Source organism: Engystomops pustulosus, chromosome 6 (genome assembly GCF_040894005.1).
Source record: "Engystomops pustulosus chromosome 6, aEngPut4.maternal, whole genome shotgun sequence".
Lineage (NCBI taxonomy): Eukaryota > Metazoa > Chordata > Amphibia > Anura > Leptodactylidae > Engystomops > Engystomops pustulosus.
The window spans coordinates 54,518,695-54,640,590 of NC_092416.1; the positions used below are offsets into that span (position 1 = coordinate 54,518,695).

The 121,896-nt window shown below is 42.1% G+C and overlaps 4 protein-coding genes and 1 long non-coding RNA gene across 13 annotated transcripts; 4 read left to right on the forward strand and 1 right to left on the reverse strand.

Moving 5' to 3' along the window:
- The first annotated feature begins 11,192 nt into the window (after nucleotides 1–11,192).
- On the forward strand, nucleotides 11,193–27,629 carry LOC140135099 (membrane-spanning 4-domains subfamily A member 4A-like). Of its 3 annotated transcripts, XM_072156142.1 has the most exons (8): nucleotides 11,221–11,289; nucleotides 12,190–12,367; nucleotides 16,862–17,027; nucleotides 17,162–17,290; nucleotides 18,299–18,355; nucleotides 22,655–22,828; nucleotides 24,494–24,613; nucleotides 26,117–27,629. In XM_072156142.1, exons 3-8 carry the CDS (start codon nucleotides 16,866–16,868, stop codon nucleotides 26,192–26,194), a joined length of 720 nt encoding a protein of 239 aa, XP_072012243.1. In that variant the 5' UTR covers nucleotides 11,221–11,289; nucleotides 12,190–12,367; nucleotides 16,862–16,865; the 3' UTR covers nucleotides 26,195–27,629. The 3 variants fall into 3 exon arrangements, with proteins under 3 accessions (XP_072012242.1, XP_072012244.1, XP_072012243.1); XM_072156141.1 differs by lacking the exon at nucleotides 12,190–12,367 and having other exon boundaries at nucleotides 11,193–11,289; XM_072156143.1 differs by lacking the exons at nucleotides 12,190–12,367; nucleotides 17,162–17,290 and having other exon boundaries at nucleotides 11,193–11,289.
- A 7,935-nt stretch (nucleotides 27,630–35,564) lies between these two features.
- LOC140065697 (uncharacterized) lies at nucleotides 35,565–36,853 on the reverse strand. The gene is made up of 3 exons (XR_011848025.1): nucleotides 36,733–36,853; nucleotides 35,951–36,034; nucleotides 35,565–35,871 (listed from the first exon to the last, which is right to left on the reverse strand). It is a non-coding gene; the product is annotated as an uncharacterized lncRNA (long non-coding RNA).
- A 27,217-nt stretch (nucleotides 36,854–64,070) lies between these two features.
- Nucleotides 64,071–74,517, forward strand: LOC140135100 (membrane-spanning 4-domains subfamily A member 4A-like). 6 transcript variants are annotated; one of them, XM_072156146.1, is made up of 8 exons: nucleotides 64,071–64,197; nucleotides 64,971–65,114; nucleotides 66,809–66,977; nucleotides 69,491–69,619; nucleotides 71,432–71,488; nucleotides 72,516–72,689; nucleotides 72,865–72,984; nucleotides 74,210–74,517. In XM_072156146.1, the coding sequence occupies exons 3-8, from the start codon at nucleotides 66,813–66,815 to the stop codon at nucleotides 74,297–74,299; spliced, it is 735 nt and encodes a 244-aa protein (XP_072012247.1). In that variant the 5' UTR covers nucleotides 64,071–64,197; nucleotides 64,971–65,114; nucleotides 66,809–66,812; the 3' UTR covers nucleotides 74,300–74,517. The 6 variants fall into 6 exon arrangements, with proteins under 6 accessions (XP_072012247.1, XP_072012248.1, XP_072012246.1 ...); XM_072156147.1 differs by having other exon boundaries at nucleotides 64,071–64,192; XM_072156145.1 differs by lacking the exon at nucleotides 64,971–65,114.
- An 8,572-nt stretch (nucleotides 74,518–83,089) lies between these two features.
- On the forward strand, nucleotides 83,090–100,083 carry LOC140135101 (membrane-spanning 4-domains subfamily A member 4A-like). The gene is made up of 7 exons (XM_072156151.1): nucleotides 83,090–83,174; nucleotides 87,802–87,970; nucleotides 93,351–93,473; nucleotides 95,278–95,334; nucleotides 96,677–96,853; nucleotides 97,390–97,509; nucleotides 98,756–100,083. Exons 2-7 carry the CDS (start codon nucleotides 87,806–87,808, stop codon nucleotides 98,858–98,860), a joined length of 747 nt encoding a protein of 248 aa, XP_072012252.1. The 5' UTR covers nucleotides 83,090–83,174; nucleotides 87,802–87,805; the 3' UTR covers nucleotides 98,861–100,083.
- Nucleotides 100,084–103,362: 3,279 nt separating this feature from the next.
- On the forward strand, nucleotides 103,363–120,626 carry LOC140065698 (membrane-spanning 4-domains subfamily A member 4A-like). 2 transcript variants are annotated; one of them, XM_072113276.1, is made up of 7 exons: nucleotides 103,363–103,460; nucleotides 110,706–110,850; nucleotides 111,709–111,840; nucleotides 112,568–112,624; nucleotides 115,033–115,200; nucleotides 118,729–118,848; nucleotides 120,135–120,626. In XM_072113276.1, the coding sequence occupies exons 2-7, from the start codon at nucleotides 110,710–110,712 to the stop codon at nucleotides 120,213–120,215; spliced, it is 699 nt and encodes a 232-aa protein (XP_071969377.1). In that variant the 5' UTR covers nucleotides 103,363–103,460; nucleotides 110,706–110,709; the 3' UTR covers nucleotides 120,216–120,626. The 2 variants fall into 2 exon arrangements, with proteins under 2 accessions (XP_071969377.1, XP_071969375.1); XM_072113274.1 differs by having other exon boundaries at nucleotides 103,373–103,460; nucleotides 110,703–110,850.
- Nucleotides 120,627–121,896: the final 1,270 nt, after the last annotated feature.

The following is a 121,896-nucleotide window of genomic DNA, read 5'->3' on the forward strand; positions in this document are numbered from 1 at the left end:
CAGATGCACAAGAAGCGCTGAAATAATATCGGTAAATGATAAAAGTTTGCCAGTATATTTTGTGGATATCACAGCAGGGTGGCGACAAAGTTAACAAGTTTGATGTGGAAGCCATGAAAACAACCCAAAATTCTGCCTGACACAGCTCGTTTGATAAGGGGACCATGTATGGGGGCAGTGAACTAGTAGTAGATTAAAGGTGCTGCAGTTAAAACTATGTTAGTTGGATCTTGGGATGGAGCTGGCGCTCCGCTGCCAGGAGAGCTTTCGCCTATCCAAGCCCCTGTCTCTCAGCTACTCCCCAAACAGCACTTCTAAGAACCTTTTGTATAAGATCAAGTGTAGTAGTGTTCTTATGTTTGGGTTATGGCGGGTGAGGGGAATGTAAACAGATGCGCAAGAAGCGCTGAAATAATATCGGTAAATGATAAAAGTTTGCCAGTATATTTTGTGGATAACACAGCAGGGTGGAGACAAAGTTAACAAGTTTGATGTGGAAGCCATGAAAACAACCCAAAATTCTGCCTGACACAGCTCGTTTGATAAGGGGACCATGTATGGAGGCAGTGAACCAGTAGTAGATTAAAGGTGCTGCAGTTAAAACTATGTTAGTTGGATCTTGGGATGGAGCTGGCGCTCCGCTGCCAGAAGAGCTTTCGCCTATCCAAGCCCCTGTCTCTCAGCTACTCCCCAAACAGCACTTCTAAGAACCTTTTGTATAAGATCAAGTGTAGTAGTGTTCTTATGTTTGGGTTATGGCGGGTGAGGGGAATGTAAACAGATGCGCAAGAAGCGCTGAAATAATATCGGTAAATGATAAAAGTTTGCCAGTATATTTTGTGGATAACACAGCAGGGTGGAGACAAAGTTAACAAGTTTGATGTGGAAGCCATGAAAACAACCCAAAATTCTGCCTGACACAGCTCGTTTGCTAAGGGGACGATGTATGGAGGCAGCTACATGGAGACAATTTAATTTGGATAGTGCCTGTATGTGGCAGTCCAAAAAAATTTTTAAACCAGAGGAGCATGTAGGTGGTCCTCCAGAAAAATTAAATAGATTGAGTGCCTGTATGTGGCAGTCCAAAAAAGTTTTCAAACCAGAGGAGCAGGTAGGTGGTCCTTCAGAAAAATTAAATAGATTGAGTGCCTGCATGTGGCTCTCCCAAAAATTGTTTAAAACAGAGGACCGGGTAGGTGGCCCTCCAGAAAAATTAAATACATAGAGCACTATAGCTAGAGCCAGTTGGCCCTGGCAAAAAATAGCCAGTTTCCTCTGCTTTAGTGTACAAAGACGAGGAGAAGGAGGAAAATGAGGAGGAGGAGTGCATAAATTATTCAGGTTGAGCTTCCTTCACCTGGTGGAGAATGGAAATCCTGAGAAATCAAGGCTTTATTCATCTTGATAAGCGTCAGCCTGTCAGCGCTGTGAGACGACAGGCGTGTACGCTTATCGGTGATGATGCCACCAGCTGCACTGAAAACCCGCTCGGACAACATGCTAGCGGCAGGGCAGGCAACAACCTCCAAGGCGTACAGCGCCAGTTCGTGCCACATGTCCAGCTTTGAAACCCAGTAGTTGTAGGGAGCTGTGTGATCATTTAGGATGATGGTATGGTCAGCTACGTACTCCCTCACCATCTTTCTGTAAAGATCAGCCCTACTCTGCCGAGACTGGGGACAGGTGACAGTGTCTTGCTGGGGTGACATAAAACTGGCAAAGGCCTTGTAAAGCGTACCCTTGCCAGTGCTGGACAAGCTGCCTGCTCGCCTACTCTCCCTCGCTACTTGTCCCGCAGAAGTATGCCCTCTGCCGCTAGCGCTGTCAGAAGGGAAATACTGTTTCAGCTTGTGCACCAGGGCCTGCTGGTATTCATGCATTCTCACACTCCTTTCCTCTCCGGGGATGAGAGTGGAAAGATTTTGCTTGTACCGTGGGTCCAGGAGAGTGAATACCCAGTAATCGGTGCTGGAATAAATTCTTTGAACGCGAGGGTCACGGGATAGGCAGCCTACCATGAAATCTGCCATATGCGCCAGAGTACCAACATGCAAGAATTCACTCCCCTCACTGGCCTTACTCTCCATTTCCTCCTCCTCCAACTCCTCTTCTTCTGCCCATACATGCTGAACAGTGAAGGACTGAACAATGCTCCCCTCTTCTGTCTCGCCAACATTCTCCTCCTCTTCCTCCTCATCCTCCTCCACCTCCTCCGATATGTGCTGAGAAACAGACCTGAGGGTGCTTTGGCTATCAACAAGGGAATCTTCTTCCCCCATCTCTTGTGATGAGCGCAAAGCTTCCGACTTCATGCTGACCAGAGAGTTTTTCAACAGTCAAAGCAGCGGGATGGTGAGGCTGATGATGGCGGCATCGCCACTGACCATCTGTGTTACTCAAAGTTACTCAGCACCTGACAGATATCAGATGTGGATATCAATCCACGTCCACTCCTCATTGTAGACTTGAGGAAGCTGACTGACCTGACTACCAGTTATGGTGGAAGTTGACATCTGGCAGTCTACAATCGCTCTGCGCTGCTGGTAAACTCTGGATAACATGGTTAATGTTGAATTCCACCTCGTGGACACGTCGCACAACAGTCGGTGAGCGGGCAGTTGGAGGCGGCGCTGCGTTGCCCTGAGAGTGGCAGCATCTGTGCTGGACTTCCTGAAATGCGCACAGATGCGGCGCACCTTCGTGAGCAAATCAGACAGATTGGGGTATGAGGAACCGCTGAACTATGAGATTTAACACATGGGCCAGGCATGGCACATGTGTCAGTCTGCCGAGTTGCAGAGCCGCCACCAGCTTACGGCCATTGTCACACACAACCATGCCTGGCTTCAGATTCAGCAGTGCCAGCCACAGATCAGTCTGCGCTGTGATGCCCTGTAATAGCTCTTGGGCGGTGTGCCTTTTATCGCCTAGGCTCAGCAGTTTGAGCACCGACTGCTGTCGCTTAGCGATGGCACTGCTGCTGTGCCTAGAGCTACTGATGGCGCCATGCCCACGGATGGTAATTCGGAGGAAGAGGTGGAGGAGGGGTGGGAAGAGGAGGAGGCATAGTAGGCCTGAGAGACCTGGACCGAGGTAGGCCCCGCAATCCTCGGCGTCGGCAGTATATGACCAGCCTCAGGGTCAGACTCGGTTCCCAGCCTCCACCAAGTTAACCTAATGTGCCGTCAGCGATACATAGTGGCACTGCCCGGCAGCACTCGTCCACGTGTCCGTGGTCAGGTGGACCTTGTCAGAAACGGCGTTGGTCAGGGCACAGATGATGTTGTCTGCCACGTGCTTGTGCAGGGCTGGGACGGCACATCGGGAAAAGTAGTGGCAGCTGGGGACCGAATACTGAGGGGTGGCCGCCGCCATGAGGTTTCGAAAGGCCTCGGTCTCTACCAGCCTATAGGGCAGCATCTCCAGGCTAAGCAGTTTGGAGATGTGGACGTTGAGGGTGTGGGCGTGTGGGTGGGTTGCACTATACTTCATTTTGCGCTCCAGCGTCTGGGGTATGGAGAGCTGAACGCTGGTGGATTCTGTGGAGGATCGTGGAGGCGAAGATGGGGTTTTCGCATGGGAGGTGTTTGGGCCGGGGTCCTGGGCAGGGGGCTGGCTAGCAGATGACACAGGGAAAGGAGCAGTGGTGTGCCTGGCCAGAGGTGAACGGGCTTGGTGCCATTGAGTGGGGTGTTTAGCATTCATATGCCTGCGCATACTGGTGGTAGTTAAGCTAGTAATGGTGGAACCCCTGCTGATCCTGGTTTGGCACAGGTTGCACACCACAGTCCGTCGGTCATCCGATGTTTCTTTAAAGAACCTCCAGACTTCTGAAAATCTAGCCCTCGCCACGGGAGCTTGACTACGTGAAACATTTGGCGCTGATGTACCAGCTCTGGCCCTGCCTCTCCATCTGGCCCCACCACTGCCTCTTCCAACCTGTTCTGGTATAGGACTTGCCTCCGTCTCAGAAGCATTGTGTTCACCCGGCCTATCAACCCAGCTTGGGTCTGTCACCTCATCATCCTCCGATCCCTCAGTCTGCTCCCCCCTCGGACTTCCTGCCCTGACAACAACTTCACCACTGTCTGACAACCATGTCTCCTCATCGTCCGACACCTCTTTACACACTTCTTCCACTACGTCAATAATGTCATCATCACCCACAGACTGCGACTGGTGGAAAACCTGGGCATCGGAAAATAGCTCAGCAGCAACCGGACAAGTGGTTTGTGACTCTGGGAAGGGTCCAGAAAACAGTTTCTCAGAGTATGCCGGTTCAAATGCCAAATTTTCCTGAGAGGGGGCAGACTGGGGGGAAAGAGGCTGAGGTGGAGGAGTGCTGATTTCGCTGACATGGGTGGACTGCGTAGAAGACTGACTGGTGGACAAATGGCTAGAAGCATTGTCCGCAATCCACGACATCACCTCTTCGCACTGTTCTGGCCTCAACAGTGCTCTACCACGAGTCCCAGTAACTTGAGACATGATGAACCTAGGGTGTGTAGCTCTGCAGCGTTCCCCTGCTCCCTCATCAGCAGGTGGTGTCTCAACCCGCCCAGGACCACGGCCTCTGCACCCTGCAGTAGTTGGACGCCCACGTCCACGTCCTCGTCCTCTACCCCTAGCCCTCGGGTTAAACATTTTCAAAATTAAAGTGTAAACTGTAAATTTTTTTTTGTTTTTGTTTTTTTTGTGTTTTTTTTTTTTTTAAACAAAACGATGATATCCTATTGCTATGGCTAGTTTCTAACCTACACTGACAGCTCACAAGTGGATTTTGTGCTGTGCCTGATGACTTTGACTTTGAGTTATAAAAGTAAATAGACATAAAAAAAAATAAATCAGCAGACTGTGCCTAATTCAAATCAAACCCCTAATAAATTGTCCCACTTCGGTGTTTGAGGTGGATATGCGTGTCACTAAGAGCTAAACACAACGGTCGCAGGTCTCCCAGCATATTCCTCACAATATGGTACTAGCTGCACTACTAGTGCCAGCAAGCCCAGCCACAAGCAAACAAAAAAAAAGTTAAATATAACGCTATTGTAGGCCTAAGTAAGCCGTTGGGGTTCCCCTATGGCTATTTTCTAGCCTACACTGAAAGCACACTGCTTTGCCAGATTACTTTGAGTTATAAAAAAAAATAAACATAAAAAAAAATAAATCAGCAGACTCTGCCTAATTCAAATCAAACCCCTAATAAATTGTCCCACTTCGGTATTTGAGATGGATATGTGTGTCACTAAGAGTTAAACACAACGGTCGCAAGTCTCCCTGCAAATTCCTCACAATATGGTACTAGCTGCACTACTAGTGCCAGCAACCCCAGCCACAAGCAAATAAAAAAAATATATATAACGTTATTGTAGCCCTAAGAAGGGCTGTTGGGTTCTTGTAGAATCACTCCTGCCTAACACTATTCTAATAGAACACCCTAACGCTTTCCCTGACCAGCAGCAGCTCTCTCCCTAACGGCATCCAGACAGAGAATGATCCGAGCAGCGCGGGCAGGGGCTAGTCTATTCCAGGGTCACCTGATCAGGCCAGCCAACCACTGCTATCGACGTGTAAGGGTACCACGTCATGCTGGGTGGAGTGCAGAGCCTCCTGGCTTGTGATTGGCTCTGTTTCTGGCCCGCCAAAAATCACAACGGCGGGAGATGCCATTTTCTCGAGCTGGTAAAATACTCGTCCGAGCAACGAGCAGTTTCGAGTACGCTAATGCTCGAACGTGCATCAAGCTCGGACGAGTGTGTTCGCTCATCTCTAGTTGATATATACAGGGTTTTTAATGTTATATATTTAAAATTTCATTATAAACTGTTAATTATCCCTAAAACAGTCAATTCTTAAAATACAGAAAAACCATATTCGATTTGTAAGCCATCAACTGGGGGGCAACAATCCATCTCCATGACAGCCCTAACTTTTTGTTTAATTGCTGCCTTTTGGTTCGATCAAAAAAGTTATTTTGTTTGCTCAGGAAGGAAGTGAGAGGTACATCAAATAGTCCACAGATACCCCATGACTTGTAGACCATTGCAAAATATGATTGTAATATATAAATAAATTAGATTTTTATTTTTCAACCCATTTCAGACTGCCATATGGCTATATACCTTCTATCTGTACACACCCTGTGCAGATAGCATATGTATAGATGTCATGACCATGATTCATTTCAAGAGGCTATATTGCTTATTGAAAAGGAGAATCCTAACTTTAATATTATACCAGGATTGTGTTTCTTGGTGGCGGAGAATCTGAGTTGGAGTAAATAATGTGATTTTTTTAATATATAACAATCCATACCTGACTAAATTTAACAGTGGATATCTCAGTTTCTGTGATACTTCATATAGACATCATTTATTTATTCATTTTTATCACAATGCAAGACCAAGGCAAATAGAGGCTGTACCTGCACATAAAGCGATTCCTTCCTGTAAATTTGGCCTCTGCTGTTTCTGTTTTCAGTTTTTTATACAACGTGATTCACACTACAGAAGAAATAGATGGATAACATCTGCTATAAAAATGTAAGCAAAGTTCATCCCATAAACTGCCTGTATGAAATAAAAACGCAATGACGCACACAGGGAAGTAATGCCTTACACAATACACACTAGAAATAGTTTTTGTCTGAATCCTTCTCTTCCTGTTAGCTCTTAAATCTTATTGTGGAAAGAATCAACTGTGTTTCAAAGTTGTCTTCAAAATCTCATGAATTGTAATGTTGATAATTTCTGTAAATAATATTTGCATACATGACAAATTTTGATTACTGTATGACAATGGTACAGGAATTGGTGTGACTACATTAGCACTGCTTATCTATGCTGCGGATTCAGACCATCACAGATCACTTCTACAGGAAGATTCTTCTTCTATCTTATCCATTCAATGGTTTTCTGGTAGCTGCAGAGATTATACAGTACTGTGATCCAGCTACTGCAGAACACCATTACACAGATCTGCTTTTTTAGCACTTGGATATACAGATTTAATTATGCTAAACCTTAGATTATTATGAACATCATAATAGCCTCCGAGGCTCAAATGGGTAAAATGGTAAATCCACCGGTGGGCTCCTGAGCTGGGTGGGTGCCCAACCCCTGTGGTTCTGATATTCTGCATCCAGCATATCACTTGTCCTATATATTCATATAAATATTTAAATCATTTACAGTACAGATACACTATTATACATTACATCATGATAGATATTGTATCATAATGAGGAATCAATCATGGATTGCCTCATTGTTAAATTTAACAGGGTTTAGATGACAACTTGGGTCGCTGGATCTATCAGGAGTCTTCGGCCTCAGATAAATCTGAGCTCTTTTATACCCGCTCTGTGTCAAAACCTGTGCCTGAACACGGCTGTTTGGGTTTTATGGGTCTCCATACAACCCGGGTGTTTGTTGCATAATGGCAGGGATTGTCGCCCAAACCATTTCTCCTTTGAGATCAACCGGGGGGCAACAATCCATCTCCATGACAGCCCTAACTTTTTGTTTCATTGCTGCCTATTGGTTATTTTGTTGGTTCATTAATGTACACTCTGCATCTCATCTTGACAGAAAAAAAAACTAAATTATAAATATCGGGTAAGGGAACAATTTAAAATATTTTACGAGGAGCTCTATAGGTCCAGCTTAGAACCAACAAGAAGAACTGCTGAGGATTTTTTTGGGAAAATTAAGTTTCCCAAGTTAGAAGAGGGCCAGATACAGATGTTAGATGCTCCAATAACAATCGAGGAATTGAGAGAGACAGTAGCAGGTTGCACTAAAGATTTCTCTCCTGGATTTCCGTTTGCCCTGTATAGGAAATATGGGGAAGTGCTCCTGCCTTTATTGTTGGAGGTTCTGAATGAATCAAAAAATATTGGGAGATTGCCTGACTCCATGGAGGCAGATATCGTTTTGATTCCAAAAAAGATAAGGATAAGTTGGAAATGGGGTCATATAGGCCCATCTCACTCCTAAACACATGTGAAGATTATAGCGAAACTTCTAGCAAATAGGCTGCAAAGGGTAATCGCCTCTATCATACATGTGGATCAAAATGGGTTTATCCCCGGGAGGAAATTAAATGACTAAATACACAGACTGTTTTCCGTGATAGAAATGGGTGATGGGGCGCTCTGCATCCTTTTACTTAGACGCAGTAAAGGCGTTTGACAGGGTGGAGTGGAGCTTTCTTTGGGAAGTTTTGAGTTCAGGCCTTCCTTCATAGGGTGGGTACAGGAATTATCTAATGCCCCGGTCACAAGGGTGGTGATAAATGGGGTTCGCTGTGAACCCTTTACATTAACTATTATTATATGCTATATATATTGAACCATTAGTAATTCTATTGCGGGAGGACCAGCAAATAGTGGGAGGGAGATGCGAAGTAAGACCGATAAGCTGTGTTTATACACAGATGATTTGATCTTATATTTACAAGATAGCGTATCTGCAGTCCCCAGGGTGATAGAGGTTATAGAAGAATACGGGAAATGGTCAGGACTCCAAATAAATTGGGCAAAGTCACAACTGCTCCCTCTGGATTCGAAGTTTAAGGGTGGGTTAGTAGATTATGAAATCACTATATGTGAAGATAGCTTAAGATATTTAGGTATACAAGTAGCTCAAGAATTGGATAGGTTTGTGGAACAGAAATTCAGCAAAAATTTGGAAAAATTCTTTATTTTCAAAGTTCTAAATTCTCTACTTTTGAAGCAGATAGCCATGTCACCCAAATAAATAACTGACATTTCCCAAATGTCTGCTTTATGTTGGTATTTTTTTTAAGATTCCACATATTTTACTAGATTGTTATGAGACTCAGAATTTGGGTGCCATTTTTCACATTTTTTTGAAAATCACCAAAACCCGTATTTAGATGGACCTGCTCAACTTTTAATTGGCTGTGAGAGGCCTAGATAAAAGCGAGACTCGTAAATTACCCCATTATGGAATCTACACCCCTCAACATGTGATAAAGCACTTTTAAGAAGTTTTTTTAACCCCTTAGGTGTTTATAGGGGTTAAAACAAAATTGAAGTTCAGTCTACAAATTTTAATATTTTTTGACAATACATTTATTTTGGGTGGAAAATTAAATATTTGCAATGGATTAAATGAAAAATGGCTCCACAAAGTTTGATACCCAATTTCTTCTGATTATAAGCATACCCCATATGAACTGGAGACGATCTGCAAGGAAGAATGGCAGAGGAAACTTTGCATCATTCCCAAGAAGACTCCTGGCTGTACTAGCTCAAAAGGTTCTTCTACTCAATACTGAGAAAGGGGTCTGAATACTTATGACCATGTTATATTTCAGTTTTTAAAAATATCAGTTTTTTCTGTCAAGATGGAGTGCAGAGTGTAGATTATTGATCAAAAAAAGAACTTTTTTGATCTTACCAATTGACTTTAATGAAACAAAGAGTGAAAAATGTAATGGGGTGTAAAGACTTTCCATACCCAGGGTATAACTGCATTCCAAAAGTAATGAAAACGCTATCTTGTCTGACAACTTACAAAGGTCCTTACACCACCTTACACCGAAGTATGAAAAAGTTATTGGCATCAAAATACAGCAAAACAAAGAATTTTCTTGTACAAAAGGTTTTAAAAAAAATCTGTTAAAGCTTAATAAAAACCTTTATAAATGTAGTATCACAGTGATTGTACTGACTCAAGTAATATTGTGGAAGTGTCACATGGAGCATAATGTGAAAGCCGTTAATACAGAGCCCACAAATGGTGCAAACATATTTCACTGCATTTGGAATTTTTTCCCACTGCCCAATACATGGCATGGAATATGGAAACACAAATACATAAAAGGGGAATGGGTTAGCACTTTACAGATCATGTTTCTGTCAAAGCCAGTGTGGTATCATGATCTCTAAAATCTGGTTTCTGTGTCAGGAGAATACTAAACTCTAATGAACTCCTCTAATAAAACTTCTCTTCCAGGTCCTGGCCTGCTTAGGAGAAGTTGGATCCCCCTGTTACCTGAGTGGTTGGCTTGAGTGCGGCCTAGCATTCGACAGGTGGCTGGCAGGTGTCCGACAGGTGGATTTCCAGAAAGAGGGAGATGCCACGGATGTATGGAAACAGTTCTACCTGGGGCACTCCTGATGTATGAGGATGGTAGATGGTAGAGGGGGAGGCCCGTGATGTTATGCGGCTTCTCCAAAGGTTTTTCTTCATTTATATTAAAATAGACCAAAACAGGTAGTCACAAAGCGTTTCGGGGATCTGGAGTCCCCTTTCTCAAGTGAAAAAAAAATTCAGGCTCTGGAGGTGGTTCGGGAGTCGCTCCAGTATGAATACTACTATTGCTTACTTTTAGGGTAGTCACAGAAGGCCACATCAATTCTCATTATCTGGCTGTGAATATCTACGTGAATGTTAATTAAGTTGCCTGGGATATTTTACTGAAGTTTTCTTCTCAGAATAGGCCATCATTCTCTGATGGTTAGAGTCCGCTACACCCATGCCACGCAGCCATCAGCTGAGGAAGATTTATCTTTTTGTTTCTAACAGAATTTTGTCATGATTTGGGCCACAAATACCATCAATGTCATTTATAAAGGGTTTAAGATACAATGTAGATGACATCTTTTTAATGACTGAGCCCTGAAAAATATATGGCATGTCCTATATTTTGACTTATTAGGGCGCTATCCACTTGGCTTTCAAAGATGAAGAGAGCTCACCTCTCCCCTATCCTGAACCCGGTGAAGATCCCTTTGTGTGCATGAGGCCTTACACTGATTAGTCTTACCTTGAGAAACTTTTGATCAGACTTAAATTGGGCCACAGCTGTAAAGGTGGATACTCTGAGCTAGTTGGGCTCCGCCCCTGCAGAACTATTTTATACTGGAGCTGCTTCACTGTACATCTACAGATATTTAGCGTACAGCATCTCAACTACCCTACAAACACCTTGTTTTTTAATATACTGTTTATACATTGTCATCTACATTGTAGATGATATCTTCTCAATCATTTTATGAAAAAAATATAAGGAATAGAGAAACAAAGTAATTAGAAGCCAGGAAGCTATTTGAGAGTCTTAAATACAGAATACATATGCTTTTACAGAATTTCTGAGAATTGATTTGGATTATTTTATTTGCAGGACTGGCCCATTGCCCAGAAAACTCCTCCCTATAAACATCACGCTTTGCACACCACTCCTGTAAACAGCTCCCTGACATCTATGAACAGAAACAGAAGACGTTCCAGAAAGAAGGCTTCTCAGATAACAAGAAAGGTATTATCTAAGGGCTTGTTTTTATAAGATTTTAGGAAGTTGTGATGTGGATTAGTTACTATATGGGAATGTTGTGATATGTGAAAAAACAACAAAAAAAGATCAATCATTCAGATATATCAGTATACTCAACAAATGAAAGAAGGAAGGGTGAATTCTGGTTGCTGTAGATGGTGATGTGTCTTCTAGAAGATCTTGTACAAGGTGTACTGTGGTACAGAAGCTGTATTGTAGGTGTCTTGAAGGACATGTCTAATAGAAGGTGTGTTGTAGACAGTATATTATTTAAGGTATCTTGTAGAATATGTCATACAGTATATGTCTCATAGAAAGTGTGTTTTAATTGTGTATTGTTGAACATGTGTGTAAGAAGGTGTCTTGTAGAAGGTGAGTTGTGAAGGGTGTATTGTAGAAAGTGCCTTGTAGAACATGTTTTATAAGAGGTGTGCCGATAAGGTATATTGTTATCCCCTTGCCAAGATGTACTCTAACACCAAAGAAACAATAGGGGCACTGTTCTATTTAAGAGAACCGGTCATCAGGAGCCCTCTTTCAGGCTCCCTTATGTCCTCACAGAGAACAGTGTACACATTGCCAAAGAGTTCTTTTACAAAAAAATATGCATCGATTTAAGAAAAACCTCCCATGTCACCCATATCTCCTCCCCAAAAAAATTCTAACATTAGTACAGCGTTATTTATAGAAAAACATTTAATTCATTGCGGTCATTTAAGCCTATTGGTCCCATAGCTTTTGTACGCCTTATCCATTTAGCTTCAAATCTAAGGAGCTCTTTATTCCTATCCCCTCCCGCTGGGGAATCTTTTTGTTTTCCATGCTCGGTAGCGCATTTGTAGTAGTGTCAATATTGTTACTTTGTTTTTAAACATGTGGTGATAGTTGTGTTCACAGTATCCATGGTTACTGGGCCGGAACACACTTATAAGCATAGTTCCTGCCCACCACATGATGTCACAGACCTGAGAAAGCGCTTCCTGCGCGAAACTGTCCGTCATTTGTGGCGTGTCCGTCACCTCTCTACCTGCTCCTGTCGGCTACAATAAACTTTCACGTACTGGTGAGTGACCCGTCTTCTCTTCTTTATTTGGATGTTTTTGCTCTATATTGACTTTCGTTTATCCCCGGAGCGCACCACCAAGTGAAGCTGCAGACTTAGCGTTTGTCAAGGTGTACCGTTAGCGCAGAAGAGACGCAGTTATTTTTTCTTCCCTGTGTTACATTACATAGACAGTGATAAGGAACTGCAACGAACATGATCTAAGGGAACCAAAGTGGACAAACTGGACTACGAATAATGTACTGCTTCTAGTTTTTTATTACAGCAATCAGTTCCCAGAAATAAAGGAGCTTCTAAATCAGTGGTGGGAGGAGCAAGCGGCATGACGTAACACGCCTGGCCATGGCGTGCTCCCTGTTTCCTACCGCAACTATGCAAAGCTGTTTAGGTGGGACAGGTTCTGAGCAGATTGTCCGGCACTGAGATGTCCCCACATCGGTTTCCCACTGGCAGCGTGGTGGTGGAGACCCGAGCGTGAGGAGTTGTGAGTGAGAGGCGCACTCCCATCCGCTTCAAAGTATAGAAGAAGAAAAGTTGGCACTCACCACCTCTTGTAAAATTCTTTTCTTTATTAGTCATTAAAACTTAGCGTACACAACAGGGGAGGGTGACAAAAATGGATGCATTCTTAGATCAGGGACGAATCGTTTCACGCTTAGTTTAGCGCTTCATCTTGCCATTTAGCACTCCCATCCGCCATTCATGGTACCCTATTCGGTCACTATCAGCATGTGGCTCATACGCGGACAAAGTGATGGCTCACTATGCTCTGTGCCAGATGATGTGAACAAACCACGCAAGCGAAGGAAAAGTGGAGGTTTGGACACATTAAGTTACAAGGCAGGTTGAAACATTTGTCGCCGAGTGTGCCCGGGAGGAGAAAAAGAAAACACTTTGCAGATCCGACTTGTGGAGCGCTTCTGCGCAGAGGTGGCGAGATGAAATTTCCATAAGCTAGAGTGTACTGCTCCGGCATCTTTAAAGCGTTAAATCCTGCTGCCTTGTTTTGTTTTCACAACGATTCCAGAGTATGTTATGGTGTTAGCTGATTCTATTAACCCCTTTGGGACTATGCCTATTTTGGCTTCTAGGACACTACAAGTGTCACTACAAGTGGTTATAGCTTTGGAACGCTATAGCTTTGGAACACTATAAGATATCCAGGAATTTTGAGATTCTTTTCTCGTGACACATTGTACTTCAAAGTAGTTTAAAAAATTGGCTGATATCTTTTGTGTTTAGTTATGAAAAAGACAGAAATTTAGCAAAAATTTGGAAAAATCCTCTACTTTTGAAGCAGTCATAGCACCCAAATAAATTCATAACTTACATTTCCCAAACATCTGCTTTATGTTGGCATGGCTTTTTAAGACTCCACATATTTTACTAGAATGTTATGAGGCTCAGAATTTGGTTGACATTTTTCAAATTTTTTGGAGAATCACCAAAACCCGTACTTAGATGGACATGCCCAACTTTTAATTGACTGTGAGAGGTCTAAACAATAGCAAGACTAGTAAATTACCCCATTATGGAATCTACATACCTCAACGTATGAATAAGAATTTTTTTTTAATAATCGCTTTATTGACACATGCATAAGACAGAACAGCATTGCAAATCAAGGAGTATTAGTTGGAGGGGAGGCCAGGGTGCGGAGTTTCTTTTCTTTCTTTCTCCCCTATATTGCCCCTTTATCTGATACTATATGATGGTGAAATTGTATGGAATATTAGGGGGCTCAATGGAAAAAGAAAAGATGTATAATAACAGATATTATTAACAAGCAGATACCGACAATAGTAGTTCTATTAGAGACCCATTTGACACAGGAAAAGATTCATTTAACAAAGAAAGGTTGGAGATTGCAAGAATTTCACTCAGTTTTTTTCACAATATTCTTGGGGTAATTCAGTTTTTACACATAATCAGTGAATTTTCAGATAGAAAGCTATGATCCAAAGGGGAGATTCATTTTTCTTAAAGGATGTCTGTTTGGCAAGTGGTGTACTCTTGCCTTCATCTATATTCCCCCGTTCAATTTTCAAGTTCTTAATAAATTACTGGAATTTATAGAGGAAGTAGACCATCCTGTATTTGCATTCTGATAAATGAGTGGGATAGAGAATCGGAACATAATTTGAAAAATGGTAAGGTTCAATACTCTGAATTTTATGGATTCCGTGAGGATAGAGAATCCAGTGAAAGAGATGTTTGGAGGAAACTTTATGGTAACAAAGTAGTCTTCTCATGCTATAACCAGGTTCATAATTCTAGATCGCATATTGACTTAGCATTAGTTAATGATAAAGATTTTTTATTAGTTAAGAGCATGAAGTACAGATTAAGAACAATCTCGGACCATTCCCTGATCTCAATATCATTTTAAAGGCAGAGGACATAGGTTAACCCACTGAAAGTTTAGCTTGATAAGGGATTTGGAGCAAATCAAGGAGGATCTGAAAGAGTTTATTGAGTTTAACTTGGGATCTGCCCCTGTGTCGACTGTCTGGGACATGGTTAAAATGTATTTAAGAAACTATCTCATGAGAAATAAAAAAGCGTCGTAGACAGCTTCACACAGAGGAAAGAGGGTTAGAGAAAAGGGTAGCTGAGTCGGAGGAAAAAAGAATGAAAGATAAATCTGAAAAAACGCTTAGCAAACTCAGTAGAACACAACAAGAACATAACTCCTATCTCACTAACTACCGAGGTCAGAAGAATTTCTGTGAAGGGCTTCGACCCGGGAGAAGGTTAGCCGAAAGAATTAGATCTAATCATGCAAGTCAAATAATCAACACTATTAAAAGATCATCAGGTGAAGAGACATAAAATGAGAATGAAATTATAAAAGAGTTTGAAAATTTTCAGATCTATAGAGTTTGCCGGGCTCGATTCAAGAGTACTTGGGTAGGGTTCCACTGCCCCTATTATTAGACCATCAGAAAGCCCTGCTCTATCGCAATATAATAGGCATGAATATATAATATCCCCCCATAGAGAAGAATCATATTCTAGGACAGTGGTGGCGAACCTATGGCACGGGTGTAAGAGGCGGCACTCAGAGATCTTTTTGTGGGCACCCGGGCCATTGCCCCAGCACACCAGACAAGACTCAAAGAATCTTTCTGCAGTTCCAAGCAACTTAAAAGATGCGGCTTTCAGTTATATTTTGATACTTACTTCGCTACTTGGGACTGTAGGAAGAGGGAGAATTAGACAGGGCTGAATTATCTGTGTACAGAGGGAAACTGGAAAGAAGCTAAAATTATGACAATTTTCCATCTTTCTACTGTGTTGCTGTCCTCAGGAGGCCAATATGATTGAAAGGCAGCAATAAGTTACTGCTTTAATTTTGGTTGGCACCTTGCTATAAATAAGCAGGGTTTTGGGTTACAGTTTGGGCACTTGGCCTCTAAAAGGTTCACCATCACTGTTCTAGGATCTTTTCATATGGTTGATATTCTATTCTATGTTGTTGATTTTTTATTATTGAAAATCGAATATTATGTCATTCTGATTTGAGTATTGGGCCATTGTTTAGAAAAATGTTTGTTTTTATAATTTTTTTTCTACACATGAACTATGAACTAAAATGAACTATGAAATATTAACTAAATGAACTAAAATTGTGTGTGAATATGAGCCTTATTTACAAGATGCAGCTCGACATTCATAACTGAATATATTTTATATCTTTATACTTTCTCAATTTTCAATCCTCTGGGGATGTTTACACAATTAAGATAATTTCACTCCTTACTTTACAATTTTACACAGTGTTATTGCTGTTTTAGCTCTTATCACTTAGTGACATGACATTCTCAGCTCTACAGTCATAACATACACATAGCACAGCTATATGCCTCCCTCCCCTGGATAAAGGCCTTATCTTTCTGTAGCTTGCAGCTTTAATCTCAGGATGTGTTGTTTGTCGGCAGGAAGTCAGTGTGTGATCTCGTCCTGGAATGCAAGGGTGGGGGCCAAAAAGCAGCTTAGAGCAGCGTCAGACAGGAGAAAAATATGTCCTTCCAACCCTAAAGTCAGAAGATTGAATTAGAGAGTGTGTTATTTTGCTATCCTGAGTATATTTAAGAATCTTGTCTTCGTGGGAATACCCCTTTAAAGAATATCTACCATCAGATTACCTGATGGTAGATTACTATTACATACCTCCACATCCCGTCCCTGTGTGTCCCAAGCTTCATTTCCTATTTCTTTGTATGGCTGCATTTCTGTAAAACATGAGTTTATAAGATATGCAAATTTATGTATCCACTGTAAAATTATGCCAGACACATTCTGAGAGCTCACAGAATGCGGCTGGCATAGCCCCGGGGCATGCATAAATTATATTATATTTTATTTTTTGTAAGTATACCATGTTTTGTAATTTACTATACACACCATCCGGGTTTTGTAATCCACCAGGTGAACAATTTGGTTTCTGGTGGAAAGTGAAAAATAAAGCAGGGTTGTCTTATGCTGTTGCAGGGCCATGTCTGCAATCAACACAGACGGAGAAGGTGTTGTTATTATCTCACAAGAAAGACCTAAAACTGATCAAGTGAATGTACCAGAAGGACTGTCATACAAAGCTCTGTCCACCATACCCAAGCCTTTAGTCACATTTTACAAGGGAGAACCTGAAGTTCTTGGTGTAAGTTTTCACTATCTTAATAAAAGCAATGTATTCCCCACAGGTGCTATAGTAAGAGAATCTACTATATAACACTCTTCCTTTCTGCATAATAAATGATTAGATTGTTAAAATGTATTTTTTATATTTTGCAGACTGTTCAAATATTTGTAGGAATTATTTTTATCTCCTTCGGTATCATCTTTTGGATTATGTGTAAGAAGATTTGCCGTTACATAATCAATATAACATACACCCGTTTACTCATGTGGTCTGGTGCACTGGTAAGATAATTTACATCCATTGATGTCTTTACCTAGTAGAGGACTTGATGGTGGTATATTGCTCAGGGACTCCTCCCTCTGTGGTACACCAGGGTAGCATTGATAAGTATTCAACTCCTTTAACTCCTTAAGGACGCAGCCAGTTTGTAGCTTAAGGCTCAGCCCCATTTTTTGGATTCTGACATGTGTTGCTTTATATGGTTAAAACTTTTAAACGCTGTTACTTATCAAAACAATTCTGACATAGTTTTTTTCCTCACATGTTGTACTTCATTTGAGGGGGAAACGTTCGCCGATAAGTTTTGCGTATATTTACAAAAAAAAAAAGAAAAAATGATAAAATTTTTTGAAAAATTTGCCATTTTTTAAATTTGAAATCTGCGTTTTCAGGCAAATAGATTTACCACCTAAATAAGTTGCTGAATAACATTTCCCATATGTCTATCTATGTATATATATCGGACATTGAGCGCCAAGAGAATAAGGATTATTCCTGTTTCAGCAAGCAAATGTTTTTGTTTGTATGATGAAAAGTTATACAGCTTTTATGTTTGCTTCCTGTGGACGGAAACTGGTGATTACCCTCTGTGTTATAACGAGATTTGCACCTGTGTGACATCACATGTCCTGGGGCAGCCACTGGAAGTAAACAGTGAATAGCTCTTTATTACACAATTCTATGTATTTGCTACCACCCACTCATGTGACAAGACAGGGTCCTTTACATTAGTTGTGAAAATCAAAACTAGTTCATAAAACGCTAATGTATGTTGGGTGAAAATGATCCTTCTATCTCACACCCCATCTTAACTGTGTCTAACAATAAGCCCCCCAAAATGTAACCTACATTGTGAATCACATATTGATTAGATTTAACATGCAACTTATAGGTGACAACCAGTTATAGTTTATGGAAATAAAAGGCATGGTTGTCATGTATTTATTCGACTTCTTGTTACCAGTATTACATAGCTAATAATATATGTTTATTTTTTTTATGTATTTTAGTATATTATTTCTGGATCAATTTCACTGGCTGCTTCAAGTAAACCAACAATAAGAAAGGTAAAAGCTATTTTAAAAAATGGGGGGGGGGGAGAAATTGGACTACGTGATTGGGCTTTTTTGGGGTCATTTACTATTGCCTTTCAAACATGTTTTTTCCCTTGCTGCGCCTATTGCGCCTTATTTATGAAGTGTTGGCGCCACAATTTTTCTGGTTTTTACGAAACTTACTTGTTCTGTTTTTGGGCACAAAATTTTGGTGCCGCTTGTGAACACTTTTCCAGCGCCTCTATTTTTCAGAATGAATTTGGGGCACACTTTTTGGTGCACAATTAGAGCAGCTAAAAGCTGATGTATTCTGCCTTTATGAATGTGGAGACAGTTCTAAACCTTTTGGCTTGTGCTCTAAATCATTAATCGTGACCACAAACTTATATCACAGTGAAAAATATAACACGTTTCCAGCACCACCCTACACCCAAATAAATAAATGCCCCTATTGAGTTTCTGGATATAGAAAAGCAGCAGGTATTTATGATGCTTATTCACATGTCCAGCACCATATAAATTCATCTAGATCAATATGTTCACTTTAATTCACACTTTGTTGCAGGTTGTACATTTGTTTTTAGATCATCACAACCACATATGAAGCCTTAGCAGCCTTTTTTACATTTTTTTGCTGTAATGGGACCAAGGATTATAAAAAAAGACTAATTATAGACACCTTACAGCTGATTATTGCAGCCTGGGACTATAGTAAAGCTTCCAGAGAACTTCACCAGAGATCACAGTAGTCAGAGATGTCCGTCTCTAACTAGAGGTCATCTGTAAGTCGGGTGTTCTTCTTAAGTACACCCGACTTACAGACGATTCATAGTTACAGACGGACCCCTCTGTCCCCTGTGACCTCTGGTGAAGCTCTCTGGATACTTTACTATAGTCCCAGACTGCAATGATCAGCTGTAAGGTGTCTGTAATGAAGCTTTATTGATAATCATTGGTCAAAGTACAATGCAGTTTTGTATGTAACCCAGGGACTGCCTGTAATATATATTTTTTTACCAACAAAACAAAATAAACAAGATGCAGAGAAAAACCGAGGGGGAACTGTATAATTATCAAAAAAGGCCAAGAAGGACAAGTATAATAATAAGCTCACTTTAGCAGAAAGAAAATCATAAAAAGTTCTGCCGTTGGGATTTTAAATCGGACAGATTATGTCAGAGAACTTGTATTTACTTTTTGATAAGGCTTTTTATGGAAAACTTAATTGTCAAAGCCACAATTGCGTTTACTAAAAAATGTTATGCTTTCCTTGATGAAGGACATAAGCTGGGTATCCTTAATAAAAAAGAGTTTGAGAATTGTAGTGCAAGCTATGGCACTTATTTATGATAAGTACCATAATTTTATTAGACAGATTACATCAATTATTTATTAACTTATTTATTTTTGACCATGGACATTATATGGATATTAGTGTTCTCTACCGTTATATAGATCACAAGAAAGGCATTGAAGCCATCTCTTTGTAACTAGAAAAAAATGATCGATCGTCTTCCCAGCTCTCAGAAGGAGTTTATTCTAGAGGCAATTAAATTCACTCTGCAACATAACTATTTTTCTTTTTCTGGTAATATATACTTACAAAACGGGGCACAGCTATGGGGAACAAATTTGCTCTAAACATTACCAACCTCTTTGTGGGGCATATGGAGGAGCTTCATATTTACAAACTTTCTCTCTTTCATAAATGCATTTTTTATTGTAGATTCTTTGACAACATTTTTATATAAGGGACGCCAAAACTAGTTTATATAAAACTACACCAATGATTTATGTCAGGATTCGGGATCTGTGAATCCTCTGGACTACCACGGGAGATGATACTAGCCGCCACCTAGGATCGGAATCTAAGTGGCACCTGGTCTTCACCAGAGTGGAACTAAGTGGCACCTGGTACCACCAGGTCATTCCACAGGTGCGACTAGCCCGCGGTCACAGCCAAGGTCGAGGTATCTTTGCAGGGGACAGTCTCGTTGTAAGGTTCAGGCACAGGGTCAGGGCTGGAGGCAGACATGCAAGGTCAAGTCCAATCCGGGGTCAGCAACGGAACGTCCAGGCAGAAGGGAACAGGAACACATAAACTGACTTGAACACACAGGACCACGGGAGCAGGAATGTAGGAACACAGGAACAGGAACAGACAGGAGCACAGGAACAGGAACGCAGAAACACACAGGCGCACGGGAACAGGAACACAGGAACAAGGGAACTCAGGAACAAGGGAACTCAGGAGCAGGAACAGGGGAACTCAGGAGCAATAACACACAGGAATGTAGGAACAGGAACAACCAGGCACACAGGGGAGCTTTCTCTATGGCATGGGCTCAAAGATTCGGCAGGGTGTTATTGGAAGAGGCCGGAGACAGGGACGTGCGCACACGGACCGCGGACGGGAATCAGGAACGGGGAGAGGTGAGCAGTGCGAGTGCAGCACCTGCGCACACGGGGGGGCACATTTCAGCCTGCGACCTGCGATATGGGTAGCGGAAGCACCCGTGACCCCGGTGACAATTTAGAATACATTGAACAAAGGAAGTTTTGAACTGATAGATTCCATGAAAAGGGTTACCCAAAAATCCTTTGTGAAGGCGTCCTGTGGAAGGGCTAATATCTTTAGCCAAAAAGAATGTCTATTCAATAAAGTAAAGGAGCCTTCAACATATAAATATGAGAATTTTATCACTAGATACTCTAAAGATTCTGTATCAGTGAGAGAGATCATATAGGGACACTGGGATGTGTTACTAAAAGACCCATATTTGAGGGATTTAATACCAGAGAATCCTTTGCTTACTCTCAAGCGCACCAAAACCATCAAAGACATCATAGTGCCTAGTAGACTAAAACTAGTCACATCAAAACCATCTATTAAAAGCAGGTTCCCAAACATTGTAAGGAGTTATAAAGGTAGTCATGCAAATGTTGTTTCACAATAAGGAACATTCATAAGAATTTTAAAAAAATCTAAAACTTTCTCATTTGCAGTTCTGACAACGTGATTTATCTATCATGGGAATACTATGCAGTTTTTTACATTAACACCGATTCAGCAAATCTTCTCTGGCGTAATAGATTGAAGCACAGAGTGATCTTCTGGATATTTAGATTAAAGTGTTGGTACCACAGGACCCGAATGAGATTATTGAAGGAGTCAAGAAATTTATTTTACATGATAGTATCTGGTATTACTTGTTCATTATATTTTTATGAACATCCATAATTTTATGCATTTCCTTTTATAGGTTAGAACACAATTATGCCTAAGAAGGTATTTTACTCATTGTCGTCTAACTAACTTTATTGTACAGTCTATAACCTTTCATTGTGACAACTTGAAAGGGTCTGATCATGTGGCAGCCCCTGCTGATCATGTGACATCAGTGGCTCGCAAATGATCGGTATAGGGAGAGCACTCTTTGCTCACGTCACTTTTCACTGAGAGCAATTTTCTTTAATCGATAATAAATGAAAGTGGTTTATTATCGTGGTGAGACATTGGCTTCGATATACAGTTCCCCATTGATTTTTCTCTACATTTGGTTTCCTTGCACTTTAATCATGAGTTCTAAGCATATATCAGGTGAGTATTTGACTTTGTGTGCATACTCACCTGTTTGTTATGATAACACCTGAGGTGGCCTCTTACTCCCTCCCTTTTTTATCCCAACCTAACAAAGCAGACCTGGATTGCAAACCACATGGCCAGAATAAGCCATCTGGATCAAATGGCATTCTGGCAGAGGAAAGGGAATGAACTATACAATACATTAAGTTTGGTATTCCCTAATAGTGACCCTACTTCCACTGCACACCGTTGTCATACAGCTTGACTGTTCCATACCTTATAATGATTTATCTCTAATGACATTGGACTATCCAGTGACTGTCTGTAATCAGTCAATAGATACATCATCAGCTCCTTAACTAGTAGCTGTCAGTGGATGAAGCTGTTTAAAGCCTGACAGGGAGATTTGGGACTCTACACCACCCACAGTTACATATGCAGCTGTGATTAAGTGTCCCAAATTGTTCTATATTTTATACCTCCATACCTTCCCCCCGAAAAAATACACTTACCTCAGGAACAGAGATTTACTTTTATCATTTGCACTATTCATTTCTGTTAAAAGTTTAGTTACACTTTAAATTGTGAAACGTAGTAGAAGGAATGACTGATCTCCTGTGAGACCTATAGTACACAGTAGAATGCTTGTTTCACATCCAGATAAATGTAATATTATAAGAAGTTTACCTTCCATTTCATAGAATAATTGTTCATTTCTTTTCCAGGTGAGGGCTAGTTTGGTGATGCACATGATCAGTATTGCTGCAGCGTCTTTTGAAATCTTGATGATCTTAACAATATTTCCTTCACCACTTTATATTCCAAGATACATTGCAGATGATTGGTTTTGTGCATATTATAAAACAAATATGAAATGCATTGGAGCTTTTAATACACAGGTACATTTCTATTCATTTTGTGCCATTATTTTAGAATGTATACTCATTTACCAAGCTACCCAAAAAAGTGTAAGGCCACGACTTATCTATATTTTATTTTATGTCCAATATTCTTTACTGCTTTATAAAATTATATATAGAAAGATAGATAGATAGATATACAGATTCCCATAGACACAGTACTGTATATTCCAGACATTATTTTAAAAAAGTGATTAACAGCACAAACAGGTTTATACTACTCTATATCATAGATATTGCATAAAAAAAAGCCAATACACCTAAAATGGCGAATTTTGTATGCAAGATCTATTGGCTTTTGTATGCAATATCTATGATATAGCGTAGCTTAAACCTACTTGTGCCAATATTGGATGGTGAACCTTGGTGGAAGCCATTTTCAAGTCTATCCAAACATGCTCAATTGGGCTCAGGGCTCTGGCTGGGACAGTCAGGAATGGTCACAGAGTTGTTCTGAAGCCACTGCTTTGTTATTTTAGCTGTGTTCATAGGGTCATTGTCTTGTTGGAAGGTGAACCTTCGGCCCAGCCCTGAGATCCAGAGCCCTCTGGAAGTGGTTTTTATCCAAGATATATCTGTACTTGTCCACATTCATCTTTCCTTCAACTGCAACCACCCCCGTAGCATGATGCTGTATTTGGCAAATGATGGGTAGTGCTTGGTTTTCTCCACACATACTACTTAAAATTTTAATCAAAAAGTTCAATTTTCATCTCATCATATCAGAGAATCTTATTTTTCATAGTCTGGGATGTGTTTTTGTGCAAACTGTATGCAGCTTTCATATGTCTTGCACTGAGAAGAGGCATCCGTTGGCACACTCTCCCATGAAGCTCCAACTGCATTCATAGCTTACATTGTGGAACTTTATCCGATCCCCCTAATGCATCTCTGTAGCATAGCTACAGTGATATTGGGGTTCGTCTTTCCCTCTCCCACCAAGGTTTTTGCTCCACCATTGCTTAGTTTGGCTGGATGGCCAGGTTGAGGAAGAGTTGTGGTACTCCCGAACTTCCTCCATTATGGAGGCCACTGTTCTCTTAGGAACTTCGAGTGCTGCAGAAATTCATTTGTAACCTTTGCTAAATCTGTGCCACAATTCTGTCTGTGGGCTCCTTGTGCAGTTCCTTAGACCTCATGATTCTCATGTGAGCTGTGAGGTCCTGTATAGACAGGTGTGTGCCTTTCCTAATCAAACCTAAGCAGTTTAATTAAACACAGCTGGACTCCACTGAAGGAGTAGAATCCTCTCAAGGAGCATCAGAATGAAATGGACAGCATATGAGTTAATTATAACTATAAAAGGTTGTGAATACTTATGACCATGTGATATTTCAGTTTTTATTGTCTAATAAATCAGCAAAAATATCACCATTTTTGTTGATGGGGTGCAGAGAATATATGTATCCCGCTATACTAATTATTACCCCCGCTATCCAAGGCTATATGCAATATTTCCTGATTTCTCTCTTACAAACTGCGTCTTGTCCATTTACGACCGAAACGTCACAATGTTTGGATATTTGCCATGAATTTTCAATAAAATACTGATTTATACAGCAACAGTGTGACTGATCATCCAACTATGACTGCCAGTGTAAGTACTTTACATTCCTTAATTTGATCCTTTTTTTTCTGTTTTAGGTGTGCATAGGTGGGCTCATAGTGTTCTTCTTTTTACTAACCCTGTTAATATTTTGCATCACCATATCTACATCAGTATTTGCATGCAGGACTGTTTGCCGTTCATCTTACAATGAAACAGTAAGTAACTGGGTTTTAAAATATGCTGTAAGCATGGTTGAGTTAGTACATCTTATATAGTTAAAAGCTTAAGTTACCTAAAACCAATGCACTCTCTGGCCCGTAGGTAGACAGACAGCAGCTAAGAGTAAATTCTAAAATTTCCATCTGTTCCACCATGTTGTTGCTCTGTCTGACTATGTCCCTCATTATCTGTGAAGCGCTGTTAAATATGATGGGCCTATATAAAGATTTATTATTTTTATGACCCTAGATGTCAAAATGAAGATTGCATACTTACCCTGCTTCTAGTTTCCACCGTTGTTTTAGCATTACAATCTTCAGTGCCTGCTGCCAACCGCAACTTCTATGGGTTGGGGAGGTCACGCTAAATGCGTTCTTGAGGAACTTCTTTTACTATAACTCTATATGCTAAAATTGTGGCAATATAAGTTTTAAAAATTATGCTAAGAAATCTGGGGTGCTGCATTTATGTCACTGGAGCATCTCAGAGTGCCTCATCTCCCGTTATGATACAAGTCCCGCCTGCCACCTGCTCTATGCACTGTGGATGGGTGGGATTTGTAACGGGGGGGAGTGAATAAATTAAAAGACAAGGCGCTCTAAGGGAATCTGGTAATGTAGCCGTAATGCCCAGTGGTGTAACAAGACACCAACAGCATATATAATAAACACTGAAATAAGTATGCACATAAATATATATCCCCACACCAATACCCATCTACCTGTACAATACTAATAATATTGCAGTAATGAATACACCATATATATAAATATATACCAGCAGGGAATATACTGCACATTACTATACAGTGGAAAAAAATGACTGCACTACAAATCTGCCATTAGGGAGATAAAGTGATCAGTTACTGTATAACTCAGTCGTAGCTCCGGCCTTCTACCTCTGATCCGTTCTGGTCTTCATCTTTGTGGCTCCTTACAGATGACAATACTTCTCCATCAGTTACAGAACTTTGATAACTTCTCCACCCATGACTTATTTCTACAGAATACATCACAAGATGTCTTCAGCACCAGGCAGCACATCCCGAAAATGTCACATAGATAAAATCTTCTAATTTATATACGGCACCTACTAATTTACATACAGCAATGACATCTTCTTATTAAAGTTTACTCCTGTTCATTAATTTATGATGGGGTTCAGGGTTACATTTAAATACATTTAAATGGGATATTGCGTAGCTAAATATTAACGTAGCTGAGTAGCCCCCCACCAATCTATATGTAGTCAGCAATGCCCCAGTAATTAATATATAGCACAGCAGCTACTCTTACTAGTTAATTTAGTTGATACACTGTTCAGCATCCCCCACATCCCCACAGTTATCAACACAGTTATAAGCACAGAGGTAAATACGCTTTCTTTCTTTTTTGTCATCCTACAAGGGTTTTTTTTTTTTTAGAATAACTGGTAGAACACTGTAAAGTTTGACAAATGCAGATTTTCAATAATTGGTGTTTCTTTGCAATGTGTTCTAGAGTGTGATCATCTATCAGTCTACACCTGTGATATCACCAGAAGAATCTCCTTCCGCCACAGTTACTCTGGACGCCTGACAAAAATTTAAAGGCCATCACGGATTAAAAGACATCATAAGGATTCGATGTACAAATATTCATATTTAATGGAAAATGTATGTGTTGCAATAATATGCTTAAAGGGAACCTGTCACCACATTTCCACAAATACAACTAGTGACAGGTTCCTGTAGAGCTCTAGTAACTAACTGACTCTTTCAGCTAAAAATTGTTTCTCTTACATCCTTTCTTACAATTACATTTTTGTTCATTGCGGGCTAGTGTGAATTGATCCTACCTAAAAGGTAATTTGAGGAGTCTTAAAACAAAAGGGAAAGAGTCAGCTCCTGTTACTAGGAATGGAGAATACACTTTTTCTAGATGTACACCCAGAGTCAAAACAAAATTCACATTGACAAAATTAGCTGCAGCCCCTAAATCTACAAAGGTCTTTCCAGAAACAGATCTCTCAGTGACCGAAAGGTTTACTGTGAAAAATTTTTTCAAAACTGGTTGTGGAAATACCTGTCTGCCCAAGTGACCCTCCCGAATGTTACTTAGGCACTTGTAATTCTCCAGTGCTGGTATCATGGAACAGGACTCAATCAGATGACCGGACTTTCCACAGATGTGGCAGAGTGCATTCATAAAGCAATACTCCATTCAATCACAGGATGACATGGCTCCAATTTGCAGGGGTTTTTCAATGTTAATCAGGGTCTCTTTTGATAAGGTAGAGGAGACAGTAGAAGAAGACAAAGCAGCAGACAGTAGAGGAGACAGTAGATGAAGAGGACAAAGCAGCAGACTGAGGATTACGAACTGGTATAGCAGACATTCAATCACGTTCACATTCCGTAGAACGTCTGTCTTACTTCACAGCAAGTAACATAGTGTCTTCCAAGGTCTTTGAATCAGGGTTTCCCACTAACAGATCTTACAGTGCATCAGACAATTGCAGACTAAACTGATACTTAAGCGCACTGTCATTTTAAATTGAAGGAACACACCATCTCCTGAATTGAGTTTAGTAATGTTCCATCAGCTGTTTCCTTTGGCTCAGAGGACATCTACCACCAGGATGAAAGACTATATGTAAATGATCCTGAGGGGATCATGATTAGGTTGCAGGTTCCCAGGTCCAGGGTGACTCCAGCCCCAACGCGCGTTTCGGCTCAAATGAGCCTTCGGCTGACCCCCAGGATAAGAGACCCTGTTTACTTTAAAACATTTGGGGCAAAGTGCAACATGTTTATATATATGCATTAACATTACGTTACAATCATATTGGCACATATTTATTTTTATCTGCCTGAGCCCCAGACAACATATTATGCGTGGTTCCTCCTTTGTGTCCAAGTGGTGCCACTCCTTTTTCTGCGTACCACCATCTGTGGCTGTACCCTTTTATTCAGTACCCATATACTTTTTTATGCCTTTTGTATGTCGAATTCAATAAAGCAATATTTTATCATATTTGAATTATGTGTTTTATGTCCTGGGCCCGTCCCCCTTTTTAGGTGGACAAAATAGGCTTATATGTATTATTCTCAGCACTAGGCTTTGGTGGTGTATACGACTCTAGAGCTTATTATGCTATACTAACTTGGTTATACATCTTGTAACCGGCCCCACCTCTATTCAGTGGTCAACTATAGGCATTGACTCCTCATATAATAGCCTTAAATCAGAAAAAAATCCACAGAAGACCGATCAGCGGATCTGAGGCTATGGAAAAAGCACCAATTTCTGAGGACTTCCATGAAGTAGTACTTTCTGGATGTCGGTACCTGAGGCCTGAGGTGAAAATATACTTTAGACTCTGTTTGAAGGAAAAAAAATAGCTTTTTATCACCACTGACCCAATCAGGCAATTTGACCTTGTACTGTGACACAGAGTGACCTAAAGGAGGAAGGGGGCACAGTTCCTGCACTTGAACCTATTCTGCAGGGTTCTGCACCATGTGAACTAGGCCCTGAATCTGATTACCTATTACTTCCATGTTATAAACACAGTAAAGATTGGCTGGTTAAAACACTTGACTCGGGGACGACAATGAGGACAATAAACTCTAAAAGTCAAGCCCTCCAACAGCCCTGTTTGTTTGCCTCAGCATATCCTAGGGGACAGGGTCGGACTGGTGGACCTAGGGCCCACCAGTGAAATTGATTCTGGGAGCCCACCTACTGCTACATAGAAATGTTACCTGTATATTCTAAGGCTACGTTTATAGAATGCGTTTTCATTGCATTTTGAAAGGAACAGCAAATGCATCAGGTAAAATGCATCCCAAAACACATTAGTATTAATGTAAAAACACAGATGTATTTGGAGATGCATTTTCCTCATGTGTCTGCAATGTATTTTAAAATGCAATGCGAACAGATAATATAAGGCGTTTAAGGTGCTAAAACGTGAAGGTAGCTATGAGGCATTACAGGATTATAGTGAGAAAAATAAATCCTGTAAAAAGCAGATAAATACCGCAAAAATAGAGACAGAGAAATATTGCCAGGGAGAGCAAAAATAATCACAAATTATTTTTCAAGTATATTTATGATAAGAAACTAAAAACGGAGAGTGTGGGCCCTCTTAGGAATAACATGGGGTCATGGTGGTAGGAGATGAGGAAAGGGCCAATCTACTGTCTTTACCCAGGAAAATCCCCTGTTGGAAGATACAATGAGGAATAATGTAAATTCTCCTTGGAGAGTCAACAGTTTAACGCAGGAAGAGGTACGGCACCGCCTAACAACCACTAAGTTAGATAAATCACCAGGGCCAGATGGCATACACCTCCGGGTTCTGCATGAACTATGTACCGTGATAGACAAACTGTTATTTTTAATATATGAAGATTCACTGAGGACTGGTTATGTTCCACAGGACTGGCGCATAGTAAATGTGGTACCAATATACAAAAAAGGATCAAAAAGTGATCCTGGAAACTACAGACCTGTGAGTCTAACTTCTGTGGTGGGGAAAATATTTGAGGGGTTTGTTAGAGATGCTATCATGGAGTATCTCACTGTGCAGAAACTTATAACCCAGCATCAGCATAGGTTTATTAGAGATCGGTCCTGTCAGACTAATCTGATTGGTTTCTAGGAGGAGGTAAGTTCCAGACTGGACCTGGGGGACGTTGTAGATGTTGTATATCTGGACTTTTCAAAGGCATTTCACACCGTGCCGTTTAAAAGGTTGGTATATAAAATGAGACTGCTGGGACTAGGGGAAAATCTGTGTATTTGTGTAAGTAATTGGCTTTGTGATAGAAAACAGAGGGTCATCATTAATGGCACATTCTTAGATTGGGTTGACGTTATCAGTGGAGTACCACTGGAGCAGGTCCAGAAAAGGACCTGGGGATATTGGTAGATGGTAAACTTAATTTTAGTGACCAGAGTCAGGCGGCTGCTGCTAAAGCTAATAAAATTATGGGATATATCAAGAGAGGAACAGATTCTCATGATAAAGACATAGTTTTGCTCTTATACAAATCCCTGGTCAGACCACACATGGAATATTGCGTACAGTTTTGGGCACCAGTTTATAAAAAGGATATAGTAGAGCTGGAACGGGTGCAGAGGAGAGCAACCAAGATTATTAGGGGAATGGGGGGATTAGAATACAATGACAGGTTACAACATTTGGGATTATTCAGTTTAGAAAAAAAGACGACTGAGGGGAGACCTCATTACAATGTACAAATACCTGAACGGACAGTACAAGGATCTCTCCAAAGATCTTTTTATACCTAGGCCTGTGACCAGGACAAGGGGCCATCCTCTATGCCTAGAGGAGAGGCGATTCTACCATCAACATAGACAAAGGTTCAGTGAGACTATGGAACTCTCTGCCGCAGGAGGTTGTTATGGCGGACTCTATGTACATGTTCAAGAGAGGCCTGGATGCCTTTCTGGAGAAAAAAAATATCACGGGTTATGGGGATAAAACATTTATTTAATTCTTAAAGGTTGGACTTGATGGACTTGCGTCTTTTTCTGGCCTTATATACTATGATACTATGAATGTGAATGCAGCTTCACGAGATGCGATTGAATTGCGTTTTAAAATGCATTTTAGGTGCATCTGGAGAATCTCCTTGTGGATCACCTTAAATGTAATTCAATCTTATGAACATGGTCCAGCATTAGGTAGGACCTATTGAAAGCAATCAGCTCCTATTGTGGTCCCTCACCTCTCCCTCATATTGTGGCCTCCTCTCATCTCCCCCTCATTTTGTGGCCCCCCCTCTCAACATAATGTGGGCCACATCTCCCGCCATATTGCGACCCCTCCACTAGTCCTCTTTTCCTTGTTTAAAATAAATTAAAAAAAAATAAACATCACATACTGACCTGTCCCTGTTCCCCAGCAGCTCTCCTCTTCTTATCATCCTCTGTGCTGTGATGCTGTCAGATGTTGACATCAACACTCGGCACGCTGCCGGCATCACAGCTACAGGGGAACAGAGATGATGCAAAAAGCTAATCTGCACCATCCTGTTATTCAACTGTATCTGTTCCCTCTCCGGACACAGATATAGTTGAAGTCCGTTGGACGATGGGGGCAGAGTTATCGGCAACGTGGCAGAATATGGCAGGTGGCGGAGCTAAAATGCTTTGGGGCCCACCAGTGTTTTCCTTGGCACACCAGTGGGCCAGTCCAACCCTGCTAGGGGAAATCATGTGCCAAAGTGTGGACACATAACAAGACAGACAAACAAATAACACAAAAGAGAGTTCAACAGTCTGGGCAACAACACCAATCAGGCACAAAATCCAAATAGTCAGTTACAAGAGCCAGTTATAACATGCAGAACTTAAACCTTACATTGATAATGACTGGATATCGTGTAATATGCCTAATACATACTCAATAGTGATACCACTATATACCCATTCACTAGATAGACTAAAGTCTCTGTATAAATATTCTATATAGGATGCTGTGTGGCAAAATGTTATATATTGTTAAATGAATAAGCTACACACTATGCATATTGTAGGTACTCAGCTCAAATGTGGGGGTCGGCAATGACAAAGCTCTCTTGGAAAGCAGGATTAAAGTTGAAACTGTGCATTTATTCCAGCAAAAACAGCAGTATCAAACAAAACATAAAATAAAATCCTTGCCTGTCCGGCTCTAACTATACACTTTGCGGCCCTCACTAGCCACTGGAGGGCTTCTCCCTGCCAGCATGAAACATACGTTCAGTAACCCTGTGTCACTCACGTGTGGCTCTCACACAGTCCAGTTTCTGTGTCTCCAGGTAGAGAGCGACTGAGTGACTGCTCCACACCCTTCTTTAAGCGATTGCACACCTGGTGCATTGTTAGACCCATTGTAGTGTGGAAGCTTTGGTCTGGAGCGGTGATCACACTTGTCTCCACTCCTGCAATTAGGGTCCTGTACCAGATCTTCCAAGAGACCAACACATGGAAAACAGCTTCCAGTTTGACCCAATTCACATTCTGGTTGCTGTAATACACATAAACCTTCATTTTCTCTCCAATTCAATAGTGACTTTGTCACATATCCCCCCCCCCCCCCTTTGATCACAACCGTAGGTGGGATCACTTTACTACAACCCCCAGGGTCAAATTTTCCAAATTTTAAATGGACATCTTTCTTTTGTAACATGCTCACCCCCTTGTAATAAGGTTTCTTGCGTGGAATGTCGTCCATGTATAATGTTACCTGGATAACGCAGGTCTCAGACTCCACATCTTGCACACGCATATATTTTATGGGCAAACAGCTTTTAGAATCAGTCACACCACACTTCAAGCTTCCAAAAGCAACCTTGGACACATCGGGGGACATTTACTATGGTGTTGCCGACAGTATTCTGTCGCTCTGTCCGCATGTTCTTTTCTCCGTTCCATTTATTATTTGGCGGCGCCAGAAAATTTGCTTTTTTCCCCCGGCCCCGACTCGAATCCGAAAAGGGGCGTGGTTTTGGCGGAGTGAATGGTCTGACACAATTAACAAATGTCGTATCTAATTTCTGGCGCTAGTAATAGGCGGAAAAAGGACCAAAAAAATTTTGGTCTACAGGCTTGTGAAATCCTATAGGTGATGCAGACAAGTCCAGATGTCCCTTTGACAGCTGCAACTTCGAAATGTGGCTCCGGAAAGGAATTCGGCTTCCAAGCAGATCTGTGGCCACAAAGGCACAGTGGTGCAGAACAACAATAGTGAATGTAGTGAAAGTATATGTTATAAAAAAATTGTTTTTTGGCTAAAGATTCACGAGTATGTAGCTGTGTGTATTGTAGCAGAAATGTTCCGTTTTTATTGTTTATCCATAATGTTTGTTATTAATTATGTATTCTTGTACACTTACCAAGTAATAAGCCACCAATAAATTTATTATTTACAAAGCTTTGTGCAAAAAATGTATAAACTCGGAAAATTAAACTAAATCAACTTTGTTTCAACATCTTTAAATGCACACCTTCATGTAGTCCCATTGTGGTAAAATTAATGGTAAGCCCATTTATTCATGATTTAAAAACGTTAAAGAATGCAAACTTGCACGGTAAAAAAACATTTTAATGTCAGTTTAATAGTTTCAACAAGAATGACATAAGCAATGGCAAAATTTTTGACAAAGCAGTGTCTAATAATGACGTTGACCACACTATAAGGTTTAATATCTCAAAGACTAGTACAAACTTATATTTTTCATGTGCTATGGATCTGTAAATGTTAAAGGTCACATTGGTGAAGCTATGCATTGAAAAAAAAAAAGGTTTAATTCCAAACCGGTAATAAATGAACAGTTACGTCACTTCACCTCCGTGCAACATTGCCAATTGACTGATTGTGCAACATTTGCCATATGGACATGCTGACAAAAGTTGCCGTCTAGCTTTAACTAACAAGCCACCAAAAAGCAAGTTATGTATCTGCATAGCAATGTAAGTTAGCACTATTACTTATCGGAACTGCAAAACTGGTTAGGATTGCAATAAAGGGGTTGTCCCATTTCAGTATGTTATTGTTAATGTTTTTATGATTTTAAATGAAACAATTTTCCTTGTTACCTTCGGCATTAATTCCTCAATTATTTCTCCAACTCTGCTTGCTGTCATTGTTTGGAAAGCTTTATGCTAACTACAAGTAGCTAGAAACCTGACCATGGTCACACTGGTGCACGGCTCATTATAACACAGACAGTAATCACAGCTTTGTGTAATAACGAGTCGTGCATCTGTGTGACCATGGGCAAGTTTATATTTAATCTTAGTAAACATAGAAACTTTACATAGAATGCCTGCAATCAGCGATCTTGAAAATTTTATGGAATTGATATCGAAATTATATTCCACATTTTGCCAAATTTACATGAGAAAAGGATTGTAATTAATTTCCAAAAGGGAATACCCCGTTAATTATTCAACACATTTCTAGTTTTGAATTAGGATGAGCAATTTGGAAAGCCACTTTCTTCAATAGTGTAGCTTGACTTTGTAGTTGCATCACCCAGTTTGCAGGGACGTGTTTCATGCAATTTTTTTTCAAATTAATAGACTTGAAATTCTGATGAGTTGCAGCCAGAAACAAATATAATAATCTAACAATGTAACATGAAAAACTATCCAACCACCAAAGACAACATTTCTATTGCTTTAAGGCTAATAGTAGAAATTTGAACTGCTGGTTTAAGTGATGATGAAAGGTTCTAACTCCATCATTTTAGTCTGGAATGGAGTAATAACTTCAAAAGATCATAGAATGGAGAGAGTACTTGCAACGTAGAATCCACACTTCAATTCGCTTACAAGAAGTTGAGTATTTTTAGACATATGGTGGCAATGCCAAACGTGTACTATGTCAATAGAATCAGATGCTTACATTACATCAGTGATTTTCAACCTTTTTTGAGCCGCGGCACACTTTTTATACTTAGAAAATCCTGGGGCACACCACCAACCAAAATAGCACAAAATGACACTCCAACAGTCATACACTCAAAACACAGGGGGCACCATAGTTTGTGAAACTTTCCCCGCGGCACACCTGACCATGTGTCGCGGCACACTAGTGTGCCAGGGCACAGTGGTTGAAAATCACTGCATTACATAACATCAAATGCAAAATAATATGCTGCTTTTTGATAATGCATGCATTACAGACAAGCGTCAATAGAATTTACATTATAAGAATGTGTGTGAAAAAGGCAGATTTTCAAGTGTCTAATAAGACCAGCTGCAGCTTTACTGGGAGGTCTCATGTGCATTGACGTCACCACTGCATACTCGTCCACAGTTGACGTTAAAAAATGGATCCCATCATAATTACGCAGGGCATCAATAGAAGAGGAAAGTTGGTTCTAGTGCACATCAAAAGAGTGTTAATTATTGAAAAAATTCCAGGGAAAAAACATCTTTGCTGTGCAGTAATTAATGACAGATGCACGTACCAGTAAAAACGATTCACATTACCTCTTGGCTATGGTCAACAGCTGTATAGATGCTAAAAGTTTTAGCCTCCTAGCCAGTTGTTTTGAGAAAAGAAGCGGTTTTATGTATATTTCATACTGGTACCTGTTCCCACCAAAAATATGCAGCTTTTATTCATCCCATGACTCCGACGATGGATTAATATCTTCCAGTACTCACTACTCACCCAGTTGGTCCATAAAATTTTCAAAGACGGCCAAACAAGCACAGGCACATTTGGCCGAACAACTCAAATTTTTTTTTTAATAATATGAAAAATAGTGATATATGAAATTTTAACAATTGCTTGCATTATCACATATCTGCATCACTTTTTTCATTAATAGTTGCTATGCACATGGATCTGTTTCTATTGACGCTTCAACTTTTGGCAGCTACTAATAGTCAGTATTAAAGACTCATGCCTTTTTAACGTGTCCAAAAATTGGGAGGTTTTCCAACCCCAAAAAAAATCACAGCATCTTTGAAGCCATTAAAGCATCAACCTTTGACAATAGCAGGTCAACTTTAACATCCAATTCCTTTATTTGAGCATAAAGCACAGAATTTGGAATTTCTATTATCTCGGATGGTTCCGCTGTTGGAGTTGCAGAGTATACAATATGGCTAATAATTTGGTTCTCCACTGGTTGCAGATGTAGCATGAAAGTGTCTTCTGTGCACGTAGCATTCTATAATTTTAAAAATTAAAAAAAAAAAAATTTAAATACTGAACATTAACAAATTTAAAAAGGTATGTCACTCCTAAAAAAATATACCTCAAGTGACTCTCTGTTGATCTCAAGTTGCTCTCCATACAATGTACAAGTCGGCTGCTCTATTATTTCCAATGCCACTTCCTGCTTGCTAGTGACATCTGATTGTTCGATTTCATTGCCAGCTGAAATTACAATGAATGCATTACCACAGGAAAAAATTAAAAACCAAAAAAAAAAAAAAAAAATCACCTGCACATTGAAGAATCTCTTTGCGGATACGTTCCAATTCCAGGGGGTTACGAACCTTCAAATCACTATATCTCTTTTGAATTTGTCGCTTAGTTATGTGTTTGCCAAACTTTGAGAATATTATGCGGCATAATTCTTCTAAAATGGCACTTTTTTGCTTGTAAGACATTTTTCCTTGTTTCTCATCATAATTTGTTTCATCCAGATACTTAACGAGTTCAAATACTATATCCGAGCTGAGTGGTACACCTCGTTTGCAAAGGTCAGCTTTTGGCAATTCCCTTTCACACCCACCTATCATAAAATCAAAAATGATTAATTAAAAATATAGTGGAGTACTTCCATTTTTAACATTTCTGAATAAGGGACTTACTTGTGGACGCTGCTACCACGGCTTCGCAGTCAAAATTCAAAGGCTGAAACATTATGGCGCCTCCAGGGAATTGGAAGTGAGATACTGTGCAGGAACAGTAAATAAATTATTCACTTAATCCACTACATTCAAAAAAATCTAGTGCCTCATGGGTCAAAACACAGTTTATAAACTATGTTATAGCATCAGTTTTTTTTATTTTTTTTTTAAATTAACAACTAAAAACTGTTATAGTACGTTTCACTTAACAGTTTCTATCAATACTTTTTCCCCATTCACGTTTGGGTCTGGTGTAACAGTGACATATATAGTCACTTTTGGACAAAAGTTTTGAAAAAAAAAAAAAAATGATGTTGCAATAATATGTCAATAGCTGACAGGCACAAATATTGCTCCAACAGTCTGTTGCATAAACAAAATATCAACAAAGTTGAAGCAGCTTTAATAAACTTGCTCATGACGACTACAACAATAGGAATTGCGGCATGTTATTGCAGTGTTAAAGCACGTTTCAAAACTTACTTAATCTAAATACGTATGCAAAAAGTAGCTCCGTGAAAAGTTGCCTTCTGTCCTAATCGTTGCGGAAATGTTCTGACACACCACTCTGAAAATTGAGTGGGCTGTAACATAACATAACATAACCATATTCAATAGTGCATATCAGTAATGATACAATTGTTGACTTGAAATAGAGAGAACAAACATTAGAGGCCATTACAATAAATAACAATTAATCTTATTACTTGTTAATTGTTTTTCCATTCACATTTCATGCTTACTCGGACTCCTAGTGGTTGCAGCAAACGGGGGCCTGTTCCTAGTGTCCGTGTCTAGGCAGTCGGAACTTTCTGGAAGTCAAACGGATAAAGCATTTTTAAAAGTGCGTCACAACAATCCCTCAAAACTAGTTCTAACCAGCGGATTGCTGTATATCTACAAGTGCGCGTTACAATTCGGAAGTGGAGAGTGGGTGTCAAGTGTACATTTACAAAGTAACGTTACCAGTAGCATTAAAAGTTGATATTACAGGCTTCCCTGTCATAGTGAAAATTGCCCTAGCAGGTAAGGATTTAGCGAACCAGTTTTGTGTAGTTTGCAAAAATTTTATGCTCCGTGTCACCTACTCAACTATTAAGTTACTGGTTTTCTCCGATAGATAGTTGTTGCCTCACACCAGGTCCAAAATAAACTTCAACTAAAATTTCACCAATAATACATTTAATATACATTTCCTACCACTACACTTTGCTTTCGAGAGTTTGGCACTCGTCATGACCATCGGACCTGCTTGCTCGGACAAATGGATGCATTGCTGTACTGCGTGATTATAAATATTGAATTTGTGTCACCGCCCATGTGCATACATTTTAGTCATTTGTCATAGCCACTCAAATTAGCATACATATGAGGATCTTTGAAGTTAACATGCTTATGTGTGCATAGTCTTGTTTGATTACCCGATATATTTACAGTATTTCCCCTTTTTATAAAAACCCATTCCATTAGCATTACTACATTGCTCATGTACAAAACACTTCACGCATGGGCATACTGGCGAACTAAATGACCCCATTGTATTTTTTTTTTTCTCTTTTTTTTGGGGAGTAATAAATGTAGCCTACCTAAACAAGGCAGAACAACAAAGGTTTTAACTCGAATCTTTAAGAAAAAAAAAAAAAAGGGGGAACAAACTGGCAAGAGTGCACAATATTCAAGCAACATTTACATGTCTCCGCGTGGTACCTTACTCTCGTCATTACTTGGCCATCATGCTGACAGGTGTGTGTCCCTAGTGGCACTCCTGACACCTGCGAGCAGCGGCCCACCAGACCCAAGCCATTGCACTGCGAGGGGGACTAACTGGCCAAGCGACAAAGAGCAGTACTTGACTTGCAAGGGGTCATCGGAAGGTGAGTTTTTTTTTTTTTCTTAACACAACATTAACATGGCTGTGGCTTCAGGCTGCATACTGGGGGCCATTGCCTGCAGGCTAAAAATATTTACAAGGGCTGTAGCCGATATACTCATGTTAGACTTTCCCCCCTAACAGTCCTTTTAGTGTTCCCCTTTGTGAGATAGTGACTGGTAAGGTGGAGGGAAATCGCTATATTTCCCCTAGATTTCTCTCATATGTCTTCTAGGGGACAGGAGGTGTACATCTCACCCAGGGAAAGCTGAGTGAGATGTAGAAGATCCAGGAAGACTTGATGTCCTTAGCAAGACATAGCTTGCTAAAGGATCTGGTAAATCCTATTTTCGGGCCTGGATTTTTGGAATGACTGGCAGGCTGGTAGTGGGGCTGGTCATTCCCTTCCTGTCCAGCACTGGTTTTCCTGGTTGCTTCAGGAAACCCAGGTGTTGGAGCTCAGCTCCAACTAGAGCTTTAAAAGGATTGCACTCTGTGCTTCACAAGGGGGGGAACATGTGGAGAGGCAGAACCTGTCTCTATTCTCCTGCACTGAGGCCTGCGAGCCTAATACGGACTGTGTGTGTCACGTGAGGTAAAACCCACGTTTTGTTTTGTTTCAGGTGGCTGGTAGTACGCCACCCGAGTAGTCAGGGAAGACTCTGTGTTAGTTAGAGTTCAGCCGAGCAGGTGTTTATTTTAGCCTGAAGTTAAGGCTTTATGTTTTATTTTCTATTTTTTCTGCTATTAAAGCAAGGCAAAGCCCTGTTTATAGCCAAAGCACTTGTGTCACTGTCTCTGACTGCGATTCTGGACTAATTTTACCGCTTCTACCAAGCTAGTTCCCACATATGGTGGAGGATGCGGGCATTGTAACGCAGTCTTAAAGAGACATACACGTATTTTTTTTTTTTTCTTCTTTTTTTTCCTGGATTAAAGCTACGAGAGGGTCCGGTATGATGGAGGACTTTGTTAAGCAGTTTGGACAAGCCATCCTACAGCAGCAGCAAATGATTATGCAGCAACAGCGAGCTTTTGCCCAGGCTGAGGAAAGGCAGCAACAAGCCCAGGCCAAGCAAGACGAGATGAATCGCCTCCTGGTGGAGAAAATGGCCTTGCTTGGTGAGACACTGTCGTCCAGCAGAACAACCTCTGGTGTGCACGGGACCCAAGGAGGGTCTACTTCTCTAAGGGCCACAGTACATGCCTCTCTAAAAAAGATGACCGCCACAGATGACGTGGAAGCGTACCTTATGGTCTTTGAGAGAGTGGCAGAGCGTGAAAAGCTGCCAGCCGACCAGTGGGCAGATGTGGTAGCACCTTTGCTGACAGGTGAGCCACAAAAAGCTTACTATGACTTGAGTGAGCAGGACGCTAAGAACTACATAAAGCTTAAAGCTGAGATCCTTGCCCGACTTGGAGTGAACATGCATGTGCGTGCAGGGCGTGTGCACAGTTGGACTTTCTCTGAGACACTGCCACCAAGGTCACAGATGCATGATCTCATACACCTTGTAAAGAAGTGGCTGCAGCCGGAGGAAGCCACACCAGGCCAGATAATAGAGAAGGTGGTCCTGGACAAATTCATCAGATCCCTTCCTTCTAGGATCCAGCGCTGGGTCGGACAAGGAGGACCTACGACGGCTGATGAACTCGTGAGTCTCGTGGAAAGATACAGTGCAACAGAGGAGCTACTCCAAACATCTCCCGGACGTGCCAACCCCAGGGACAGCAAGTTATCCAGGTCAACTGGTAAGACTGTACCTACTGTTAAAGGGGTGAGAAATGTCTACAGGGGAGGTGGCTCAGAGGGGGAACAAGCAGCTGGGTCAAGTAGGTCTAGTGAGCCCTTAAGAACCAGACAAGGGTCTCAAAATGGTGACGGGGGCAGCATACGTTGTTGGCGCTGCCGAGAACCCGGACATGTGATTGCGACTTGTCCCCTCACGACCGAGCCCATGGACTGCAACACCGCAGGACTCGTATCTCTGTTTGCAAGACCTGTTTACTCTGCAGAGACTAAGGCAGAGCCTCAAATGTGTGCTGTGAAAATAGGAGGCTGCTCTGTGAATGCACTGCTGGACTCTGGGAGCTTAGTGACCCTGGTACATGGCTCTCTGGTAGACCCTGGATTGTGCAGCGGACAAACTGTTGGGGTACTTTGCATTCATGGAGAGACCAGATATTACCCTACAGCCGTGGTCATGTTTGAAACTCCCTGTGGTGCAGCTTCCCACAATGTGGCTGTGGTCAAGTCACTAATGCACAGTGTGATATTGGGAAGAGACTTTCCCCTTTTCTGGGACTTGTGGCGACATAAAAATGTATCAGTTGACAATGTAAGTTCCGTGGTTAGCCCTGAACCCTTTGACCCTGACAGTGAGGTTCCAGCGGTAGGGGTGACCAATAATGAAACCGAGAATTTTCCCCTAGCGGTACTAGCTGGTGATACTGAGGAACAGGAGGAAGCTCCTGATATGCCTGAGTTGGAGGTGTCCCGGGATAATTTTGGGACCGCTCAGCTAAGAGATCCCACATTGTTAAAAGCCAGGGAAAATGTGAAGGTAATAAATGGTGTGCCACAATACCCAGGGGCTGAGAAGGTATTTCCCCACATGGCGATTGATCGGGAACTGCTATATCGGGTAGACAATGTACGTGGGGAAATTGTTGAACAGCTGGTAGTACCCCAACCATTCCGCAGGGTGGTGCTGGATCTGGCCCACAAGCACGTGCTAGGCGGACATTTGGGATGTGAAAAAACCCGTGAACGTATTTTGCAGCGCTTCTTCTGGCCAGGGGTTGTTGTTGAAGTACAAAGGTATTGTGAGACCTGTCCAGAGTGTCAACTAACCGCTCCAGTGTCACATTTCAGGAGTCCTTTGGTACCCTTACCCATTATAGAGGTATTATTTGAAAGAGTGGCAATGGATCTGGTTGGTCCCCTGGTAAAATCAGCTAGAGGACATCAGTATATCCTTGTTGTTGTAGACTATGCCACACGTTATCCCGAGGCTGTGCCACTAAGAAATACTTCCTCTAAGCTAATAGCCAAGGAACTATTTCACATGTTCTCCCGTACAGGTATCCCTAAAGAGATCCTTACAGACCAGGGAACCCCCTTCATGTCTAAGGTAACTAAAGAATTGTGTAGGCTCTTGAAAATTAAACACTTGCGTACATCTGTATATCATCCGCAGACGGATGGCCTGGTTGAGAGATTCAACAAGACCCTGAAGGGCATGTTAAAAAGGGTGGTTTGTAAGGACGGTAAGGACTGGGATTGCCTGTTACCCTATCTAATGTTTGCAGTTCGTGAAGTACCGCAATCCTCCACTGGGTTTTCCCCATTTGAGCTGGTGTATGGTAGGCACCCCCGCGGCCTCCTTGACATTGCCAAGGAAACCTGGGAACAGGAACATACACCCTACAGAAGTGTAATAGAGCACATTAGTCTCATGCAAGACAGGATCGGTGCAATAATGCCTATAGTTAAAGCTCACCTAGAGCAGGCTCAAGAGGCTCAAAGGCGGGTATATAACAGGTCGGCTAAGGTCAGAACTTTTAACCCTGGTGATCGCGTTTTAGTTTTGGTACCAACCATAGAGAGTAAGTTCCTGGCTAAGTGGCAAGGGCCGTATGAAGTTTTGGAGAAGGTAGGAGAGGTGAACTACAAAGTATATCAGCCAGGGAAGAGGAAGCCAGAACAGTTGTACCATGTAAATTTACTAAAACCCTGGAAGGACAGAGAAAATTTGTCAGCTGTAAGTTTTCCTTGTGAAGTTACTCCGCAGGTCCTTGCAGTAGAGGTAAACTCTCATGGTAACAGCATACCCGAGGTTCGTATATCCGAGTCCCTGTCCAAGGCTCAGACGCAGGAAACTAGAGAGTTCATCTTGCGAAACGCTGATGTGTTCTCAGAGACGCCAGGCCGTACCTCGCTGATAAAACATGACATTGTCACCGAGCCACAGGTACGAGTTCACCTAAAACCGTACAGAGTACCTGAAGCTCGTAGACAGGCCATTTCGGAAGAAGTCAAAAAGATGTTGGACCTAGGGGTTGTTGAGGAATCAAATAGTGAGTGGTCAAGCCCCATTGTCCTGATTCCTAAACCAGATGGTACGCTGCGTTTCTGTAATGACTTCAGAAAATTAAATGAGGTATCAAAGTTTGATGCCTATCCAATGCCAAGGGTGGACGAACTAATCGAGAGACTTGGTCATGCTAGATATTTTTCCACCCTTGACCTAACCAAAGGGTACTGGCAGGTACCGCTTACTGACAGGGCAAAGGAGAAAACTGCATTTGTCACCCCAGAGGGTCTTTTCCAGTATGTTTGTTTGCCTTTTGGGTTGCATGGGGCCCCAGCAACTTTTCAAAGGTTAATGGACGTTGTCCTTAAGCCACATCGTAGATATGCCTCGGCTTATCTTGACGATATTATCATTTTTAGTGAGGATTGGGAAAGTCACTTGGCAAAAGTCCAGGCGATACTGGATTCTCTTAGGGCTGCAGGGTTAACGGCAAACCCTAAAAAGTGTGCTCTGGGTCTTGAGGAGGCACGTTACTTGGGCTATGTCATTGGTAGAGGTGTGATAAAACCCCAAGTAAATAAAGTAGAGGCTATCCAAAACTGGCCCCGACCCTTAAACAAAAAACAGGTAAGAGCTTTTCTGGGAATTCTGGGTTATTACCGCAGATTCATACTAAACTTTGCAAGTATTGCAGCACCCTTAACCGACCTTACCAGGGGGAGTAAGTCGGTCATGGTCAAGTGGAACCCAGAGGCTGAAAGATCATTTCAGGAATTAAAATCTGCCCTTTGTAGACAGCCAGTCCTAATAACTCCTGACTTTAAAAAAATGTTTGTCGTGCAAACGGACGCCTCTGATGTAGGGTTAGGTGCAGTCCTTTCACAGGAGGTTAGGGAAGAAGAGCACCCGGTAACGTATCTAAGCAGGAAGCTTACACCGGCAGAGAGAAGTTATAGCATTGTTGAACGTGAGTGTTTGGCAATCAAATGGGCCTTGGAATCCCTGCGGTATTACTTATTGGGTCGACACTTCAGGTTGGTGACAGATCATTCCCCTCTTACGTGGATGAGCCAGGCTAAAGAGAGAAATGCAAGGGTCACAAGATGGTTTCTCACTTTACAAAACTTTAGGTTTTCAGTTGAGCACAGGTCAGGCAAACTGCAGGGAAATGCAGATGCTCTGTCCAGAACACATTGCTTGGTGGCTAAGTGTGTCCGCCCCGACAGGTTCGAACAAAGGGGGAGGGTATGTGAGATAGTGACTGGTAAGGTGGAGGGAAATCGCTATATTTCCCCTAGATTTCTCTCATATGTCTTCTAGGGGACAGGAGGTGTACATCTCACCCAGGGAAAGCTGAGTGAGATGTAGAAGATCCAGGAAGACTTGATGTCCTTAGCAAGACATAGCTTGCTAAAGGATCTGGTAAATCCTATTTTCGGGCCTGGATTTTTGGAATGACTGGCAGGCTGGTAGTGGGGCTGGTCATTCCCTTCCTGTCCAGCACTGGTTTTCCTGGTTGCTTCAGGAAACCCAGGTGTTGGAGCTCAGCTCCAACTAGAGCTTTAAAAGGATTGCACTCTGTGCTTCACAAGGGGGGGAACATGTGGAGAGGCAGAACCTGTCTCTATTCTCCTGCACTGAGGCCTGCGAGCCTAATACGGACTGTGTGTGTCACGTGAGGTAAAACCCACGTTTTGTTTTGTTTCAGGTGGCTGGTAGTACGCCACCCGAGTAGTCAGGGAAGACTCTGTGTTAGTTAGAGTTCAGCCGAGCAGGTGTTTATTTTAGCCTGAAGTTAAGGCTTTATGTTTTATTTTGTATTTTTTCTGCTATTAAAGCAAGGCAAAGCCCTGTTTATAGCCAAAGCACTTGTGTCACTGTCTCTGACTGCGATTCTGGACTAATTTTACCGCTTCTACCAAGCTAGTTCCCACACCTTTCATAGCACGAGCATTTTTGGATCAAAGTCAAAAAAATATTACACAAGTGTCTACACTGTAATAAATCTCGGCACATATACAGTATGTACACAACCAATTTTAAAAATATTCAACATAGATCGTCAGCATATATACAATTAAATTTGTAAAAAAACAACGCATATATACACAGCATACACACATATACAGCATATATTTCACACATACACTGACATATCCAACATCTAACCACATGCATACAAAGATATATATATAGTATTTCAAGGTCATGTTCTGCACTGCTGATTAAAGCATGGTAATATAGTATAGGTAATAATCGATTTAGAAAATAACAGAAAATCATCGAATTAATAACTGTAAACATTTATTGATCAATGCAAGCGTCAAACACAGGTTAACATGTTTGGAGAACAGGTTTCAGGTAGAATTTGCCCTTGCTCAGATCAAAAATGGTGTGCTAACGGTACATAGGAAGAATAGAGGATACCTATATAAATATATATATATATATTTCTGTATACAGGCTGTCCCCGAGTTGCGTAGAAGATAGGGGCCGGCGGTTTGTTTTTAAGTAGAATTTGTATGGTAGTGGAAAGTGTATATTTTAAAATTGGGGTTCCAGACTAAAAATTTATTGTCCCCTTGGAAAAATGCACATTAAACAGATTTTCCTGCAACGTGACCAAGTATTATAACTAAAGTTTCATTATAGACACATATTAAAGCTGCACATTTCAGTCTTAGGCTTTTGTAAAGCATCCATAAAGCTTTAGCATAGGTCAGAGGGTTCTGCTTTTAACTATGGGTTATATGTAAGTTGGGTGTCCTTAAGTAGGGGTCCACCTGTACCCGTGGGGGCAGATTTATCATGCTGTCTGAAAGGCAGAAATTTAATAGTTGCTCCTGTCAACCATTTACAGATCCCCTTTGAAGTATGCATGAACACTGTAACAATGAAAGCGGTGGTGTAAATGGTTGCCATGGACAACATAAATTATGCATATTGGATAAAAACTTGAAAATGCATACATGTGTACTCATGAACACAATAGATAATTGTGGGCATCATTAATTGTACTCAACAACGAGTACAACATGAATTGTTAACTTAATTGCTGTGGATAATCTGAGGCTGGGGAGGAGGGTTGTCGACCTGGATTGGCCGCATGTCGTGCATAATGGGCCGTATGTCTGGAAGGGTTGCACGCGCCACATGTGCTTTGGCATAGGCAAGGTGACATGAGTTCTTCAAAAATTAAGATTTACGTTATGTGTATAGGTGATGGACATGTAATTTGTTGTTATCAATAATGTGTTAATTCATAAATTTGATATGGACATATAAACGTGCATCACTACTTGTTAAAAATATAGCAATATGTATGCTTGTAAATAGCTAATAAAGCAACAAATAAAAAAAAATTGAAAATAATCATGTTTATGTAATTCTTTGTAGGAATCAGCAGCCATGGATCTTTTCCCATTGCTGGCTCATTTTGCAAATGAGGAACTTGCACAGCAACCGTTAGTGGCAAACCAACATAGGCGTCCACGTATATTCCGCGAAAGATTTGAGTTTCATACATTGCTTGATGAGGAAGTTGTTCGCCAGTTCAGATTAGATCGCACCACTATCCAGGATCTATATGACAGTTAAAAGATTTATGTGATCGAAAAACAAAACGTTCACATGCTCAAAAAGGCTTATATAAATTATTAACTGTACTGTATTATTTGGCAAGTGCTAGCTTTCAACACTGCGTAGCGTCTAGGTTTGGAATCTCTCAACCAACTTTTAGCAGAAATTTACATGAAATTGTTGGTCTATTAAACAACCTAGCAGCGACTTACATAAAATTTCCAAGTAACGAAGAAGAAATTAAAAAAATGAAAGATGAGTTTTATCAAGTTGCTGGAATGCCCAATGTAATATCTCTGATTGATTGTACTCATGTTGCACTAGTTCCACCAGCAGCTCGTGAAGACATATACCGAAACAGGAAATTTTTCAGATCCATAAATGTACAATTTACATGCGGCCCAAATATGATGTTCACCGATGTTGTGGCGAAGTACCCCGGAGCTACCCATGATGCATTTATTTTTGAAAACAGCTGTCTATGTACCTTGATGGAACAGTCCCGTTTTGGCGATTCAATTCTTTTAGGTAACATAAATCAAAAGCTTTATTAAAAAAAACATTTGGGGTATCAATGAACCAAAAAAAGATCTTGGTGAGAAATGTTTGGCGGAAATTACTTACATCCTCTATTACTAACCTTTTATGCGTTTCCAGGTGACAACGGGTACAAATTAACACAGTGGATGATGACTCCATATCTTTCACCAATAACCCAGCAAGAGAAAAACTTTAATCGGGCTCATCGCAAGACCAGGTCCCGCATAGAACGTGCTTTCGGTCTATTAAAAAGCCGATTCCGATGCCTCGATCATTCTGGTGGAGCTTTGTTGTATGCACCAGAAACTGTGTGCAAAATTATAATTGCCTGTGCTGTTTTGCATAACATCTGTATTGCTCATAATCTGGATATTGACATAGCAATTGATCTGCAAGAACAAATACCTTTTCAAGGTGATACTGAAAGATTTCAAACCGCGGCGGGCCAACTGGTACGTCGCACTCTTACCGAAACATATTTCTAGTATTGCAATTTTAATTATTTGCAGAATAAGTCTATGTGTGGAAAATTTGATAATAAAATTTACACGAAATTATACACTTTAAAAATGTCATTTTTATAACATCCTAAATACAAACCCACTCTACACCATATTAATAAATTAATCGACAATTGATTAAAAAAAGACGCATATAAGCAACACAAGCAACAAGATAAGATCCAAATTTTGGAACATTAATTTTAATAAATTTTATTAATCAAAGTGTACACCAGATATGCATAGGAAATGCAGCAAAAAAAATTCCTGACTGTCATTGAAAGCTGCAAAAGAGGAATTTAAATTTTTCAAACATCCTTAAGGAGGGACTCTTGGACCTTTACACAGGTAATTTAGACATTTAACATATAATTGAAAAGTACTTTTATCCAACTCTATATTATTGGCAATATGCACTTACCAATATAGAGCGTTTACTAACATGCTAACCACTAATATTTGTAAAACTAGTATTAGAATGGAAAAAAGTGTATCAAACGGAAAACTTTACTACTTGGACATCCTCATATTGGAAGTATTCATTGAATAAGTCAAAAGGTTGCATGTCGTTTTAAATCAGAAAAGTTTTAAAGTTAATACATGTTACTCTGTCAATTTTTGACAACTAAATTCTTACATAAGAAGGCAAATGTTAACAACTAAAAGATACATATAGAGGTCATACTAAATGAACGCCAATAGGGGTTTGTGTTCCCTGCTATTCAACACCCTTTTTTTTTTTTTTTTTTTGCAAACAATGGTCTGCATTAAAAAAAAAAAAAAATTTGGCATATGTTTAAAAATTTCAGAAAGGTCTAACTAAAACCCAGATACGCCAACAAACTGCACCGGCATGGCCGTGTTATTTTATTGACGGAGTATGGTGTGCATTTGTTTGGGAAGAAATTATCATTTAACATGTTCCCCATATAATTGTGTCAATAATCCATTACAAAGTTTTAATTAAATTAAAAAAAAAAAAAAAATTTGCAATGGATCTTTGACATGCCTTATGCACATATACATTTACTTACTTCTTTTTTTCGGGGGAAGAAAAGAGTTTGAAAACGATGGGACGGACCCTGCATTTGTAACACAGCTAAAGTTAGCTCCACCAAGTTCATTATTTGGTGTACTAGCTAGCTCCTTTTTGACTGAAATTAAAAAGGAAGCATCTGGTGTCTGAACTTTAGTTTTTTGGCCATAAATTTCGCCAAATATTTGAGTTTCTTGACTATCAAAAAGCATAAGAGTATGTTCCTCGTTATGGGCTGGATCTGAGTGTGTCGAAGTCACGTATGTTGCAGTGTCTAACTTCTTTAGTTTGAGTGGCTGCTCTCTATTTTTTTTTTTTTATAATCGGAGGACTATCCATGCTGGAATTGGTTATTATATTTGATTCTAGTTTCCATTTTTTCTTTTTAATCCGACTAAACTTTAGAGGCATTCCTAAAGTTTTAACTGCGTTGACGGTAGTAGTAATTGGTTGTATTTTGGGTATAGCTACATTTGCACAATTATTTTTAACATTGGTAGGCAAATGTGAAGAAGGCAAGTTGCATTCTGGGTTAGTATTATTTGCAATTGGTTTTTGAGAGACAAAGTTTGCGTTTAGCAAATTAGATGAAGAGTCTTTAATCTCTCCAGACAATTGCATAATTGTGTTATTTTCGCTGCAATCCACACAAGGATCTATAAATTTTGGGTTTTGCAAAATGCTATCACATGCTTGATCATCGACATTTGCTGGAGGACTAGGATTTTGCAAATAATCACCTATAAGTACGGACCCATCAAACTTATTATATTGCGTAACAGCAGGGCCATTGTTACTTGAATTATCAGGGAATAAAGTTTTAACAGGTACATTGTTCATATGCTTGTCAATGTTGGAGGTGAGAAAGTTATGGCTTAATGTGTGACTACAATGCATTGGTGCAGGTGGACTTTCATTGGGTCGTTGCATTAAAAATTTAGTAAGTGAATTTATACTTGTGGAAATATTTAACAAATGCATGCTTATATTTTGAACTGCGACAAACAAATTTTGCTGGTTAGCTAGCATGCTTTTACTAAATTGTTCATTATGACAAACGTACGTCTTCAAAAATTCTGTTGCATTTTCTTGTGTTTTTTGCTGGGAAGAAACCAAAGAGTTCGGGAGTATACTGTTGTTTTCTGTGTTTGATGAATTTTCTGCAGAAGGACTATCCGTAAGGATTGCAGGATTGCTTGGTCTATTTGCCTCCTGGCATAAGTCTTCATTATTGCGCAACGAATCTACATATAAATCAGAAAAGATGTGTTAAAAATTATTTGAAAAAAAGACATTAAAGTTCACTGCATATTATTAAAAAACCGATCAGCCGATTACGTGCTTCGAAATCATGAAGATCTTTGGACACTTTAAACATCCAAACCCGCAGCCTTTGTATTAACTTTGGTCAATAATGTTAAAGGACACCTGTCATCAGGTCTCTGACACTTGCCGTGTCACCTCTACCTGTTGGAGCAGCTCACAAGGATCCCATCCCAGCCTTTATCTAGTTATTTCATACATTAATCATTGTAAAATCATCTATTCTTTATTATGTAAATGAGGCTGGTCACATGGTCAGAGGCAGTGATGTCACCCCTGTTACCCCTCCCCTCTCCTCCCCCGGCTCAGGTCTGTGTGTAATGTATAGTAAAGCATGGCTAGTGTGTGTGCTGCATCTGCTGACATGCTGCATCCTCCTAATATACAGGTGAGAGACACAGACATCAGCTACACAAGTACCTGACATGTTCTGCTGTAACATGGCTGCATGGAGCTGCTGTATCTCTCCTATACACACACACATGCACACACAGGCTGCAGGGGGGGTGGCCACCAGCACCAGGAAGCACATCATTATACAGCCTCACATCATTATACAGGCTGTCAGTCAAGCACTGGGGGTGTGGCTGCGCCTCCCACTCATGAATAGAGTGGACAGCTTGAATATGCTAATGCTTCCTTGGACATTTCACAGGTCATTTGCATACAGCTTTAGGACCTCATTGCTTAGGGTTACAGGCATGTAGAGGGACAATGAATGGATAGAGGCAATGCTCTCTAATGGCAGTTTATGAAAATATATTTAGTTTAGGGGGTTATTTTGCATGACGGGCTCTCTTTAAAATTTGGGTAAAAGGGGGGGATGATTGTGGGTTAAAGACCACCAGAAGGCGGATTAAATGCTAAGGTCGCGTTGACTGCGCCATTTAACGGGTTAAACAATCCCAAGCAGAGCCCACTCCACCCGCGGGTGTTAGCCAGGGATGTCAACGGTAGATTACCTATGAAATCCCGCGGCTAACTATGCCGGTCCGGCTCCGGTGCAGAGCTGAACCGGCATCGTCTCTGCGCAGTAGCTGTACTGCACAGAGCGCTATTAGTGGGACTCTGCGCAGTACAGCTACGGCACAGAGCGCTAAGGTATGAAAATGGGAACACGCCTTTACTGGGCACCCTGGTGCAGCTCTAATTATGAAAAATAATGAAACAGTGTCTATAATGCAACCATTAGTCAAAAACAGGCCTGCAAGGGAAGTTTTTAAAAATTAAGTGTACTTCTTTTCCAAGTTGACATGAACACATTATTGTATGTTTTAATTTAGAAAAAAAGGGTTAAACGAAGGACAAGTCCATTATAAGTGACTTTTATTTTAAAAATATAACAACATAAATACTTACCCACTCTGTTCTGTAAGTTATCAAAATTACCAATTCCTTTGATTTGTGCCGGATGGAACGTGCGCCCAACCAACTCTTCAGCTGGATCGAGTTTAGATGATGAGGGAGGGCCTCCACCGGTTTTTTTGCAGGAATTCGAAATTTGAGCTAATTTTTTTTTGGTGATTCTTCGCAAGTCATACCAGCGCTTCTTCAGTTCACCAACTGTTCTTTTCTCATATCCCTCGGAATTAATTTTTATCTGAATACTTTGCCACTTTCTATTTTTCTCGGCAAGCGGTATACGGTCAGACAATCTTCCAAACAGGTTCTCATAGTTGGCAATCACCTGTTTGAACAAAAACCGTGAATAAGACAGTGCCATTTTCAGTGCTGAGACATGGGTTATGTTAAGCTTCCAAACACATGAATCTGAGCAATTAAATGCGAAAACAAAACTATCTAGGCTTTAAAATCAATGGCTCCTCCATTGCAATAATCTAAATAGATCTTGGGATGAATAACACGCAATATTCCCCATTCTACTCTCATAATCACCCACAAAAGGCAAAACCAACAACTAATTACTCACGATCACTTAGAGAACTACACAGCGTTTGCTGAGCTCACCACAGTGGTTCGCGCAAGCCCCAAAGCACATATTAACTTATCAGATGGGCTAATGTCCTATTAAAATGGAGCATAGATCGCGAGAATCATTTTGAATAGTAGGAGCACACTGCCAAAAAAATTTGGAAAAACATTAATAAACAAACTTACCTCTTCCACTAAAATCATTTTTTCCTTTTCTGCAAATTTGCGTTTTTTTTTCTTAGGCTCCCCGTCAGACTCCACTTCGTCACAGCTTTCTGCTTCCTGTGGCATTGCCTCTGAGCAGTGTGTGGATCCTCCTGATGAGGACATAAGTTGCACACCACTAGTACATGGCTCCGCAGTAACAGCTGACAAACCACACTCGGAACTGGGGAGGGGAGTCTCTGTTCTGCGGGCATCTAATTCAGACTGAACGAGTCGCCGAACAAGATCAGCAACGCCATTACTGGCTAAGCCAGCCATCACTGCGATCTTGTGCAGTCTTTCCGACTTCGCCACAGATTTCTGTCCCGCCGGACAATATTTTGTCCTTTGGACATTAAATACTGCCGGAGACACAATTAGATCGATTCGGCGCCAAAACAATAAATCCGCGTGTACTTTGCAATACCAAGTCGGTCATGACGACAATGCAACAACCGACAGTCTAAGTAAATGTGCCCCATCATCTTGCAATATGGACTGTGTAGTTGGTGCCACATTAAACGCACAGGATACATGCACACACTCCATATGTTCCTCATGCATCTTAGATTCATGGCCTGTGGACAATACAATCAGCCCAACATCTTCTGAAGTATTTGTTTCAAACTGCAAGCTAGTGTTCTGATCACTCACACTCATCAGTTGTGTATAAGAACAGCCAGTGTCCATGACCGACATACATGCATCACCACTATCTGAAAATCAAGAGAAGTTATTGTAGTAGACACCAGATTCACAGGAATGTAACCACTTTCATCCGCTACACTTCCCTCCACATTGGAAACCAAGGACTATTCCTTTGTTTTATCACTTGAATGTTCCATCAGGTCAGCACAAATCACTTTCCCACTTCAATTCTCAGGCACACTCAAGTTTGTGCATCTCACTCAAAGTAGAGGACCTTTCTACAGAGCTGTCAGGACCCTCATCCTGCTCTGCAGCATAACTCACAGGACCAGGGCTGAAATCCAAATTTATGGCTCCCTTCATCCCTTTGACATCATCAAGCGCTACACAGCAGTCACTTTCTCTTTCATTATAACAGCCGGCAGGGGGCACAATTTCTAGGGGTGAAATCTTGTCCTCACCATTTTTATTTTTATCGCAATCACGCCTGTCTGTGTCATACTCCATCACATCATCTGGTTCAGTACTGGGAGTTTCAGCACTGACAGGTGCCATATCCACCCCAAGTGCTCCCACTTCACCGACTCTTCCAACTGGAAACGCACCTGCATCACTTATGGCTTCATTCACACCATGGCGCTCCTCTGAATGCAACGACAGATCCCTGCTGCTTGATTTACTCAGTTCAGTCAAACCTGAGGAGTCCACAGCACAGTCAGTCATCTCCACACTGCACTCGGCGTCACTTCCATCACCTGTACACGTGTTATGTGAGAGGAGAGTTACATGGTCAGTACAAACCTCCCCACCATTATGTACCTCTCTGTCTTCTGTGGTGACATTGGAAAATACATTTACAAATACATTTTCTTCCCCCACAGAAATGTCCATCTTATCATTGTTCCCTGTCAGTGTAGGAGAGAATTGGTCACTAATAGCAAACATATTATTAGTGCTTGATACTGGCATAGTCATTACATTTTCTGTGTTACAATTGGTAACAACATTGACATCATGTAATGGTACATTTTCCTCACACAGTGAATTTTCACTATTACCAGCCACAACCTCTGGGGGAACCTTTGCGCACTTAGACACCTGTGTTTTCACAAGCTCTGGAGCACCTCCCACCAAGTCTACAGACTCTGCACTGTCAGGTTGCAGGTGTATACCAGAGGCACACGGGGTGACATTATCACATAGCATGTGCAACATCCCCCACCGGGGCCTAGCCTTTTCTCGGGGCCTGGAGTCAGCCGGGGCCCGCAGTACCTGAGTGGCTGGCGGTTGCGGCCTAGGCACGCTATTGTCACGGTGCTTGGTAGGGGGGAACCGGAGGGCTGTCCTACAGCCTGGCAGGTCTCCAGCAGGGTGGTGTTGGCAAGAAATGATGAGGGAGAGGCTGCTGTAGCGGATCTCCCTGGGGCAACCCTGGTGTCTAGAGTATGAGTCTCTGTGTGATGGACAGGGTGCCTGTGATGATGGCAGCTGTAGTAGCAGGGACCAGACGGAGGCAGAGGTTGAACAGAAACACTCACAGTTCTTTATTGGAACCGACAGGAACATCAGCAACGTGCCTTTAACAAGATGGTGGAGTACTGGAGAGGTATTTGAAGGGAGCCACAGGATGTAGATCACCAGCCTGGATGCAGAGGGCAGGCTGGGAGGCAGCTGTGTCCTAATAGGATGCTTCAGCTTGATCCTGGATATATTCAGGTATCACCCTTGAAGGTAGGATGATACCCCTTTCCTCACTACTTAGCTATTAGCTCCACTTCAGGCAGGGGCTAGGCTCTTCCTGCTCTGGTCTGGTGTGCTAGCTGTACAGACTCCGAAGAGTCTGTACTGGGGAGACTCCAGTCTGCTTCTGAGCTACTGCTCAGCTAACTGCTCTCTAGAATATTCTTGGCCAGGGGGTTTTATTATCTCCCCTTGGTCAGGTGGCGGCTGCTCCTCCAATTACCTCTCAGTTCACAGAGACAGGATGTAACACAGATCATTGGATACTAGACTCTTACATCATACACAGATTAACTTCTGCCTTGCCAGGCAGGATTAACCACTGCAATGTCCCCTGTGTAATGTGATGACATGCTGTGGGGCTTATTCGCAAGCACTCCTTCGCAATTGCATAGGCGAGGGTGTTGCATACCCCGGGGGCAATTGAAAGAGCCGCCCTCGACTCGCCTACAGATGGTTTGGGGCACAGAGGGGGCTAAGGGCACTTCTGGGAAGTGCAGGCTATTTGAGGTGTAGGGACAAACCGCCCATGGTCCTGGAGACAGGCACCTGGGTTGGTGTCGGACTAAGACAAAAACATATAGCTGTATGACAGTTGGTCGCTGACGCCATTAAACCGAACTGTACAGTAGGAAAGGTGTGGTGTCATGTCCTGTAATCCACTCCTTGCACCAAGGCCTGTATATTTGTTATGTAAACACTTCTTCCCTGGCGGCAATTATATAGTGTGTATATCTGCATTGCGTTAGCATATGCGACACGAGTACCTCCTGACTGGCATCCTTACCCATGTATGGGTGGCATCCAGGTGCTAACTCTGTAACACCCCCGGTCCCCTAGAGACCAGCAGTTTACGGACTACCCCCATGTGCAAACCTCGGTTTGAGGGATCAGGTAGCGGTCAGTGTTTTACAACAAAAAGACGGTCCGACACAGCCACACTACAACCTGAAAAGCCTATGAAAGGGTTAATGCAGACTACTGGCATATATGACAGTGTGCAAACATTTGGTAAATTCACATTGGCTTAGGAGCCCAATGGGTACACATCTTGAACGTTACAAACATTACAGAGGTAGATAGGCTACTCAGGGTAGCAAGATGGCAAATGTCTCTTTTCCTGCAAAGAAAAGGCATAAAGAGTGCAAGCAGAATGTCCATACCTAAAAAGGAAGGCATTAAGTGCAAAATAGTAATAAATTACATGGCAACTTTTCCTTGGAGTTGGCAAAAGTCTCACAGAAGGTCTTTAATGACAAAGTACAACTTCTGGGTACAGCCCTTGAGGTGGGGGAAAAGTGCACTGAGATGCAAAGGGTCTCCTCTATATGTAGAGGGACAGAATCCTTTGAAGAAATCTCTGCTGTGGCAGAGGAAGGGTGCTATCATAGCACATGACAGTGGATAATCTCTTGACTGAGATAAATAAGGGTAAGAGTCTCAGGACAGTTTCTGGCTCCATAGGGTAAGGACAGGAATAAATATTTACAATGGACAAAGTACCTGGAGAGGGCTACAGCCCTTCAGGGGTTAGTCAGATGCACCTTCGCTGGGTTCAGCAGGGACAGGATCCAAAGTCAGTAGGGAATCCTGTGCATCCTCAGCGGGAGTAGGTGCCGGCTGGGGACACCCAGTGGCAGTAACGGGTACTGCAGGTGCAGCAACATCCTCCGGACCTTCAGGGGGAGGAGCGCTGTCGCCCAGGGTGTCGGCTGTTCCAGCCGGGGGCTCAACTGAGCCAGGGACCACGGAGGGGTCCAGAAAGAAATAAACAGGGACCTGCGGCAGCGCCGCAGCTCCTTCCAGCTCCGGTTCTTCTGGGGCCGGGTCATCACCCCATTGGTAACCGGCAAGGGGAGATGTGGGCCTAGACAGAACCCCCGGACAAGGCTCGCTAGCCGGGATGTCTTCTCTCACAGAAGAGCCGCGGGACCTGGCAATGCTCCCGCCAGGGGAGACGGTGGGGGTGGCGCCCTGGATCATGCCCGGCCCATGGATGGCAATGGGACCCGTACTCACGATTACCGTGGATGGAGCATTCACGTGGGTCACCGCCCGGGGACTCGCAGCCGAGGAAGAAGAGGTATTCGGGGATTCCGGCCACTCGTCGTCCTCATACAGGTCGTCATACGGTGGGTAGCGGTCCTCATCGGAGTCGGGGATCCGGATCACACCAGCCGCCCATGGTCCTCGGGGCCCCTCCTGCAGGGAGAACTCAATGCACTCGTCTGGCTTCAGGTTGTGCAGGCTCTCTGGCAGATCAGGCCTCTTGACAGACCGGCGGGGAATAAATACCTCCCGTCCGGTGTAGTCTTGAGTGGCGAAGCCATAGCCACGTTGTTTGTCGAAGAACCGGACCATACCGGTGGTGCGGTTCTTTTCCACCCAGGCTCCATCTGTAGACCGGCCGGCCATGTAGCGTTGGGCCTCCTTCTCGCGGCGTCTCTGCTCCGAGACAGCGTCTCGGAGTCTCTGGCGGGCGGCCTCACCTCGGCCTCGAGGCTGCGGAGGTGCCGGTGCTGGGGCTCGTGGCTCCGGTGCAGGCTCGGATCTCCGTGGTGGTCGGGCAGGTGCCGGAACAGGAGCAGCCGGAGGATCAGGAACCGTCACAGCAGGGCTAGCAGGCCGAACAGCAGGGACAGTAGGCCTCGGAGCAGGTGGCACGGCAGCAGTAGGCCCAGGCGCTGGCTCAACAGGAGTCGGGGCCTCCCCACGTGGCGCCTCCACGTGGGCCTGCGGTACCGGTATGGTAACCGGGATAGGCACGAGGAACCGCCCGGGTGGTACTTGATACTCCGTCACCGTCTGGACATACCTCCGGGTGACGAATGCTCGGGTCAGTCCTCGATGCAGCCGGTGCCCAGCAAAGGGCCTCCGGACCAGCTGCGCAGAGACCACCACCATGGTCTCCAACACTTCAAAGAACTCGGGACGCTCCACAGGAGGGAATGGCGGAGGACCCCACATGATGCTGTCCTCACTGTCCAAGATCCGCACGAGTTCTGGCGTTTCGTTGAGGCGGGGCAGGAAGTCCGCTTCGCGCCAGAGGGAGGAGTCCAAGTCCTTCCCGCCAAGAGCTGTGACGGGACTCTAATTTTTCCTGCGCCACAGGAGGCGGGGTTCGCGCCCTTCGCGCGTGGGTGGAGCTTGGTGTGTTGTCTGGGTTTCCCGCCAGTGAGGGTTTTGGCGGGCTGGAATTACTTGCTGCGCCACAGTTTCTGAGGTAAAATCTTCAGGCGCGGCAGCGCCGGATGTAGCAGAGCTGGTACAGTTCTTGCAGGGATTAACCTCTTGAGTGCTGGAGCGGTGCTCGACAGCACGTGGCAGCATTAACACAGTTCAATCCAGAAACACACAATCACTTGGGCCTAAACCCGGATGGCAGCAGGGTTAGGCAGCACAGTCTTTTCAACAAAGGAAAGTCTTTAATGCCGGAATAAGGCACAGAAGTATCAATCCTGTTCGTGACGCCACTTGCAACATCCCCCACCGGGGCCTAGCCTTTTCTCGGGGCCTGGAGTCAGCCGGGGCCCGCAGTACCTGAGTGGCTGGCGGTTGCGGCCTAGGCACGCTATTGTCACGGTGCTTGGTATGGGGAACCGGAGGGCTGTCCTACAGCCTGGCAGGTCTCCAGCAGGGTGGTGTTGGCAAGAAATGATGAGGGAGAGGCTGCTGTAGCGGATCTCCCTGGGGCAACCCTGGTGTCTAGAGTATGAGTAGTAGCAGGGACCAGACGGAGGCAGAGGTTGAACAGAAACACTTACAGTTCTTTATTGGAACCGACAGGAACATCAGCAACGTGCCTTTAACAAGATGGTGGAGTACTGGAGAGGTATTTGGAGGGAGCCACAGGATGTAGATCACCAGCCTGGATGCAGAGGGCAGGCTGGGAGGCAGCTGTGTCCTAATAGGATGCTTCAGCTTGATCCTGGATATCTTCAGGTATCACCCTTGAAGGTAGGATGATACCCCTTTCCTCACTACTTAGCTATTAGCTCCACTTCAGGCAGGGGCTAGGCTCTTCCTGCTCTGGTCTGGTGTGCTAGCTGTACAGACTCCGAAGAGTCTGTACTGGAGAGACTCCAGTCTGCTTCTGAGCTACTGCTCAGCTAACTGCTCTCTAGAATATTCTTGGCCAGGGGGTTTTATTATCTCCCCTTGGTCAGGTGGCGGCTGCTCCTCCAATTACCTCTCAGTTCACAGAGACAGGATGTAACACAGATCATTGGATACTAGACTCTTACATCATACACAGATTAACTTCTGCCTTGCCAGGCAGGATTAACCACTGCAATGTCCCCTGTGTAATGTGATGACATGCTGTGGGGCTTATTCGCAAGCACTCCTTCGCCATTGCATCGGCGAGGGTGTTGCACATGTCATTACACACATTATTGTCATCAGGTAAAGGCTCTATGGATGCATGTCCACAGCACTTTCTGGGGAATTTGTCTCCTGGGGATACACATCAGGGTTAGCAAGGACATCATTTTTCCCCAGAATTTTCCCATAGAACTTGAAATCTCGGCCTAGCACAATCTCCACATCAATATCATCAGATTTAGCAAGTTCAAGTTCCACTGTTCCAAACTCAGTCTCAAAGTTTAAAGTCACAGTCTTGTGGGTCTCATGAATAACATCCAGAAACAGTATTAGTTCTGGCATGGATTTTGGAAATCTTTTGGTCTGGAACCAAACAAACCCTTAATGGGATTCCACCCACAGTACATTCAAATGTCTTCCTTGGAAGTTGCACCTGTTGTGTCATCACAGGTCCAGGAGTTTGGTTCCCTCTGACCACATCGAGCTTCTGCTCAGAACCAGCAGATGGTTTAACCATTAATGGGCAGTCAATGGAAACGTGCCCAAGCCTCTGGAAACACGCACACTTCACCAGCCCTTTGGCTAGTCCAAAATTAGGTACCTCTGGCTTTCCCAAGCCCACTGTAACATTATTTTTCACAGTGTTTACACTCCTCCCAGCTCCCTTAAAGCCCCAAACAGTCTTACCAGGAACTCCCAGATATTTCACTTTACCAGGGGTTTGGTATCGGTGCTGGGTTGTAAGTAGCAGTTCCTCTGTTGCAGAAAATCGATCCCTTGTGTCCAGGCGTTTTTGAGGTTGGTTGCTTGTAGCAACAGTATTACCTCTCCTACATGGCACCTCGAACAAAACACTGGCACTCATAGCAACAGGACATCCTTTCATGCAGTGATCCACCTGCAGACATCCCCAACATGGCTCCTGTTGGTTGCCCATAACAACAGTACTCTTACTCCCCGCATCTGGACCTTTAGGCCGGCGCCACACGTGGCGCTTTTGTCTGCGCTTGCAAACGCAAACGCAGACAAAGTCGCGCCCACCGGGGCGGGCCTCGGCCCGACCGCATCGGCGTTTCTATGGAAACGCCTGCGATCGGGAACGAGCCGCCGGTGTTTCGCGTTAATTTAACGCAAAACACCGGCGGCTCGTTCCCGATTGCAGGCGTTTCCATAGAAACGCCGATGCGATCGGGCCGAGGCCCGCCCCGGTGGGCGCGACTTTGTCTGCGTTTGCGTTTGCAAGCGCAGACAAAAGCGCCACGTGTGGCGCCGGCCTTAGACGTCACAGTCATTTGGAACGCTGGACAACCGGGTACCCTTGCAAACCAGTATGGGACCCCTCAGTAGTCAACACTTGCGGTGCTGCCACAATGCCACTAAACTTTTCCATCATCAGCTGTAACTTGGCTCGGGACTCTTCCTGCTGCTGGCAGGACCTCTCCTCCTGTTGCTGGAGCATGGTCTGCTCCCGGTGGGACCTCTCCTCCTGTTGCTGGAGCATGGCCTGCTGCTGGCGGGTCCTCTCCTCCCGTTGCTGGAGCATGGCATTTGTGCCGTATTCTTGTGGGCTTGGATTTTACGGATATCACTGTGCACCCCAAATGACATGTCTACTTTATTCTTTGGGTCGGTACGATTACGGGGATACCAAATTTGTATAGGTTTTATAATGTTTTCATACATTTAAAAAAATTAAAACCTCCTGTGCAAAATTTTTTGGGGGGATTTTGCCATCTTCTGGCGCTAATAACTTTTTCATACTTTGGTGTATGGAGCTGTGGGTGGGGTAGTTTTTTTGCGGATTTTGATGACGTTTACAATGTTATCATTTTTAGGACTGTACGACCTTTTGATCACTTTTTATAGAATTTTAAATTTTTTTTTAAATGTCAAAAAAGTGCCATTTTCGACTTTGGGGCGTGATTTTCCGTTACGTGGTTAAACGCAGTGAAAAACCGTTATCATATCTTATGTGTTTATGATTTTTACTGTTTATTTATATTTATATCAATTCTAGGGAAAGGGGGGTGATTAGAGTTTTTAGGTTTTTTTATTATAATTTTTTTATTTTAACTTTTTTTTTTATTTTTAGGGTACTTTAACCCTAGGGTGTCTGTATGATCCTATCATATACTGCCATACTACAGTATGGCAGTATATGGGGATTTTACTACTCATACATTACAATGTGCTGACCTCACATTGTAATGAATGGGTTAACCCGAAGTAGCTTCGGGTCTTCGTGAGACCCAAAGCTACCATGGCGACGGATCGCTGCTACCCGATGACGTCACGGGGAGCGACGATCGACGGAAAGATGGCGGCGCCCGTGCGCCGCCGTCACCTTTGCCCGCGGCAATCAGCGGTAAAACACCCGCAATATGCAGCAAAGCCCGCGAGCCCTCTCCATGTACCGGGACCCGACATGTGACGTACTATTACGTCACATGTCGGTAAGGGGTTAAGGGATTGTACACCTGGTGCATTGTTAGACCCATTGTAGTGTGGAAGCTTTGGTCTGGAGCAGTGATCACACTTGTCTCCACTCCTGCAATTAGGGTCCTGTACCAGATCTTCCAAGAGACCAACACATGGAAAACAGCTTCCAGTTAGACCCAATTCACATTCTGGTTGCTGTAATACACATAAACTTTAATTTTCTCTCCAATTCAATAGTGACTTTGTCACAATATGGTTAATATTATTCTGCCTACAATAGCTGGAATGGTCTGTTACTGTTAGGCATGCTGATAGAAAAGGGGGAACTGGGAATCTAATGTTTCACCACTAAATGGTTTTGTCAGGAGGTGAATATTAAAATAGCAAGGGCGTTTATACAGGCCATCAGTAACCAAATTCCTACTACTCCCATGTTGTGGCACCTATAGCAATGTTGACGCTCACTTCTAGTAGGCTAGAAAAACAAACCGTGAGGTCACATATCTATTGCCGGGCAACCAGATGAACCACATTGCACGCCCTGTATGTGAAAAGTCTCCAAAGAGATTAGTAATCAAATAAAAAGGGAAGGGAAACCATAAGTAATGTGATTACATAGATTTGATCTAGCCATAGATTTGATCATAGATTTGAACTTAGACAAGAGAAAACACTGTGTGTGGAAAAATACACAACCACATAACATAATGGATCAAAATGGCCACAGCTTTATTTAAATCACTGGAATAAAACAAACAGAGGAGGAGTCAGGTGACATGCTAGGGGGGGGGGATTCGCCAATACCTTAATCCACATCTGTCTGAGATACAGCACCCGGCTAGATAGCAATAAAGTGGACGGCACACACTCTGGCTTGCCATTCTAGCAGGGCCAGTACACTTTAACGGCACCAATACCTAGTGAAGATTAATTATCCCTTGTGTGCTTCACCACTTTGCCCGCCCCTGGATGCTTTTACCATTACCAGACCCTTGAGGCTGCCACTTCCAAAGCTCAGCCTGTTCACCACCATGAGGTTTAACATCCTCTATAAGTTAAACTAGTCCACCAATAACTTTGCTGCACCTTCTACCTGACTTCTCCACTACAAAATAAAAGCTGCGACAGATAACAAAATACCCTCCTTTATGGCCTAAAAGTGACTCCCATTCTAATAATAATAATTCCTTTACATAGGGCACACAGATTACGCAGCGCTGCCCAGAGCTTGCCAAATCAGTCCCTGTCCCCAATGGGGCTCACAATCTAATCAACCTACCAGTATGTTTTAGAGTGTGGGAGGAAACCGGAGGATCCGGAAACCCACGCAAACACTATTTCCTTCATATATATATATATATTTTTGTATATTTTTCTTGTTACATATTTCTTTTTTAATTATCTATTTCCTTTTTAACCAAAGCCATAAACATATCATTAAGAAATTTTAATGTCCAGGTAGCCTCCGACTCACAGAGTCATGAGTCACAGCACTCAGGAGAGGAAAAAACCCTAGGGAACCATGGCTGAAGAATTGCCCTTCCCTTGGGCTTAGAAGGATAGCCCAACTTCATCTCATCAACAATCAATTAGGAATTGTACATGGTACAAGATAAACGGTGATGATAAACAGTGTCGAAGTCCAACGATTAACAGTCACAATCATTTTTATAGCATTATAGCCACAGGGCTGCTGGGAGGATCATGTTTCTTTCTGTTCTTCTAGGGAGAGAAAGAGAGATATAGGACAGGAAGTGACATCTACTCCTGAGCCCCTCCCTTTTTACATTACTAAATTAAACACCACCTACTCTGTACTTTTAACAAGGACCACCATCCTACATCAATACAAGTACATTAAATTCAGGTCTTATAGCTCCCTGCCAAGGCTCCGGTGTTGTCAGGTCCGCTACTTTGTCCAGTCCTGCCGGCGGGACTGGATAAAGTAGCAGACCTATTTTCATTTGCTGGGTAGGGTGCTGGCAGGCAGGCTGGCTGTATACTGGTGGCTGACAGGCTTTATACTGGGGGCTGGCTGGCTGGCTGTATACTGTGGGTGGGCAGACTGTAAACTGGGGGGTGGCTGGCTGTATACTGGGGGCTGGCTGGCTATATACTGGGGGCTGGCTGGCTATATACTGGGGGCTGGCTGGCTATATAGAGAGGTCTGACTGGCTTTCAGTATTTAGTATTGATATGTATTAGGCACATTACACTATATCCAAACATTATCAATGTAGTATTATAGTTCTGTAAGTTGTAACTGGAATTGCATCACTATATATATTGTTATTCCTCACTCTATATATTTATTTTTTTATCATTAATTACTTTTTGTATATTATATGTATAAATTTACTATTGTACATTTTTATAGATTACTTTTTTCATGCTGAGGCTTGTCCCTTTTTTTTATAAGGGGTTACTAGGTTTCCTATATCAGGCCCTTGACATCTGAGCCCGATTTGTAATTCTTTCTTTATCTTGTGCCTTATTTCCATTGTTTGAATATTGATGAATTATATGTGTTAATAAAGATACATTTGATACTTTTGATACATTAGATCAGGTTTTGTTTTTTGTTCTGTAGTGTGAGCATGTTAACCCTTGCTGGTACAGAGAAAGGTTTGCAGAGAGCAGGGCGAGATGGTTTCAATCGGCAGTCCAGCCACTAGAGCACTGTTCAGACTGACGAATAAAATGAGTCGGATGAAATTCACCATCTTCTAAACCTAAGTGAACGAACTGCAGAATAACTTCAATTCAGATTCTGTTTCTTAGAGTTGATCCTGAGTTTGGGGCACACAGACAATGGTTGTTTCATGAGACAACCGGTATAATCGGATAACTCTCTGGGTATAGTGCTGCACTCTTAACTTTAACCCTCTCGGAGCTAAAACAGCGGTCCATGACTGATCCAGAAGTCCCAATGTTAAAATATAAAAAGAGATAGAAATAAAAATATATAGATTTCTTATCTGACCGGAGCTCCAGACATTCACAGAGGTTTTGACTCCAAACGTTCACAATAATTGTTCTCGTTTGTCCTCCGTTCTGCTCACAGCACAAATCCACAGATTCTCCAGATAAGAGTAGCCCACTGTTCAGACCCACATGGATGCAGTTTACGTTCCTCCTATTGTTACCATCGTTCACCACAGCGGACCACTAGAAGAAACACGCACTCCAATCATGTAGAATGTCTTCATAAAATACTTTAATAAAATTGAATACTACTCACAAACGGCTAGTAAAAATGCGCATATCTATAGAAAGGACACCAGCCTCACACGACCGCCCGACCCTGGGTTTCGCCGATGACGCCCCGGAAGAAGCTGTGTCGGCGAAACCCAGGCGGTGTGTGAGGCTGGTGTCCTTTCTAGATATGCGCATTTTTACTAAACGTTTGTGAGTAGTATTCAATTTTATTAAAGTATTTTATGAAGACATTCTACACGATTGACGTGCGTGTTTCTTCAATAGGAGGAACGAAAACTGCATCCACGTGGGTCTGAACAGTGGGCTACGCTTATCTGGAGAATCTGTGGATTTGTGCTGTGAGCAGAACGGAGGACAAACAAGAACAATTATTGTGAACGTTTGGAGGAAAAACCTCTGTGAACATCTGGAGCTCCGGTCAGATAAGAAATCTATATATTTTTATTTCTATCTCTTTATATTGGTATAATCGGATATAGCTTTTGGAAAGGGTGTTGTTAGAAGGGCTGATCTGTGGTGTTATATATGGGTCTTCTTCATAAGTTTTGTATCTGTAAAAAATGTAAAACGTAGCCAGAAAATACTGTAATAAAAGCTTCTATATGTATGGGAGACAATTGACTAGATTTGACCTGGCACAACTCCTAGATAACAAAACATAGCCACTCCTCTCTACTAGAAGTGACGTGATCACTGAGCCAGGTCTGTAAACAATCTCACATGAAGCAACAGAGAGCAGATCACTAGATCAGTCTTCAGACACAACACAAGGTTTCGAGAAGCTGAACAGACTGGATCTCTGACAGATACACTGTAAGGTACCGTACTACATAGAAAACAACAAGCACACAAGTTTTCAGAGTTAATTTAGCTGTGCTCAGAGTTATGTCTAAACAAGGAAGAGGCTAGTGTATCCGCTTCATGGCTGGGAGAACTGCTAGATATGAACTACAATTTCATCATCCATGTGACGCAAGCAGGGAGTGTAGAAACCGAGAAACTGCAACACAACTAAGTATAAGTATAATCAGAAGTAGTAAAATCACTCCGACATGTTTAGCCAAAGTGGGGTAGAGGTAGGAGCAGGGGGAAAAACAAGGCGACAGAAGTTTCGCGCCGTCTGGCTAGAGAAAGCGCCGGACGGCATGAAACGGCTGTCGTCTTGCTTTACCCCCTGCTCCTACGTCTACCCTACTTTGGCTAAACATGTCAGACTGATTATATGGTCGTTTATAATCACATTTTTGCATCTCTGAAGATACGTAAGGAGCTACGATAGTGCCCCTGTTTTATTCACTACTTTGTGTTACCTTCAACAACTAAGTATAATTATTGATGATTTCCAACTTCAAGTTTTCTGGCTTAGAAGCCCTGATAAATGGACTTGGGTTTCTATTATCCCTGGTGATATCAGTTGTCAGACTCCCAGCAATAACACATTGGGGGTCATTTACTAAGGGGCCAATTTACGTTTTTGCGAGGGGTTAACCGAATGTTTCCGTTTTGCGCCGATTTTCTCTGTATTGCCCCGGGATTCGAAAAAACGCCACATTTAAAAAAGAAAGTGTCGCTCACGCTTACCTTCATCCAGGATGGCTTGGTGAACTCCAGTGCGTTCCGATGCTCTTCAGCGCAGGAGCGACACCTGGTGGACGTCGGAGGAACTGCCTTAGTGAATCCCAGCCGGACCCGAATCTACCGCAGGGAACACGCAACTGGATGGCGAATGGACCGGGTAAGTAAATCTGCCCCATTAAGGGGAATTGTTTTTATTAATAGGAAAACATTTTTTGCAACTTTTATTCATGTACTGTTATTGTTTCTACTTTTTTTCCTTTGTGTGTGATGGCTTGTATTCTGCGTAACATATTGCACTTCATGGTGATGGTATTTATTCGTCCATGCCGTGTACTGGGAAGCAGGAAAAAAATTCTAAATGCAGTGAAATTGGTGAAAAAACGCATTTGCGCTGTTGCGCGATATGCAGCAAAGGCTTACAGGCTATGGAGAGGGCTCAGCCCATGAGCCTTCTCCATACAAACGCAGACGTCCCGTGATGTAATAGCACGTTAAAGGGTTAAAGGCTGCCATGCTTACATCTTGTGGATATCCAGATGCTACTTTTTAAAAATGTTTTTAATGATAAAAATTTTCTTTTTCCCCTTTTAATAAAAAAAATTAGTTCATACAACTAGTTGAGGCAACAGCTGAAAACATCTCCTGCCATGGTCAGGAAGTCATTTTGCATTCTGAAAACAGCGAACAGTCCGACGATCTGTGACCTTTAGTAAATGAGCCCCAATGTTTTTACAATAATTTGAATGTCATTTACATCCACTAATTAAGGAACTCCCTTTCCCACAATAAGCTATCTTTGTAGGTGCGTTCACAGAAATGCATTCATCTAAAATACATGCGGTTTTAGATGTTACTATGCGTTAGGAGGGTGGCACATGGCGCTTTGAAACGCTTTTAGTCCGTTTATAGTCATGCATTTTTTAAAACACGTCAGTTTTTGACCGGTTTTCCCAATTATCTTAATTAAAAACAGACGCGTTTTCCAAAAACCACATGCGTTTTCAAAAACGCATACGCTTTTAAAACGCATGCGTTTTGTAACGGACTGAAAACAAATGACTAGAAATGGACTAAAACCGGGTTCAAAATGCCATGTGTGCCATCACCCTTTTAGGCTGGTTTGAAAGCATTTTCATTATTGCTGGAAGTGTAAGCAGCTGCGTTAACATTGGGACACAGTTGTTTACACTTCAACATTGAAGTAAAACACTTTCAAATCAGTCAAATGCATGGTAACATGTAAAAAAAAATCATGCTTTTTTGGGATGGGCTTAAAAACGCATGTAAAAAACGCCATGTGTGAAAGCACGTTCGGTCTTGAGCCTTATTACCTCTGTCCTGGTCTGTTGTGAGCATGATTTCCTCTGTCCTAATCTGTCTTAAGTCTGATCTACTGTGGCCTGGTATACCTTAAAGGAAAACTACCACTTGATCCCGGACGAAATGAACTCCTCACACCTCCCTCTCATCTCTTTACCACTGACCCCAGGACATATTTTGTTTAGGGACACAAACCGATAGTTTGGGCACAAAAAGTATTTTATAATCTATAGAAATGTTTGCTGCAATATGCAGTAAACACCGCCCTTGTATTGAGAGGGCTCAGGCCACAAAACCCTCACCGCTGCCCTCTTTGTCGGTCTTATTTAAGCATGGCACAACGCTATACCACACCCTACAGGCTCTCTGCAGCCAGAAAAAAGCTGTTTTTAACGTGATTCGCCACAATTCGATTGGGGTCAAATCTAATTTTGACAGAAAATTTGTCAAAGTCGGCAAATTTAATTTTTGAAATATTCCCCCATCTCTAATAAAATGTCATTATTCTGTCTGTTGTTTTTGTATTTTAAGGGCCATGTCTTCCATGGTAGAAGATGCAGGGGGATTTGTTATTATTTCTAAAGTGAGACCACAAAATGATCAAGAAAATGGACCTGAAGAAGCACAGCCATACAGTGCCCCAGCCGGCTTGCCCAAACCAGTGGTTGTATTTTACCGTGGGGAACCTGAAGTCCTGGGGGTAAGTCTCTTTTTAGTCCCTTTCATAAAGTTGTGAGCATTGATGAACAGGCAGTGAATGTGATTAGTCTCTCCAGAAGTGCAGATCATCCAGCAGCCAGCACTTGTTTTCCTATCTGCAGGCTATTAAATATTAAATAATAATTAATCTTGGAAAAGTTTGTTATTTAGAGATTGGTCAGAGTCTGATACCCTGGCTCCACATTGATCAGCAGATTGCACGTGCAACGTTACCCCACCAATGCCTGACTGCAGTGTGGGGGCAGCTGGATTCTCAGGGACTGGAATGGCTGGCTGTAGTTGCGGGCGAGGGCCAGTATATGTCATGTGGCTTGGTACACAAGAACAAGCCTTGTCGACGCCCCCTGGACACTCCTGGTGTGTGTGTGGTAACAGATCCCTGGGCAGATGGTGAAGGGGAGGCCAGTGATGTTAGCGGCAGGCCATGGATCACACTGGAAAACAGTTTCTTTAATGGCAGACACAGTCCACACACAATTTAAACTGTATCACTATCAGTTTGAAGGTGGTTACATGTGCTGTTTTGTTAATTTAAACGGTGAAAGACATGAACTGAACAATTTAATTTGATTTTGAAGAGGGAACTTGTTCCACAAATTAACAAAATTGCTCCTAAAACCACCTGAAAGCGGATTGCAATGCAGTTCTAAATGATATGTGCGACTGCACCCTTAGCAGGATACATAAAATTGTGAATTAAACAATACCAAACTAATTTACCCTGTGTATCACATGGAACCGAAAGCAGATGGCTGTGCTGGGGCTTTGGGAGGGTGAAGATTCACTCAATGTATAAAAATAAAATCTTCCACTAATTTAAAGTTTACTTTAATCTGTATGTAAATGAAGAGCATGTGCTCTGCTGGACATTACCAGAGCCCCTCTGGTCTCCAGGGCTCCGGCTCTTACACATCTCTAGATCACTTATCCCCCCCATCCCTGCTCCCTCTGCCCTCTCCTGCCTCCCTCCTCTCCCTGGGTGGGCAGGAGATTTCAGAGGGAGCAAAAAGGGGGAGAAGTGCTCTGAGGATGCATAAGAGTCAGAGACCCTGGAGAGTGGATGGGTTTTTGGTGACACCCTGCAGAGCACTTGCACCTGATTTACATAAAGATTAAAGAAAATGTTTAACAAAATTACAGGAGCACAGTACTTTATAAGCTTATTGCTGTATGGAGAGCTACCCAGCAGCGTTATAGTGTAAACCAGTGGTAGATTATCGTTAAATGAGGACTGAGCATTAATAGGGAACTACTTTATAGAAAACAGAGGTTAAAAAACACTGTGCAAAAAACAGCTGACCAGTTTGTGTGCACCAGTCTTCATTAAATTGTGTATCACAAGATTAAGCAGTTAAAGGAAATTAACCATCAAAACCGTCACTGCTACTGGGTAATAGTCTTATATTTTTTATCCGTGGCCTCTTTCCTTCTAAAATCAACTTTTAACATTATGCTAATGCTGCAGATTCAAAATCTATTACAGTGTGCAAGGAGCACTTCCTCCCTCCCACCATAGGATGAAACTTTCTCTGTTACAGTAAGATTACATCAGGCAGAGGGAGTGGAAAAGACTGAGGGAGCAGCAGGGGAGGGTGAGAGAGAGTAACAACCCCTGAAGCTGCAGCATGGAGGGGCTCCCTAGGATAGTATAATTTTAAAAGTTGAATTGTAAAGGAAGAAAGCCATGAATAACAAAAAAAGAAGATTACCACTGTCACAGTGCCTGGATCTATGAGTTATGTCCCTGGTTTATCATTATGGATTTAGATAGTAGATTTTCTTTATCATTCCTTGAAACCCCTTTATGTAATCTTCAGCTGTTGCACAAGCTTTAGAAAGTTACCGAAATTAACTGCTTTCTGATAAGGTTTTATGCTGCTTTTTTTTTGCTGCAGGAAGGCAATGCTCTGCTGATTTAGTGCCCTAACTACTAGTGTGCATATATAGTATAATTCTCCTTTAAGTGGCCCCAAAGAGAATAATTCCCCCTTTTCCTTGACCATCTCTTATTATACACCCCTTATAGTAGCACCTCCTTATAATCCCTCCTCTCTATTGCCCCATTTAATATACCCCCTTTCTGAAGCCCCAACTTCTGCTTCGCGTAGCCCCCCACCTTATACACCACTTTCTGAAGCCCTCCTACCATATACACAATTTTGGAATCCCCATGCCTCCCTTTCTGTACTCCACCTATCTTATGCCCCCTTCTGTTATCCTCTTTTTCTACAGTTGCCCCCTCTCATTATGTAGCCCCCCACCTTAGTTGTCTCTCTCTATATCCCTCCCCCCACCTTGTGCTCTTCTTTTGAGAATTGCCCTTTTCTTCGCAGTGTGTAATTGGAATTTGGATAAATTTCATTTGTTTTCATTTTTTGCAGCACTATGAAACAGCGCTATAAATACAACAATGCTTTGGCATTGTATATACATGCTCTTGTACCATTACTGTATATTATGAATGCCTGAAACACTTTTCCCTAATTTTTGTAGACGACACAGATATTTTCAGGAATTCTTCTTATATCCATGGGAATAGTTCTGACAATAGTCGACAGTAAGACAAAATTTTACTCTGGAATAGTGATCCTTTGCGGTATCCCTTTATGGTCTGGAATATTGGTAAGATACATTTATAGAAAGCCAATGCCCTCTTATAATGCTAACTTGCTGTCCTCCTTAGTACTTGTTTCCTTTTAGCACAATTTTATTAGGGCAAAGCACATCTACTGTGCATGAGGGAATATAATTATTGCTTCAGACTTGTACTGCCTCCTCTGTGCAGCTCTGCTTCTTCCTGCCTGAGCACTAGCACAGTAAATTACATGGGCCCCAATATTCAGTATAAGGGCTTATACAGACAGCCAGGACCGGAAGGAGTAGGGGTGAGCGCTCTTCTCCCCTCCTCCCTCCATAGGCAGAAGGGCACCCGCTTGGTGATGGTGTGGTCACCACACAGTCACCAGGAGCCATAGATGTCTTTAGGGGCTGTGATCTGGTCTCAAATCATGTGACCAGATCACGGCGCCTATAATGCCTGTCTGAATGAGCCCTTACAGTGTTAGAGGTCAGTTTATGGTACTCTAGTACAGCACCAGCAGTCCTATACAGTTGAAGGAAACAGAAGCACCCTTATGCAGCCCCTCATCCATTTAAACAGGGTATGACTTGTTCAAGTGAAATCCCCTTTAAGCAGTATAGTGCTGTGATATGTCCTCCATAGCAGCAGTTCTTACTTTGTACCATTCTCTGGTGTTGGCTTCTATGCGAGGACATGTTTTATGAACTCCCATCAGATTAATATCCACACTCCTAGGCACTGATTTCCCTTGCCCAATATAGTAGTTTAAGGCCGTGTGCCATCCATTGTTTCAATAGCTAGCACATGTCTTCATGCATTTCATTAGGCCCACAGACACAGCCATGGTTTCAATGGCCCCACTTTTGAGTTGACTGCCCCAGCCAAACATTTTTGAGAGCAGGTAGCAGGTACTGTGTTCGTGATAATGCACACGTTGGTTTGCAGGTAGGCTAAGCTTAAGTAAGCCACTATTAAAGGAAATCTACCATCAAAATCACGCATTAATAAACCAGGGGCACTTACTCTTACTCATTTACTTTAAAATTATGCATAAAATTATGCCAATGAGCTTTGGGGTGTTACCAGAGCACCCTCAGTGCTGCAAATTCAAAGGCTGTTACAACGAGCAGAGCATGTCTCACCCAACTCCCTGTTCTCTCCCCTCCTCCATCTGCCTGTCTCATCTAGCAGTAGCAGGAAATGCATGTACTGCTTATTGTAACAGCCTGTGAATGTGCAGGGGCTGAGGGGCTCTGGAAACACCCACCAAAGTCCTTAAGGTGCATAATTTAAAAAGTTGGATTTAGATGAAAGGAGGACATGGATGACAAATATAAGAACATTACCACATTCACATTGCCTGGATCTATGAGTAAGTGTCCCTGGTTTTTCCATGCTTCCATTTGATGGTAGATTTAAAGGCACATTTTACTTGTCATTTATACTAACAGTGCTTACTGCAATCATTGATGAGAACTGGGGAGTATTATTGAAACTTACGCCAGAAATAAAATTGTACTATATTTGGTAGAGTTGTAGTGAACACTACACTTGGTCTTGCTGCTTAGTGCACAGAAAGGTCCTGGTGGTCAGGGGTCTGGAATTTGCTTTCCATATGCACACTTCCTATACTGGGAAATTCAGAGCACACTATGCTGTACTAGAATCGTTATGCACATTGTAGACCCCCTGCCCTACTCCCCAAATTTATTTTACTCTTTCTCAACGATTTATTGTGTAATTTTATTACTCTCTATTAATTAGAATGATCCACATATCATTTGTGAAACTAAAATTTTTGTTCATTTTTTAATCTTTATTTGCTGTGTAAAAGTTTATGTTTATTCTTGTAGTTTATTATCTCCGGAAAACTGTCAGTGCAAGCTTCAGTGAAACCTACAGTGGGAAAGGTAAAAAAATAATATTTGGTTATAGACAAGGGTACACTTGCCATGAGCCGAGTTGAGCCTCTAGCCTCTTGATGCCACCTCCTGCAGAAAAGGGAAAAAGGGAATAAGAATAAAAAGAAGTCAGCAGGACCTGTTGCTAAAAAGTTGAGCTAAACATTATACCTCTTGCACATAGAGATGGCTCTGAGGAGACTTAGGCTAGAAACACATAAACTTGGTAGGTCCCAGAATCACGGACCAGACGCTGGCTGGATTTTATGGAATGAACAAAGTGCAGAGGATGGGACTCCAGTCATCATAGTGCACAAGGCACAAAACACAACAAATGTGGTGTCCCCAAAAAATGTAATATTTTGGAAAAAAAATAAAATTCTATATACTGCATGGCACAAACACAGTGCATTTTACATGCAGAAGATTTAATTTTTTCCTAACCCCAGCAATAAATAGCTTGTCTAGAAGTTCTTTGCATCCCAAAATCCCTGATGAAAACACATTTAGACCTAAAATTGGCTGGTCATGAAGGAGTTAACTGGTTGGCCATGTTATTATACTGCTATTTTACTTTGTATTGGGTAATTCTATAAAGGTCACTATGGATTTTGCCTTCAGTGAATGCCTGTACACATTTTGCGGTTGCACTTGCAAAGTCTTTTATGTTGTGTGAAAGGGCACGTTACAATGTAATGTACAGAGGTTACACCCTCCTTGTAGGAGTATTCAGAAAAGAATGGCCATTGCTTTGGAATGGGTTGACACTAAATTGATCAGGGGCAGAGTGTTTATTAAATGGTCATGGTGATCCTACACCAGAAACCATACCCCTGTAAGTCATCATTGTCTCTGTGTTTGTGTGGGTTTCCTCCGAGTCCTCCGGTTTCCTCCCACACTCTAAAACATACTGGTAGGTTGATTAGATTGTGAGCCCCATTGGGGACAGGGACTGATTTGGCAAACTCTGTGCAGTGCTGCGTAATCTGTGTACGCTATATATATGTAAAGGAATTATTATTATTTTGTATTCCAGGTAAAATCAAGCTTGGTGATGAACATTGTCAGCTCTTTAGCTGCATTCTGTGGAGTATCCCTTTCAGCAATTGATCTTGGCCCAGGATTTTACCACGTTCCACGCTTCTTGATTGGACCATATTGCGCACATTATAAAGGAGATACACAATGTTTAGGAGACTTTTCTCCCCTGGTAAGATTTCTTTTCATTGTAGCACTAAATAGAGATGAATGAGAATGTGATGTAGCTGTAAAACAATGGTTGTGTGTACATCCTTCAGACATGTAGTTTGTAGTTTTGTGCTTGATCATGTAACACTTAAGAATTTTATAATATCTGTCTCTTTTATTTTTCTCTTCTCTTTCAGGCTATTTGTGTTGGTACTTTAATCCTTTTTTTAATGCTTTTTTTTCTGATGTTTTGCATTAATATATCGACATGTGTGTTTGCATGCAAGACTGTCTGCCGATCATCTTTTCAGGAAATGGTATGTTACTAATTTTAGTATCTCATTTATTAAAAGGTGATTAAAGGAATTGTCCAGTTTCGGCAAATAAATGTTATCGGGGTCATTTATCATAGAATTTTCTCTTTTATTTTTTTTTTCTTGCAACTTTTTTTGCCACATTTGGTGTATTTGTGCGATTTTTCCACTTGCCTTGCAAAGTTAGCTACGCAAGAATTTTTCAGTGTTGCACCTGATATATCATCAAAATCCAGATGTGAACATATGAAAAAGTTGCAATTTTGGAGCAAATCAAGGTTAAAAAGTTGCAAGTTAACTCCAGTCCTGACCAGGAGTAGGAAAAACTTTAGAAGTTGCAGAAGAGTTTGAGACATTTGTGTGACTTTTTATTAAAAAGTCGCAAAATCCCCATAAATAGACCAACAGGTCCAAAACCTGGAAAAAAAAACAAGAAAAGACACTCACAAATGTCATGACTAAAGATAAATGACCCCCATTGCTTACATAATGAAAAGTTACACAATTGTCCTATGTACTTTCAGTATCAATTTCTTACGGTTTTCTAGATCTCTGCTTGCTGTCATTCTATAGGAAGCTTCATTGTTTCATTCCAGTGGATAGAAATCTGTCCCTGGATCATGTGATGTCACACAGGAGCACGGCTCGTTATAACACACAGCTCTGATATACTGAATGGTGTACCTGTGTGACATCACATGACCCAGGGATATAACGAGCCGTGCACCTGTGTGACATCACATGACCATGGACAAATTTATATGCAAAGAAAATAAACAATAAAGCTTCCAGATGAATTACAGCAAGCACAGATCTAGGAAACAGGGAGGAAATGATATAGAAAGAATATTGTAAAATTGTAACTTTTCATTACACAAACAATAAGATTTATGTGATGAAACTGGACAACCCCTTTAATGTATTCTATGTTTGTCAAACATGTGTATGAATAAAAGGAATCGTTGGCGGGGGTGGCGGAGTTGGGATTTTTTCGTACCTACCAATAAAATAATAAGGATAGATTTTATGTAAGTTATTAAAAAGGAAATAATATTTATAATGAGATGGATACCCTAAACTGTGCAACCCTAAACTGAACAATAAGCAAAAATACTTCAAATAAACTAATGAGATAAATGGATAGACTCTTGTATACTTTTAGATGACTATATCGTTGTCAATCAAATGTGGTGTTTCACTTGCGCAATAACAATGTGATTTATTCCAGACTGTGGTCATCTATCAAACCACGTCTTTGAACGTATCTGACACAAGCAGAGATGCTCCTCTTGTTTCTACAGCAGCCTTGACATCATAGAGACGCAGAGATGAAGCCATCAGACACTGTCATACGGCCACTGCAGGAATACTGGACATTTGCACTAGATATAATGCACTATTTGAACAACATATTCTATTACCAATATACTATTACCAACACAAATTATATTCTGTAGTGTCAGTCCAAGTGATAATCTAAATTGAAATAAAGAAATGAATAATGGATTTTATTAAATTTTTACTCTCTCCCCTTTATGAAGCTCCGTTGATCGTATTATTATTTATTTATTTATATTATTTATTTAGTTTTCCATTCTTTTAACTTGTGATGAGTTTGTGTGGTCATCACGCATAAGCAGTGCTGCAGTGTAAAGCATAGGGTAAAGAAAGCTTAGCTGCTTGACTTGAAAAAGGAGATGAAGATAATCTCCACCAGGACAGCCACCAGTGGTAAGAGATTTGATTATTGTATTCTGAGCCATAGTATAACTTTTTTATCAATGAATTCAGAGGTCTTTATTTACATAAATGAGTTATTGGTGGACCCATATCTATATACTATTTACTAAGGGCCTTATAAATATCCTTATAAATATCATGGGAGCAACATGCACTATAATTTATTATGCAGGGGTCATTATATCAGATTCTATTCTGAGCTCTAGATACTATGTACTACGGTTATAGCATAGCTCCCTACCGTCCTGGATTCGGCAGGACAGTCCCAGTGTTTGGGCTCTGTCCTGCCGTCTCAGGCAGTAGGTAGGATGTCCCCTGCTCTTCTTCAATGTCCAGACACACTAGAGGTGCAGAGCCGAGACTGGTAGCTCCTGCTGCCTACACTCTGTGTAAAGAAAAAAACTTGACTCACCTTTCCATTGTTTCCCCGTAGTCTCGCTTTCTCGACTACCCGGGAATCTGAGGTTATGAGGAGAAGACGGCAAGTCCGTCCAAGAGGAGGAGCTATGTCGGATGGCCCCGCCTACCCTTCTCCTCATCATCTCGGAACCCTGGGGAGAGGAGGAAACAGGACTCTAGGTGAAAGATGGAAAGCTAAGTAAGGTTTTTTTTAAGTAAGGGAAGAGAGACCACAATAAGTGAGGATGGAGGACAGGGGCCAAAATATTCCAAGGATGGAGGAGGACAGGGGCCACAGTGTTCAGAAGAGGGAGGCCACAATATGAGGGGTGTGGAGGACAGATGGCCCCAATATGATGGGGGAGGGAGGCCACAATATGAGGAGGGATGGAGGACAGGGGACTACAGGAGGAGGCTAGGGGACAGGGGGCTCCAGGAGGAGGCTGAAGGAGAGGAGGCCACAGGAGGAGGCTAGAGGACAAGGGGCTTCAGGAGAAGGCTAAAGGACGAGAGGGCACAGGAGGAGGTTCCAGGAGAAGTCTGGAGGACAGGAGGAGGATGGAGGACAGGAGGTCACAGGAGAAGACTGGAGGACAGGAGGAGGCTGGAGGGCAGGAGGAAACAGGAGGAGGCTGGAGAACAGGGGGCCAAAGGAGGAGGTTGAAGGACAGGAGGCCACAGGAGGAGGATGGAGGACAGGAAGCCTGAGGAGGAGGCTGGAAGACAGGGGGCCAGATGAGGAGGCTGGAAGACAGGGGGCCAGAGGAGGAGGCTGGAAGACAGGGGGCCAGAGGAGGAGGCTAAAGGTGATACACCGACATACACACACAGCACCATACTCCTACACCATATACAGTGCCTACAAGTAGTATTCAACCCCCTGCAGATTTAGCAGGTTTGATAAGAAGCAAATAAGTTAGAGCCTTCAAACTTCAAACAAGAGCAGGATTTATTAACAGATGCATAAATCTTACAAACCAAAAAGTTATGTTGCTCAGTTAAATTTTAATACATTTTAAACATAAAAGTATGGGTCAATTATTATTCAACCCCTCAAACCACCAGAATTCTGTTTGGTTCCCCTAAAGTATTAAGAAGTAGTTCAGGCACAAAGAACAATGAGCTTCTCATGTTTGGATTAATTATCTGTTTTCCAGCCTTTTCTGTCTATTTAAGACCCTCCCCAAACTTGTGAACAGCACTCATACATGGTCAACATTGGAAAGACAAAGGAGCATTCCAAGGCCATTAGAGACAAGATTGTGGAGGGTCACAAGGAGTACAAAACCCTTTCCAAGGAGTTGGGCCTAACTGTCTCCACTGTTGGGAGCATCATCCAGAAGTGGAAGGCTTATGGAACTACTGTTAGCCTTCCACGGCCGGGACAGCCTTTGAAAGTTTCCTCCCATGCCGAGGCCAGGCTTGTCCGAAGAGTCAAGGCTAACCCAAGGACAACAAGGAAGGAGCTCCGGGAAGTTCTCATGGCAGTTGGGGACATTGGTTTCAGTCAATACCATAAGTAACGTACTCCACCGCAATGGTCTCCGTTCCAGACGAGCACGTAAGGTACCTTTACTTTCAAAGCGTCATGTCAAGGCTTGTTTACAGTTTGCTCATGATCACTTGGAGGACTCTAAGACAGACTGGTTCAGGGTTCTCTGGTCTGATGAGACCAAAATCGAGATCTTTGGTGCCAACCACACACGTGACACTTGGAGACTGGATGGCACTGCATACGACCCCAAGAATATCATCCCTACAGTCAAGCATGGTGGCGGCAGCATCATGCTGTGGGGCTGCTTCTCAGCCAAGGGGCCTGGCCATCTGGTCCGCATCCATGGGAAGATGGATAGCACGGCCTACTTGGAGATTTTGGCCAAGAACCTCCGCTCCTCCATCAAGGATCTTAAGATGCGTCGTCATTTCATCTTCCAACAAGACAACGACCCAAAGCACACAGCCAAGAAAACCAAGGCCTGGTTCAAGAGGGAAAAAATCAAGGTGTTGCAGTGGCCTAGTCAGTCTCCTGACCTTAACCCAATTGAAAACTTGTGGAAGGAGCTCAAGATTAAAGTCCACATGAGACACCCAAAGAACCTAGATAACTTGGAGAATATCTGCATAGAGGAGTGGGCCAAGATAACTCCAGAGACCTGTGCCGGCCTGATCAGGTCTTATAAAAGACAATTATTAGCTGTAATTACAAACAAGGGTTATTCCACAAAATATTAAACCCAGGGGTTGAATAATAACTGACCCATACTTTTATGTTTAAAATTTATTAAAATATAACTAAGCAACATAACTTTTTGGTTTGTAAGATTTATGCATCTGTTAATAAATCCTGCTCTTGTTTGAAGTTTGAAGGTTCTAACTTATTTGCTTCTTATCAAACCTGCTAAATCTGCAGGGGGTTGAATACTACTTGTAGGCACTGTATGTATAGTCCAGCTGCAGCCTCCACTCACTAAAATGTCCAGCTGCAGCCTCCACTCACTCAAATGTCCAGCTGCAGCCTCCACTCACTCAAATGTCCAGCTGCAGCCTCCACTCACTCAAATGTCCAGCTGCAGCCTCCACTCACTCAAATGTCCAGCTGCAGCCTCCACTCACTCAAATGTCCAGCTGCAGCCTCCACTCACTCAAATGTCCAGCTGCAGCCTCCACTCACTCAAATGTCCAGCTGCATCCTCCATTAAAATAACTAGCAGCAACCCCCAATCAATAAAAAGTACAACAGCAGCCTCCACTAGATAAAAAGTACAACAGCAGCCTCCACTAAGTAAAATTACCAGCAGCAGACTCCACTCAATAAAAAGTACAGCAGCGGCCTCCACTCAATAAAAAGTACAGCAGCGGCCTCCACTCAATAAAATCACCAGCTGCAGCTTCCACTCAATGAAATGACCAGCTGCAGCCTCCGCTCACGGTGCGTTCACATATAGTGTTTTGGGAATGTGCTTTTAAACACATGCGTTTGAACGCAAGCGTTTTACATATTTACCATTCATTGCTAGAAGTGTTAGCAGCAATGATGAAAAATGCTTTCAAAGCAATCAAAAGCATGGTAACATGTAACGCATCCCAAAAACGCCATACATGTATGTGAACGCCCCATGTATGTGAGTGAGGGAGGGTGGCGGCGCAACAATCATGATCGCAGAGGATTTGACCAGATGGATGGGGCCTGGGGATGGATGGGGCCTGGGGATACAAGCTGCCTCTTCCCCCACTCACAATTCACAAGCCCCCTCCCCCACTCACAATATAAAAGCCACCACTCACAATTTACAAGCTCCCACTCAAAATATACAAGCTCCCCCCACTCACAATATACAAGCCCCCATCCCCACTCACAATGTACAAGCACCCTCCCCTACTCACAATATACAAGCCTCTTTCCCCCACTTTCCAGCACTCATCTCATCTTCTTCCAAGCTTGCAGGCCCGGGCTGTGCTGTATGGGTCTGGCCTGCTGTGTCAGGCTGCAGCCGGTCTGTGTAATGTGCAGAGTGAAGGAAGCTGGAGCTGCCAGGAGCTCAGCGCTGGGACTAGCATCTGCAGGGGAAGACAGGCTGCCTGGACTGCCACTCCTCCATTTTGCATCCATAAAATTAGGTTAGATTATCATATGGATGCAGTGAATGAGGACAGTGCAGGCAGCCCATATACAGGGAGCAGGAACTGCCTGGTACGGTCACAGCCCATCACTGTAAGGAGGGAGGGAGAGATAGGCCCCATCAGCTGTTTGAGAGCTGCTCCAGCCCCCTCATATTGTAGCCCCCTGTTATCCTCCCTCCTCATATTGTGGACACCTGTCTTCCATCCTCCTCATATTGGGGGACATTTACTATGGCGTTTCCGCCAGTTTTGTGGCGCTCTCACCACATGTTCTGCTCTCAGACCTATTTATTAGCTGGCGGCGCCAGAAAAAATGACTTTTTCCGTCTGCTCCGACTCTTCTCCGTAAAGGGGCGTGGCTTTGGCGGAGTGGAAACTCAGACACAATTAATATGTGTCGCAGACCTTTTTGGGCGCTGTAAACTGGCGGAAAGTAGACCAAAAGAAAACTGGTCTAGCAGGGACTGTTGGACACATTTCTGGTGCTCGGGACAGATTTTGGTCCCGGGAGACAGAAAATGGTCTCGGCGGCAGAAATGTCTCTGCACAGCTCCACAGTATTAAATGTGTATCTTCTTTCCCAGAGCAGGTCGGTAACAAAGCCAGTGCAGACACCGACACTTTAAGTAAATGTCCCCCATTGTGTCTTCCTGCCCTCCATCTTCCCTCATATGGTGGCCCCTTTTCTACATCATCCCTAATATTATGGCCTTCTGTCCTCCATCCTCCCTCATATTGTAGCCCCCTGTCCTCCCCCATAAGAAGCAAAGTAATGGAGGTCATCTGTCTCTTGGGGGACATTTCATGGCGGGGGTCTACTATGGACATTTCAATGGAGGGGCACTGCTGTGAACATTTCTTTGGGGGGGCTCTGCTGTGGACCTTCCATTGGGCACAGGGGTCACTGCTGTGGACATTTCATTAAAGGAAATCTTAAGGATCAAGATGAAGAAGATGTTAGGTGAGAATGTTTAGATTCACTTTAGTTTATTACAGTGGTAGATTTTCCTCAATTGTGGGGGCTGTGTTAATTTTATTGTTGAGTGGAAGCTGTTTCTGGACATTTAATTGATGAGGGAAGGCTACTGGACATTTTATTAACCCCTTAATGATGCGTCGCCTTATATGGTTAGAACTTTTGAACACTGTTACCTATCTAATCGATTATTAGATTTTTTTTTCCCTCACATGTTGTACTTCATTTTAGTGGTAAATATTGGCTGATAAGTTTGGAGTTTATATACAAAAAAAATGAAACATTTGCAACATATGTTTTCTGATCACTTTTTATTGCATTATTTGTGGAATTAAATAGGTAATATTCATAATTTTTAGCGGCTTTTTCAGCAATTTTTTTTTTTACGCGTTTATTGTACAGGTTTTAATTTTTTACTGTTATTCTACTGGTTGTTACAGACACGGTGATACTATATATGTGGGGTTTGTGTTATGATTTAGACTTTTTGTGTGCATTATATGTCTCTTTATATGTTATGGAGCTAATGGGCATTTTTATTGATTTATTACCGTATATACTCGTGTATAAGCTGAGTTTTTCAGCACAAAAAATGTGCTGAAAATTCTCAACTTGGCTTATACATGAGTCAATGCAGCCAGCCCAGCACTTAAAAAAAAAAAAACTTATATACTCACCCCATTGCTCCCCCACTGCTCCCCCAATGTCCATGCTGCTCCCCCGATGTCAGCGCGGTCCTCTTCTGTCTTCCGACTTCTTATGTCTTCGGTAACATCCTGCAGGGTGCCGCCATGTTTTTCTCACGCCCTGCGCATAGTATGGCGTCAACAGCGGCCGCGTCATCCTATGCGCCTGCTGGCCAAAAAGAACATGGCCGCGCCATGCAGGATGTTATCGAAGACATAAGAGGACCCGCTCTGATATCGGGGGAGCAGCGCAACACCGGGGGAGCAGCACTGAGCATCGGGGCCGTTGGAGGGTGAATATATAGGTTTATTTTTTTTTTAATGCTGGGCTCGCTGCATACTACTGGGGGAAGGCTGGGCTGGCTGTATACTACTGGAGCAGGCTGGGCTGGCTGTATACTACTGGGGGCAGGCTGGGGGCTGGGCTGGCTGTTTTCTACTGGGGGCAGGCTGGCTGTTACTACTGGGGGCTGGCTGTATACTACTGGGGACTGGCTGTATACTACTGGGGGCAGGCTGGCTGTATACAACCGGGGGCAGGCTGGCTGTATACTACTGGGGGCAGACTGGCTGTATACTACTGGGGGCTTGCTGGCTATATAATGGGGGGGGGGGTCTGTGATCAATGCATTTCCCTCCCTCGGCTTATACTCGAGTCAATAGGTTTTCCCAGTTTTTGGTGGTAAAATTAGGGGTCTCGACTTATACTCGGGTCGGCTTATACGCGAGTATATACAATAATTTATTTTTTTATTGAATTACATTTTTTTTTACTTTTTTATTAGTTCCACCATGGAACATGAACAAACAATCATCTGATTTCTTGTTCAGGATAATGCTCTGCAATACTAATGTATTGCAGGGTATTAGCTATGTCTGCCGATGCACGTGCATAGGCTGAAACTGAGACTTTAGGATGACGTCATAGACACCATCTTACAGGTACAGCCTGCAGGCAGCCCTGGGGTCCTGATCAGACTTCAAGGCTGCCATAGGAATGATCGGCACCCCCCGAAGACGGTGGGGGCAGATCGTGGGGCAGAGACCTTTAGAAGGCAGTCTAAATACAGCAGTCGCACTGACCACAGCATTCAATGGGTTAAACACCCACGATCAGCGCCCACTCCAACCACAGGTGTTATGCTGTTGTGTAAGCTGTTACAGCCGGAAACCTCATGTAACCCGACGCTGGCCTAGCTCGGATCTCCAGCTGAGCCAGCATTAGCTCAGCATCTGACGCTGAGCGTAAAGCCCAGAGCTCTGCATCTGATGTATTGGACACAGAGCGTTAAGGGGTTAAAGAGTAGTGACTGCACTTACCACCCTAGGCTTATTCTCAAGTCTAAGCATCCGCCGTTTTTATGTGGTAAAATAAGGTTCCTCAGCTTATAGTCGGGTTTGATTAAACTGAAGTATACACAGTGGGGGACATTTACATAAAGTGTCGGTGTCTGCAATGGCTTTGTTACCGACCTGCTCTCGGTAAGAAGACACACATTTAATATTGAGGAGCTGTGCAGAGACATTTCTGGCACCGAGACCAATTTCTGTCCCTGGGACCAAAATCTGTCACGAGCACCAGAAATGTGTCCAACAGTCGCAATAGCACTGTTTTATGTCCCTGCTAGACTTTCCGTCAGTTTACAGAGCCCAAAAATGGCTGCGACGCATATTAATTGTGTCTGAGTTTCCACTCCGCCAAAGCCACGCCCTTTTTCAGAGAAGAGTCGGAGCAGGCGGAAAAAGTCATTTTTTCTGGCGCCGCCAGCTATTAAATAGGTCGGAGAGCAGAATTCTCAGAAACGTCATAGTAAATGTCCCCCAGTATCTTTTTCCTCACATTGAAAAGGCCAAAGACAAGGGGACATTATAGGGGTGTGGGGGCTATAGGAAAAGGGGGATTACAATGTCACCTTTTCTGTAGACTTCTTCTTATAAAGACATATAAAGGGGAGCTACACAAAAGGGGAGCAGCTGCAGGAAAGGGGGCATTTTAGCCAGTCCCTAGATACAAAAAGTTGTGGACCACTGCTCACATATACATAACTATCAGTACTCATGTCTATCACATGTGAGGTAACTCAGGGACAGGAATATGTGGGCACATGGACCTGCACACTAGGAATAAAGCTACCATGTAGCATAAAGCAGCTATATCTATAGTGTGTGAGCTATAAACTTACAGATATCACAGCCAGAGATGAAGAAGCATGGCTGAGGAAACATGGCCACTTCTTACATTCCTTACAAGCTGAGGGATGCACCACCACTCCATTTTTACATTATAAAATGATAATTATTTTGAAAACGTTAACAGTTATTTGACTAATTAATAAAGGTTTTCAATGTATCTTTAATCATGTCACTTGTTGTAGAGGATTTATTTATACCTTACAGTCTGCTGTGTCAGACTAAAGACATCTGCTATAAACATTTTTACCACTAGATGGCACTTCACAAATGTAAACTCTATGGCGGAGATTTATCACTGCTTCTACGCCAGTTTTTTTTTAATTGCAGTGTAAGAATTTGCGATTAATAATGCGAATCCGCCACCTCCACGCCATGGCGTGTATAAAAAAAAAATAAAAACAGGTTAATAAAACACTAAATTAGAGACTAATGAAGTACACACTTCCTTGAAGTAAAGATAGCATAGCAACTCCTCCTCTCAAGTAGCCACGTGATCATTATGCCTATAAACATACCCTCAACCCACCCGAAACTAACAGCGAGGAAGTCATCGGATACGTCTTCAGACACAACACAAGGTACCAAACAGCTACACAGACTGGGTTTTTAGAAAAATTCAGTGTAACAAACCAAAAGATAAAGAAAGGGTTAATACTCGTGCGGTGCTCCGATCATAGACCTGTCTAAATTGTAGTGTATGGGATGTCTAGACTATTCTCTAAACTATCATCTGCTGACAGCAAACCGAGAACAGAAAGCGTGAGGAACTGAAACACAGCTAAATACCGTCATAGAGAGCTGCACATTAACCTTTTAATCACCAGAAACATAGTATCCTGTATGTGAGCTGCTCAAATCAAGGAAACTCAAGACAGTAAGATCCTTTTCTAGTATAGAGGTTAATTCACAGCCAAAAACTATCCTTTTGTTAAGTACTTCTTACAAGTCCAAAAATAGTGAGGAAAACAAAAGTAGTAGTTGTATTTTACGTGCGTTGCCAATGAGCTCAGGGATCAGGACACACAGGATGGGCCTGCAGAGGGATTTCCATTGCTGCCACCAAACAGAAGAACAGATTATGTAGCACAATCTTCTCCATCCAATCTTATTGTGGTGGATGTGGTTCCATGCTCCTTCCTTTATTATCAGTACCCCAAACCTCACAACTGTACCGGATGCAGCAGGACCGTCCTGTATTTTGGTGATCCCTAGGGGATAAAATCACTTGTACAATATTCTGAAATACCTTTGTACTACAGCATATCTTGAATTAGGCTGGATGCAATAGGAATTACTATTTGAGAGGTATAAGTTGTCACAACCTACAACTAAGGTCGAACAGACCTAAATCTGCAATGTTCAGGTGCCCAGACACGGACTTCAACAAGAAGTTTGGGTTCGGCGTTCAGGCTCATCCCCACAGGTCACCCATGTGATTGATGCCAGCTTCAATCACAGGTGTTACCATGGGGTACCATATTCTAGTTTCTCTACCTGAATTAAAGGTTTGTCAAACATAGCATATCAGCATAGAGGATTTATGTTCCCCTATTGTGGCCCCCTCTACTTATAAAGCCCAGTTTGGTCCCCCCTTTCTTATAATGAAAGGCCCCACTCCATTTAGTGGTAAAATTAAATACTTAAAGGGAACCTACCACCCCGATTTTACCTATAAAGATAGAACGGGTGGTAGGTGGATGAATGGGACGTGAGGATAGCCCTTTTTTGGGCTAATCCTCACGTCCCGGCTATCTTTTGGAAAACTTTAATGCAGGCATATGTAAACATTTTTATGCGGCTACAGGGGCGTGGAGTAGCTGGACATGAGGCTACTAGTCGCGGCTACTCCGCGCCCCAGTAGCCACGTTACTCTGCCTACCATTTAATCTTCGGCGCGCAGCTCCTCGCCGAACGCAGGCCTTTGGCTGCACGGCCGCAACTCCGAGGCCGGAGCTACTGAGCACGCACAGAAGGCCACAGATGCCGGGGGACTCGGACGAGGTAGCTGCGCGCCGAAGATTAAATGGTAGGCGGAGTAACGTGGCTACTGGGGCGTAGAGTAGCCGCGACTAGTAGCCTCATGTCCGGCTACTCCACGCCCCTGTAGCTGCATAAAAAAATTTACATATGCCTGCACTAAAGTTTTCTAAAAGATAGCGGGGACGTGAGGATTAGCCCAAAAAAGGGCTATCCTCATGTCCCATTCATCCACCTACCACCCGTTCTACCTTTATAGGTAGAATCGGGGTGGTAGGCGCCCTTTAATTATTTAATTTTACCACTAAATGGAGTGGGGCTGTTCATTATAAGAAAGGGGGGACCAAACTGGGCTTTATAAGTAGAAGGGACCACAATAGGGGAACATTATAAGGTGGGACATTATAATGTGGGACTAGAGGACAGTGGAAATTATACTATATGGAGACCACTAAAGGGGGCTTTATTCAGTGTGGGTAACACTAAAGAGGTGTTACATTTTCATGTTTCCTTTTTTAGACAATAAGACACATTTTTTAGCTAGAAAGAAATTGTCTTGCTAAAAAGTGCCTGGGTCTCATAGTCCAAAGGTCAGGAGGATTCAGCACTGCCAGACCCTATAATGGAAATTGGGTGAAGCATTGATGATCTCCTACATAGCAGAGCCTCCACACCGCTCTCCCTCTCCTTGCTGCCTCAACAAGTGTTTCTGCAGGATTTTAAGTGACATATAACTGATCACATGTTTCCTGCATCACTACAAGGTTTCTAATGCTGCCAGCAGAGAGTGGGAAAGAAGAAGTGTGAGTGTATAGCAATGCTGGTTGTGTTGCTTTGTGTGTATATAGCAGTTCTGGGTGTGCTGTTGTGTGTTTATATCAGTGCTGTGTGTGTGAATAGTAGTGTTGGCTGTGTTGTTTTGTGTGTATAGCAGTTCTGGGTGTGTTGCTGTGTGTATAGCTGTGCTGGCTATGTTTCTGTTGTGTGTTTATAGCAGTGCTGGCTGTGTTGATGTGCGTGTGTATAGCAGTGCTGGGTGTTTTGCTGTGTGTATAGCAGTCCTATGTGTGCTGCTGTGTGTTTATAACAGCGCTGGATGTGTTGCTATTTGTGTATAGCAGTGCTGGGTGTGTAGCTATATGTGTATAGCAGTACTGGGTGTGTTGATGTTTGTGTATAGAAGTGCTGGGTGTGTTGCTGTGTGTATAGCAGTCCTATGTGTGCTGCTGTACGTTTATAACAGTGCTGGATGTGTTGATGTGTGTGTATAGAAGTGCTGGGTGTGTTGCTGTGTGTATAGCAGTCCTATGTGTGCTGCTGTATAACAGTTCTGGATGTGTTGCTATGTGTCTGTAGCAGTGCTGGGTGTGTTTCTATATGTGTATAGCAGTACTGTATGTGTTGCTGTGTGTATACCTATGCTGGGTGTGTTGCTGTGTATAGCATTGCTGTACGTGTATAGCAGTGTTGGCTTTGTTGCTGTTGTGTGTTTACCACACTGCTGGGTGTGCTGTTGTGTGTTTATATCAGTGCTGGGTGCACTGTTGTGTGCTTATAGCAGTGCTGGGTGTGTTTCTGTGTGTTTATAGTAGTGTTGGCTGTGTTACTATGTGTTTGTATAGCAGTACAGGCTGTGTTGCTGTCGTGTATTTATAGTAGTGCTGGGTGTGTTGCTCTGTGTTTATAGCAGTGCTGGGTGTGCTGTTGTGTGATTATATCAATGCTGGATGTGTTGCTGTGTGTGTAAAGCAGTGGTTGTAGTGATGCTATATGTGTGCTTAGCAGTGCTGGCTGTGATGCTGTGCATGTGTATAGCAGTGCTGTGTGTGTTGCTATGTGTATAGCAATGATGAGTGTGCTGTTGTGTGTATGGCAGTGCTGGGTATGCTGTTGGCTGTGTATAGCAGTGCTGGTGTGCTGTTATGTATTTATAGCATTGCTGGGTGTGTTGCAGTGTGTTTATAGCAGTGCTGGGTATGCTGTTGGCTGTGTATAGCAGTGCTGGGTGTGCTGTTGTGTATTTATAGCATTGCTGGGTGTGTTACAGTGTGTTTATAGTAGTGCTGGGTGTGCTGTTGTGTGCTTATAGCAGTGGTGGGTGTGTATAGTAGTGCTGGCTGTGTTGTTGTGCAACTGTATAGAAGTGCTGGCTGATTTGCAGTATGCATAGCAGTGCTGGCTGTGTTGCAGTGTGTATAGCAGTGCTGGCTGTGTTGCAGTGTGTATAGCAGTGCTGGATGTGTTGTTGCGTGTATAGCAGTGCTGGTTGTGTTGTTGTGTGTATAGCAGTGCCAGGTGTGTTTCTGTGTGTATAGCAGTGCTGGGGGTGTTGCTGTGTGTATAGCAGTGCTGAGTATGTTGTTCTGTGCTGTTCTGTGCTGGGTGTGTTGCTGTGTGTATAGAAGCGCTGGGTGTACTGTTGTGTGTGTATAGCAGGGCCAGCTGTATTGCTGTTGTGTGTTTATAGCAGTGCTGGGTGTGTTGCTGTGTGTGTATAGCAGTGCTGGCTGTGTTGCTGCATGTGTATAGCAGTTCTGGCTGTGTTGCTGTGCGTGTGTATAACAGTGATGTGTGTGTTGCTATGTTTATAGCAGCGCTGGGTGTGCAGTTGTGTCTTTATAGCAGTGCTGGGTATGTTGCTGTCTGCTTGCATAGCAGTGATGAATGTGTTTATGTGAGTGAATGCATGTAGATGACCTGAATGAGTAAATAGATGTAGCGTGGCTTAGTGAATTAATGGACGTATCAGGGCTGAGTAAATGTGAATATATGGATGTAGAGTATATGCATGTTTCACGGCTGTATGTGCTGTGCTTCACAAATTCTAAAATCAGTGTAAAATATATTCTTCATTTTTTTTTGGATCACTAAATCTGAGGTACGTCTTATAATAAGGAGATTATTATAGTCTGAAATATACTGTGTATATGTATAGACACTTGGACCTTGTGTTGATTAGTTATTCCTAGAGCTTTCGGTCCTCCATTATCTATTATTTGGATGCAGCTCGAAGCAGTTTAACATAAACTACATACTAATTTATAACCCATTTCACAATTTAACTTTAGCTGTATTTCTTATAAATGTTATTTAAGTTTAAATCTTACATTTAAACCTTTTGGTTTTATAACACTTTCTCTTTTTACTGTAAAGAGCAACAAAAATCTAAGCAACAAAAAAACAATAGAAATACAAATATAAGATGTAACTGACTGTACTTATTTCAAGGGCCATGTCTTCCATGGTACAAGATGCAGGAGGTTTTGTGGTTATCTCTGAGGTGAGACCACAAAATGATCAAGGAAAGGGACCTGAAGAAGGATGGTCATGTAATGCCCCAGCCGCCTTGCCCAAACCACTGGTCGCATTTTACCGTGGAGAACCTGAAGTTCTAGGGGTAAGTCCATTTCATGGAGCTGTGAGTTGGTGCTGGTGATGAGGCTGACCTATAACAAATTTCTTCTTCCACACCAGAGAATAAGACAAACTTTTCTTTTTTTCTGTTTATACAGTTTGTTTTCTATAAGACAAATTGTACTTTCAATTGGCACCAGCTGGTAAAATTTCTATCGGTGTGCTGCAAATGTCCCTTCAAATAATGACAAATAAATATATACGATTTTTTTTCTTTTAAGGATGGGGGTGGGAGCGAGGGACATGTTATTATAATAGTACATTTTTGAATATGGGTTTTTGTATTGTAATTTTAAATGAATAGTTTCAAAAATAGGCCTGACAGATTACATATTAAATATTAGAGTTTAAATGCTGCCTGTTTCATGTAAATTGTATGGTTTAATTGCTTCTGCTGGACCTGGCAATCTTGCAATTATATTGTGCTAAAAGTGAAGGGGTTTCTGGCCTCAAAATAGTTTGTGTGCCCTTTGATGTGATATGTCTTAAATGTATAATGTTTATAGCAAGTCGCAGGAGTTTTATATTACCATTGTCTCTAGTTGTGCTATAACTTTAAGGAGGACCTGTCACCCTCAAAAACAGCACTAGGAGCCGCTTACTAATCGGCTTGAGAAAGCGCCACAGTGCGTGAAACGGCCCCGTTGCCGGAACCTGTCTGTTTACCCCCCTGCATGCTTCCCCACCAGTAAAGGACGCTTTTCATGCTTTTGGAACCGGTGACATCTTTCTCTATGTTTATGTATGGAGCACTAGGAGCTGCTTACTAAGTTAACCCCTTAATGACCGCCGTATCAAGCATGACCGCGGCGTGCAAGTGTGTCCCCCGTGGATCGGACACCCCGGTGTGCTTACCGGGGGATCCGATCCCTCCTGCCGATCCCTTCCTGCTTCTCTCCCCGCCGGGTTCTGCCTTCCTGGCAGGACCCGGCTGTAGGTAACTGAGCATGCGCGGCATGCTCAGTTGCTTACACTATACACTGCAATACAAGTGTATTGCAGTGTAAAGGCTTGAATAAGCGATCGGATGATCGCTTATTCAAGCCAAGAAGTAGAAAATGTAAAAAAGTTAAAAAAAAATATTAAATCTTTTTATAATATAATTAAATAAATAAAATAAAAGTCCCATAATCTCCCCAGTAACACATAAAATGCAAATAAAGTAAATAAAACACAAAAACACGTACATATTTGGTATCACCGCGTCCGTATTAATCTGTACAATAAATCGAAATCAATATTGAACCCGCTCGGAGAACTACGTAAAAAAAAAAAAAAAAAATCGAAAAACTTCCCATAATATACAATTTTTCATCAAACACCATCACATAAAATGTTCTAAAAAGTGATCAAAAAAAGTTACGTTCCTTTATATGATACGACTGAAAAGAACAACTGTTTTCGCAAAAAATAAGCCCTCAACCAGATCTGACAACAGAAAAATACAGAAGTTATGGCCCTGAAAATTTGTCAATAGTAAAAACAATGCGATTTTCTCCAATATTGGTTTTGCTCAGGAAAATTAAGCAAAAATAAGAAAAACTATATAAATGAGGTATCACCGCAATCGTAGTGAACCAGAGAATAAAGATAAAATATTATTTTTACATTACGGTGAGAAGGGGGAAAAAAAATGCTTACAATCCAAAATAAAAATTGATGATTTTGTTTGTGTCCCCCTTGAAATAGTTAATAAAATCTCATGAATAAGCTTTAGACTCCCAAAATGAATTATCTATACATTGTATATCATCCCGTAAATAATAAGACCTCATATGTTTGCATTACCAAAAAAAAATAAAAATTTATAGGTCGTACAATGTGACAATACAAATCTGCTGTGAATGGCGCCTCCATTCATTCTATACTCGGCCGTGCGCCCGTACAGAAGTTTACCACCACATATGGGGTATCAGTACACTCGGGAGGAATTGGGCATCAAACGTTGCAGTGCGTTTCATCATTTAATTTATTCTGAAACTGTCAGTTTGGCCTAAATGAATGTATTTTCCAAAAAAATTCTATAGTTTCTAAATCGCAGGTCCATATTTTTTAACCCATGTGAAACACTTAAAGGGTTAATAGACTTAATAGAAGTTGTTTTACATATGTTGAGGGGTGAACTTTCTATAGTGGGGTAATTTATGGGGTTTTACTATTATTTAGGCCTCTCAAAGTCACTTGAAAGCTGAGTTGTCCCTCAAAATGTGAGTTTGGGCAATTTTCATGAAAATAGGAAAAATCGCACCTAAAGTTCTGCACCTCATAACATTCTAGAAAAATGACCGGAATCATAAAATATCATCCCAACATAAAGCAGATATTCTGTAAATGTTAATTATCAAACTTTTTGGGTAGTTTTACATCTTGTCTGGAAACCAGAACATTTAAAACTTGGAAAATGAAGAATTTTTACAAACTTTTGCCAAATTTTCACTTTTTTTCAGAACGAAACGCAAAACTTATCACTTAAATTTTATAACTAACATGAAGTACAATGTGTCACGAGAAAACATTCTCAAAATCACCCGGATATGTTAAAGCGTTCCGAAGTTATAACCAATTATCGTGAGACATGTCAGATTTGAAAAATCGAGTCTGGTCATTGAGCTGAAAACTAGTGTCGGTGATAAGGGGTTAAGCAGCTGCTAGTGCTAAAACAAATGCAATAGTGTTACACTGCTAGCGTTATCGGGAACCTCCCATAACGCTAACAAAGACTGCCGCGCTGTACACTAGAAATGACGGACCGCTCTCAAAGCGGTCCAGCGTATTCATGAGGGGGCGGGATTAGGGCAGTGACTGCTGCATGACATGCGGCACCTCTGGCCTATGGAGAGGTCATGCTAGTGCCAAGACAGAGAGGTCTGTTGTATCACTAGGAGCTGCTTACTAAAGTATTAGGGTAACAGGTCCTCTTTAAAGAGACTCTCACAGCATACAAAGCTGTAGACAGTGTTAGATACCAGCCCTGGAGACATATGTAACTACACCTTTGTGTGTGTTCTTAGTAGAAGCAGGACTATAAAAATTGTCGGTTGAGATAGAGCACTGGGATGCATCACTATGTAAGATTTCTGTACCAAAGAGAGCACTGCCTCTCTGCTCTGAGTAAGAGATGTAGCAGGTTTCTGGTCAGATATTTGAGAAAAAGGGAGACCCAAGTGAGTAGTTTGAATAAGAGATCATACATACATAAATAAAGGAATAGAGCAGTGGTTGGACATTCTACCAGTGCTCAAAGTCCAGCTACAATACTGGAATATAATTTTTTTACAATCATTTTGCTACTAACACATACAAAGACATGGCTACACAGATCTCCAATATTTAACAGTTTCTGTGGTTGTGTGTGTAGCAAAAGCAAAACAAAAAGAATACCCAGAAATTTCTCATTGCTGTTTTAAAAGAGCTTTGGCCAGTCAATTCGATAGGGAGTCACCGGCAACACAGCAGCTCTGCCCTCTGCAGCTGTAGATACAGAACAGATTTGTATAGTGCCAAATTGTAGTGATGCAGCATTGTGAATGTCAACACTGTAATTCAGCGTCCCCTACACCAGGCCAAGGCCCAATGCTGTGTAGGGGCTCTTTGAGTTCTGAGCTTTAAAAAAGGGATAAGACAGAATTGTCATCTGCTTGTTGGAGGTGCCCGGGCATGGCTCTTATGTCCCTCACATGTCCCACTGCCCACACTAATGGTACAGATGTCTTGGTGTTTTGGGCAGTAAGAGGTAGGAGAAGAGAAGTGCCACAGCCAAGCACCTCCATTATACCTATAGTCAGTAGTCGTTCATGTCTTACCCCCCTTCCCCTCCAATTGACTTAAAATGCCCCACTGGAAGAACATATACACATATACTCTATTTGTATATTGGGCAAAAAACGGTATTGCTTGATATTACAGTTTAGCTCTGTTCATTTCTATAGAGCTCAGCAGCCATGTTTTTCAACCTCTAGACAATCCCTTTAAGCACATCGCAGACTTTAACAAGGGTAGCAATTACTTTCTGGCTTACATCCCTTAGGGTAGCAAAAGAAAAGGAGTTATAACTCTGACCGGAGCTCTCTATGTTTCCAACACATCCGGTTTCAAATATTTCATCAAATCGATAATAAAGTCTTCAGTTGTGTTCTACCAATGGAACAAGATGTAGGTCACCATTCAGAACATCCCTACGGTGCGATTTATCCTTCTTTGGGCAAGCGTGTGGAGCTGGCGTCCTGTCTGTATATTGTTTTAGGAACATATTATGCTATTTGGTGCCTCCATTTTCTTCTAGTTTTCTACCACATTACTGGGTGGATTCAAAGAAGGATAAATCGCACCGTAGGGATGTTCTGAATGGTGACCTACATCTTGTTGAAAGGATTTTTCCATTGGTAGAACACAACTGAAGACTTTATTATCGATTTGATGAAATATTGGAAGGCGGATGTGTCGGAAACATAGAGAGCTCCGGTCAGAGTTATAACTCCTTTTCTTTTGCTGTCTATTGTGGGACTGTGGTGTAGCTCTTGTGGTGTGGAAGTGTGCCGCACAGTGTATATGATATCCCTTAGGGTAGTTTCATAGTTGGTCTGTGAGTCCTGATTTACAGACCAACCAAAGTTCACAGACAGGACTACGACCACCATAGTGGTATAAATCGTGATTACAGTTTAGTGCTATTGTTTAGTAGGGAAGCAGGGGCTGTGATGCAAGGATAGCAGGGGTACGAGCCATAGCAGTTGTTATGGGGTCCATTGAGGACCCTTCCACACTTGCGTTTTTCACACACGTTTTCTGTGCGTGTTTTTGACGTGCAGAACTTGCATTGCACTCTGACCCATTGTAATCAATGGGATTTTTCAGACTCTTTTTCACGCGCGTGTTTTTTAAAGCGCGTTTAAATCTCGGCATGCTCTACTTTTGCGAGTCATGTGCATGAAAAACGCACCATACAAATATAATATAGAGCATGTCAGGCAGGAGATTTCCAGAGGTATATGCTGAACATATACCATTGATGTGATGTGAACTCAGCCTTAGGATGCATTTACATGGCGTCCCCATAGATGGCAATGGTGGCCCTGGGGGTGGTATGGTGCCACACATGTGTAACACCATTCCGAGCCGTACACCTTGAAAAGAGGGAGGGGAGGTCAGATAGTCAAGTAGCCAGATACAGTTGGAGGGTTTAGTATTAGGGCTTCATTATCCCTCTCCTTAACAGTCATGCATTATAAACGAGCCTGAAAGGGATCTGAGTCCTGTGAGAACTGTGACCACGCATGTGTTCATATTCTTTTTTTATTTAATATTATATGTGAAATTTCCTTTATTGTATTAATGGATTTAATATATTTTGAATTATTTTGCAGACAACGCAGATATTTTCAGGAATCCTCCTTATATCTATTGGTATAGCGATAACATCAGTCTTCACAACTAATTTTGTCGGAATTTTGATTGTTAGTGGTATCCTGTTATGGTCTGGAATATTGGTAAGATATACACATTCCAAATAAATGCTTGCAAAGCTAACCTGCTTTATATTGGAATCAGTGGGGAACATTTACATACCTGGTCTGCGGGGTTCACAGAAAGCGCATTGTCTGACCATAATGGATGTGCCGCGATGAACTAAGATCATGCGCCCGATATCCTGCATGTGTCGCTTCCCCGGTCAGGTCTGACAGAGTTCACCTTTTTATTCCTGGTGCATGTAAGTGCATTGTCTTGCGATACAATTTGAAAGTTAAATCCTGCGGTCAGTCCAAATCAGTCGGATCGTCCAACGGCCCATCCCCCCGATTCGTGTCACATGGAAGCCAGCGCAGCTGCACCAAAATCTGATTGCGTGTAACACAATGCTAGCACAGACACCTGTTAAGTACCTGCCACAGTCATGCAAAAACCCGAAAACGTCGGAGAGTCTAAGGAAAGTGCGCGTGTGGATCCTTAGTAAATAAGCCCCAGTATGTTGTTTTTAGCATAACCACATTAGAGCACAGCTGTTATCTGTGACTTTAGTTTAGTGATGACAGTGATGACAGTGAGACAAATCATTGGTTCAGGCCACTGTACTCTTCATCACCTCTGCAGCTTTGCCTCTTCATTTGTATGGCTTCAGTCAGTTTAACATTTTAAAGCCGACTACACACAGGGCTGGTTCACTGCAGGCTTAGCTGCAGCAGAATCGTCTGTAGCTTACTAACAGAGGCTGCAAATTTTACAAATTGCTGCATATTCGAAAAACTGATGGAAGATGAATTTTGTGTTTTCGTTTCACCATAAAAGTCAATCAGGTTGAATACAATACATAAATTTCTATGGTGAACTCCAGGGTTTAGCTCCATTAACATTATTATTTAAAGAGGACCTGTCACACCAATTTGGGACCCTAATCCAACTTCAGATCCATACAGACTTGTGGTTTAGGGTCCAAAATCAGCCTGTATCAGGCCCCATGTAAAAAAGACGTTTATACTTGCCTAGATACAAATCAGACAAGGCACATCGGACTTGCATCTGCAGCTGTGTCCAGGGTGAAGCCGGGGTGTACTACTCCAGCTTCACTTGCAGTTGGGGAGCGAAAGTAAGCATAAAAGGGTTTTTACATTGTGCCCACATAGGAACCTCATAGAGGGAGATTTTGTGGCACTAAACCATCAGTCCAGGACGTGTAGGTGGTTAAGTACCCCGAATCGACCTGACAGGTTATAAATAAGTAATTTAACCCCATAAAAAGGTTCTTGAGTTATACTGGGGAAACTGTTGGGTGGCAGGAGCCCAAACACAACTAAAACTTCCATGACCCAGGCCGTTGTTGTTTAGAATTGTGACGTCAATGATCTCCTGCCTGTGACTACCTAGACCCCTCAATAGCTGCAGCAGTCACGTATCATATGCAACTTCAGACCCAGCTGGAGGTTTCAGCAACTGAGTGTGATCCCCCAGGGATGTACCAGCATAACTGCAAAAACACTTTGCCGTGAGTTTTGGGACCCTAAACCAAATACAGATCTGTTTGGACCTATGATTTAGGGTCCCAAAATGGCCTTTATGAGCTTTCAGGATGGGGGCAATGTCATCCATATCTTCTAATACATCTCTTGATGGGGTTTAATAATTTTTGGAAAAACTCCAAAGAAGGCAATTTTTTTTCCAACAAAGAGCTATTTTTCAGTTCTGACAATAGATTTAGGATTTAGGATAAAGAAACCACTTGTAAAACAATAAATCAGAAACTCTTTTGTCTTGATCTCTACAGTAAAATGAAAGTTAATGTCATGTTCATTCTTATAGTTCATTATCTCTGGATCACTGTCAGTGGCTGCTTCAGTAAAACCCACAACAGGAAAGGTGAGGAAAAAAAAAAGGTAATGTGTTTTCTGTAGGATTCACTTTAATACGTGAGTAAAAGTCCTCTCAAAGTAATAGCTGGCCAGATATCCTAAAGTAGCAAATGGCGTGCTGGTTGTGGTTCAATCATATAGGCCCCTTCCACACTAGCGAGTGTGATGCGATGAACTCGCATCACACTCGCAACGCAAGCTGCAGTGAACGCACGGCCCGAACGCTGCACCGCGGGAGTGAACTCAGCATGTCAGTTCACTCCCGCGGTGCAGCGTTCGGGCCGTGCGTTCCCGGCAGCTTGCGTTGCGAGTGTGATGCGAGTTCATCGCATCACACTCGCTAGTGTGGAAGGGGCCATAGAGTACTTAGAGCCATGTAGCCACAGGCTCCTTTTCGTATGAAAAATCATTTTTAAAAAAAGAGAAGAACCTGGCACCAAGAATTGGATGTGGGCTATTTATCAATTGTGGCATAGGGTTAGTATTTTTTGGTGCACGAATCGTGCAATAATTTACACTGGGATTTTAAATTGTTGCGCATGGGGTTAATTAATTGGCGCATGACGAAAATGGTGTAACCTAACTCCTCATTCATGAAGGTTAAATAGAATTCTGCTTTTTGTAGCTCTGAGAGTGCATGTATAAGAACGTGTGCCCATAAGACTACGGCCCGGCGGGCTCGTCTCCCTAACCATGGAAGTAGCAGGGGTGGCAGGGGATACACTGCGCCCGGCACCGTAACACAGGGAAAGTTAGGACGTGCCATATTGCTCCGAGTGGCCATTGGGGGACGCATGTATGGCCACAAGCTTGCGGCATCCAATTTATTCATCCAAAACAAGAAAAATTTGTGAGTGTTAGAACAACAAGAGGCGACAACACTTCATAAATAAGCAGCAGTTTTCTGTCAGAAAGTCAATAATAATTGTCCCCCCCAATATCTCCAGGAGAAACGTACTGTATGAGCCAGATGTATCACAGTTGTGGCGCACTAGTTTCGCTTTTGCACTTAAATTGCACCTAACTGAAAAAGTCGCTAATGATGAATCATTAGTAGGAGCAGCAAAACATTGGGATTGATAGGATAAATGGTCATTTTTGATGTGCAGATAATTTGGTGTTTAGGCGCAACCTTGAAGAAGCTAAGTCCTCCAAAGTAGAACTATCTTCTCTGGTCTCTGAACTGAGTGGGAGTATAGAGGGTGGCTCTCATTTTAGCTCATGGGGGTACAGGGACAGTGAGTCCCCTTTATGATACCCTATTGTGACACATGGACACATAAATTTTGACACAGATTCCCTATAACCAGACAATCCCTTTAAGTAATAACTGTTATTTTGTGTTCCAGGTGAAGTCAAGCTTGGTCATGAACATCTTCTGCTCTTTAGCTTCTGCTTGTGGAATAATACTTACTGCGTTAGATATTTCCTTAGTAGGAGTAATTTATAGCCCTGCAATGTTGACGCGGTCATACTGTGCATATCATAAGCCAGATATGCAATGTAGAGGAGACTTCACTCCCCTGGTAAGGATTTTTTTTTTTTTTCTAAAATAAGCATCAAATGCCACCTAAAGAGGTTCTATAAAATACAAAAACATAACTGGTGTCTTCCAGAAACAGCAACAGTCAGGTTTGTTTTGTATTACAATGCAACCACTTACACTATTTGCACTACACCCAGTAAAATTTTGGTTTACATCTGCCCCAGACATCTGCTATTTACATCTGATAAATATGAAACTGCAGACTCTGCATTATTCTTTCTTATGTAGAATCCTGTTATTTAGATGTATTGTTTATCGATATAGTTAACTAGGTTTTTAATTCTGGTGAAAAAAAAAATCATATTCTGCACTTGGAGACCCTTCACTATTTCCTCCTGCTTCTTGATGACATACTAAAATTAGAAGAGATAGTAAAATGAATAGAGTAACACGTGACTTTAGGATTAGACTACATAAAGTAGTTTGTAGTCTGTAACCTAGGAGACATGTAGGTCTGTATTTTAACTGTATCCAAAGCTAGGTTTTCTTATCAAAGGCAATTTCTTTTTCTTTCAGACTTTTTACTATGGTGTTTTATCTTTCATTTTACTGCTTTTTATGCTGATATTTTGTATTGCCATATCCACCAGTGTATTTGCATGCAAAACTGTCTGCCGAACAAGTTTTCATGAAATGGTAAGTTACAAATTGTATACATTATTGAATTCATTAAAGGATATTGGTTTAAAAGAAGTCTACCACCAGGATCAAGGATTGTAAGCTGAGCACGCTTACATGCTTGTGTGTGCTCTTATTTTAGCTTTTTATATCCTTGTTTTTCCAAAAATATATTAAAAAATTATGCAAATAAGCCTCTGATCTGTGCCCCAAAGCTGTTAATTGAGCCCAGAGACCCTCACGCTCATGTGCACAATTTGTATATCCTTTTAGTTAAAAACAAGGACATAAGAAGCTAAAAGAAGAGAAGATCATGCCAGAGGGGGCCCACACCAGTATGTCAGTGTGCTTGGTTTACTATCCTGGATTCTGGTGGTAGATTTCCTTTAAATGCTCCCAAATTTTAAAGAAAATCTACCACCTGGAAACTACTTATTTCAGTAGTTCCAGAGATAGATAGCCCATGTGTCTTTATGCAAATTACCTTCAGAGGCTACTCGGGGTGTAGAGTATCCTCTACGAACTACGGAGCCTAAGGCTACTCGATGCCCCGAGTAGCCTCTATGCCACCCCCATTCCAACACAGACCGCGCAAGCTTAAAGGCTTCAGCCAGGGACCAGAAGCATGCACTGAGGCTCCCTCTGGCCCGCAACCCTAGCTGTACCTACTGAGCTTGCGCAGTCTGTGCCCCCATGTTCACAGTCGGCATGGACGCGCAGGGGGTGGCATTACAGAGGCTACTCGGAGCATGGAGTAATCCTAGGCCTTGGAGTCCACATAGGCTAATTTACGACCCTCTAAAGGTAATGTGGGTAAAGACACAATAAAGTTTATTACACAATAGGTGTATAGCTAGTAAAATATGTCCAAATATGATCTATCCATGGGCTATCTAGCTCTTGAACTACTGAAATAAGTAGTTTCCACATGGTAGATTTCCTTTAAGAGAAAAGTTGATTTCAAAGTGGAAACTCATGCACCAAGACAAGCCATGTGCATATACCTCAGCCTGAGAAACAAGTTACAGTATTCTCTATACAATACTAAAGTCATCTCCTTTACTCTACAGTAGACAGTGTAGCAGAGGGTGTAACTGAGTATTGTGATATGAGGGGCATTTCTTTGTATAACCAGAATTTACAGAATTAAAAACCCATGTACACTCAGCATACTAAATACTAAATATGATATTCAAGATGTAATGCTTGATTATGGTTTTCAGTAGTGCTTGACTTGTAAAATAAAGTGTTTTTTTAATTTCAGACTGTGGTCATATACCAAACTACATCAATGAATGTAACAGATGCAGCCAGAAATGTTCCTCCGGACACAGCAGCCTTGACATCTGACTTAAAGGCACAGACATGAAGTCATTATACATGGCCATACAGCCACTGCACAAATGAAACATTCATGTTCAGTGTATAAATCGTTATATCCAACCTATGACTAATATTACTAGTACCTGCAAAAGGTGTATGCCATCATGTGCTTTAACCTTATAGGCAGGTGTTAAAAGCACCCCAGCACTCCAACATCTTGGAACATAACAGTTTCTTGCTTTATTGAATTCGTGCCACGTGCATAACAGAACACACAGACCCCCCCCACCACCACCCTCTACCCACCCTCCTTGCTCTTCAACATCGTGACTTCACACAATGGGGCACATTTACTTACCCGGTTGCTGGAGTTCATTATCCGATGATAATGCACTTTGCCACGATTCACTAAGATTGTGCCCCCGATATCCTGCAGGTGTCTCTTCCCCACTTGGGTCCAACAGAGTTCACCTTCTTCTTCCTGGTGCATGTAAGTGCATTCTCTTGCAAGACAATTTAAAAGTTAAATCCAGCGCTCAGTCCAAATCAGTTGGATCGTCTGACGGCACGCCCCCCTATTTTTGTTGCATAATATCCAGCGCCGCTGCGCCACAATCCGATTGTGTGCGACACAATCCCAGCGCAGACACCTGTTAAATGCCTGTCAAATCTGTGCAAATCCCGAAAACTGTGCAAAGTCCCACGAAAGTGCGATCCGCGACCCTTAGTAAATAAGCCACACAGTCTGAAGGAACTCTGCATGGAGATTGTTGCAGCACGGATCTTTTTTGGATGTAGGCTTACACAAACAGGATGTCTCCTCACATAATACCAGACACAATCAAGGATGTTGACAACCTCTTGTGATCCTCTTTCAGGACTTCTAGCCACATCAGATATTGATTTAATTTATATTTATTGTCTTCAGTAACTGGGTATCATGTTTATTGAAAAATATACACTATTATAATAATTATCAAAAGCATTCTTACTTATCACATTACATATTACTTACATATAGTGTTCACTATCCCCAACATGTTTTATAGCATCCATCCAATGTATTGCTTACTGTACGGGTCCCCTGACTATTGTCTGTTTCTATATTTGCTACAGTTGGGATACTCTCACTATATTGGCTACTGTGGGGCACTGTGACTATTGGCTACTGTGGAGCATTAGTCTGTGACTATGTTGGCTGCCGATTGGTTTATGTTACTATTTTGGTTTGTGAGGGGTCCTGTTAATAAATTGGCTAATGTGTATTTATTTTATGGCTGTATTGGTCTATAAATATGAGCATTTATATCTATAACTAAAAAGTTTGTGGTGGTAGGTTTTATTCATAGTTAGCTAAATGTTTATTTTAAATTCTAGGCTTGAAGGCTATATATTTGAAAAATGTAAATTAAATTGCTTTTAGATACAAAAAGGTTAATCTAAATATTATATTAATATAATATAATTTCAAATATTTGGTTAATAAGAGAATGTACCATTTTTACACATGCCATGGTACACAATGGACTTCTTCCTCACAAAATATGGAGCTGTTGTTAAAAATTCGAATTTAATCTCATATTACTAGGGTAGGTGCTAAAGAGAAATCATATACAGTCCTAATTGAATCCAAAACGACCCCAAACAGGAGCAATCCCATATCAGGTGAGCATTTTCAATATTACAATGTGGGCAACAGCTATCAGCTCACAACCCAATTTTCCGAGTTTTTAGCAGAAAAAATGTTCTGAAAAAACCCAACTCCCTATGCTCCCCACAGCTCCTCTTCCTTCATGTGTAAGAGAGCGTCAGAGACACAATCACGCATTCTGCCCACGCACAGACTATGATGTCATTAGTGGCGACATAGTGTTGTTGTATCATGGTGAGTGCATCAACGATGATACATGAAGAGGAGAAAGAAGAGGAGCCCTACGTCGGATGGTAAGTATATGATTTTTTTTATAAAACAAGGGGCCCTGGAGGCCATCTCATTACTGGGGAGGGGGAAATTAATTACTGGGCGCTTCTGAATGACATTTCTTATCTGGGGGAGGCTGCTGGGCATTACATTACTGGGGGAGGCTGCTGGGCATTACATTACTTTGAAAGGTTGCTGGGGATTACATTACTGGGGGCATGCCTGGACATTACATTACTGAGGGGGGGATGCCTGGGCATTTCATTACTGGGGGAGGCTGCTGGTCAATACATTACTGGAGAGAATGCAAAGCATTACATTACTGGAGGAGGCTGCTGGGCATTACATTACTGACCATTACTAAACTTAGGCAGACCATAACATTACTAAACTTAGGCAGACCAACCCTCCATTAAAGTATTGGCTACAATGTGAATTTTTATATGGTGTATGGTAATGCAAATGAAAAAGACTACCTGAGAAGAAGCGAGCATCCTGGTACCAAGTCTAAATCTTCATATCTTATTGATCCTTTTAAAACACATGTTTACTGTACAGTATCTTCAGGTGTTGTGTTTAGTTTTAGCAAAGAGTTGTGGACAGATGTAAAGTTTGAGTAAAGAGGAGAAAAACTACAGCCTTGTCCCAGCAAGATTCAATATGCAAGTAAATTCTGGGCTATCCACGGGCTAAGTCCATCTGTCAGGCAGGTAACGCTAAACCAGTCCCCTACACTTATGAGATGCAAACGCATAGAAACAGTGCTGTCTACAGTTACCAATCTGTTCCTATTGTAATAGATATAGAGGCAGTCCCCTACTTAAGAACACCCCTCTGCCCACTGTGATCTCTGGTTAAGCTTTCTGGATGCTTTACTTTAGTTCCAGACTGCAATGGTCAGCTGTTAAATGTCTGGCATTATTGAGCAATGAAGCTTTATTGAAAATCCTTGATACTTGATAATCCTACGTCCAATTACAGCAAAATATTTTGAAGCTACAATTGTCACAGGGGCATAAAAAAATTTTTCTCTGGATTTACAATGATAAAATATGCAGTTTCAAATTACATACAAATTCAACTTTGGAGCAAACCTATGGAACCCATCATGTACGTAACCGAGGGACCGCCTGTACTGTTTGCCATTTAATCTACATCATGTCATTAGGCTTCCTGTAAGTCATGCTTGACGTTAAGGGGGCTGCCTCACAGGAGACAAAGGGGTTATTTATTACGGCCTTTCAAATGGAAAACTGGCAGTGTCTTTTTCCTTTTCTGCACCTCTTGCTCCTTAATTTATGAAGTTTTGGCACCATATTATTGGTGTTTTCCAACACACTCGACTTGATTCACAAAATTGTAACACCACTTGCGAACAGTTTTCTGGTGCTTCTATTTTTCTGACTTGTTTTGTGGCACAATTTGTGGCAGAAAAAAGGGCAGCTAACACTAAATCTAGGGAGTTCTTTTTATCCGTGAGGCAATTAATTAATCCCTTGTGCGACAAATTTACAACCCACTGAAAAATATAGTGCTACCCAGTGCCCAAATTAATAAATGCCCCTCAAAGTTTTTCTTATTACATCCTGGAAAAATGTATTTGCATATTTCATATTTCTCTGTGTCCTCCTCCCTCCAAGCAAGAAGATTATTCGTGGAATAGTATGAGGTCATTCGTGTACTGATGCTATGCTGACCTTCCTCCTCTAACTGTCCTTTAAGCTAGTGAACCTTTAAAAGAAAGTATTTATTGTATTCACCATTTTATGCCTGATTCAGAATTCATTTTACCACTATCCATGCCTTCAGTGCGAAATCTGAAGACTCCTCCTAAGAGAGACAGTTAGGTCAAAGAAGAAGATTAAAGAAGGTGCCCGTGGTCTATTGGTAAAGCTGGTAAAAATTAGAGAACAAGCTCTTGGTCTTGGTTCTTGTGAATTTATACTGTATAGAATTGATGATCTATTTATGGTTAGGTATATGAATGGAAATTCTAGTTATGGAGAATTTGGTACATTTTCTATAGGGCTCGGGACCCAGTTCTTTTTCAACACTAGCAATGCCCCACCCTGGGAACTAAAGCGGTGATGAAAATGTCTGAGGTGTGACAGTAGTCTTTCATCCTGGTGGTAAAGGGTGACGTTTGAACATTATGGGAGCATAAAGCTCAATCAAAAGAGCCAGATCTCAACTGCCCAGGAAAGCAAGACGGTGCTATCTGACAATTCAAGGTAAAGAACCAGAGGATGGAAGATGTGGATGAAGTTTAGAACAGGTGATAGGCCCCAAGCAGAAGGTTTTACTTTGCAGCAGACTCCCATAGCAAAGAAATTAAAGGTTACCACAAAGTTAGTCTATGCCAAATATGTAGTGTCCTTCCATTCAATGAAGTAGGTATCAGGTAGATTGAGCTATGGTTTAGGAAGGACCAATGTTAAAGATGCCAATTTTTCCTTTCCCATCATCTGGAAACCTCTTCTGTAAACATTGTAACTTTTCTGATGCTCGAACTGTGATGTTTCCACTTGGAAATTTGCTGAACAGAAAAATAAAACGAGCAAATCCAAGCAGATGTGAAAAAAAAAAAACAAGCAAATTTGTCTCGCCCCCTCAGTGAAGCCTCACAGATTCCTTTCACAGGAAACTAGTTATATGATCTCCCAAAGAGGAAATACAATATCACAGAGAGATCAGCGCTCTTCAAAGCTCCGAGGAATCACAGAAGGTATTGTATATACATCATAGTTCACAGCTTATTGCAGAATAAAATGCTATCACTTTAGAACATTTGTAAAGGTACTTTTAGGGTGAAAAAGTCTTACAGATACAGCAGAGTTTAGTTTGTGAACTGTACCAGAGCTCTAAACTGCTCATCATGAGGTTATATTTGATAAATGACTATGTGTAAACCTTTTGTAACCTAGGGACACAGTAGCTTTCAATCCATTTAGTCCTGTTTGATGATGAAAACTGTATAATAGTAAGTTATGAGCTCAAATCATCATATAGAACGTTTCCACATCTCCTGCATTAAAAATAAAGGATGCCCCTCTGTGCTACTATTAATAGTTGAAGAGATTCAGAGCGCTTCAACCTCAGCACAAGTTGGCAGTGTTAATGCTAATGAGAAAATCCTCAGATTAAGTAATATAAGTCCCATATATAATATAGTCTATAGGAGTTTACCTATAATAATAATACACGTAAAACGTTAGTGTAGTAGTGTGCTCCCTGGGTGTTCAACCCAGCATTACTCCAATAGGAGTAATGAATGTGTAGAGCAACAAATATTCAGGATGTCACCACCACTTCAATAAATTATTAACATTACAATTTTTAATAAAAGTTTATAATTTCATTTTAAAAAATTCAAATAATGACAATAAAATATTATCTGTGTGACATCATATTCTGCATTGCATTGCATTACAGAAGAAGGGCATATACAAATAAAATAAGATATTACAGAGTAATAAGATTTGAAACAATCTTCCCAAAAGCTTGAGGAAGGAGTGACACAAGAGGTCACATGGGCTGAGGTGACACGAGCTGAGCCCTCTCCATATCAGGGTTTTTTTGCTGCATAATGCAGCAAACACCCACCGGTAACACCCGAAGCTGGTGCTGCCACCGATCGCGCGTGCTGACCAAGTAAATGCTTCCAGCAAAGCTGCCAGAGGCATTTACCATATATACTCAAGTATAAGCCGACCCAAGTATAAGCCGAGGCCCCTAATTTTACCACCAAAAACTGGGAAAACCTATTGACTCGAGTATAAGCCGAGGGTGGGAAATGCATTGGTCACAGACCCCCCCCCCAGTATATAGCCAGCTTGCCCCCAGTAGTATACAGCCTGTCCCCAGTAGTATACAGCCTGCCCCCAGTAATATACAGCACTGCCCCCAGTAGTATACAGCTTGCCCCCAGTAGTATACAGCCTGACCACTGTAGTATACAGCCTGACCACTGTAGTATAAAGCTTGCCCCAGTAGTATACAGCTTGACCCCAGTAGTATACAGTCTTCCCCCAGTAGTATACAGCCTGCCCTCAGTAGTATACAGCCTGCCCCCAGTAGTATACAGCCTGCCCCCAGTAGTATAGAGGCACCCCAGCCGCCCCCAGTAGGATACAGCACTGCCCCCAGTAGTATACAGTCTGTCCCCAGTAATATACAGCCTGCCCCCAGTAGTATACAGCCTGCCCCCAGTAGTATAGAGTCACCCCAGCCGCCCCCAGTAGTATACAGCCTGCCCCCAGTAGTATACAGCGAGTCCAGCATTAAAAAAATAAATAATCTTATATACTCACCCTCCGGTGGCCCCGATGCGTAGCGCTGCTCCCCCAATGTCTGCGCGATGCTTCTTCAGGCATCCGCGCCCGTCTTCTTTCTTCTGCAGGGCGCCGCCATTGTTCTCTCCCGGCAGGCGCATAGTATGACGCGCCGCTGCTGACGTCATGCTAGGCGCTGCCCGGGAGAAAAACTTTGGCGGCGCCCTGCAGAAGACAGAAGACGGGCGCGGATGCCTGAAGACAAGCAGCGCTACGCATCGGTGCCACCGGAGGGTGAGTATATAAGTTTATTTATTTTTAAGTAATTTTTACTTTCGTATTGACTTGTGTATAAGCCGAGGGAACTCGGCTTATACACGAGTATATCCTAAATGGAAAAACCTTAAAAAAGAAAAGTTCAAATCACCCTTTCCCTAGAACTGATATAAAAATAAATAAACAAAAAAATCATAAACATATTTGGCATCACCACATCCCAATATAATGCCCGTACTATCAAAATATAAAACCGGTTATCCCTGGTGTTGAATCCCGTAACAGAAAATAGCAACCAAATGTCTGAATCGCCACTTTTTTGCCATTTTGCAACTCATAAAAAAATGTAATTAAAAGTGATCATAAGGTTGTAGAGTCTCCAAAATAGTAGCAATAAAAACATTGTCTCATCCCACAAAAATGAGACCCTACACACATCTGTATGCTGTAGTATGAAAAAGTTATTAGTGCCAGAAGATGGCAAATTTAAGATTTTTTTTAATATACTAAAGGTTTTCATTTTTTAAAATCTATTAAAAAATAAAGCATCGGTTTAGAGATGGACTGAGTGGAGGGAAGAGAAGTAGGTAGGTACAACACAGTGGAGAGCTTTGTGGATGAGGGTGCGACACTGCAGAGCTTTGTGGATGACAGATTAATTTTAATTGAATACGGAAGATGATGGGCAGCCTGTGCAGTGACTGACAGTAGAGTCAGAGTCATCCGTGTAGTGCCACGATTGATAGACCATTCTGGCTGTTGCATTATGAATAGATTGTAGAGGAGAGCGTTTAGGAAGTGGAAGACTGATTAGATTAGTTACAGTAGTCGAGACAACAGTGAATCAGTGCATCAATTGGGTTTTAGAGGTTCCTGTGGTTACGAAAGGACATATTCTAGAAATGTTTTTGAGTTTCAAGCAGCAGGAGTGTGCTAGTAATTGCATGTAAGACAAATAAGAGCTCAAACATCAACCTCCAGAAAGCGGGCCTGCTTCCTTTGAGTTACGGTGATACCCCATAGAAATGGAGATGTCAAGGTTAGATTGATTAATATGGGATGCTAAGAAAAGAAGTTCAGTCTTAGAAAGATTTAACTTCAGGTAGAGAGAGGCCATGATGTTAGAAACAGCAGAGATACAATCAGGGGTGATGTAATGTGAATCAGCATAAAGATAATAGGACTGAGAGACCTAGGACTGCGCCCTGAGGAACCCAACAGTAAGAGGAAACCATACAGATCCAAAGAACAAGACACTAAATGTGCGGTCAATAAGAGAGTACAGTATCCTTCAGTCCAATTGAGTGCAGAATCATGGAGGAGGAGTTGGTGGTCCACATTATCAAATGCTGTAGAGGGATCCAGAAGCATGAGGAGAGAATAGTCACCTATGGATTCTGCAGTGAGGAGCTCATTGGAGAATTTTGAAAGAGCAGTTTCAGTGGAGGACACTCGTAGTGCAGAAACCAGATTGTAGGCGGTCAAGAAAGGAGTTAACGGATACATAACAAGCTAGTCAAAAATAAACCAAGCGTTCCAAAAGGTTGGAGATGAAGGGGAGATTAGAGACCGGTCTGTAGTGCCCAACTAATCCAGGGAGAGTTTTTTTTAGTAATGCGGTTGCTTAGAGAGGTAGTAAGTGATTAAAGCTGAGAAGTAGGAGGGGAGATGGGAGTGTTAAATAGGTATGTTAAAGTCTCCCATGATTATGGTTGGAATCTCACAGGACAGAAAGCGAGGGAGCCAAGAGGCAAAGTGGTCATGGGACTGATAGGGTGAGCCAGGAGGATGGTATACTGCAGTCACACAAAGAGAGGGTATAGGAGGATTGACCTGTAAAGTGCATTGTCGAGAGAGGAGTATGCCTACCCCTCCTCCCTGCCTTTTCTTAGGTCTGGAGCAGTGAGAACAGTTTAAGCCACCAAAGGACAAAGCACTGGGGGAAGCAGAGTCATCCAGCTGGATCCATGTTTGGTCAGCATGTCAAAGGACTTGAGGTCATGAACAGATTCTAGTTTATTGCACACAGTGCAGGCATTCCAGAGGACATATTTAAAAGGGGTTGCGGGTGGAGGAGAAGAAGAAGGAGAAGAAAAGATACACTGAATCTTAATATGGTTAGCAAGGTTAAAATGAGCAGAAGGTGAGCCCGGGTTAGGAGAGATGCCCCTTGCAGCAAGCAAGATGAGAAATGAGAGACAAAATATGCTCCAGAGTTTTACAAGAGGTTATTTCTTGCTTCACAAAAGAACACTGTGATAGGTTAGTATGCTTACCGTATATTCCGGCGTAGAAGACGACCTGGTGTATAAGACGACCTCCCTACTTTCCTGTTTAAAATATAGAGTTTAAGATATATTCGCCGTATAAGACTACCCCTTTTCCAACGCATACAAAACACCGGTAAAAAAAAAAAACAGATTTGAATTTAACATGGTCCTTTTTTTAATTTAATTTCTTATGACATGCAGGTATATAGCAGGAAATCTGTCGCTCATAAACATAAGGCATACAACAACAACATTACCATCGTCCATTTTACTGTAAATGTTACCATACTGTACCTTAAATTTTTATTTTATTAAATATTCCATGCCATGTAAGAAGCGGGAAAAAAATTCCCAATGCAATGAAAATGGTGAAAAAACGCATTTGCGCCATTTTCTTGTGGGCTTGGATATTACGTCTTTCACTGAGCGCCCCCAAATGACATGTCTACTTTATTCTTTGGGTTGGTACGATTACGTGGATACCAAATTTATAAAGGTTTTATAATGTTTTCATACATTTACAAAAATGAAAACCTCCTGTACAAAAATTCTTTTTTTGATTTTGCCAACTTCTGGCGCTAATAACTTTTTTATACTTTGGTGTACGGAGCTGTGGGTGGTGTCATTTTTTGCGAAATTTGATAATATTTTCAATGATATAATTTTTAGGACTGTTCGACCTTTTGATCACTTTTTATAGATTTTTTTATATTTTTCAAAATGGCAAAAAAAGTGCCCTTTTCAACTTTGGGCACTATTTTCCGTTACAGGGTTAAACGCATTGAAAAACCGTTATCATATTTTGATAGATCGGGCATTTTCGGACGCGTCGATACCTGATGTGTTTATGATTTTTACTGTTTATTTATATTTATGTCAGTTCTAGGGTGATTTGAAATTTTAGGTTTTTTTATTATTATTTTTTTTTAACTTTTTTTTATTTTTATTTATACTATTTTTCAGACTTCTTAGGGTACTTTAACCCTAGGTTGTCTGATCGATCCTACCATATACTGCCATACTACAGTATGGCAGTATATGGGGATTTTCCTCATTCATTACAATGTGCTATCAGCACATTGTAATGAAGGGGTTAAAACGAAATAGCCTCGGGTCTTCGGAAGACCCGAGGCTACCATGGAGACGGATCGCCGCCCCCAATGACGTCACGGGGAATGGCGATCCCAGGTAAGATGGCGGCGCCCATGCGCCGCTATCTTTTTGAGGCTGCCGGCAGCTTTGCCAGCAGCCCACGCTGTGAAAACACCGCTAGCACCGATCGCGGGTGTTACCGGTAAACCTTTGCTGCAATATGCAGCAAAGACTTACCAGCTATGGAGAGGGCTCAGCCCGTGAGCCCTCTCCATGCACCGGGACCCGACCGCCGCCGTGAATACACGGTGGGCGGTCGGGATTACCGGCGTTTAAGACGACCCCAGAGAAGACAGAAGATTTTTCTGTCTTCAAAAGTCGTCTTATACAGCGGATATATACGGTACATAAAATATAGAGGGGCACATTTACTAAGAAAGTTGGAAACTTGACTAAAAGTGCTCTGCCCATGGATAATGCTGGGTGCGACCGATTAATTGAGAATGTGTGCCAGTGTGGTGTGTAAAAAAGTCCTCATGAGATAGAATGCATAGCAAAAAGAAAACACAAATTTATTATAAAAACACTTAAAATACACATTCCAAATTACGTGCAAATCAGGGAATGGTTATGATATAACCAACCAATATACCCCTCCACACTGCCCCCATCCCATTATGGTACAGGCACAAAATATACAGCTGCAAATACGTTTGACTGGTTCAAACAAGCAGCTTAATTACAAAATATTTTAATAAAGGCTTGTCACGGTATGTGAGGGGCGTACCGTCTGAGAGTCTCTTTTGGAATAGTCTGTGGACCCTCTGGACCACCGCAGGGGATGGTATGGGACCCGTGGTGGCAGCCAAGGTAATAAATGCAGGAAACAGTTACAACCTAAGATGACAGCAGGAACGCAGAGGAGCACTGGTAACGCTGGTACAGAGTGAAGACAACGCTGGGCTGGGACCTTGGAAGGCACGGCAGAAGCACAGGAAGGCAGGAGGTCACCACTGGGCTGGAACCCTGGACGCCACAGCAGGAGCGCAGTCGTACTGGAACGGACCATGGGATATGGACCACCAGACACGGACCACTGGACACTGACCACAGGCTACGGACCACCAGACACGGACCATAGGATACAGACCACCGGACACGGGCCACAGGATACGGACCACCGGACATGGACCACCGTACACGTACCACAAGGTATGGACAGAAACGGGACCACGAGATACACACAGGAACGGGACCTCGGGATACACACAGGAGGCTTTCACTTCAGTTGGGAAGACTTGAAGATCCGGCAGGGAGTGAAGGGAACCGCCGGGTTATATAAAAAACCCGGAAGTGACCAGCGCCAATGGAAAGGACACTGGCCCTTTAAGTTCTGAGGAGTCACGCGCCCTAGGAGCATGAGCGTGCGGCCTGGAAGGCAGGAGACGTGCGGCCTGCACGCCGAAGACCATGAGCCAGGAAAGGTAAGTCCAGGGATGGGGCAGAGACACCGCCACAGAGGGGAGCGCGGGGACACTTGGGACAAGGCTTAATAGCCTACCAATACAAATATAATAGCATGCAAGCACCGGTCAAAACATGTATAACCCAAATCAAGTCTGCATTCAGGGGGAGTTTGGGCAAATCCCCCACGTGTACCACCACATCTGTGGCTTGCTCAGGGGTCAGAAATCATGAATCTGTGGCTTCCCTGCACTGGCCCAACAGAGTTCACCAACTTTTTAGTGCACCTGTAACATACGGCGTGCGACAGACTTTGCATGTTAAATACAGCGCCCAATTGAGCACTGGAACACCCCCTAACTTATGTTGCATGAAGGCTAGCGCAGCTGCACCACAAAAGGTGTGCGCCACAATACCTGTGCAAGCCGTTTTCACCTAAAAGAATGTGCAAAGTCCAACAGAAAGCTGGCGCACTGCCCTTAGTAAATGTGCCCCAGAGTGCATGAGAGGTTTTCAAAGGTGAGTAAAGAAGTGAGGCATTTATGTAAGTAAGGAGAAGCTTAACTGAGTTTTCATTTGTCTAATTTTTCCTAGCAGAATCATGTCCACTGATGCCATTATGGAAAATATGCATCATGTTAATCAGCCCATGGAATTTCAGGAAGAAAATAGCAAAAAGGATCAAAATGTCATGCCCAAACCCCTCATTAAATTTTTTCAAGGAGAACCTGAGGTCCTTGGGGTAAGTACATTTATTTATTACTTACTATTCACCTCCTAAACGTAGACAGATTGTTCATATTAGGCCCCATTCATAATGTCCCCTCTCATTAAGCCGCCATTTATAGTACCCACTCTCCTTATGCCCTCTCTTTTTTCTCCCCCATTCCATCGTCCCCTTTTCATTGCAGTATAGGTTTTAAGAAAAACAAAAAAACAGTACTCACCTTTCCTTTGATCTCTCTGGTGGCAGCTGTCTTCTGCTCTGGTCCTGCAGTAAGGGGCCCAGCGCCCGTGATTGACATCATTGCACTACCTGCACTGGGGGTGGTGCGATGCTGTGTATAGTGTACTCCCTGCTCTGCCACAACAACAGCTGAGGGTCCCAATCTCTCTGCGGACTGCTTACTTCATCGTTCGGGTGTAAATCTAGGTGATCAGAAAGTAATAGTGCTGGATGTGGCCCTGAGCCTGTAAAATGCCCAGGTCTGTTTTACCCTTTGTGTTTGCAATGTTTTTTTTCTGAAATGCAATGCAAACATCTAGTGTGAACTAAGACCATATTCACAAGATTTTGCCTTTTAAAATGCATTTTATGTGCATCATCTCCCTCTCACATTGTACCCCCCTATTACCACATTTTGCACATGGTTACATTTTATTATATTTCTTTAAAATATGTGCATGGTGAGTGTTTTTAACAATAAAGTTATATCATATGTATGCCTCTGCATATGAAAACAGTGACTATTTGAAATTTGCACAGAAGACAAAAGATAATACGCTCCAGTGTTAAAAAATATGTTTGTTTTTTTTGGAGAGAGGGTGGTGAGAAATTGAGGAAATGACTAAGCTTTTGTTCTCTTTTTTTTTTTTACAGGTGACCCAGTTGTTTATAGGAATGAATCACATTTTCTTTGGAATCATCTTAACCATTTCATTTCACGATTCGCATTACTATTTTACAGACCTCTTTGTTCACAGTGGGGTTCTCTTTTGGGGTGGAATTGTGGTAAGAACATTTATAGCATATAATTATTAGAATCAGGTATTTCCATCATTCCAATCAAAAAATGTGGGGGCAAGATGTGGGGGACTCAATGGAAAGACGGCACAATTTGTTGGGCATTTGTAATTTCTAGAATAATTGAAATCTACAATGCAGGTTTGGGGAAGTCTCTATCCCTGTACATTTACATCGGACATTAACATCACCACCCTAAGGATTTACATGCAAAGTAATTGATGACTCTTCCATTGCACAAGCAAAACACAGCCAACGGACCAACCCCAAAATAGAGGTTGGGTAGTAGAAAGTCCCTTTGCAGGAACATTATATGGCTACCATGGGCTCCAAGATCAAAGCATACAGTACCATACTTAGGTCTCTCAAACAATCTACAGTATTAGTAATGCATTGATATGAAATTTTGAGAATAACAGTGGGCACCCTATAATAAGTCCTAGACCAGACGCAAACTAAATTTAGACGCTAGATCTAGAACAAATTCCATAAAGGCCCCCTCAACTAATGAGTGGTCCTACAATCACTGGTTTGGGGCATTGCGAGAAAGTGTTCCCTGTATAGTAGATGAGCATCAGTCAGCTAAGTAAGATGATCACTTAGACCGACAGAGCCCCTAATATATTCTAAACATTCTTTTTGAAAATTATCGTTCAGAACATAGAATATAATATCTTTCATAGAAATGTCAAAATTTTATGTTTTTTTTTTACAGTATGTACTATCAGGATCTCTATCAATTGCTGCTTCCTACAAACCATCTTTGGGAAAGGTAAGAAATCCCCACAATCCTACATCAGATTTTACAATAATTCTTGGTTCCCAACATTTATTTTTGCATAAATTATTACAGCTCCAGTCACATGTGCACTATAGTTATCTACGTACAGCCAAGTATTGGTAATAGTGTGTTGGTGAAAGGTTGAAATAGTATATATACCATTTTGCAGGTCGATGGTTGTGTTGGCAATCATGTACCGTACTGTTGTAAACTGCAGCTTTAAAGGGGTTGTCCGGAGGTTGCAGAAAATGTCTGCTTCCTTTCAAACACAGCTCCACACAGGACCATGGTTTGTGCTAGTATTGCAGCTGTTGTATAGAAATGAATAAAGCTTAACCGCAATACCACTCTCTACCTATGGTCTGGAGAGGAGCTGTTTGAAGAAGAAATCTGCTGTTATACCTCCAAACAATCCCTTTAAACATAGTCTGCAGCACTGGGATGAGACTGCGCACATGAAAGTATGCAGCATCATGTCGTATTAGGGTGTCTCTATGCAAAATCGGGAAATAGCGCAATGGTAGCAAGGGGAAGAGTAGTGCCCTACCCCATAGCACTGAGCTGTGATGCAGGATTGAGGCACCTGGCAGTCAATATTCCTTCCATAGCAACCCGGATATACGGTATATATACCATTATCACTTCTAACAAATCCAAGTTTTTGCATCAAGAATCTACACTGACATCATACACCTACTTTAATTTTTATCTAGGAAAAAATTATTTTAAATACTCACTGGGGGACGTGTATCTTAGTTAATTTTTTGTGCAGTATAATTGAGACATTTGGCAGGTGTTTTTTTATGTCTTCTGTATGTTCATATCTTTTCTCTTATGATACATGTTCAGTTTTTCCTGTCCTGGAAGGTGCAACTTTTAGTGTTTTTATGAGACATTGGGGCACATTTACTTACCCGTTCCTTGCAGTTCACAGAAAGTGCATTGTCCGAGGACAATGCCGCGATTCACTAAGATCGTGCGCCCGATATCCCGCATGTGTTGCTTCCTTGCTCAGGTCCGCCGGAGTTCACCTTATTCTTCCTGGTGCATGTAAGTGCATTGTGTTGCGACACAATTTGAAACTAAAATACTGCGCTCAGCCCGAATCAATCGGATTGTCTGACGAAACGTCCCCCTCCCACATTTCTGTCGCATGGAAGCCAGCGCAGTTGCACCACAATCCGATCACAGCGCAGACCCCTGTTAAATACTTGTCAAAGCTGTGCAAATCCCAAAAACGGCGACCAACAGTCCGTTGTGAGTAGCACAACTCTTAAATAAGTAAATTTAAGTAAAGAAGCCCCATTTTTTTTGCAAATGTCTCAAATCCATATGGACACAAGCCATGTGAGGGGGTTATATGCAGGAGTAGAAAACTACTCTACATTTTGGACACATGCATTGGAGGCCATTGCCGCATTTTTTTAGCGCTCTAGGCACAGCCCAGGGAGATGACAACATATGAGGGTGTGGTCACACATGGCTTTGCAATGCGTTTTACATGTAACCGCGTGTGACTGGTTTAAGAGCATTTTTCTACATTGCTGGAAGTATAAGCAGCTCAGAAAAATGCTTTCATACCAGCCAAGTGCATGGTAATATGTAAAAGTTAGACATTTCTACATTGCATTTAAAAAAACATCCCCACCACCACCTGTGACTGTACCCTGAAAATGACTGAACATGGAAATTAAAAATTACATAAATTGAAATGGCAACAAATCAAACTAGTTAAAGCAATCAGATTTTAGAAGTAACCAATAGATTTCACTAAACTGTGACTGCAAAATTTTTTAAAAAGAAACGTGTAGCCGAACTTTGAATACTTAGCAGGTTTATGTGAAAATTGTAAACATTTAAAGCATATACACTAATTACAATTTACATGTTAATACATGCCATAGGCTCCCATACGCTATATAATGCTCTAGTGTGCCATTAGCTATGCAGCTGTACTTCAAAGGTTAACACAACCCTGGACCTGGTGCAGATTGCCGACTAAAAAGTCATGTTGAGTTCTGCCCCTGTTCACACAACCTCAGGTTCTCTAATTGTTAATAAAATCCACAAAGTGAGCTCAAAGAAATCCCACCAAGACAGAAGTATGGTATAATATCTCAATCTCTGTGGAGCACTGATGCTATGCAAGTCTAGGCAAATGTGAGATGCTTTATTTGCGTCACAAAGTATTATACAGAAACCTTCAGTGGGGCAGGACCTGGGCTTGAGACGTCAATAAAAACAATCCACTTCATCCTGTCTTTCCGTCCTGTCTACATCGGCATGTGCCATACTGGACTCATATTTTCTGTTTGTTAAAATATTAGGTAGGCTTTAAATAATGAACGGTATATTTCATATGAATTTATAAACTTAAATTTATTTATGTTTTATTGCAGGTGAACGCAAGCTTAGCGCTAAACATTATCAGCACTATTGCAGTGGTGGCTTCGGTTTTCATATTTGTTGCGATTTTTATGTCTTTGGCCTATGGTCATCACTATTATAGCTCACACTGTGCATATTATGAGCCAAGCTTAGAGTGTGAAGGGGAGTTCCGGTCAAAGGTAATTTCCAGATTCTAAAATTAAATAAGGAAATGTTCATTTGTCTTTCATGTATGCTTTTGCAATTTTTGGGCAAATTAAAGGAATTGCAATGTATTAATGCCTATACACAAACATATGCATTATCCATATAGCAGAGACTGCCAAATGTGTAGGTCAGGAGCTGCATCCAAACTTCTGTGAGAGACGGACGGTGTTAACAAAGCTGCTATGCAGGTTTAGGGAACGGCCTGGTGGGGCAGGAAGAACAGACATGGTCCTTGAACCTTAAAGGGGTATTCTCATCTGGGCACTTACATTCAGTTTCATTAATCTGCCATATATAAACATTTCTTCAATTGGATATTATTAAAAAAAATGTTCCTGTGTGAAGATAATTTCTCATAAATGTAACCATGTTGTCCCTTAGAAACGAGATGGCTTCCTCGGATACGGCCACGTCTGATAGATTGAGTGCACAAAGAAACAAAAGGTTATTGTATATGAAATGTCCGGGGAGTTACTGCAGGTCGCACAGCCGTCCTGTGGTAATGATCGCTTAATCCTGGTGGTTTGGCAGGACTCTATAGCGCAAGTCTGGCCACCGCTGCCAGAGTGTGACGTGGTCGTATCCGAGGAAGCCATCTGGTTTCTAAGGGACAGAATGACTACATTTATGAGAAATTATCTTCATACAGGAACATTTTTTTAATAACATCCAATTGAAGAAATGTTTACATATGGCAAATGAATTTAATTAAATGTAAATGCCCAGATGGGAATACCCCTTTAAGGCTAAAACCCCTTAGGAGCTCTCTCTGGCCAATAGCCCAGCCTACCTTAAGCAGTAGGTGACAACTGGTCAACATTCTCTTTCAGGCCCAAAGTGCAAAAACAGAGACAAAGAGACATGACACAGAATCAACAGAATACATGTCAGAACCAATAGGACAAATGCAGTAGAGAATCAATGGGCCACAGATAATCTGAAAACAAAAAATGGTTTGATGAATCCAAAATACAGAAGTCAAGAAGTACGCCAGCTAGCTCAAAGTAATAAGGAAATAGCCAGCAAAGCTTTTATGAGACGTCAGAGTCCCAGTCCAGAAGATGATAGGATCAGTTTTCTGACACCCAGACAAGTGTAGGAATGTGAGTGGACGAAGAATCTTTGCATCACAGCAGATTAACTCTTTTTAACCCACAGTGAAGTCAACAGGAGACAGACAAGTGTGGTGGAAATCAATTAAGACAGCCAGGAAAGGAGTAAACCAGTGTTCAGACTTATAAGGACAGGATGAAACAAAATGACACTCATCACTGCCACCTTAGTCATACTTTATTACAGCAGGATGGTGCTGAAACTGGCACAAATGATACAAAAGCAGCGTTATTTTGTGTTTAAATAGTTTTTGCATATGAAAAGCCACGCTGTTGTAATGATCACTGAATCAGGTGGTCAGGCAGGACTCAATAGCCCACATCTGGAAGCCACTGCCACTACATGCTGCTGGCAGGGAACCAGGTAATGTTCAAGAAATTCTTAAAAATCAGTGGAATTATTCAGATGCACGACAGAGGCATTTTTAAAATCAACATGTCAGAGGCTATTGGTATCTGTTAATGTGTAAAAATGACGTTCCAGTTGACAAGTTCTCTTTAATACTTTGGAAGATGTATATTATATTCACACCCGAACTGTAAATTTTACTGTCACAATTCAAAATTACTGAGGATATTTAAAGTGATACCATAACTGTGTTTCTAGGTTCCACAGTCCAGGCGGTTGTAACTAGGGTTTTTTTTTCATGGTAGTGCTTATATTTCAACTCTACTCTGAGAAAGCTAAATAGATATTAGATAGATATTAGATTATTAATGAGAAACATTCCCCACCACCAACTCAAGCTTTTTGCATCCCTTAAAAATATCTGCTGCACATTTTTTCACGATTAGAATTTTTCTGTAGCCTCCACCATTCATTTCCCATGGACTCTTGTATGCAGCCCGACTGTCACTGGTGGGAGAGCACTTCTTACAAGCCAGTGATAATAGATAAAAGTTTCCACAATTGGAATAGGACCTGCTCTATTTTTTGCAGATCGGACTGTAAGCTTATACACAAGTTTTTCAGCCATAGGCTCGAGCCCATAGAAGTAAATAGACACATGTTTTGGTAAATGTCCCTCTTTGCCATTTGTATGCATTGAGCTTTAGTGAAGTACTTACACTGTGTATACATGCAGTATAAAAACACCATATACACATACTGAATCTATATGCAGCATATACACACATACATACAGTATATATAGTGTATACATACATAATGCATATACATACAGCATATACACACAGTATATACAACAGATACACACATACGCAATATACATATAAATATTTATATGCATGTGTCTACATACAGCATATAACCAAACATACAGTATATACAGCATATACACACAGTATACACATACACACATACTGCATATACATACTCAAATACATATGGTATATACAACATATACACAAACATACATAAATAGCAAATACACACACATACAGTATATACTATACAGCACATACATACAGCACATACAGAAAATACACACATACAGCATACATACATCAATCTTACATATATAGAGACTTACTTACATTTCTTGTAGACCGGCTGCTGTGCAGTGTGAGGCTGGTTCTTCGGGAAGCCGCAGAAATAGTAGGTTGGCTGCGCGATCCCAGTGAGCCAGCCGGTTGACCGGGCGTGGATGGAGTGGGCCGGACGGGGAGCTGCGAAAAAGTGGACCGGCCAGGCGGCCGTGTATAGACAGTGCCGCGGATGCACTAGGCCGGCCTGGCGGCCGTGGAAGCTTTGAGCTGACCAGGGGGCTGCCGATGGACTAGGCCCTGCGGCTGCAGAAGAAGTGGTCTGGCTGGGAAGCCATGGAGAGACTGGGGCATGGATGGACAAGGCCAGCCAGGCAGCCGCGGAAGAAGTAGGGGCGCGCTACCGCAGGGGGTCTAGGCTGGCGGGCTGCTGGAGCTGTCGAGGCGGTCCCACAAAAAAGGAGTGGGCTGGCTGAGTGCCAACAAATGAAGAGGCCAAGTCCGGTGGCCTGCAGATGAGGTGGGCGGACAGGGACAGAAGGACGGCACAGGGGTCCGTATTACTCTACAAGGGTGGTCCCATCTTTGCTTTTCAACGTGGGCCCCTGTGCTGCCCGGGCCCCGTAGCAACCGCTACAGCGGCTACGGCTATTGTTACGCCACTGAGTACTTAGTATACTAATAAGACCCTATATTTTGAGGTGGGTTGTCCCTAGTTGTCTGCTTAATGCCCCGATAGCCCAGCTTACAATATTAGCATATTGGGTGCTAAAACTAATGGCACAGTGGTGGTGGCATCTATTAAAGGAGACAAAGAGTTGGAGTAGCTGGAGATGGCGACAGAGCCTTTTTAAACAGATAAATATGAAAGTGATAGTTACTTAATAGATAGATATGGATGGATGAGTGGCATTTGACACATTTTGTGTTTTGATATTATAGGTTCTCCATGATGGTATTACATCCACACTTTTACTGTTTACTGTTCTGGAGCTCTGCATTGCCTTGTCTACATCTATCTTTGGATGTAAAACTGTGTGCAGGACATCATACAGCGATGTGGTAAGATAAATTGTAAAATAATCTGTAAGGGTCTATAACAGTGGTGGCGAACCTATGGCACGGGTGCCAGAGGTGGCACTCAGAGCCCTCTATATGGGCACCCATGCCATCACCACAGGGTAGAGTTTACCAGACAGGACTCAAGGCCTCTTGCAGTCCCAGGCAGCCCAGGACCCCAGAAGGAAGCTACAATGATTATCCAAACTTCTTCTCCTTCTTTCTACTGTATTGGTGTCCTCAGGTGCCTATACAATTTAAACCTGTGAAAGAGCAGTTACTGCTTAAACTGCTTTGCAAAAAATATGTGGGTTTTGGTTGTAGTTTGGGAACTCAGTGTCTAAAAAGTTTGCCATCACCGGTCTATACCCTCATAGATGCCCATCAGGGCAGTATTTGCTAGGGCGGCCTGTGGGTGAATGGGTTGTTTTTTTTGGTCCTGCCTGCTGCCCCCCCCCCCACCCCCCCCCTACCGGAGGGGAAGAGCAAGGACCTGGGACTCCGGGAAGAGAAGGTAACTGTTTTTTTTTATTGGCGACTAATTGACAACATTGACAACATTGGCAGCACTCACTGTATCTCTTCTGCTAAATAAAATATATAAAGGATGGGAAGTCAGACATACAAAACTGTTAAAGGGGTTGTCCACTTTTAGCAAATAATTGATATTGTCAGTAAAAAAGTTAGAGAATTTTACAGTATACTTTCTGTATCAGTTCATCGTTGTTATCTAGATCTCTGCTTGCTGTCAATTATCAAGAAGCTTAATTGTTTACTTCCTGTGGATAAAATCCAATCCATCGTCATGTGATGTCACATAGGTGCACGGCCCTTTATATCCCTATCATGTGATGTCACACAGGTACACAGGTCTTTATATCGCTGGTCATGTGATGTCACATAGGTGCACGGCCCGTTATATCCCTGTCATGTGATGTCACACAGGTGCATGGCTCGCAATATATACCTGGACATGTGATGTCACACAGGTGTGCGGTTCCTTAAATCCCTGGTCATGTGATGTCACACAGGCACACGGCTCTTTATATCCCTGGTCATCTGATGTCACACAGGTGCATGGCTCATTATATCCCTGGTCATGTGATGGTAGAAAGATGCACGGCTCTTAAATTCCTTGTTCATGTCATGTCACATAGGTGCATGGCCCATTAGTGTCACAGAGAGTAATCAGAGCTATTACATCTGAAGTAACCAATTAAGCTTCCTCTCAAACAACCCCTTTAAGTAAACACAATGTTTAAGTGCAAATGTTTTATTTTTTCTTTTAGACTGTGGTCATCTATCAGACAACTTCCATGAATAACTCGACACCCACGTCATCTCCAGAAGGACAAATCATAATGCATTGAAGCATTTATAGCTGTATCTCATATACAGTATGTCAAGTAATATAAGGCATATACATTGCTCCAGTATATACTGGACATATAAGATGCAGGTTTATATTCCCCTACAATTTTTCACTATATTATTAACCCAAATAATCATAATTGAGGCATATAAATAATATTAAGCAAGTACTTAAATATGGACTCAAACTAGAACAAATAAAGTTATCCTCCTACTCTAATGACTACCATATTTTTCAGGCTATAAAAAAAATTATATATACAAACAATCCTTTGTAGCTAGAAGTTGGAGGGATGAAGCGGCACTGTGATTACAGATTCTATCCGAGGGTAGGGTGCAGGCTTGTATAGGTCCGACTCAAGGATCCCAAACATCCAGTAAGCAAAGAATAGGAAAGCAGCACTCCGTGACAATCAGGTGTTTATTTCACCAATGGAGAGTTATAACGTTTCAGCTATCTCAATGATTGAAAATGGCTACATTGAGATAGCTGAAACGTTATAACTCTCCATTGGTGAAATAAACACCTGATTGTCACGGAGTGCTGCTTTCCTATTCTTTGCTTACAAACAATCCTTTGATTTTCTCAGAAATCAAAGGTGCGCCTTATATATAAACCATACTTACAGACAACTGCTGCCTTGAACTGTGCACAGGTCTGCCACCTGCTGGTCATTCATCCTTATAATCAGGTGCGCCTTATATATGAACCTAAACGTTTTAGCAGGCATGTATTGATGGTGCGCCTTATACTCCGAAAAATATTATGAAGTATTTGCATCACACATAACAATTGTATGCATTGCCCACAAAGTAGTTCATCCAGGCAAACACATAATTCTATTGTGGTGCAACCAATTAAAGGTTGTCACAAGTATTTAAGTTGTCCCCTATCCATTGGATCGGGGATAACTAGCTGATGTGTGAGAGTCCGACAGCTGGGACTCCCACCAATCACATTCCCTGGAGAGCTGGGGATCCTGTTTCCGTGATTTTCAGTGGCGGTCGCAGCAGTTGGAAGCTCACCGATCAGCTAGTTATCCCCTTATCTGTGGACATTTTTTAAAAACATGAAAAGGTGTACAATGGGTATAAGGCAAACTAGAAAAATTTAATAAAAATTTTTAAAAAAAGAAAATTTGCTCCCTACCATTGGAATATGGTTCAATCCATGTACTGAGACAGACAGTATCCTTTCCGCATTCACATCCCTGGAAAGACAAGGCATGCATTGCCACGACTCTTGAAACCGTTTTTCTCTCTTCTTTGTTAAGTTAAGCTCTTCCTCCACAATCAAGTGTCTCTAAGGTGAAGTCAGTTACAGAGAATTTAAGTGTTTTTATATATTTTATACATTGTATTGCTATATTTCTAAGCATTCTTAGAATTTAAATAAAAATAAATGAACAATGTAAAGTGTCTTTTCATTAGTCGCAGCCTCATGGAATGAATGGTGCAGATCCCCAAGATCCCGTTATCCAGGGAGTAATGTGTGTGGAGGGAGAGTCTGTCAGTAACTGCGGGTTAACTATTGATGAACCAGAGCAGAGCTACATGAGAATGATGGGTAAGGTGCAAATCACTACAGGTAGCAAGCAAGCAGAAACCAGTGTCTAATGATATAATAAGTATAATGATGGTGGCACAGATGTTACACACACCATCCACTGAATGCAGCAA

What these genes read in the sequence shown, in the direction of transcription:
- LOC140135099 (XM_072156141.1), top strand. Translation starts at nt 16,866, where the DNA reads ATGTCTGCAATCAACACAGACGGAGAAGGTGTTGTTATTATCTCACAA. An exon ending in TCATGTGGTCTGGTGCACTG is followed by an intron (nt 17,291 to 18,298) that starts GTAAGATAATTT and finishes TATGTATTTTAG; the next exon opens with TATATTATTTCTGGATCAAT. An exon ending in TTGGAGCTTTTAATACACAG is followed by an intron (nt 22,829 to 24,493) that starts GTACATTTCTAT and finishes TTTCTGTTTTAG; the next exon opens with GTGTGCATAGGTGGGCTCAT.
- LOC140135101 (XM_072156151.1), top strand. Translation starts at nt 87,806, where the DNA reads ATGTCTTCCATGGTACAAGATGCAGGAGGTTTTGTGGTTATCTCTGAG. An exon ending in GAGAACCTGAAGTTCTAGGG is followed by an intron (nt 87,971 to 93,350) that starts GTAAGTCCATTT and finishes ATTATTTTGCAG; the next exon opens with ACAACGCAGATATTTTCAGG. An exon ending in TGTTATGGTCTGGAATATTG is followed by an intron (nt 93,474 to 95,277) that starts GTAAGATATACA and finishes TCATTCTTATAG; the next exon opens with TTCATTATCTCTGGATCACT.
- LOC140065698 (XM_072113276.1), top strand. Translation starts at nt 110,710, where the DNA reads ATGTCCACTGATGCCATTATGGAAAATATGCATCATGTTAATCAGCCC. An exon ending in AAGGGGAGTTCCGGTCAAAG is followed by an intron (nt 115,201 to 118,728) that starts GTAATTTCCAGA and finishes TTGATATTATAG; the next exon opens with GTTCTCCATGATGGTATTAC. An exon ending in GGACATCATACAGCGATGTG is followed by an intron (nt 118,849 to 120,134) that starts GTAAGATAAATT and finishes TTTTTCTTTTAG; the next exon opens with ACTGTGGTCATCTATCAGAC.
- LOC140135100 (XM_072156146.1), top strand. Translation starts at nt 66,813, where the DNA reads ATGTCTTCCATGGTAGAAGATGCAGGGGGATTTGTTATTATTTCTAAA. An exon ending in TGAAACCTACAGTGGGAAAG is followed by an intron (nt 71,489 to 72,515) that starts GTAAAAAAATAA and finishes TTTGTATTCCAG; the next exon opens with GTAAAATCAAGCTTGGTGAT. An exon ending in GATCATCTTTTCAGGAAATG is followed by an intron (nt 72,985 to 74,209) that starts GTATGTTACTAA and finishes GATTTATTCCAG; the next exon opens with ACTGTGGTCATCTATCAAAC.